General features: G+C 45.8%; 9 protein-coding genes across 10 annotated transcripts in view; 5 read left to right on the forward strand and 4 right to left on the reverse strand.

Annotated features, from left to right (window-relative positions):
- Window positions 1–235: 235 nt before the first annotated feature.
- LOC134014922 (transmembrane protein 252-like) lies at window positions 236–1,163 on the reverse strand. Its single transcript, XM_062454103.1, has 2 exons — window positions 892–1,163; window positions 236–509 (listed from the first exon to the last, which is right to left on the reverse strand). The coding sequence occupies exons 1-2, from the start codon at window positions 1,161–1,163 to the stop codon at window positions 236–238; spliced, it is 546 nt and encodes a 181-aa protein (XP_062310087.1).
- An 11,590-nt stretch (window positions 1,164–12,753) lies between these two features.
- Window positions 12,754–46,980, reverse strand: LOC134015179 (zinc finger SWIM domain-containing protein 6-like). Its single transcript, XM_062454537.1, has 14 exons — window positions 46,408–46,980; window positions 26,310–26,666; window positions 25,807–25,955; window positions 25,118–25,268; window positions 23,698–23,877; window positions 23,342–23,512; window positions 23,046–23,192; window positions 22,804–22,950; window positions 22,237–22,497; window positions 21,150–21,285; window positions 17,343–17,500; window positions 16,932–17,095; window positions 16,428–16,509; window positions 12,754–16,275 (listed from the first exon to the last, which is right to left on the reverse strand). Exons 1-14 carry the CDS (start codon window positions 46,832–46,834, stop codon window positions 15,410–15,412), a joined length of 3,396 nt encoding a protein of 1,131 aa, XP_062310521.1. The 5' UTR covers window positions 46,835–46,980; the 3' UTR covers window positions 12,754–15,409.
- Window positions 46,981–47,871: 891 nt separating this feature from the next.
- smim15 (small integral membrane protein 15) lies at window positions 47,872–49,493 on the forward strand. Its single transcript, XM_062454543.1, has 2 exons — window positions 47,872–48,028; window positions 48,695–49,493. The coding sequence occupies exon 2, from the start codon at window positions 48,722–48,724 to the stop codon at window positions 48,944–48,946; it is 225 nt and encodes a 74-aa protein (XP_062310527.1). The 5' UTR covers window positions 47,872–48,028; window positions 48,695–48,721; the 3' UTR covers window positions 48,947–49,493.
- On the reverse strand, window positions 49,343–62,469 carry ndufaf2 (NADH:ubiquinone oxidoreductase complex assembly factor 2). Its single transcript, XM_062454541.1, has 4 exons — window positions 62,249–62,469; window positions 52,359–52,448; window positions 51,304–51,344; window positions 49,343–50,305 (listed from the first exon to the last, which is right to left on the reverse strand). The coding sequence occupies exons 1-4, from the start codon at window positions 62,361–62,363 to the stop codon at window positions 50,063–50,065; spliced, it is 489 nt and encodes a 162-aa protein (XP_062310525.1). The 5' UTR covers window positions 62,364–62,469; the 3' UTR covers window positions 49,343–50,062.
- Window positions 62,456–71,199, forward strand: ercc8 (excision repair cross-complementation group 8). Of its 2 annotated transcripts, XM_062454540.1 has the most exons (13): window positions 62,456–62,692; window positions 62,879–62,932; window positions 63,095–63,190; window positions 63,292–63,393; window positions 63,607–63,730; window positions 65,430–65,511; window positions 66,899–66,967; window positions 67,074–67,140; window positions 68,176–68,279; window positions 69,008–69,132; window positions 69,239–69,436; window positions 70,097–70,192; window positions 70,492–71,199. In XM_062454540.1, the coding sequence occupies exons 4-13, from the start codon at window positions 63,293–63,295 to the stop codon at window positions 70,552–70,554; spliced, it is 1,029 nt and encodes a 342-aa protein (XP_062310524.1). In that variant the 5' UTR covers window positions 62,456–62,692; window positions 62,879–62,932; window positions 63,095–63,190; window position 63,292; the 3' UTR covers window positions 70,555–71,199. The 2 variants fall into 2 exon arrangements, with proteins under 2 accessions (XP_062310524.1, XP_062310523.1); XM_062454539.1 differs by having other exon boundaries at window positions 62,487–62,932.
- Window positions 71,200–71,691: 492 nt separating this feature from the next.
- On the forward strand, window positions 71,692–80,163 carry elovl7a (ELOVL fatty acid elongase 7a). The gene is made up of 8 exons (XM_062454316.1): window positions 71,692–71,935; window positions 75,544–75,632; window positions 75,903–76,093; window positions 77,474–77,554; window positions 77,699–77,755; window positions 77,884–77,989; window positions 78,239–78,375; window positions 78,514–80,163. The coding sequence occupies exons 2-8, from the start codon at window positions 75,569–75,571 to the stop codon at window positions 78,769–78,771; spliced, it is 894 nt and encodes a 297-aa protein (XP_062310300.1). The 5' UTR covers window positions 71,692–71,935; window positions 75,544–75,568; the 3' UTR covers window positions 78,772–80,163.
- A 2,778-nt stretch (window positions 80,164–82,941) lies between these two features.
- LOC134015034 (uncharacterized) lies at window positions 82,942–86,954 on the reverse strand. The gene is made up of 3 exons (XM_062454314.1): window positions 84,206–86,954; window positions 83,901–83,976; window positions 82,942–83,779 (listed from the first exon to the last, which is right to left on the reverse strand). Exons 1-3 carry the CDS (start codon window positions 86,930–86,932, stop codon window positions 83,631–83,633), a joined length of 2,952 nt encoding a protein of 983 aa, XP_062310298.1. The 5' UTR covers window positions 86,933–86,954; the 3' UTR covers window positions 82,942–83,630.
- Window positions 86,955–99,480: 12,526 nt separating this feature from the next.
- Window positions 99,481–130,508, forward strand: LOC134014923 (cAMP-specific 3',5'-cyclic phosphodiesterase 4D). Its single transcript, XM_062454104.1, has 3 exons — window positions 99,481–99,686; window positions 116,235–116,342; window positions 130,269–130,508. Exons 2-3 carry the CDS (start codon window positions 116,298–116,300, stop codon window positions 130,506–130,508), a joined length of 285 nt encoding a protein of 94 aa, XP_062310088.1. The 5' UTR covers window positions 99,481–99,686; window positions 116,235–116,297.
- Window positions 130,509–134,837: 4,329 nt separating this feature from the next.
- Window positions 134,838–142,250, forward strand: part of pde4d (phosphodiesterase 4D, cAMP-specific) — a 103,680-nt gene continuing 96,267 nt past the window's right edge. Inside the window, exon 1 of the mRNA XM_062454858.1 lies at window positions 134,838–135,169. Coding sequence (XP_062310842.1) covers window positions 134,853–135,169 — 317 coding nt within the window. The 5' untranslated portion in view covers window positions 134,838–134,852. The remainder of the gene's footprint in view (window positions 135,170–142,250) is intronic.

Below are 142,250 nucleotides of genomic sequence, written 5' to 3' on the forward strand. Positions count from 1 at the left end.
TCTGTGTGTGATTTACTTCTGCTAGATCCCCCAGACCCAGTCCTGTGATCCAGCCAATCAGGACCGGAGAGGTCAGAGGTCAAGCAGGAGGGGATTGATCCGGAACACACCTGCCAAGTCCTCCCCTCCTGACAGCCACAGTCTACTGGCCCCATCAGGCTGAGTGCTGGCCCATGACAGAATATAACCACTGTTTCCGGGTGAGTTTGTACTCTCCATAGTCCAGGGATGAGCATTACGTGTGAAACAGTGTCGAGTCAGAAACGCTGACGTCAGTGGGGTAAGCCAGCCCCCTGGTCCTGCTGTGTAGCATGCCCCGGGGGTCAGTCTCTGAGTAGGGAGGAGGCTGGTCGTGGTTGAAGCTGTCGTCAGGGGTGTCAGAGCTGCTCAGGGTGTAGAGAGGAGGGGCCTGGAGGGGCGAGGGGGCTTCCTCGTCAGGGGTCACCGCGGGGAGGCGGGGGGAGAAGGCGTGTTGGGACTCGGCATAGGAGGGGGGGTAGAAGCTGGGTCTGGAAGGAGCGGAAAGACACAGAATACTTACAGAATGTCGAATGTAAAAACAATTTGACAGTACCCAGTTTACATCCAAAAAGAAATGTTAACGCTGGTGACAAGCTTGCATTTGTTCATGTTTCAAATCGATCTTAGCCTCATGTTATTCGACATGGAATGTGCAAGTTCCCATTTTCTTCACCCTTCTTGCGCGGAAGGGTACCTTGTCAATGTCAAAACCAACCCCTTTTAAGACGAACAACTCACTATTCGTCCCTTTTTCACGTCGCTTCAGGCCATACTGTAAGTGGAACTGCCTTTCTAACTGACTGTTTGACCGTGTGCGGCCTGTCATCTGCAAGCCCTTCCCCAGCACAATCCAGAGAGATCTCTACGTACCTGTCTACTGTGTAGATGTGGACGTTTGTGTCGGGGTGCCTCCTGTTTGGCAGCAGCCTCTTGTTCCTCATGTTGTGGCAGATGGCCCAGAAGACACCTGTGAGGAGCATGAGGAAGCCACAGGTGATGAGGATGTAGGCCAGGATCACGTTGAGGATGTGGCTGTTCCATTTCTCGAGGGATGTCAGGTAGGCCCCCATGCAGGTGACACCAAAGCCCAGGCCAGGGAGCACCATGCGGGCCAGAGAACACAGTTGTTTCCTGGCTTCCATTCTTCTGTCGCTCCTGTCGGGGGCCTCTGGTTGTGGTCTAGGTATGGAAAGGTGAGGTGCTGATGTTGTTGTTATTATTTCTCGTCTTCTCAAGCTGTCTTATCCAATCCTCTTTTTTGTCTTGCTGTCGTCTTCTTTTTTTCCTGCTGAGGGAGTCTTTTCATCTCATTGTAGATAGGAGGACATTAGGCAGCTACTTATCCTTATCAGTTGGGTGGCAGGTGTTTGGCAGAGAGGAGCTCAGTCACTAGTAGATGTAGCATGGCATAACTGCAATAGCTATGCCTGGTGTTCACCCACAGGCGCTGGTTAGCATGGATAGCCTGAAAAGCAGGTGAGAGAGAATGCCTGTTGGGATTGTGTACTGATGCAACGAGGCTGAATGTATTTTCTTCCCCAGCTGGAGGTAACTTTATGCACTGTCACGGTCAGGGGGAGGGATGAGGCAGGAGGTGTGTTTATGTCTGTCTGTGCCAGTCAACCTTATCTGTTGTATATTAACTGGAATTTGGGTTCAGGAGAATTAGTGACTAGGCCACTGTAAGGGTGGTGGAATTTTGTGTTTGAAGATAAAGGTGTCCGAATATTTGATGATTTTAATGGAGAAAAAATTGCACTGTAAAGGGAAGTAATTGTAATTGGTCTTTTTGTGATTTTCTGTGCGTATTTGTGCTGCGATGTTTTAACACAATGTCTTGTAACACACTATTCCTTGGCATGAACAACTGTAATACCGTTACAGCTGTGTACTTCTAATCCTTGATGATTTGCTGCACTTATGTGCACTACTGTATGTTGCTTGAATGATTGAATGCTAAAATGAATACATGTTATAATTAATAAATTATTCTTACTTTAAGAAAGAGTACTTCTACATTTCTGAAAACTCAGCAATGTAAATATAGTGGCTATCTATGCTGAAACCTGGCAAAAGTTTAAAAGCTTATTATTCATTTGAAAAGAAAATATAAAGAAATGAAAGAAATGCAGCTCCGATTTTTTGTAAAACTTTGCATTGTACACATTAGTATTAAGTTTTGTGTAACTAAGACTTTCATTTACATGAGTCTACTGAGAAATCATTAACCTAGTAGTTTATGATTCCTGAGAAAATATACTGTACATGGTTACAATAATCACTCAAAGTGGTGTCATTGCCTTAAACCTTGGTTGTGCACTTTGGTCATGATGTGTTTAAGACAACAAGAACAAATACCCTATCCACACCCACACATGCACACACATTCAATGTTCTGCCAGTGCCATCAGGTTCATCAATTGTAGATGTATCAATACAGTTTATCCCTTCAACTACTTTGTGGCAACTACTCACAATTTAAATAAATAAATAAGACCTTTCATTGTTAACTTGCAAAGAAAGATTGTGAATGGTAATCCTTTCAAGGTGTGGTATTGTGAATGAGGGTTGTCATTCACACAATATACCTCACAGCAGGACTGCTGCTACTTTATGACCGTGTAGTCTGAGCTGGAGATGTGTGTTAATGCCTCTTCAGCTCCTATCAGCCACGTCTGTTAATCTTCTACCTCACAGTTCTCCATTCCTGCTGGCAACAAGCCTATACTATTTATTTGGAATTGGGAAGACAGATCTAACATAGATAAAGTAAAATATGTTTACACACAAGTGCCTACTTTAGGTACAAAGGACAAAGTTGTACTTCGTTTCCTCTTAGGTTTTGGGACTATTTTCTTACAGGCAAACCATTTGTGTTCACCTCGTCTGAAATGTGACTTTGCCTTCTGGAACTGGCTGTGGTGCTTTGCACAATAGTACTTTGAGAAGATTATGTAAACGATCAACTTGTTCTTACACTTGTACAGCATAAACTAGGGCAGCGATGTAAAAAATATTTGCGTGTTCACAAGTTCAGTAATCACACCATCAATTGAATAGATAGTTTTTTATTGAAGCAGGGCTGGTAGCAGAGCCAACCCCGATGGTGGTAGAGGCTGGTAGCAGAGCCGAGCCTGATGCAGTGTGGTAGAGGCTGGTAGCAGAGCCGAGCCTGATGCAGTGTGGTAGAGGCTGGTAGCAGAGCCAAGCATGGGTAGTGTGGTAGAGGCTGGTAGCAGAGCCAAGCATGGGGCAGTTGGTGTAGGCCGGTAGCAGAGCCAAGCATGGGGCAGTTGGTGTAGGCTGGTAGCAGAGCTGGGCCTGGGGTCCTGGGAGGAGGAGATTGTGATTAGCGGAGGCTCAGAATGGTGATGTGAACGGTGCATGTATAGTTACCGGGCATGGACTCGGAGGGTGTCGGAGAGTCCTCATGGATCACGGCCGAGCAGCAGCTTGAGCAAATCCCCCGGGTAGCCTGGATAGGTGACAGAGAGAAGCAGAGACGGGAAAGGGAGGAAGGGTGACAATACATGCTAGCACACCGACCAGAGGAACGGAAGACGCTTTATACAGACCTCTTAATTGAAGACGGGGAGTTTGGTCGCATTCCTGCGTGCTTTTGCTGGGCTGATCCGTATTTAGTTGATTGGAGTTTTGGTGCGCGTTCCTCTGTGCTTTCACTGGGCTGATGCGTGTTCGTTGATTGGATTGGAGTCTTGGTGCGCCATCTTCCTCCCGAACTTTAGTTAGTTAATCTAACTCCATGTAGTGAGAATTGCCCTTGTTATTGTCTTGCACAATATTTATCGTTACTTACCATCATATATGAAGTCTAGACAGATAACATTACTAAATCAGGACCATAAGAAATAAAATGTCTTTGAGCACACCATTTATAGCTTACTGGATTGATAGTATGTCATCATTCTCTTTGATTTTCAATACATGTAGTCCATGAGTCCATGTAGACCCATTGCACTTATTTTACTCACATAAATTTACGTCTAAGAAAACAGCTATGTAATTTAATACAAAATGTCAAACATTATACAGACAAGCACAACCTAAAGCAGTGCCAATAATAATAATAATAATTATAATAGTGATAATCTGATAACAAACATTTCACACTGTTTTAAGGATTAGCTGTTTTAGGATAGCTGTTTTAGGATTATCTGATTTAATCGATTAAGCAGCTGAAAAAACACAGCATTCACACCCTTGTGTTCCTGTCGTCTGAAACAGACTTTGAAGTACAGCTCCTCAGATCATCATTGAATGATAATTATAGATACTGAGATATATGACATGAGCCATCTATTCCTGACGAGGGCAGGGCTGAAGGACTGTTCATTAATCAGCTGGACTCTGATGAGGGTCTGCTCTCCCCTCTGTCATTAGTGCACCTCAGGCTCAGCCCGCACACTCAGCAATACCCAACCTCACTCATCTGTTACCGTGTCAAATGCGCACGCATCACGCCACATCGGAGGGAAGGAACACACACACACACACACACACACACACCCACACACACACACACACCCTCTAACACTGTAACACCTTTACAAATGATGGCAGCAGCTACCTTGACAGTTCAAAAGGGGGCGATATTACACTGTTTTTTCTCAAACGTACTCCATAAAACAATTTTGTATGGTCTCAGCCAGTTTCAAGAAGCAATATTTAGAATAAATAAATAGATCTATATTTGTACATTTCTCTCTGCCTGTCTCCTCTTAATAAACATTAAATATAGATCAGCCGGTGGTGTAATACAGTGATCCGCCCTGCTCTGCTACCCTGATTGGTTGAGTGAGTCTGTGGAACTGAGACACTGGCTAGAGTAGATGAGGATCAATGAGGAGATAGATGTTTAGGGTCCCAGAGAGCTTAGTAGGCAGGTTACCGCTTCCCAAACCCTGGCTGGCTGTCTGGCTGGCTGGCTGGCTGTCTGGCTGGATGGCTGGATGGATGATTGCTGGTTGCCTGGATGGTTTCCTGGTGGCCTATCTGACTGGTTAACGAGTCGGCCAGCCAATTGGCTGACTGGCTGTCTCATGACTGGCCGTCTCATGCACTCACAGCAAGGAAGTCACATGACCATCAAGGCCACACAATAATCCTGGTGGCTGCTTCCCAACATTGCGAACAGGTTTGACTTAAGACCAGGGAAGGATTTCAATGATTTCTTCTTAAAGACTGTCTCCTTAGGCCAAAAGGCCGCCCATGTTTTCTCCACATTTAACTCGATGAAAACCATCTCTGAGCCAAGTAGCAGATTTTTCGAAACCCGTGAGCTATCCTCAGAACCGGCCATATGTCGCAGCGCATCCAGTCCTGTGGACAAATATGTCGTTCCATATATCAAAGAACCGAATATGTATCTTATTAGATGCAGATGTGGCTCTGTACATTGTTCTTAGCTGCTCGTGTCAGATGAAGGTTGCTTCCAGTGTGAGGGTTGTGATCCTGTGAGGTAAGGCTGCTTTCTGGGTGAGGCCCAGCTGGGCAGGTACTGGAGTAGGCTTGGGAGAGGTAATAATCACAGAGTATAACTCAGAGTAATGAAGGCCCCAGCAGTGGATCCTCCATAAAGCATGATAGGGAGGCACGTGAGAGAGTCGCTCGCACGTTTGACCCCCCCATTGGCAGTCCTCCATGTGGTGTAAATCTGGGGGTTGGCTTCAGGCAACGGAGAGAGGGAGATGGAGGGAGGGATGAAGAAATTGGGGGGAGAGACAGGATTTACACCTGCCCCCAGACACGGTCGGGTCAGAATCTTTTCTCTGATCTTTCGTTTGGGGAAATATACAGCCTGGCTATTGGGCCAGATAAAGTATCTTGCATACGGCATGTGTGAGATGAGAGAAGAGAACTTGGGCTGCATAGAAAGACCAGACTGGAAAGATGTGTGTGTCTTTGGTTAGATAAGAATGGTGATGGTACACAAATGTGATATTACGAATTGGCAAAAATCCTTTTTTTTATCTGCCTTTCTCTCACTAAACTTGTACTTTTTCTCTTTCTTTCTTCATACTCTCTCTCTCTCTCTCTCTCTCTCTCTCTCTCTCTCTCTCTCTCTCTCTCTCTCTCTCTCTCTCTCTCTCTCTCTCTCTTACTTTTCTAATCTCCCTTTTGTATTTCTCTTTCTTTGCCTTGTATTTTCTTCCTACGTTTGTCTGTATGTCTGTCTCCCTCGCTCTCTCTCTCTTTGGCTCTCTGTCTCTCTCTGTCTGTCTCTCTCTCTCTCTGTTTGTCGGCATGCAGGCAGTCAACAGCAGACAGTAGCTGCAGCAACAGCAGGTCTGCAGACAGACTGGACTGAGCTCCTCTCTCTCTCTCTCTCTCTCTCTCTCTCTCTCTCTCTCTCTCTCTCTCTCTCTCTCTCTCTCTCTCTCTACCGCCATGTCTGCTAAATGACAGTAATTATTTTCCTGGGCTGCGGGCAACTCATGCATGTTTTATTTCCAACCCTCACCCACCCCACCCCATCTGCCTGTCTATGCATCGCACACCGTGCTGAGGAAATCCTCAACTGTCTGCAACTCCCTCTCCCTACATCTCCTTACAGGCCGTCCCCTCACCACCCGTACACCAGTTCTTTATTATCCACCCTGTTGGGGATGGGTACTGGAAGCCACATGTGTTAGACCTATTCTGGTCTGAAGAGACAGAGAGGGGACCTGAAACCCAATCGCTTTGCTACTGGCACTGCGGCCCAAAATGGCTGCCCTGCATCGTCCAGGTGCATCTCACCCAGGCTGGAGGGTCCAGGTAATGGCACGTGTGAGTCTATTATTTCTAAGGTAAACGTGCGCTGAGTTCCCGTGTTCATGTTCAAGTTCAATTGTTGTCCCTGTCAGCCCTTCAGAAACAATTGGAAAAACGCAACAGATTTAGTTGCTCGATCGAACAGAAATGTATACAAAATAATGACAGCTGTATCTCACTTTTCAATATATGAGCCACCTCCTGTTGTGTGTCACCCATCCGGGTTACACCTCACTCGTTTGAGGTGGCCCAGGGGATGAGTACAAACCCTGCAGCGTCCATCATGAACATGTGGCTTCTTCTCCAGGGGAACATTCTAGAGGGTTGCTAACTGGAGGAAAGTGTACCAGCCAGATGGTGTTCTGTCTTCGTCTCTGGATGTCCATTAACAACAGGATTTGGGACCTGTTCCTATGTGTAGTGCCGGCACTGCTTGTCCCTTCTCAGTATCCATAGTCTGGTGGTTCACCGGTTGAGATGATGTTACGGGTGCTTGGCAGGAAGGCTATATGTGTTACAAACCTAGAGAGAGGATATGTCTGCAGGCAAACAAAGGGTGCAACAGAAATATGGAAATATGAGACAAACCCGAAAGCAATTAATTCAGATCAAATGTTAAATCCGTGAAGACAATTGAAGAGGACATGCACACACACACACACACACGCGCGCGCGCGCACACAGATACACACTGCTCTGCAACTCAGCCTTGCGTGGCTCTCACTTCATCAGTGGAGGTGTCAGGGTCCCCATGGCAACTGTATAATGGGGCTGCCCTAATGCAATCCCAGGGGTGTGTAAGGGGTCTGATGAGAGTGAGAGGTAGAATGGGTCTGGGCCTGGGCCCTATTCAAGTCAGGTCTAATGTGTCAGAGAGCAAGTGGATGCACAGACACTGGAGACCGCCTCGGACGCCTCGTCGGATATTGAACTTTAAGCACCCGCTCTCCCTCTTCCTCCTTCACGTATTCTTCCCTCCATCCTATTGCACTTGCCCCCCCCCTCTCTATATCTGTCTCTATATTTCACTGTCCTGTTTCTATTTCCTTCTCTCTTTTTGCCTATGGTCATTCCCTCCCTTTTATTTTAATTTCTCTCTTTTCAATCCATACACCCATCCTCCAATCCAAATCTCTCTCCCAATCTCTCCCTCCCACTCTTCCATACTCTCTCTCTCTCTCTCTCTCTCTCTCTCTCTCTCTCTCTCCTCTCTCTCTCTCTCTCTCTCTTTCTCTCTCTCTCTCTCTCTCTCTCTCTCTCTCTCTCTCTCTCTCTCTCCTCTCTCTCTCTCTCTCTCTCTCTCTCTCAGTGTGACATTTAGATGGCGTGACCTGATGGGGTTTCATTAGTATCTCTGGCCCTTCTGGTGTTGTGGTTATTCCTCCCTGCAGAAGACAGGGTTATCGCATGGTCCTTAGACACCTTCGAGTAATAAAGCTAGAGCTAGCTTCACACACAGACAGACAGACATGAAGAGATAAGAAAAGGGAGGGAGAGAGAAAGACCGGCGCAACGATCACACAGGAAGCAGGTACAGTAGCCACAGTAGTTTGTTTACAGCCGTTGTTTGTCTGAGCTGGTCCAATCCCACGCCTCCGTACTGCACGGCTCCGTCGAGGGACGCATGTAGAAGAAGCTTGTTAGATGTGGCTGGTTGCAGGGGTGAGGGGCAGCCAACAGTGGGGAGCAGTGCTCCTCCTGTCATCGTGTTGTGCCTGATGAGGAGCACGGGACTGCCCTCAGGCTATCTGCACTTCCAGGTGGGGGAGGGCCACAGGAAGTACAGAGAGAGAAGAGAGAGAGAGAGAGAGAGAGAGAGAGAGAGAGAGAGAGAGAGAGAGAGAGAGAGAGAGAGAGAGAGAGAGAGAGAGAGAGAGAGAGAGAGAGAGAGAGGGAGACAGAGACAGAGACAGAGACTGATGAAACAGAAAGAGAGAGAGAGGGAGACAGAGACAGAGACTGATGAAACGGAAAGAGAGACAGGAGGGGAAAGAGGCAGGTGGGGAGAACAGAGAGATAGCAGAAAGGAGACAGGAAGAGGTGAGAGGTGGGGAGGCTCGACCAAGAGAGAAGAGAGAGGAAGCAGACAGACAAGAAGGGAGGGAGAGCGACAGGAGGAGGAAGAGAGAGGCCGGAGGAGAAATGCGTCGAAGCTAGAGAGAAGGAAGAAATAAGAGAGAAGAGAGACCAGAGGCAGAAAAGGACAGCCAATAGGCTGGGTAGCACAGGCTGAAGTGGCAGTCTAGATGAAACAAACACCATACATGAACAATGTTTTCTATCCCCGCATGAGAAAACTAAGAAAATGATACCTACAGTTTAAACATATGCCAAGGCTTGCACTAAATGAAAGTGTAGAAATATAAAGCATAGCCTTTGACTTGGGAGTCGTGAAAAGACTCCCGTAGAAAACCATACAGATTGCTGTATGAATGCACATCATGAGGCTGATATTTGAACACTTCAAAATAATTCTCTATACAATGTACAGCATGGAACATCACGATGAATGCAGCCTTGATGTACGCGCTCGTTCTTTCCTCACCCTCTTCCACCATCTCATTTTTCATTTCTCCCTTTTGTTCCTGTTTAGCGGAGATGGAATGCCCGCTGAAGTAGAGAAAGGTATGGAACCTTGTGGAAGACATCATGCTGAGTCTTCTTATGGTTCATGTTTTTGTCAGCAGTGGAAGTGAAGTGCCATTTCCTGCTAAAGTAAGCTAACCATGGCTAGTCGATTGCTCTTTCCTCATTCCCTTGCAAGCTTAGATGGGCTAAATTCAGATTTTCAGGTCAAAATCTTTTTCCTCACAAGCAGAAATCAAAACAATAATAACATTAAGGTGAAAAGATATGAATTGTATCAAATAAAGGCTCAATAGCCTACAATATAATGAAATAAAAAGAATAATATCAGAGTAACCCCATGCAATAGGACTCAATGTTACAGTTAGAAACAAATACTAATATTAATTCATAGGGAAAACTATTCTGTCCCAGAGTTTATATTTATAACAGGAAAGAAATGCAGCTGTAATGCTGTGATATATTTTGAGAGAGCAGTGAGACAGGGATAAATCACTTGGGTGTCGATGGAGTGAAGTGGATTTTCCCTCTTTGTCTCGGTTGTTCATGTGATTATTAAAACTGGGAGAAAGATGGAGAATCTTCCACCGGATTCTGGCAGGGAACTGGCAGAACGTGTGACCAAGAGCAAAATATTTCTAAGAAAGTGTCATGAGTACATAAATCTTCCAATATTTGTTAATTGCTCTTGGAAACCTTTTCAAACAACCTGGTGTTAGCAGAACCAGAACTTTTAAAGAGGAGCAAATGTGTGAACCAACTGTCTTTCTAAGGTCCGGTCAGTCAAGGTTATTAGAGTTCACATTCATACCAACTTCAGTAGAGGATAATTCATCGAACAAGTGTGTAGGGGTGGATTAATGAATACACAGGCTGCTAAACCACCTAGATTTTGTGTGAAATTAAATTCTGTTTCATCACTTGCACATTCAATGTAGTTCATATTCAGAGAGATAGGGTCCGATGATCCCACCAACAGTAGCCTATATAAACACCATGGCTGAAAGGGTGGACCTTGGACACGGGATATAGACTTCTGAGGTAAAACCTTTATGAACAAGACAATCAAAAATAAATAAAAGCAAATGTACCATGGAACAATTTTATCTCCCTTTAGATGCTTCAGTAAACGATTTGATAGTCGGAAATATAAAAAGATGGCCTACCAAATGGGTGCTCAGGGAATAAGTTATGGCTGGAACTTTCTCACTCTGTCAGGCGTTTTAACTCGCTGTCCTGGAGGACACATTAACTTAGTACCCTTAAATAAAGTCCTTTAAATAAAGCTGAGAGTTAAATAATGAGAGCCTTGCTCCCCCGTTCCCTTCTGCTTTAAATGAACCTCTCCCTTTTTATTTTATTAATGTCCCCTTATCGCTCATCGCGGCCGCTGACCCATTCAGCCGCTCTCCCCACCTGCTCAACCACACCGCCTGAGATGCTCCCGCAAGTGGTCGCTGGCCACAGACGTAATTGAGGGCAATTTTCAAATTAAAATTTAAAAAAGCTCGTCCATCTCGACGTGGCGGGAGGGAGTGGGGGACGGTGGGTGGATGTCTTGATCAGGTTCTGCGGGCAGGTACCCTGGGCTGGTGAGCTAGGATGATGAACGATGGGCATTAATCTCCATGACAGAGAGCGAGGAGTTAGCGCCGGTGATAGCGCAGCTAACGGCTTTAATTAGCATTTAATCAGACGCCCCGGGGCCGATGGAGGGGAAGAGGAGAGATCAAACTCAAACGGCCAAGCTCTCCTCCGGAATGAGAGAGGAAAAGGAGAGACAGTCCCAATGGTAAGCTGCCATAAGCACAGCTACAGAACAGGCCTGTGATCCTCCTTGTGCTCTGAAGGTTTAGCATGCATGTTGCCACCTCAAAAGGGCCCCGACTCCGGGGTAGACATGAAGGAGAGGTAGTGAAGTTACCCAGAGGAAGGGCCCTTGGTCATGAATATTCAATATTCTTGGATACCCAAACCAACCAAGTATGCAGATATCCGTTGCAGTGTAGCATTAAGACTACTGGTGTTGTACAGTGGCCCCTTCAAACCACACTGTTGAAATCACATTTCACGCAACATCCCGCACGCACATTTGTTCCGCATGCCTACACGATGTGATGATGAAATGCGTGTGTAATATTCATCATTGTGTAGGCCGACAGCAAAGATGCAGCATGGAAAACGACATCAGATGGCCAGTGAGTGAATGTGGCAGAGAGATCGAGACAGAGAGAGAAAGGTCTGATGGTCGATGGTGAGGAAAAGTCATTTAGTCTGAATGTGGATGTGCGTGTGATCATGATGTCATTAGAAGGATACACCATGACAGGCTGGTGGATTCGATGCTGCTGCAGGAGACCCATGGGATGTCATTACCACCTGGAACCTAGGCACAGGTCACACGCGCACACACACACACACACACTGCACGTGCACACACACGGTCACAAGGTGGAATCCATCACATAATATATGGACAGCTCTGACCAGCCCCTGACAGCGTCAAACAATATTGTCGGTAAATCGGTGTCTTTCCTCGCCAAATCCTGAGGTTCCATGTGTGCATGTCTGTGGACAAATAGGCCTCATTACCATCCACACACAAAACCATACATGACACACATCCACACACTAACACAGACAGCATGTGCTGCTAAGTTGCTGTGTGCACGTCTGTAGCAGGCTGTGCTTCATTACTGTTCACACAGAGACAGTTGCTGTGTTTTTGTGTCAATATTTAATGAGGGGCTGAGAGCCTAGGGACCCCACTGCTGTCAGGAGCTCCTGTAGTCTGGAGGTACCACCTGTTCAAACTCTCTCCCCAATGGCCACACACACACACACACAACAAACTGACAAACCACGTTCAAAGGTTTAGTAATTTTGTTGCAACATTGTCAACGTTATACGCGTGTAAACAACAACTTTTGCTAGCTTGACTGCCTTACATCGTTTCCAAAGAAAACCATGGGAATATCAATTGAAACATGACATATTACCCTCCTGCTGGCAAAAATGACAGGGGTAAAAAGCTGCCAACAGCTGAATGATTCCTCAGTTTGACTTCCCTGTGTCAGTGTGTCAGATGATCTCAAACTGCTTGACTGATTTCCTCTTCCTGATCTGTTTCTATGCCGACCAGCGTATCACATCCTGTCCATCACTACTCACACAGTGCACCCATAACAATAACGGATTGTTATAGAAGATGAAGAGAAGATGTCTGTGAGAGATAGCAGTCAGTCTGTGTGTCTCTCTGTGTGTGTGTGTGAGTGAGTGCCTGTAAGATGGGGAAAAAGTGTGGATTTAAAATAGTTTAACTAGAAAACATAAATTTGTTTTGCAGGACACAATTATTCAAGTAAGTGGAAGTACCTTTAAAAAAAAACTAACTTTAATTAAAACAAAAGAAAATTCAATCATCGACTCATTAACAAGATTATAAAACAGTGATTTAGTTACATAAATAAATTGATATTGGTGTATCAAATCTTAATTTCATAAGCATGTATACATGGATCGTTGTAATAAATAAAATGGGAAAACAAAACAAAAAAATAATTTTTCCTACACAAACAAATTAAACGGCTAAAGAGAAATGGAGGAAATTCTTTCAGAAGAGAACAAGAGACACAGGACAATGTAGGTCACTAAACACACGTGAGGAATTGCTGGGTAAAAGCAGGATTTACACAGCCATTCTGTTACTAATAAAGGACACTAAAGCTGGGACCAAGGTGGGTTGGCTCTCGCCTCTTGGAACGTGTTTGGTTGTTAGAACGTCTGTTTGGTTAAAGTTAAAGCGTTAGGACAAGGCAAGAGAAAAGGCTGTTTTATTCTTTAAACAACACAAGAGAAAAGCATACCAAAAAAGCATGAACAATGGAACAGAAATAAAAAGCATGTCAGAAACACACTGGTCTTTAAGACAAGCAGAGCAGGAGGAACCATCAATAGTTTCGATAGCCATGTCTTCCTAGCTAGGCTACATTATGATGAACCAGTGTTAGCTAAGCTTAGGTACCTGGCTGCCTCCTTACTGTAGGACCGACCTGCCATGATTGATACAAGAGAGACAGTTACTGTAAACCGGGTGGCCATATTAGGGTTAGGGCAGGCAAAGAGGTTAATACTGCAACACAACTGGCCCAGAGAAGACTAGCCACACCTCTGCTTCAGTCATCAGGGCATCCAACCCATAGCTAACTGCTAAGGTGATTTCAGTCCCACCGAGAACCAAACTGTACGGAACAAATCTGATTCAGTGGTATAAGCATAGACTCACCTTGTGAGCTCAACCAAACAGAGCCAGGCCAATCTCTTACTTCAGATATGTATGTTTAGTTAGAAAGAAGAAAGAAATCAAATAAAGACGAAAAGGGAGCGCAAGCTACAGCGGCTTCAAGTATTTCACATTACATAGAATACTCTGTATAAATTAGTTAACATATACTTTCAGATCCTCCATATCCAGACATTTCACTATTGTATATATACACAGTACAATAAACGCTCGCTAATGTCGCTCCCCGTTGGTTGATCCTGCGGTCGTTCCTTTGTCCTTTTCCTGTTCTAGAAATCCCTGAGAACATTCTGTTGACAGTTGCTGAAGGTTCCCCACAGAATATCAGAGCTGACCGGGTTCTCGTTCTGTGGTTTTTATGTAGGGTTGTAATATGATACTGGCCCCATTTTACACTCATCAGCACTAGGAAGTAGACGCCAGTGTTACTGCCTCGCCCCAGGTAGTAGTGACAAACACCCTGGCTTTGTCTTCTGATTTGTCTGCTCTTTCTTACCATCAAGGTTCGAAACGACCTATGATTCTAGGGAAGGGGGGGGGCTTTAAATGTCATAGTTAAACATTCTTAAGACAATTTTGCTATCTTATCTGTATATTTTCCACTTTTATCTGTATGTTTTTCACTTTTAATGTAATGAAATCTTATGTTTGAAATTAAAACAGTTTAAACAATAATATACGAATATCATACTTGACATGTCCCAGCCCTGCTCATTTCAAACCTGCCTACCATGATCAGTCAGCTGCAAAGTTGCAAAGTTGTGACTAGCACAGCTGACTGATGGGGATAAGATGCTGTCTGGGGTTGTCTTTACGTTCTAGGAACTACATAAGGAATTCAGTCATAAGCTTGGCTTGTCTCAGTGTCTGTTTTGGCTTGCATCTGGCCCTACTGCATTAGTGGCAAAGGTAATACTAGTAATACTCATGTCCTTGTCTGTTAACCGTTTGTCATTGCCGTAGGACCAGCATACTGTCCATCTTTTAAACCACTTAATACTGTATTTACAGTGGGGCCTAACTAACAGGAGGAGTGAGATACTAGCATCATTCGGGATGTAGTTAATGCCTATGACCCAGTGAGAACTGGCTGTCTGAGTGCTGCTGAGTCAACAGAAATGCTGCTGGGGGCTTCTTCCTGGTGGGCGGAGCTGAGCGCTGCAGTGCTTACCAGTGCCCCCTAGAGGGCAGGAAGGGAGGTGCTCTGTGTGGGTAAAAGCCATAGTTTCTCTCTTTGAGGGAGCCTACTGATGCAAGGTTTTTTTGTTTGTTTTTTTGTTTTACACAAGCGCTATCATACGAGGGCTTCAGCTACTGGACAACACAATCTCAGTATAAACCAACATAAAAAATTTTTTAAAAAAAAAATGATGCTGATTATAAAAAAACTTTTACTTGTCCTCGTTTTCCCCTCTTACACATGTGAAGAAGTAGGCCTACACACAACATTCACAAAATGACAAACAAATCCTCTCTTCAGAAAATAAAAGACTTCTGTACACATAGTAGTAGTAATAATAATAATAATAATAGTAATAATGTGTACAACAATAACAACAGCAAGAATACCATGTGTGGCTCTGTCAAGTTTTTTTCCCTCCTCGACTTCTTTCGTTTTCTCTCTCAAGTTAATGGTCCATTAGGAGTCCAAAAGGAGTGGAAAAAGGCAGACTAGAGTTAATAGAAAAGTTCTAGAAGGGCACAGTTCCCCTCGTCCAGCCCCAGTCAGCCAAACCTCTCCCTCACCAGCATCATCAGTTTCTTCTTGCCCTTGTAGATCTGTTTGAGGTTGTCTATGAACTGGGTGAACTGGATGTGTCCGTCGTGCGCCATTAGGAAAGTCTCCCGGGCCTTCCCCAAGAACTCGATGAACTCACTGTAGTGGCGCGGGCTGATGTGCGTGAGGCGCGAGTGCGTCGTGTTGATGTACGCCCCGATGGTGGCGTCCAGGAGCTGTCGCAGCGGCGCCTTGTCCAGCGACATCAGCTTCCCAGAGTTCCTGCGGCTGTGCAGCGCCGACACGATCCCCGGCGTGGTCAGCGTGCACCGCCGCAAAATATCCGACAGCACCGTGGCGCACTTCACGCTCTTCACCACCAGGGGGATGACGGCGGCGAGCTCGTTCTTGCCCAGCGAGTGGCTGAGGGCGCAGGCCCAGAGGACGTCGTTGATGGCCGGGTGCGTGTCCTGGTTGTAACTCAGGTTGAGGTGGGCCATGGCCAGGGTGGCCAGCTTGTACGCTCTCATGGGGTAGCCCCGGTGCTCCATGTAGCGGGCGATGGTGAACAGCTGGGTGTAGCTCATCCCCGTGGACGCCGCGTCCAGCACGATCTGGTAGGCCGTCTCGAAGGCGATGTGGTCCTTCTCGCAGAGGGTGAGGGCGGACAGGGCACAGTTCTGGGGGTCCTTCATGGCGCACTGCAGGGCCAGGGTGCGGGCAGAGGAGGCCAGGTTCTCCTGCTGGTGGCAGTCCAGATGCAGGCGGACGATGGTGCTGTTGGACATGACGGTGGTGGCCACGATGCTGGTGGCCTCGGTGGGGGTGAAGAGGGTGAACCAGCTCTGCATGATGCTGTCCAGCGCATACACACCTGGGACACACACACACACACACACAGGGTTAAGGAAGAACCGAATAACAAGCAGAAGCAAAAACAACGACAGATATTAGATTTGCAATTGCATTTTTGTTTTGTTTTTATATTTAAACGATAACCTTACCAGGATATTTGTGTGTACTTACCCACTTCTGTGGCACAGGTTACTAACCAGCGCACCATCTCTCTTCTCCTCCAGTTCAACGTGGACAGGGTTATCCTCATCACCTGGCAGACGCGAGGAAGAGGAGGAGGATGGATGTAGACAAAGATGGACAGGCGGGAAAGAAAAATAATTTGAAGAGATGAGGCAGACAGTTCACATAGGATTTGGATTTGTTTATGTTGAAATGTTCATTTAGAAACATGTAGGACTTTAGAGTACGACTTTTTTGACTACTAGGGAAGTATCAGTAGGAGCACAATGAAGAATTTCAATATACCTGTACTGTTTACAAATTACAAATAAACTTAAGAGAATAACCAGATACATCAGCATTCTTAACCATGATACTTGATTTCACAGTACCAATGATTTTGTTTGTAGTTCTTGAAATTGTGATGGCTTATTTACAGTACGCATACACATTGTGTCTAAATGCATCCCTGTGTGTGTGTTACCTGTGTTTGTGTGTGTGTGTGTGTGTTACCTGCAGACCCAGCTCCAGGGAGACTTTGAGGAGTGTGATGTCAGGCAGGCTGTCCATGAGCGTGGCGATCTTGAAGGCGTCCTGAGCCAGCTTGAAGATGTGAGATGACGAGTGGATGTTCTTCTGGATGGACTCCAGCACAGTCTCCAGCTTACGACTGTCACCTGGGCCAGACGGGGGGACAACGAGACACATGCAGAAGCTCAACACCCTATTCCCACAGAAACGTGACAACGAAAATAAAAAGGTGAAAAAAAGAATGGTTTTGTGAAAAGTGCCCCTACTGGGTGTTCAGACGTGGTTTCACATGGGTGGGTGAGTGCATATGTTTGAGAAGGTGAGGATGCCTGTGCGGGAAAACGTGTGAATTTGAGTGGCTGTGTGTGTGTGTGTATATGTGTGTGTGTGTACCTTTGGCTGCGGTGAGCATGGTAGAGGCCAGCTCACACTGTTGGGACTCAATGTGGCTGAGGGTGAACCAACGAGGGTAGCGGTTCGGTACCACGGAAACAATGTGATGCGGCCGCGACAGGTCACCCGATGATGCTGTCGACTCTAACACGGGTAACCTGGAAAGACAAACACACAAACTAGCATCATGTCACACACACGTAGATGCCCACTCAGCTAGAAACACCAAACAACAGTCACACTCAGAAAGAATGACTCTTTCTGCCTCTCTCTACATGTAAAAGCATTCTGGCCATCAGAATCTTGCGCGTGAAAGACCCAGACAAAAATACTTCATTATTTCTGCTCCGATAGCAAGCCTGGGATTCATAAGGGGACTGATGTTTGTATATTTCTACCATTTACTTTCCAAACCTAGTTCTTAATCACCATGCTGAAGTCACCCCAGCATAATTAGCAGTTCTTGCACTTTAATGGGTATTAACGAAGTCATGTTCCAGAACAGCTGCCAATGTATACAGGAGTCCTGTATATACAGTGTATACAGGAGTCCTGTATACACTCTCTCTCTCTCTCTGTCTCTCTGTCTCTCTGTCTCTCTCTCATTATAGACAACAGACTAGATCCTATCACCATGGCGGACAGCTCATCTCAGATTCCAGCCCTCTCCTCTCCTGCCCCATTTCAAAGGTCTCCAAGCCTTCTGTAGACAGGCAAACCTGGGCGCTTCTCAACCAATCACAAAGCTAATTGAGTCTACAGGGAAATTAGGAAATTCACCTTGCACTCCTCCGAGGTTGGACACACATCAAACACGTACGGTACCGTGCGCATGCGCACTTCTTATTTTTTTTCCTCGCAGATTTACACATAACATCTGACATTACATCAAAGCAAAGCTAGAGAGGTCATGCTAAATGCCTGTTTCATTTTCAGAGCAGAGCACGTAAGATACTGTTGCCACCTAAGCACCATCAACATTTCAGTCTGAAGCATGTTAGACCAAGAGAGGGAGGAACAGGTATAAACAGACTCTCGAAAATAAAGGTGACAAAATTCAAGGCGAGCGATGTGCCGAGTGTGAACACCGAGGCTTAGTGTGAAACGGAGATGTTTCAATGCCATAGCAACGAGGGGTTCATTCCAAGCACATCTAAAGAGCTGCTAAAAGCTCCGGAACACTGGGGGATTCTAGAAGATTCCTGGGGTGTAGCAAAGCAAAAAAAAATGGCCCTAGCTAAAGATGGAGGCCTCATCAACATTCCTGCCTTTGTTTGCCTTTCACAGGCTAGCTACTGGACAGGATCGTCTAGAAATGTAAGAAAACCGACAAGTAACTTATTCAGAATGTTTCATGAGGGAAAATAATACCGGGTCATTATTTTGAGCAAAAAGGTTAGCAAAAGATGCACCCCTTCCTAATAACAACCATGTAAAATCTTCAAAACGACCTCAGCTGTAAACATTATGACCCCCCCATCAAGATTACACTGTAAACCCTCACATTTATGTTACTGCCTGTGCTCAAAAAACAACAGTAAAAGTCAAGGCTCGTTTCTTCACAGCCATGAGTAGCCTGAACGTGACTCCATTAAAGGCAGAGTAAGGGAGGAGGCGAGTGGAGGGGGGGTCAACCAGCTCCCCTGGCGTCCTTGCAGAGCATCAGGACAGAGCGGGGACCCTCACACACTTCTCATGCTGGAGGCGTTAAAGGGTAACAGCGGCCGGCTAGCAACCACCGGGCGCTCAAATCCATTCATTCAAACACACGTATGCAGGAAAACACACACGCGTGCACACGGGTATTGCAAACGCACACACGATCCCACAGATATGTCGATTCTTTCAGAAGGTGTCTCTTACAAACCAAGGTCCTCCACCCTCTCCTCCAGGTTTCTGGTGAACGTCAGCCTGACTAGTGAACTCTCTACCTCCAACCTCTTCCCCTTCAGAGTGTAAACACTGCTCGCTTCCCTCCATCCATCCACACATCCGCTCGGAAAACGTCTCTCTGCCTATTGTAGCTCAAGCCCATCCATCCTGGTTCTCCACAGAGGAAGGAACTGACAGCTTGGCCTGACAGGAAGTCTAACAACCCTTCACATACATAGGGTCCAATAGTCTACAGGCTGTAGATCCAACAGTGAGTAGCCAACGCTGCTTTACCGGAAAGATCCGGCACCGTGTTTCTCTAGGGCCCTGTGTGAGAGGGACATCTGTGGGGAACACGAGCAATGTGGTGTGGGTGTGGTGCTGCTAAATGGCCTCCTTTTCAGTTCCCTCGCTCGGTAGCTAACACGGTTGTGTCCAACTCCACATGCATATACAATGGAATAGTTGACCCGCAGACGCTAGAAATACCTCCTCGTTGCCTTCACCAAGACCCAACAGCTCTGTTGGAGTCTCTCAGAGGTTACAGCTCAAATAGGCCTCAAAATATATATCAACGCTTCACGGCCGCGTTGAGCTGCGATTGTACCGTAGACATAGGCGAGGACTACATAGAAACGTACTGAGCAGCATTGCATTAGCATGCGCCACCGACCGCCACTGCACTAGTACATTACAATGCAGAAAGCAGCACTGTGTTGGGGTTAGCGTGGGATAAACAGCGCCAGGAGACAGGGTCTTCCCCTCCTTCACGTAGTAATGAACCTGCCCAGAAGAAACCCAACGCCACACTACCCAACACAACACAAAGTCCCCTCTGCACCTGCAAAACCTGCCTCTCACCCAACCTGGAGTCCCATATCCAAATGGTGTATAGTGCGTTGTTTGTGTGTTTTCCGGGTGTTTTAAGAGACTCTCCGTATCAATGATGCCGTAATGGGAGCCATTAAATGCGGGTCCTTCTCGCCTCTCTCTGTGTTTAACTGGCCAGAGTCCCCTGGGAGCAGAGAGGTATACGCTATCATATTACAGTACGCTACATTACACACATTCATTACCTGCTGAGTAGACACCCCTGCTCCCAGGAGCTGCTATAAGTGGCCACATTATTCTAAATCGCCCGTTTCACACGCCAGGGGTGATGCTGGGGCTGGGGCGTGTGTGAGACTGTGCAAGTGTGTATGTGTGTATGAGAGTGTGTGTGTGTGTGCGATTAAGAAAGATCAGGTTGGACAATGCAGAGAACAGAGGCACAGGGCTGTATACAGCTTGGGTGAACACACAAACCACTAGAACATACAAACTCATGAATCGGGCTGTACATTTTAGGGGCCTTGTCTGACATCCGTTGTACTGGGAATATGGCAAAGACCAAGATACTTCCCTTCACTGCTGAGCTAGTTGACAGGTAAACTGGTTTACACTGCATTAGGAATATACAAATGTGACTTGATTGTTAGTGTTTTCCCTGCCTTTTGCTACAACTGAACATCTCCGAGCTCAACATTTCCATGCTGAACACCCACAAGCGCTCCTTCCCTCATTCTCACCGAGCACCAGCGGTGTTCTGGGCCCGAGCCACGGAGAGCTAAATGACAGCGAAGGTGTTCCTTTGTTCTCCATCCCCATGCTGGGCTAGCTCGCGTGTCCCCATTGGCCACACACGCGCGAGGCTGCACATCATAGCCACTAATTACTGCCTAATTAATCAAATTAATATTCACTGATCCGGCTCCCTGCACACACAACATCAAAACAGAGTGGCTTCATCTGCAGAACACACACACGAGCGCAGACGCGTGCAGTACACGCTACACACAGGCGTCGACGTATACTTTGCCCACGCCACACTCGCCTGTCCACACCCACAAACACACGCACGCGCACACGTTGGGATGACGACGTAGAGGGACTCACCGCATGGCTCTCAGTGCAATCTTGTACGCCAGTTCAGCATCGTGAGGTAGGAGAGAGGTGAAAAGATAACGAGCAAAGGTGTGCATGGGAACACTCTCTCTGTGAACAATCTCCCCCAGGCCACTGTAAGGCCCACCTGCAAACCAGACGGAGAGAGAGCAGGGACACAAGGTTTATGGACACACTCACCTAGGCACACAAATGACCAAGCGAGTCCACCTGAAAACCCCTTTGTGGACAGGGAGAGGGGAATCGTTTTTTTTTTTTTTCAGGTGGATTAATACCTTTCTTTTCTTTGTTTTTGGAAGCATCTTCGGTGTGATTTTATTTCTGATTTATAATCATCTGTTTCAATCCTGCAGAGAGAGGGCAGGGCTAGACGCTACCGTCCTCGTTTTCTTTCCTGACGGGTGGGGGGGGGGGGGGAAGGCCACGAGGCAGGAGACTAACTGTGACGTTGTGAACACCATATGGCCATATGTGCAGAAGCCTTCCCTCTTATACCACCCCTCCCTCCATCCCTCCCTTCCCCTCAGAGAGGGTTATTTCAGACACAACAGGCCACAGACCACATCACACATGGGGTCCACTCAAGCCTCCAGAAGCCTCAGGCCCAGAATCCTCGGGACTCTGTTACGAGGCAGCCCCAGAAGTGGGTGGTCGTCCTGGGCAAAGGCAGGGCCTGTGACTGGGGTTAGGGTGGGACGAGAGGTTTTGAGGGCTGAGTCTACAGGATACGCCACCTCACCCATTTCCAAACCCCAGGCGTCACATTCTGTTCCAGCACAAGACCTCGATACAGGGTGTGCTTGAGAGTGTGTGTTTGTGGTTGCTTACACAATACACCCGATGGTACTCTGCAAGGCTTATTTCTGTCTGGTTTCGAGGCGGCTGTAGTTATATTTACACCACAAAATAGAAAGATAATAAATATTGAGACAGACTAAAATGTGTTTTTTCCTGTTCTTTGTTTAAGTATGTAAGCCAACTAGGGATAGGGAGACAAGAATAGAGAGTTGGGTAAAAAGCTTTGAAATCTATCCCACCGGTGTGTGTGTGTGTGCCTGATGTAGCGCGCGTTCCTCACCCTCTAACAGGAAGACAGCTTGTTTGCGGAAGATCTTGACCAGGGTGTCGTCTAGCTCCACTTCCTGCAGCTTGGCCAATAGCTGCTCTTCGTTGCGACACACCTTCTCCTGGGCGTACAACCCATCTGGCATCACCCTCTGCTGGCCTAGACCAATCAGGGCCGTTTCCACAGCCAACGCCACGTACGATTCGCCGTCGCCTAGCAACCGCTGCACTGGCAACCGCTGCAGCTCTGCCCGACTCACTACGCTAGAGCAGTCTGAGGGAACGAGAAACACACACAAACAGGAGGAGGAGAAAGAAAACAAATGAGAAGAGGAGAACACAGCAAAGAGTCGAACAATTCTACTAAACCCAACAAAGGTTCCAGCAAGGTTGATGGATCCATGTGACAAAACCGAGCTTTGAGGAAGACCCTAACATTCGATAACCTTTAAAGACCATGGAAAAGTCGAAGACAAAAAGGGACCGTGTGAGATAGTGTGCATGGAAGCGTGTGTGCGCGAGCGTGTGTGGGCTTCCAGCACGGTGACCAAGCATGGGCAGTCTCTCCCAGGCCCCGTACCTGAGAGGTCCAGACAGGTGTTCCCCCCCTCCTCCGACCCCCGGCCCGTCTCTGTCAGGGTGCTGAACAGGGTCCCGATGGGATCCAAGGGATGTCCTACCCAGCCCTCCATGTTGGTGATGGACGTGACGCCTTTATGAAGCAGCTCTGCGACAGAGATACCACATGTTAACCACACACAAACACACACGAATGGCCAGACAGATGTGTATGACCTGTGTGGGGTTGTAGCCCCTGCCCACCTTTCTTGTGCCGGCGGAAATGCTCCAACTGTCTCTGCTGCTGACGCTTTAGTGTGTTCACCACCGCAATGGCCAATCGGAGGGCTTCCCGGGGGTAACCGTGGGAACGCAGGGCATCCACCCTGGCACACGCCGTTGGGACATGCTCTGAGGGACGGAGAGAGGGGCAGAGGAGAGAGGGGCAGAGGAGAGAGGGGCAGAGGAGAGAGGGGTTCCGTTTTTGAAGAGCATACTCTGTCATTTCACGAGAACAGAACACACACCAACGTCACACACGCACGCACGCACACACTCACCGTGCCACATGGGCCAGCCGCGAGCGTCGAAGAGGGAGCCATCCTGGTTGTCATGGTAACAGTAGTTGGCGTAGAGGTCGCTGGCGATAATGTGCTGCAGGTGGCGGTCCTGCCAGTGGAGGTCGCACGCCTCGATGGCCCGCGTGAACACAGTCCTGTGAGGGCGCGACTCTGAAGGAGGAGAGAGAGGACACCGTTCACCTTTCACCTTCTCACAGGGGGAGGGAGAAAGAGAGAGGGGGGGAGTGAGAGAGAGAGAAGGAGACAGAGATAGAGGGGGGAACGAGAGAGAGACAGAGAAAGAGAGACAGAGAAAGAGAGACAGAGAAAGAGAGCAAAACCTGTCCGTCCCTCACCTTGGTTTCCATGGGCACCCTGAGGCAGGGAGTGGGTGAGGTTGGGCAGCTCATTGCCGTGGTTACCGTCCTCCCAGGGGCATACGTCCACGCTGTTCCACCTCTGGAGCTGGCGGAGCCACCAGCACTTCTGCTCCGCCTTGCAGTGGGGGTTCAGCACGATACACATCCATAGGGCCCCTGTACACACACGGTGAAGAATACACACTCTGATCTTTTTTTTATGCATACGCTGGTTGTCCCTCAAGGTACACTATTCTATCATCATGTCTGACCCACGTGACAACAATTATCTTTTTTAAATTTACAGTACAGGTAAGTGGCAGGGCTGCCGTTCAATTATTTAGAGGCAGGAAAAGGATTTCACTTTTCTTTCCAAGGTGTAGAGAACCTGTCCAGTTCCCTTTCTCTTTTGAAAGGTTGTGCTCAAATGCAGCCTTGCACTGATGCACATGCCCAAACTGACAAACTATTTAGAAACCGGAAAACTTTATTAGTCCGTTTGTGACAAGAGACACACAGCTCAAAGTGAGATGAAAAGAAAAACAAACTCAAAAGGGAGGAAGCGTCTAGGATATAAAAACAGTAGGACAGAGTAGAAGCTGAGAGATACCAGAATGGCTGTGAGACACAACAGCAACCCAGGTCACGATGTGTATGTATTCTGTATACATTCGAAAGTACTAGCTGGAATGTTTGTTTAAGCTACCCAGCTATTGAGATGGGGCTGAGGGGGAGAGAGAGAGAGGTGGCCGAGCAAGGAGACTGGAGACTTCGACATGCGCAGACAGAGAGGAAACAAAATAGAAATGAGGGCTGTGTAGATAAATAGATAGAGAAGTGAAGGAAGGATGGCTTTGAGTCTGGAGGAGAGGAGCGAAGGATCGGGACAAAGAAGAAAGGAACCGAGAGGGCTGCATTTCCCACCCATCGGGAGAAAGATAAGGAGTGAGGGAGAGGGGTTTGAAGTCCGCACTTCGAAGCAAAGTTACACTTCTAACTGTACACGCAATTAAAGCAGATTAAAACTCAAATGACTGCAACATCCCTAGAAAGCGGAGACCGAAGGCAACAGCGGAGGAAAACAACCAAACAACAACACACATCTAAACGTTAGATGACAACAAAGACTGCCGACAATTTCTGCTGTTGTCCTAGTAACAGGCCCCCAGGATTCTGGAAGTGTGACTTGGTTTTTCAAGTAAACAGGGTTTTTTTAGAGAGTGAACGGTAAACAGTTGGTGAGGACTTAAACACCACCTTGTGGACCCATAGTTTCCCCACACAAGCATACACACACGAAATGTGTAGCAAACCAGGGTGTGTGTGTGTACTAAACCTCGTAGGCAAGTGTTTGTGCATCAAAAAAAAAGAAAATGCCAGTCCTCCAGTCTCAGTGCACCAGTGAAAGTGTTCTCACCTAGCTCGTCCCAGAGCTGTCTGTACTTGTCGGTCATGGTGGTGCCCTGCTGTCTCCACAGGGCAAGCCGAGGGTCGGCCATGAACTGTTCTGTGATCAGTGTTAACATCCGCGCTCCGTTGGAATCCCTCATCTTCAGCATCTCCCTTACCTAAAGAACACACACACACACACACGTCAGTCGGTCAGTCAGACACACATAAATATATACAAAACACATACGCAGGCATTTCTAAATGGAATGTAACAGGCACATTAGGCTTTCATCCTCACTACGCTTGATCGTGAAGAGTGTAATCTGCGTGTGTGTGTGTGGTCATCAAAGAGCATAATGTAGGAGCACATTAAAGACCCTGGTTAATGGCCAGAGCAAGCAGTCTTTATGCAGCAGTGACAACACATTACAGTTATACCCCTTTTCAACAGCCAATCATAGGCTTTGAGTCTGGAATAGAAAACCAAACACAAATCTGCCAATTCATCTGTGCTCTGACACGGTTGATAGATCGAGAGTTCCTTAAAACGACCGAAAAACGACTTGTTATCATAAGGGGTTGAAGAAAGGAGGGTTGTCCAGGATTGATGTTAATGAGGTCGTGTGTGTGATTGTGTGTGTGTGTGTGGAGGTTTCCTGTACGTGAGGGTTGCGCGTGTGAGTGAGTGTGTGCGTGCGCGTGTGTGCGTGCTACCTTGCTGAACAGCAGGTTGAGCTGTTTCCCAGAGCCGTGGTATCCTCCCTGGGAGAGGAAGAGCTTCACCTGCTCCTGGACCTGCTCCTCGTCCAGGTGCCAGCAGTTCTCGTCATCCACACTGGCACCTGCCGTAGGGTCCGGGGCCCCTACACACACACACACACACACACAAACACACACACACACAGGTACACAAACACACACACTGTATTTTACTAGACAGTCAACATAACCCTTTTCCAGACAGTGTCAGTGTCTTCCCTCTCCTCTCGCTGTCCTTCACCCCCACCCCACCTTCCCAGAGGTAAATAACAGGTCCATAGTGTAGATTGGAGGACACCGTCTCTCTGTTCAAGGCAGGATCACCCTAATGAGCTGCATCGATCTGCCCAGCCCCTGCCTCAATCCCAAAATCAATGTCTCTCTCACACACACACACACACACACAGAGACACCGCATGTTCAAAAGCTGTAAGTAAAGCACACAAACACCCTCTTACCGTGAACCTGGTTGATCTCAGAGTTCTGCGACAGGATCTCGTCGGCCAGTTTCTGGGCGGTGGGCAGCACCTCCGTGTGGTGGACGGAGATGAGGTACTGGACAAACTTCTGCAGCTGGTCCCTACTCATCTGGAACAGCGTCTCCGAGATGGGCAGGTGCAGCTTGACCTGCTCGGGCTTCCGTACGCGGTACAGGGACAGCGCCACCACGTGGGCGCAGTAGAAGATGTCCTTGTTGCCGCAGGTGCAGGTCACCGCGGTGATCTTGCAGCGGTCGAAGCTCACGCTCACGCTGCACACCTGCTCGGGCTGGGCGGGCGTGGCCGGGTCGGTTACCGTGCCGCTCAGGTGGAACCCTGAGGAGGAAGGAACGACAAAAGAAAGAGAGAGAAAAGAGAAAGAGAGAGAGAGGTAGAGAGAGAGGTAGAGAGAGAGAGGTAGAGAGAGAGAGAGAAAAGAGAAAGAGAGAGAGGTAGAGAGAGAGAGAGAGAGAGAGAGAGAGAGAGAGAGAGAGAGAGAGAGAGAGAGAGAGAGAGAGAGAGAGAGAGAGAGAGAGAGAGAGAGAGAGAGGCAAAAAGAGAGGGGTTAATAGACACTGACGCACAGACTATTATGAAGACCGCATACTTTAGACACAGTTTTACTGTACAGAGATTGACTAAGCGGGAGAGAGATCGAATTGAATTAGCTAATTGACCTATATTGAGTTAAATGTTTGATCTAGCTACCTAGCGAATTACACGGCTGTAATTCCATCACAGCAAGCCTTTGAAAAGGGAATATCACAAAGACTCCACCCCGACTACGAGTTAGAATCGGTTTGATAGAGAGATAAGAGGTTAGATGAGGGTAGCAGACTCTGTGTAACATCACAGAGAAAAAGGGGAGAGAGAGAGCGAACGAGCGATAAAGAGCTCCACCATTACCCTGACGTGTCTCCGTGTGCGAGAGAAGGTGTGTGTGTGTGTATCAATAATGGAGCCTTTTCATTTGAATAGCATTTGATCTATTCCTCGCCACACCATGAGACAGAGGTCATTATGCGAGAATAAATATGCATGAGCAGGGGCGGGGCGCTGAGCGCCGGCCTAAAACACACACACGGACGGGCAAATGAAAGAGCATATGAAACGCACACACACACACACAGCATGAGATCATGCATTTATTAATAGCAGGGGAGGGGCCAGGGAGATGGAGAGCGTTATGAATTCATTTATGCGCTCAGGAGAGAGGATAAGGCACGTTGGCCCAGGGAGGACATCCATCTATAAATACGGTTATCAAAGGAGCACGTTCGCTCTGATAGCAGGTCTGTATTAACATGGATATCAAAGAGGGCCGCTTCTGCTCGACATGCGGTCCATGCGTTGGGATGTGACATGGGGGGGTGGAGGATGTGTGTGTGTGTGTGTGTGTGTGTGGTGATGGGGAGGGGGGCTGAGAGCCTTTTTACACCACACACTGTTTGAGAGTTACACCTTGATCTGGCAAAGGGTCACAGACCGAACTGTGTCCCTACACTCAGAGTGCAAACCCCAGCCTGTCATGTGTGTGTGTGTGTGTGTGTGTGTGTGAGATTGTGGCCCCAGAGGTAGTTCAGGATGCAGTCGAAAACTCCTGAATTTCCGCAGTGACACCACAACCCCAGAAAAGGGGGAGGGGAGCAACTCAGAACATCCAAAACATCCAGATGAAAACTTAAGTGGCTAGAAATGCACTTGTCACCATGTAAACACCATACACGTAGGCCTATCTGTAGGCCTAATATATCGACATGAGAATTCGTATGGCTAGATGTAAAAGTCCAAATGTTAACAGTCTGTTCTATGACTGAGAAGTCACATATACTTCCATGGTCAATTTCTCTTTCTTCTGAAAAATTACAGGTTTGCCTTGAAGTCATGTCTGATGGAAACTCCCTACATTTCCCTACCGTTTCATCCCTCTATCCCCCTCCATGCACCCCCTGTTCGGCATTCTCTCCCTCTCTGACAGATGGGTGGGTAATGAGTTTTGCCTCTCTCCTGTCCAAGAATCTGGGCACTGAAAACTCCCCCCAACGCCAAAAAATGCCCTTTTAATTTAGCCGAGCGCTGAGCAAAGGGATATTACTTTTGATGATGACACACCCAGACAAGCACGCGCGCATGCATACACAAACAAACAAACAAACAAACACACACGCCCCTCTCACTATCTCTCTCCTTGACTACTGGTGCGCCATGAAACCTTGAACTTCTCATGTGCTCTCTATTAGAGCCTTCGCACCCCCCTCACTCCTCACCCCCCCCCCCCCCCCCCCCCCCCCGGACCCCTTCCAACCCAGGGCTTAGGGGCTGCTTCTCTGACCGTCAAAGAGGCCAGGGCACGCTTTCAAAGGAAGCGTGGCGGCCATTTTTAGCAACAAGGCTTCAGTGAGGTTGCCCTAGAAACCCCTCATGACCAGCCTGGTGAAATCACACTTGGCTCGAGGCGCAACCTGCGAGCTAGTAGAATAGACGAGAAGAAGAAAAATCTTCCGCATTTTTGCAAAGGGGGGGGGGAGAAGGGAAAAAGAAAGAAAGAGAAAGTGTATGAAGTGTGCATGTGTGTGAACCCATCAAGGCCCCTGGACCACCCACACACTTAGTGCTGGGAGGAGGACACATCAAAGCACCCGACGCCTCCCAAACAGCCCGCTCCCTCTCTCCCTCCACTTTTGAGTCATATAAGTGCCGATAAGCCGGCAAGCCTTCTCTTGACCAGCTACAGTCACTTGTGTTGCCGGTACCAAAACAAGGGGGCCCCCCAAAATACCAAAATCATGCTCTTATTTCAGGAGAAGGAGGAGAGGCCACAGGCAGACCCACAGACTCAGGAATGCAGCGTTTATATAGGTCCCATAAAGTAGGGTTTAGCTGTAGTCTCTCCCTACCCACTTGAAGGGGCTATGGGTGGAGGCTGGACGTTGCTTGCCTAAGCACAAATAGCTCTCAGTGTGTGCTACCACTAGGGCAAATTAGATTGAGCATCATACATATATTTCCCCGATCAAATTAAGATTCCAAGTCAATGGAGACATTTCTGGTGGAGCAGCAGTGAGAAGGTCATTAACTTTATTTGCTGAATTGGTTCATGAGTGACTGTCCCCTAAATCTAATATGGCACCACACGGTTCAGACCAACCAGGAGAGAGAGGGGGGGAGGGGAGAGAGAGAGAGAGAAAAGGAGAGGGAGGGGGAGAGGGAAGAGCGAGAGAGAAGAGGAGGAGGGGGGGGGGGCTGGAGGAAAAGAGATATAGAGAAAGAGAGAAACAGGAAGAGAGAGGGAGATAAAGAGATAGAAGAGAAAGAGAGGGGTGGAGAAGGTGGGGCCCCATCGACTGCTGTTCTTGTTCTCCACTTTAGCTTTGAGTGCTAATCAAATGACCACACAGAGCTCCAGTTCAGAGCCGGCGTATGTGCGCCGGGGGGCCTGGGGCCCTGCTCTCACAGAACAGGATCCTATGGTAGGTGGAGGGATCCTGTGATATCTACGTAGCACGTTAATAGGATGGAATTCCATCCGGCCTAACTCAGAGGCCCCTGAAAGGAGAACTGAGTGGAATCTCAAGGGTGAGGAATGCCACTGCTGGGCAGTATAGAGCAGAGCATGGACTAGGAGAAGTTGTGTGTATCGTAACACCTTGGCTGACATTAACTGTACATGCTGTGTGTGTGTGTGTGTGTGAGAGAGAGAGAGAAAGAGAGTAAATCCGTGTGTGTGGTCCTATAGCCCCATGGAGTGACCATAAACACAGATCAATCCATCTCTGTGGGAGGTTTTGCTCCCAGCGTGCGCTCACGCCTGTTTGCATGTTGTTGCTAGTGTGTGCGTGCGTGCGTGTCTGCAAGGTGTGGGGAGACATGAACAACACAGCTGAGCGCCCAGGGCGGCCATGTTTGTTCCATGAACCTTCGAAGAGAACAAAGGCCTTGTCCACTGCAGGTGCTTTTTCATCACACACGAACACACACACACACTTGCATGTATTTACATACACATGTGCACAACATATGCACACACTAGAACACTACCACTCTTAACAGTGTCAATTAGTGTTTTTGGACATTCTATAGATATAATCTATATCAATTGTATTACGTCTACTTTAGAACTTGACAGCATATCTGCACATTAATCATAGAGAGAGAGAGAGAGTGAGAGAGAAAGAAATAGCAAGAGAGAGAGAGAGAGAGAGAGAGAGAGAGAGAGAGAGAGAGAGAGAGAGAGAGAGAGAGAGAGAGAGAGAGAGAGAGAGAGAGAGAGAGATCCTTTGCTTGCTGTGGTGACAGTTGACTGCAGGTCTGTTGGGGTGAAGCCGCCACTTAGTTTGCCACACGATATGTCAGGAAGGACTTACAATTTCAAAACTATCACTTACAAAATGGATTCTAATTTTGTTGTGGATTGGACTGTCAGGGCCCTGCTCAGCATTAGTATGCCTGTCTGGCTGGCTAGCACAGAGTAAGAGACAGAGAGAGAGACACAGAGAGACAAAGACAGAGACAGAGAGAGAGATAGACAGAGAGAGACATAGACAGAGAGAGAGACACAGAGAGACACAGAGAGACAAAGGCAGAGAGAGAGATAGACAGAGAGAGACATAGACAGAGAGAGAGATCAATAAAGATTGACGAAGACAGAAAAAGAGAGAGATAGGTAACGAAAGAGAAACTTAAAGTAGAGAGAAAGAGAGAGACAGGTGGACAGACAGAGTGAAAGAAAGAAAGAAACAGAATAAGAAATAAGAGAGAGCCAGGAGACAGCTATGTTGAATGATTTGGACTGCAGTGTCTTTCACTAGCTAGAAAGCCCTGTAGTTAGTAAGCACAGTAAGTTTCAAAACAAGATTGTCCATCCCATCTTATACTAAAGGGGAAGTCCTACATATAAACACCCTCATCTCTCCAGGGCTAGGCCAAGGCATGTATACAGAACACATCAAGCAGGGTTCGTTAGCTGAATTGAGATTGAGCATGGATGGAGATGATCGTGTGTCATTAACATCTGCTGTTCCTAGAGGCCCACAGTATCATGGAATAGGAATCATTGAAAAGCCATTGTCTGTTCCACCAGGTTGGAGATTGTATTCGACCATGTTACAATGGGGGAAGTGTGTGTGTGTGTGTGTGTGTGAGTGTGTGTGTGTGTACCAGAATGGAGGGTGAGAGAGGCTGGAGGGTAGATCATATCTGACACCTGACACTGGCCCACAAGATTAAGAAGAATCACGAGGAGGAAATATTGTAATGTCGCTTTGATAGCAAAAAACAAAATGGAAGGACATTATGTAACAAAAGAACAAAGCAAAGCATGACCGTGTGTGTTGTGCATTTGTGCTTAAAAAAGGAAGCGTTGTTGTATTTTAGCCCACTAGTCTAAAACAGGAAATAGCTAACCTTCCCTTGCCCCTCCCAACTCATTTGGAAAGCCACCAAACTCACTACATTACACACGGGTACCAACACACACACACACACATATACACACACCCCATCCGCAGACTTACACTCACGATGCAAGCATGCGCACAGACATGCTAGCTTTGCTGACTCCCTTAGTCAGCCTACCACAAACACAACCCCTCTGCTTCTCTCCCCTGCTCTCTCCAATGAATGTTACTCTCCTCCTACCCCTTCTCCTGACACACACATACACACACACACACACACACACAGCGCTGCATGGCCCTAAGCTGACCTGCTGTGTGTACTGACGTCACACACCAGACAAGGAGAGGCACCGTTCCAGACACACATACACACTCGTGCGTGTCCACACACACACACACACACACACACACACCGCCCCGACTAAAGGGGGGAAGCTGCATTCCGGGCGCCTCCGCGCACACACACACGCACACACACACGCACACACACACGCGCACGCACACACAAACACCACGCCTGGAAGCATGGGGGAAGCATGGGGAGAGCTCAGCTGTAGTGTAGGGGAGGTGGAGGGGGCGGAGAGGGGGGGGGGGGGAGAAAGAGAGGCGGGGAGGCTTGGCAGTGAGCCAGAATTCCTCTGAGCTCAGCACTTCCCCTTTCAGCCTGGGCCAGCCGCCGTTTGCGTAACGCGGCCCTCCCTCCCGAGCACCGGACTTAACCCCTCGCTTCCTGGAGTCGCCCCCGGGGGGGGCGGGGGAGGAGCTGTTTCGCCACGCCGTCGATCACCCCCCCCCCCCTCCCCGACCCATGCAGGACACTTGATGTGAGACAAAGAGAGAGAGAGAGAGATGGAGAGAAAACCAGGAAATTGGGACGGAACCTGTCCCCCATGTTCCCAACTGGTTCGTTCACAGGATGTTGCCGGTGGGGTGACCGACGTAGCTCTTTCCCTTTATCACCCTCTCCTATAATATTCACACATCTCTCACCCACGCCCTCAGGTCCAGTTCCCCTCACACCCAGGGACTCTTTAGCCTGCTTTAGAAGATCATCTCTTCCAGAGGACAAAGTAGGCTGCGCACATCAGTGCTGCAGCAGCAGAGATAACCCACCTACGGAACTCAATAGTAAATTAGCCCACAAACTAGCTTCCTCATCAACATCCCTCCTTACCAGCCACAAGGGGATCTCAGTCTCTCTGCCATTTAATTACACGTAGACCAGGGCTGGCACGCCCACTGCCTTCTCTGAGAACTGCCTGCCTTGTTGCATCTGCTGTGAGGCACGCACACTGACCTTCCAGAACAATCCCAGCGCTCGGTCTATGTAGGCCAACCTGTCCACTCTGCCCAGCACTGACCCACGGCTAACACATCCGCCACAGCGGTTTTCCCCCCCAAAACAGAGATGACAAGTGTCATTCCTCACACTAACCACAGCAGACGTTGGGCTGCGATGCGGGGTGGGGGGGAGAGAGAGGGTGGGAGGGGGGGTGTAAGAGAAGAGTAGGGTGAGCTCACGTTTAATATCACTTGACACACGTCATCCAGCATTGCCTGAACCGACGCTGAGCCCCCCGTGTCAAAGCTTCATTCACTCACTCTCACACACACACAAAGAAAAAGCTAAGACAAACATCAGCCCGGCGTATCTAATCGACAGGATACTGAAGAGGGGCAGGGATAGGGTTTAGATGGATGAGAGAGAGAGAGAGAGAGAGAGAGAGAGAGAGAGAGAGAGAGAGAGAGAGAGAGAGAGAGAGAGAGAGAGAGAGAGAGAGAGAGAGACAGACAGACAGACAGACAGACAGACAGAGAGAATGCGTGTGAGTGAGAGAGAGAGAGGCTGGAACACTTTCTGTAGTGGTTAGTCGATTCTCCTGCCTACAGGCAATTCCTGTAAATATTGACACTGATGTTAAGACCATTCTCTTAAGGCTCAGCTATACAGAGTGGTAGCTTGATGCACTCCTGGCACAGCGAAGCACCTCTAATCACATCCCATCGCAAAGACCTGCGTCAGCAAATTGAGAAGACGCCCGCTGCTTGACTTCAATGGGACATGGTTGGATAAGCCACAAGAAAAGAGAGCTTTCTGACCAGGTCCGGATGCTTCTCCAAGTCCTTTTGAGTTCCCACTGAAGAGCGACTATTTCTGACATTTTAGAAGAGGAATCCTATTTCGCAAAAAATGTCTGGTAAAAGGATGTCCTGATCCAGTGCTACCTTGAGAGAAACGTTGCTGCTACTGGCTGGAGACAGAGTAGCCACAGAGACACAGGTTAGAGGCTTGCTCCATTCTAAGGTTCGTGTCTCCAATTCGAAGAGTTTAGCCTCATTGTTGACACCCACATTACCGTGACAACACCTATCTGCATCTTGACTGACTGGCTAAACTGAGTCTCCCTTCCCAGAGTGGCTGTCACCAGCCACGACAGTGCAGACACTGACTCTATCCTGCTCCCTGTACCTGAACGAGGGCTCCATGTACAAGCTTTACCTGGTTTACTACCCACATGAACCTGGCTGGGACAACAAGTTAGCTTCATGATCCCAGATCTGTATCAATGGTTAATGTCTAGCTGGCCTGATCTATTGGTGCACTGGATGATAAAGGATCCTAGGTTATGATCGTTTATGGTTTGGACTGGAGCAAAGATTAGAAGACGTGCAGCCTCTTTCTAATCAAACAAATGCTCTGCTCCACCCAAAGCTATACATGTTTATGCAACAAGATCCTAACCATAAAGTCTCAATTTCAATAAAGTCTCATCATCTCAATTTGATTCCACAGTGAATAAGTGGTAAAGGTGTGTGTGTGTGTGTCGGTGCTGAGCTAAGGAAGAGGAGAGGGGGTAGAGGGACATAGGTACACCTAAGTGTCATGGTAACCATAATGGGGGACTGGAGGGTTGCGTAAAGACCCCCTTCTGAAGGCAAGACTACATCCATCCACAAATTAGGTCAATGAGATTTGCCCAAATTAGGTCAAAGGCAGTCAGGGGTACCATCCTGGACAGCCAGGGAGAGGAGGAGGAGGGGGGGGGGGTTGAGAGTGCAGAAAGAGCTAGGTTGTATGTGTGTGTGTGGGGGGGGGGCGGGGGTTGTAGATGAAGAGAAGTGTGTATATAGAGAAAGAACAGAGAGAAGCAAAGTAAAAAAGCTGGAGGTGTGTACATTTTAAAACTGGTAAGTAAAAGTAACAAGTAAAACTGGTAAAAATAGTATGGAAGAAATAAAGAGATGGAGTGAGAGAGAGAGAGAGAGAGAGAGAGAGAGAGAGAGAGAGAGAGAGAGAGAGAGAGAGAGAGAGAGTGGGGAGAGAGAGAGAGTGGGAGAAAGAGGGAGGGGGAAGTAGAAGGTTGAGAGAGCAGAACCAAGTAGCTTACAGCTGAGCTCCTTACATTCATTATACAGCTAATTACTGCTGTAGGCCAGTACACACACACAGACACCAACACACACAGATTTAGGTCTAAATATACAAATGACTAAGACAAGACTATGTCACATGCACACACACACACACATAAACAAACTCAAACTTAACCTGGCTCCCTCAAGCATAAAAAGTTCAAATGTTTCTGTTCGGCTTCAACATTCAGCCAGAACATCTTATTACCCCCTGAACAGATATCCGTGTGATCTATGTTTCCAGCTTTGTGTAGCTCCAAATGCCTTTGAAAAGCAGTCAAATTCAGTTACACTACTTAACAAGAGTAGAGTACCCCAGCTCCTCCTACTCATCCTATCTCAGTTTGTGCACCCTCTTTCCTCCCCCCCCCCCCCTCCCATCTTCCAGTCTGTTTGGTTGCTTTCTTATTTATCATCATCATCAACCCCTGTTTCCATTTCTTCCCTTGTCCTCCAGAAGCGTATTTTGAAGAATCCATATCGGGCACGAGGTTGTTGCTAATAAACGGAGGGGAGAAGTCTTTTGAAGTCGACGACAAGTTGGATTCCCTTTCATCATCTCTGACTGTCAGCGCTCGGTTTTGAACGACTCAAAAGACGAGCGTGACTCCAAAAAGAAACGCCATCTCTTTTTCTCGACAACCCCCCCCCCCCCCGCCAAATACAAAATACAGCGGCAAACAACAAAGGGGGTCTGGAGGCATTCAGTCGGATGGGCCCTGTGGTGTTAGCTGAGCAAATTAGCAAGGTGACAACACTGCAGCAGCAGCCCTGCCTGTGGCGGATGTCAAAAGTTCTGATCCTCATGGATGTCCAAAGGTCTGATCTGGCCCATCTTCCTGTGTGTGTGTGTGTGTGTGCGCGCGCGCGCGTCATGCTGTGCTGCGGCTCCGGAGCTCTTTCAACTCACCATTGTCAGTGGACTACAACCGTGCTGGACTCGCTACAATGGCTATCAGAGAGAAAAGGAGAGAGAGAGAGAAACAACCTCAAACTTGGCGACCAAACTCCAGCCCCATGCCTGCAGAGGGACGTGACGGTCTGTCTGCCCGCTGCCACTCGCGCCGTGTCCCCTGTCTCCCTCTCACACTGGCGCCGCATACACAGCGACAAGTGTTGAGTGTCCCCCGTATCTGCATGCAAGAATGTCGGTCTGTACTAGTTACAGCCAGGGAGTAGAGAGGGTAACCAGCTCTTTATCTACCGCCAAACCAGCCCGTTTAGGGGCTCAGCTGGCTGCAGGGAGACTGCCAAGACCTAGTTCGAGTTGTTTTAGGCCAATGGTCTGTGCAGTAACAAGCAGCCCAGACCAGTACTGGTGAGAACAACGCCAGCGGTATAGAGAGAGCCTGGGAAGGAGCCAAGGCTCTGGACCAGGGCTAGGAGCCAGACTACAGGAGACCACAGTACCAGGAGCCTGAACAGAGGCTACAGCCAGACCCCGAGAGCCAGGGCTGGGGCAACAGCAAGGCCAGAGGCGGGTTCTTTACAGGGGCTCTGGGTTGGGGGGGGGGGGAGCTGTGGTCGAGGGCCAGAGACAACCTTTCACTGGAGGGTCTGGAAAAGCAGGGTTTGTGCTGGGGATGGGACTGGGGCTTGGACGGGGAGATGTGGCAGGCAAGGAGCAAGTATTCAGAGGCTTGGGGGCCAGAAGAGGGAGGGTTAAGGAAGGGGGTGGATACTGGAAGAGGCTGTAGCAGGGCCAGGGGCCTCAACCTCCAGAGTTAGTCAGCTGTTTCCCTGGCCAACAGCTGGAGGGAGAGAGGGAAGGAGGGAGGGACTTGAATGAAAGAGAGAGTTGGACAAGTGAGAAGCTTAGAGGAGAGGGAGGGGTAAAATTGAAGGGGGGGGGTCCCAAGTGAGACAGTGGAAGAAGAGAGAAAGCGGAGAGAAAGAGGGAGGAGAGAGAAAGGGGGGGGGGGGGGAAGAGAGGACCCGGGGAGGAGACAAGGTGGTAATGGAGGTTTGGAAGCTGGACAGTGGAAAAGCCATTAGATTCCTGTGTGAGAAAAAAAGGAGCAGCGAGGAGAGCAGCCAGACAGAGGGTGGCTGAGGCTCGCCGCGTCCGCAACAGCTCCTCTCGCGGTTTCCCTCTTCATCCCTCTTTCCTGTCTCCGTCCCTCGTCCTTCTCCTCTCCTCAACTATCCATCGCGGCAGTATTATTCTTTGGCCGCCCCCCTTGACTGCGCAACAGTCATGCTATTCATTACAAACGACCTGCAGCCGTGACCCTTCAAAACACAGTGAGCTTCCAAACAGGTGTCCCTCGCACGCAAGCGCACGGGCGCACACACACACACGCGCGTGAACATTGGACACGTAGAGCAGTGCAGAACTCCAACTGAGGAAGAGGGGAAGGGGCAAGGGGGGGAGAGGAAAGAGGAGAAAGTGTCGAAAGTGCCTCATACGTGCCTTGTTTCTATAAAAGTGGCCAAATGAGATTGGGAGTGGGAGAGTGAGGGTTGGAGGCTGCCATGGGCCACAAGCATCCTCTAGTCGAGAAGCACTTTACAGGCTATTAGATTCCATTCAGATCAGCCAGTTGACTGGGATAAAAGCATCTGTCTCTGCCTCAGTGTGACTCAGCAATTCTGCCCGCCGCAGGTGGACGTCCTCGTAATGACACACTGCATATCAATGAGGGATTTAAACGGCATGCGCGCACCGCACACTTTGACACCTCTCCCTTTTCTTCTCCATCGCTCCGGTCTTGTTCTCCTCTACAAACACTTCGAATTCCTCGTGTTCTTTGGTACAATCTCTTCGTTCCTGCGCCTCCCCTAATGATTCTATTTTTGGTCCTACTCCTCCTCTTTCCCATCTCTCCTTCAACCCTCATTCTATCACTCTGTCATCCTCTACCCGTTTCTTCAATCCGTCACCAACCCTCCTCTTCCACCTCTTACTGTGTGGGTAAATGGGCAGACCAACCTCCTCTCCTCCCTCTCCAGCCCCCAGTTCCAACCCCTATGTGTGGGTTCAGTCCCTCTCCTCCTCCTCTCCTCTCCTCTCCTTCCCATCCCTCCTCCTCTCCTCCCCAGATGGGAGTCTTCTCTCTTTTTCATTCCTTCCTGTCTTAATCTCCTCGTCCCCTCCTCCCTCCTTCCATCGGCGCGAGGGCTCATCCTTTCCCTTCCTTCCTCCATCCCCCCTCTCGTCCCCTCTCGGTGGGCTGATGGTCGAGGGTAGAAGGTGTGGAATATAGATCAGGGGGAGATGGATGGAGCACCAGGAGCCATAGCCAGTCCCACAGGTCCCAGACCAGAGATTAACTAAATATTAGCTGACAGAAACAGAGCGAGACACACAGCTGCTGCCTGCCTGCCTGCAGGACAATGGAGACTGCTTTTATCCCCTACTCACTGGAGGAGACATGCACACACAGACATAGACACACATACACACTGGATATACATTTATTATGCACACGGTATCAAGTGTGAATCCTGTGTTTACTGTATATCTATTATAGAATGCTAATAAAATACTAATTATACTAATAAATATAAACATAAAGATACATGTGTAGATGCTAGTGCGCAGATACACAAGCATAGAAAGCACACAGCAGATCAGGGGCAACCTAGGAAAACCAGTCCACTGATCACATTCTCTCCTCCCCCTCCCTGCCAGCTAGGATGGAGGGAGGGAAAAAGGAATGAATCTTTATTAGAAGATGTGTCCCTGCTCTATCGATCCGTCCCCTCCCTCGCTCCGCCTCCTTCCCTCCTCTCCCTCTTTTTCTTTTGTTATTTTAGGCGTGTGTCGGCCATCCACTCCAATAGAGTCTGACTGTACATCAGAGAGAGTATGCCATTACCCATGTCTCCCTGGGCTACTGGCTGTCGCTGGGAGGATGGTGTGTGTGTGTGTGTGTGTGTGTGTGTGTGTGCGCGCACGTGTGTGTGCAAAAGTGAACCTTGCCACCTGGGGGAGGGTGGGGGGTAGAAAGGGGAGGGACATCAGAAGGGGGAGGGAACATCAGGACACTATAGAAACCCACTTTCTAGAACAGACCCAACCATTTATGTTAGCAGCCTGATATTTACGGTAGATCACTAAACGGGCCTACATTCTAGTGGTGTACATCTAACTGGAATTCCAGCAATCTCTGTGTGTGCGTCTGTGTGTATCTTGATTATCTTGAGAACTGGATATTGTTGGAAGTAGAAAATCGGCCTGTGTATCGCTTCGGACCCAAGGACGTGCAGTGTCGTGTGTGAAGTTGTTTGGATGAGCAGTTTGTAAATAAATTGAATATACAAACGTGTGTATTGAGCTGCACTAAGCAAACACAGTGGGCACTGCACTTCCCAGCACGCTGTAAAGGTACTTTTTCAAAATCACGTTTGGCTTGATGCGTGTAAATTCCAGTGGAAACTCTCAAGTTTGGGTGGGGATTCTGTGTGTGTGTGACTCCATTATCTCGCCACCCGGGCACTGTATGATGCTGAGGTGGGGCAGGTGTATGGCTGAGGCACCAAGGATGTGCAGTGTTGACTGTTTGTGACAATATAAATGTATAAATACGACAAATGAATATAAATATATAGGCTAGCGTTCGACCCACAGGCACTGCAACTAGAGTTAGTTGAAGACACAGCAACAAGACTCCGAAACTAGCTACTGCATACATGGATTTCCCATGAAAATAGCGTTAGCTACCGAGCTATTGAGTCTGTCTTTCAGCAGTTAATGTTAGCTAGCGACTGCTCTCACATGACTAACGGGTAATAGTCAGATAAATGTAATAGTTGATATCTGACTGTTATTACGCTAATTGTTACTTGAGTACAAATTGGGAAACATACTAGAGGATCACACATTCTGTCTGTTTAACTAGAATAACTGGCAACCAGCTAGACCACGAGCACCACGAGCTGGTCCCTGTAAGTTCAGTTAACTTCTGTTTGTTTTGTTCTGTTCAATCTGTTCTATTGGTCGTACATCTATCTGGAGCACACTGGGAGAGAGCGCGGTTCTAAAAGTGGAAACAGAGCAGCGGTGTGGAGCATCACGTCTGGCTCACAGGGACTTCCTGTGGGACGGCTGCAGACACAGGAAGTAGCTGGGAAACATGCTGTATCCAGATAGGCGAGAGTAAATAAGATATGGGTTTCTATTGCTCTGCTTGGGAGGGAAGTGGGAACATAGAGAAAGGACAAGAAAGGGAGTGGAGAGAGAAAGAGAGAGAGCGTGAGAGCAGAAAAAGAGAGATAGGGAGGCAGTTGGGGAGGGGGGGGGTGTGGAAGAGAAAGAGAGTGCAAAGAGGAGAGAGCGGCTAGCATAAAGAAGCTCTTCTGTGGAGAACTCTTCAGAGGGCCAAACTGAATTCCATTGCATGCTAAAAGCTCTCCTCCTCCTCTCCTTCTTGTCGTCCTCCTCCTCCCCCTCGTCTCCCCGTGTCTCTCGTGCCCGGAGAGGCATCCGAGCTCCACTCGCCTGCCTCTCCACGCAGAGGTGAGTGCATGGCTCACATGCCAGAGCACAGCCATGGCATTCTCTCTGCAGGCAGGCAGGCCCGGAGGCACCCCACACACTCAAGGACCTCGGCATACCAGCACCTCCCCCCCCCCCCCTCCCCCCCTAGCAAGAAGAGGACGGGCCACTTGTTCCAACGCAATGTTTTCTCTCAGCCGCAGGTCTGATGCTCTTCTAGACCGGATGGGATTTTAGGACTACCTGGGCGTCTGGGAAACAACGGGTATTCATCTTATCGTCGCTCATCGCTGAAACGACGGGGTTCTGACTCCAAAATGTCTCTCTGTCTTGCTCCCAGATACACACAGGTGAACCAATGGCTTGGTTGCTCATTGGACAGCCGAAGGGTGGATGTGATTCAATTGTCGGTTCATAGCAATGGCCAGGCCGAAGACAGTATTTATACTGTATGTGTATAACCTTCGGCCCATGGGAAATCCTTGGGGGCTAAATGACCAAGTTAGATTTAGACCACCTTTGAGGTAGGGGGCATCAGTAATAACATATCTAGGTGTGTTGTATTGTTATCGTTATTCTAAAGCGCCAATCCCCATGGCTATTAGCCATGGGGATTGGCTAAATATAAACTAAATATGTTCACTTCACAACACTGATTGACAGGAATGCTATCCACCCTCTTATTATTAGCATGCCTCAACTGTACACACACGCACACAGAAACAGGTGAAAGGACTGTGAACTGTGGACCAGACCGGTCGTGGATGAGTTGAGAGCAAGAGGGTGCCTCCCTGTGTCCCCTGTGTGACCCTGTTTGATGCGGGGTGATAGGGAAGTTTGCTCTCAATCAGAAGCAACCGTGAGCACTGAGCATGTACCCTTCAACAGTCCACACACACACGGCCTTTGGGCTTTTTCAAAACTCTGAAGCTTCTGTGTGTGTGTGTGAAGGAAGAGACAGCTGTTGACCATGGGACACAGTGAGGCACTGTGCTGTGGTAATAACGAAAGCATGCGTGTCACGCACGGGCACGCGCCCGCACGTCCGAGCAAACACACGCACGCACACACACGCGCACACACTTGGATCCCCTTCCTCCCACAGTCAGCAGCGGCCTGGGCTCCGTAGTGCTTATTTCAGCAGCTCATCGGCGCAAAGAGAAATTCATTAAAGAGAAAGAGGGGAGGAGGGAGACAGAGGGAGAGCTGAGAGTGGCATTCCCTGGTGTTATTATGGCCAAATCGAAGAATGAGGACGCTGCTAATAAAAGTCATGATATGAAACTGGGAGAAAAAAAAAGACGACTTTTAATGGTGCCTTGTCATGGGTGGATTTAGTGTGATGGCCTGTGCCCTACCCCACCTCCCCCCGTTCTCTGGGTAGGAGCGTGTAGAGAGGAGTGGGAAAGGAAAGAAAGAATCGAGGAGCAGAGCCACAATGAATGTGAAGCCCACACTGTGAAGCCCATTGTCTCTAAGTAAGGGACTGGGACAAACACAGAGCAAAACACTTGCGCACAACCACACACACGCGCGCACACCCACACACATACAACACACACACACGCACACACACAAAGATAATGTGTTTCCATTACAAAGCAACTGAATACCATCCTATCTTACATCCACTCAACTGTCTAAAGAGTGGATGGCATAGGCTTTGAACACACACACACACACACTCACATTATCCCTAAACACATTCTCTGTGCTTGGATAAGGTGCCCGCTCTTCTCCCTGTTGGAAAGTCAGCTGTTTACACTAGCTCGGGCTCAGCCATGTTTCCATGACGATGAGATCCCAGGGTCAGTCACGTGGCGCAGGACTCCAGCTCCTGATAGGAGAGGTCGCTCTGAGATAGCGATCCAGGATCAGCCTCCCTCCTTCTCCTCAGCTTGACCCGGTCCACCAGGGGACCATCTCAGATCTCCGCTCAGAGTCCGTGCCTGTGCTCGTCCAGCTCCAGAAGGACTTGTCTCGAGTCTCTATTCTATCAGCTAACCACTTAACCAGGTTACTGGGCCAAGGCAAAAATAACAAACGCTACTTTTCCCCTACAGCACAAGGACAGAAAGGTCTGAACTATCATCAAATGGACTGTTTTTTTTTATCAGACATTAGTACAAAGAATGTTCTCATAAAGATATCTCGAGGATTACACTTAGACGGCTGAGATCTTTTACTAGCTGGGAGAAACAGACTGAAATGTGGAATTCATTTTTGCTTTATTAAAAGACACTGGGTTCAGATATAGGAATGAAGAAGCTCGGCTAACATAAGATCTAAACTAAAACAGAGAAACAGAAAGTGGCCTACTCTAAATGTGTTCAACCCACTGAAAGCAAACTCAGTCACCAAGAGCCTCAAAGACAACATGCTCATGCAAGATTTAAGTTCCAGATCTTACATTCTGCACTTCTGTGGACAAAATGCTTGAAATGTCAAAGTAGGCCCCTGAAAGGCCCGGTGAATTCTTAAGGTGGCTTTTGTTAACGCTTGGAAGCACGGAAACACACGTGTGTGTGTGTGTGTGTGTGCATATGGTGAACATTCCCATAAAGACATGCCCCTACGTCACGTTGGCTCTAAAGTCACATAGAGACGTTCTCTCACACAAAGGCAACTTTTCTGATCTCGCTTGAGCACCTACAGACACACACCTTTACCCTGTTGGAATGAGTGGAAGAGGTCACTCAGTCGTTTTATCCCCTGCTAATGAGGCAATCCCCCCCCTCCCTCTCATTCTCTCTCTCCCTAACTCCCTCCCTCTTGGTGATTTGCCCCTTGCTGTGCTTGTGACAGAGGGCCCGACATTCAGCTCAGGGCTGCTAATATATATAACTGTGATTTATAGTAGACATAAAGAGGGAAAGTGCGATGAAATGCAAACTGGCACGGGTACTTACACACTCATCACTAGCTGGTCTTAAAGACATTGAGACTCGCACTGTGAGACTTTAGCAGACACACACACACACGTCAAAATAGGTGGACCAAATGAAAATGACATTCACACTCTAACGGGTGCAACACCCACATACATTCACTGGTATTTTGGGCAGGGCAAAATATGGGCTAGCCTATCAGCTAAGCCGATGGAAAACCCACCGGAATAGGCCTCCGGTTCTGCATTCTCCATTCTCCGTGAGACAGAGTCTCGCAGACCCATTACACTCTCCCCCTCATCTCCCACACACCCTCCACAACAATCTAAGCACAAAGCCACAACCCTTCGTTTCAAGGCTCGGCTAACATTGGTTAGCATGGATGCTAGCTATAGCCAGGGAAGGATAAAGCTAATCACGTCAGAGGGAGTGACATATGCCAGGCGTCAGTGTGACTCTCCGGGGGGATGCAGGGTTATAGTAACAGGATCAGGGAGAGGGGTAAGCCCCAGGCACTGTGTCTCATGGGCAGGTGGGGGGAGAGGTGAGGGGTCGAAGACAAAAAGAAAGAGGGGTGAGGAACCGGTATCGGAGACAGACAAGGAGAGAGGGACATATACCTGACCCAGATGAGAAGTGAGGGATGTAGCGACAGGGGAGTCATGTTCGGGATGTGTTCATCCATGTTCCGATGCCATCCCTTCCTGGTTGGTGAGATCCAGAGTTGTCATAGAAACTGCACATACTGGGTCCAGTGTTCACAACTATTTTTGCTCCATTTAATGAAGCATTCAGTGTTGATATGGCGAGGAATACAATTTGGGAAAACACAGCACTTATGGCACAAGAGCGTAGACTACTGCAAAGCCTAACGAATGGGTCAGTGTACTTGTCAAACGAATGTGTAACTGTAATGGCGTGCCTTATCAGTCACTGTTTAAAGAGCTTAGTGCTGTTCAATATCATGCTCAAGATTTTCCTCGCGTTTGAATATCTGGAGCCACAGCGTTCCAAGAGCTGAACACTTTGGAGAGCGACGGATCCATCCCTCCATCTCTTCTTCTTCCATCCCTCTCTCTTTCAATCATTGTCTGTTCCCCTCTCCTTATCTCTCTTCTCTTTTCCTACCCATCACCCCATCCCCCCCATTCTCTCACACCGTAACCCCCCCCCCCCTCCGCTCGCTCAATCCCTTAGTCCCAGCATTGATGTACGGAGGGGGGAAAAAAAGGAGTGTGATTAATGTCTTTCAGAAAAAGATAAATAATCACGGGAGACTGGGGGGCTGGTAGTTGGCCTTAGGGGAGTAAATATGGAGACTTTTATAGCTGCTTGGGGAGAGAGGGAGACAGGGAGAGAGAGGGGGGAGGAGAGGTACAGCAGCAGATCCATTCAAGTATATTAGGTTCTCCCCGTACACGATAACCTCTGGCTCAGCTATTCCTCCACTGTCTTTCATCATCGACACACAATGGCATCCCGCAGACAGCTCGCGCACATGCATCGCACGCAAGCGCACACGCTATGCACACGCACGCGTACACACAGGGGCCCACGAACACAATTTAAGGTCAGACCCTCCTGTGTTTGATGGGCCAATACATGTGGCTGGTGATGTGGTTGACAGCCCTCTCCCATGTGGCCCTGCTTTTAAGCCCTCTCCTAGAGGCTGCATGTCCCCTGGAGAAGATTGCATCTTTTATGTATCACTCTTTTCCTGAGCCGGGTTTCCCTGCAAAAATTCTGGGGCGAAAATTGCAATCAGCACAACAGGCTTTCCTCCTGCTGTGTGCTTGCCTGTCATTCTCTCCGTCTGGGAACATGTAAGGATGTGACAAACAACACACACACACACATTCTCTCTCCTTTACACACACACCCTTTCTGCGCTTCCTCTCCCCATCTCTCTCTCTCTCTCTCTCTCTCTTGCTCGCTCTCTCACACATACACACACACACACACACACACACAAGTCCCTCATTGGTACTGCCGGACAAAATCAGAGATAGCATTCATATTCGGCAGACCCTTTAAATCTTTGCCTTGCTGAAACAAATAAGCCTAATGCCGAGGAATCTGGTAAACAGGCCAGATAGGAGCTGGTCTGGGGCTCCCATTGTGCACCACAACACATTCTCCGAGCCAACAAGAGCTGAAGCTCAACACAGAGATTCTTCAGAGGCAGCGAGGGAAGGAAGGGAGGGAGGGGAAAGATCATGCATAAAATCATGTTTGCAGATTGCATTAGAATTCAGATGAACCGGAGAGGGTAATGGGATTAAAATCCTGAACCGTTTCTATGGGCGGGGAGCAGGAGTGACAGCTGAGGCTATTGCACTGACGAATGCAGTGAAATATTGTGGCTCTGGCAGAGGGAAGTAGGGGGGTTGTTTTCTACAAGCCTAGCCTCTCTCTCTACGACATATTCCCATTCGGAATGCAGCACATGATTGTGTGTTGGCAGCCCAACCTACCGCTTGGGCAATTTCATCTAGTCCCAGTTTAGAAAAATATCAGAGAACGCAGCAGAGCAAAGGAATTAAATCTCACAAAGGTGTTTGGCACACAAATAGAAGCACTGTGTCTTTAAATCGCCGTCCCTCCCACCCTTTCTAAATATCTGCTATTTAGCCAGCGGTGAAAAGATATAGGGGGCTTTTGTCTCGTTACCCGTTGGTGGGGGACAGAAAGCTGGAAAGACAAAAAAAATTGGAACAAAGTGCCAAGCTGTCAATTTGGGTGGCTAGGGGCGATTTAACCGTTCCCTGGAAATGAGATATTCCCAAAAGTGATTGAAAAGGAGGACGGCTTCACACGCACGCAAACAAAGCTGCTCTTGGTCCCTGCAGAAATGCAAAAGATGTGGACAGGATCTGCTTATTCTCAATATGACCAAAATTCCCCGTAGCATGGCTGCTGACACAAGCTAGCCTACTCACCGACTTGCAATACGTTGTCCACCCAGCCACCCTCCAGGAGAGTGACACCCCGTAGGAAAGGCAGCTGGGTCTCGTCATTGTTGTCCCCGCTAGTCCCACTCTCCTCTCCCCCCGCGTTGAAAGAGGAATACATGCAGATCTCCTTTTCGCTTCTCGGGAACGACCAGTACACGATCCTTCGCTGGACGGGTTCTGGAATCCTTTCGAATCGTTCCTCAACCCTCTGGAAGGGCCACTTCTCCGCGACTCTACGCGCCGCGATGTCTAGTAGCGATTCGGGGTTATGAGTCTTTCCCGACCCACCTGGAGCGGACCCCGGACCGCCGCACAGAACTCCTCCAGCCCTCTGCCCCTGCCTGCATGCCGGATTGTAGCCTGGCCGGCAGCAGAGCCGCTTGGCCGGGGGCTGCTGGACTCGCTCCGCCATGATCGCACCGCTTTAACTCGCAGCGCAGTTCCTCTCCGATCATATAAACGGGATAAGGAAGAGAAAAGGACACTCTCCAGCCGATTGTTTACCGTAGATGGAGAGACAAGCCTTATTTGGAATAGTGGGAGGAGCCTCCAAGTTCCGTGAAGTCCTTTGTGTTGTCAAATTAACCGAGATGGGTGGGACTTTGGACTGATGCCAGCGCACGAGTGGCACTAAAAAGGAAACTGGAGGCGGAATTCCCGAACGTCGGCAAATCCTTTGTGAAGCCATTCGGGAGCGAGAGGGCGGGCTTAAGCGAACGAAGTCTTTGAAGTTTGGTTCTGTTTGAGTTTGAGGGCGGGGTCTAATCCATGGGCGGTCTCTTAGCTTCCCACAGGGGCATAAGGGGCAAGAGAGTTGAAATGTAGACTTATTTTCAGACAGTCTTCAATAACCGCAGGCTCTCCTCCTCTCAACAACATCACGAGGGTTGTGTTTCCTGTAGTCCAAGGGGCTCCAAGCTCAACTGTCATAGAGGGAAAGGGCGTGGGAGGAAGACCGTAGGCTGTTTTTTATCCATTAACCAATAACCAGATTCTGATCTTCCTCAAACGCACAATCAAATTAATGGACAACAAATAATGACAGCAGAAAATAGATCTTAAATCTGAACTAAAATGACTTATATACCATTGGCCTCTTCTGCATGTGTTTCAGGCTGACCTCCCCTCGTATCCCCTGAGTGCATAGCGGTGGCCTTTGAACTGCTCTGAAAGTGATCCATGCCTTATGGACGGAACAGATGTGCGCTAACCTGATTTAGTTTCAATACTTCGCCACAGGAAGTTCAGAAAGTTAGCAGGTCCTTTGTTATGATCTTTTCTATTCTTTCTCGTCGACAAAATTCATAATTTGGTGCATACTATACATATTTGCATTCTTTCTTTCTCAACATAACCACACACACATTATGTATAGTGCCTGTAAACCTTGAGATATGTGATTTTATTACGTTTAATCTCCCTGATTGTTGAATGTCACGTATTATCTCAGTGATTAAACCTTACTATACGGCCAAGACTACAACTCCCATCTTCCCACGATACCACACACGTCATTAGAAGTGGCGAGTTGCGACAACATTTCCTGGTGCTCAAGTGCTGCTGGAGTACCAGATCAGCCTTTTTCAAGAATACAAGTCTCTGTTAGGTGAGTGTGTACAAGTTTATTATACTGGTCTATCATTAGACAACAAGTACTTTTGTCTATGTATTACGTTGGCTGTATCTGGTACTTAGTTCTGTAGCCGACTTTTGCCAGAAGACAGTTTACGTTAGCTAGCTAGCTGTAGCTTGCTCGTTACACAGAAGTTGGGCCAGTCCTTAAAATCATTGTTGCGTCTGACAGTGGGTCCCTAACAGTTTTATATTAGCGAACTTTACCAGAGCTTGGGAAAAATGCACCTACGACGTTACTGTGAATAACTAGCTAGCTAGGAATCTTACAGAGAAGATGAATAGCTAGCTACAGTAACTACCTATTCGATACTGGATATAAATTCGATAATAAACAAATAGCCTAGCTATGCGGACTGCCTGCCTTCCCAACGAATTGGTTGGGAATCATGGCTCGAGGATGCAGTTTCCTATAAGTTTAGAGTACTTTTTTGGTGAGGGAAGTATCACCCAAGTTAAGGTATTTCAGACCGATTCATAAAATTATTCTATTAATGAAACTTTTATTTTCTCTAAATGAATAGGGTGCTCGTATAAAGAGTAGATTTTGAACTGCAATTTCAAGATCTTTTTTTTGCATAGATTTAGAAGTAGCTTAATTTGTGCTCATAACTTCTTTCTTACAATTTTTCTCCCCCAGATCTGTTTTAAGTTGTTGGTGATCAGGATGATTGACGTGCGAGCGTGGGCAGAGTATGTGGTGGAGTGGGCGGCCAAAGACCCGTACGGCTTCCTAACCACGGTCCTTTTGGCTCTGACCCCCCTCTTCATCGCCAGTGCCCTGCTGTCCTGGAAACTGGCCAAGATGATTGAGGCGCGCGACCGCGAACAGAAGAAGAAGCAGAAACGTCAGGAAAACATCGCCAAGGCCAAGCGGGCCAAGAAAGACTGAGGCCGTCAGGGACGGATGGGAGGGAGAGAGGGATGAAGGACGAGAGATGGCACCGTCCATGCTCCGTGTTCTCCTCTCCCTCCCCCAGCCCCAGCGCAGGCCCACTGCCTCTGTCCTACCCATGGAACGGAGGCAGGATGTGGGCCCCACCTTGGAGCCTTGCAGCACTGGGAGGGCCAGCATCCAGCCTGGGCAGAGGCTAAACCTGCAGGACTCTTGCCAGCGAGAGGACAGTGAACATCTTGATCCACAATAAGGATCTGCTGTCTGGCTGTTGTGATGGTGCAGTACCTTGCATTCCATTTATATCAAATCTTCTGATTTCAATACATAAGCATACCACAGTTTGAATTATTTTGCTTTAAATTAAATTACGAATGAAAGGCTTTTTTATTAAGTTGTTTATGAAAAATGTTTTATAGATCTGGAGAAGTTTAACACACCAACCACGTAATGCCAAGGCTGGGCTATGATCCATGGGGTTTTCACCACACAGATGATTTCCAATTTATTTTCTCTCTGCTTAATAAACAGTTTTGTTTGAAAACGTGTCACCTTACAAGTGGGTCTGAGGAATATGATATGTATAGGACAATAATGACATTTTGACATGCAGAAGATATTTATTTGACATCAGCTGCCTCAGAACATAACTTACTCCAACACTGGCAGTTTCATTTGCAATCCACATTATACTGATCATTTTAGTAAGACCAGCTACAGTATCGCCTACACAAGACCTGATTTTACCATGGCTAAGAACATTCAATCTTAAATAATTCCATAACTATGACATTATCAATGGCGTTTCATTATACTTCTCAGTTTTTCATGACCCTGAGGGCCAGGTAATAGATAAGTCAAGCAAACTGCACCAATAATTGCTGTCAGCAACACAGCAGCTTGTGACAAAGGAAACTCGTACTGGTTAACAACACGAAGCCCATCTGGGTTCCCAGCAGCATTTCTCCACTCAAGTGACCAAAGCAGTGACTAAGGAGCAAATGTAGCAGTTTTACTCCGACTCCTGTCCACAACGGAGTTCGCACACATCGGAGCATAGGTGTGCATGCGTCATTCTGAACACACGGTATCCCACGGTGTGTTATGCATCGTCTACTTCTTGGCGTTGGGTGTCCAGGACCCAGGCTGAAACGTGTTGGCCGTGCTGACAGGCTCCTGACTGACCTCCTCCCGGCCGAAGCTGGTGGCTGCAGCGTGACCTCTGACCTGGGTCTGGGCGGGAGGGGCGACCAGGCCTTCCTCGTACTCCTTCGCTCTCAGGAGAAGCTCCCTCTTCTCTACCTCCCTGGCCTTGTCCTTGATATTCTCCCTGTAGCACTGGTTCTTGAACAGCTCCTGAGATAGACAAACAGACGGGATTTGATCATGATTGGTTGAATATACACAATACCATGTGCAGAGCTACAATGTACTGTTGGAGACTGAAAGAGTGAACAAACACATTGGAATGGCAGAATTTTTCGAACCTCTAGAAAGCCCCAACACTAGTGTCCAGTTCTGTCATTCTTTACTGGCACAGACGGCTAGGGAGGGAGGGAGGGCTGGACAAGTTGCTGTTATGTGCTGGCAGGACAAAAGCACTGGAAAGGAGAGAGGGGGGACCATGGCCAATAAGCCCTGCTCGGGGGGGAGGGGGGCAAACATACTGAGCTGCTTTTCCAGTCTGCTAATGACAGGATTTAATCCAATCAATTCATGTCGACTTGGACAGGGACGAGTGGAAGTGACAAGGGGGCAAGGTAATGTGCTGGGGGAGTGTCATTTGGCCGAGCCACCACAGTCCAGCTGTTGATGGTTGCGACTGGGCAGACAGACAGGAGGCATGAAAATTGGAATAGAATGTTCTGGCAACCGTAAGGTAGAGATGGCATTGGCCACTGGCCTGCAGAGCACAGAAAGCTGCCTAAGCCTGAGTATTTGCCTTCCAAGGGCTTTCCCATAGCAACATTTCACTCGAAAATAATCCCCCATTCTCCTGCTGCAAAAGCAATAAACACAGTAAGGGATGGAGGAGAACTGTACCCTGTCCATGGCTAGAGCCAAACACTAACATAGAAACCCCATTTCTCTTCTCACACAGAGAGAATAACTCCTATCCAAAGTGGAAGGCCGGTGTAAAAAAAAAAAAAAAAAACGCCCTGTTGCATGATGGCTTCTGTTCAGCATCACACTTCAGCACAGGTTTATTTTAACACCTGTCCCCCAAAGTTGCTGCCTCGGTTGGAAACTGCAAGAGACATCAAATCAAAGGGATTCTCTGAGCTTCCCTGAACTCAGTCCCCCAGAGCCCCCCCAACACTCAGCAGGGCGGGAGGAGGGGAGAGAAGGGGTACCTCGATAGATGGGGGCTGCTTCCGTCTGCCTCGGATCCAAGCTGGAAGAGAAAAAGGGATGTGTTAGAATACGCACCCACACACATGCATACAGTACATTCACTAACAAGACCATCTGTCTCATTTTATAGGAAGTGATACCGTGCAGTAACCTACATACAGTACACATAACAACCATCAACCATGGAAGCAAACAATGTCAAATTATCTGGCTTCAGAATACGTATAGTAACTAGCATAGGTGGCCTATCGATTTAAATGCGTGTCCATGTTTGGAATTGTCCTCATTAATGCATATATGGGGTCTTATCGCTGGTCATCGACTCACACACACACACACACACACACTCTGCAAACTTACAGGCAGCTTGATTCTGATCTGTTAATAAAGCAGACAGGGAATTTCACAATGTCGTCGCCCGGCTCATTCTTAGACAAGCGTACTTTCTCCCTCTCTCGCTGTCTTTCTCTCCATTTCTCTCCTTCGTTTGCTTAATCTCCTTCTCTCTTTTATTTTGGCAGAGCGGGCTGTGGAACAGGCTTGAGGAGCCAGAGAGAGGGGGAAAGAGGGAGAGGGAGAAAAGAGAAACGGAGAGAAAGAGGGAGAGATTTCCCAGCTCTCCCTCTTGCATACAGGGATTGAGGCCTCTTTTATCCCTCTCTTATTTGCATCCTGATGAAAATGCATGAGGAATGGGGAGAGGCAGGAGGCATGCTTTAAGGTGGATAAAGCCAGTCAGAGACAGAGAACAGTTTGTTTCCAAGTTGTAGGGGGGGGGGGAGAATTTTTTTGTCTTAACATTGGCAGGGGGGGTCTTTGATGAACTCATGAATAGTTTCGCGAGCTTAATCTCAGCAGAACAGGATTCCATGGCTTTGACATCACATCGTGGACTTCTACATGCTAGTCCTCTTTTGAAGGCCTTTTTTTGTATGCACCGTGGTTGATTCGTGTAAAATGTGTTGTATGGAAGCCTGGAGCATGCATTTAGTATAGTCAACGGCTTATTTTATGGAAGCCTAGCCTCGGAAATAGAGCAAAAGAGAATCCTTACCGTCCCACTCGGACGGTATGCTGCCTTCCAGATACTCAAACTCTGTTGGGTTAGACGCCACCACCATCCGCTTGGCTCGAACCATTCTTCCTAGGAACAACAATGAGAGAGAGATGCTTATAACAATGTACACACGTACACACACACACACACACAAAAGGGTGACAGTGCTCTGACAGGCCATGGGTGATTACCTCGTGGCCCTGAGGCCTTCTTTCTTAGATCTCTCTTCTAAGAGAGGGTCTAAATCTGGGCTAAGCCTTTATGTAAATCAGGCTCCGTAACCCACCAACCACAGCCCCACTCACTGGCAACCTCCACCAATGGCAGCCCTCTGCTAACAATGCCCTCCAAATCAACGTCAAACCGTGCAGGAGACAAAAGAGGTCAGATATCACAGGGAACACAGGAGGCATGAGCTGCATTGAATATTAAACACACTCTCTCGCTCGCTCTCTCACAGTCTGTGTAGAGTAACAGCGGCGCTAGCTAGCTAGCTAGCCTGGCAGCAAAGCCCCAACCAATTATTTTGGCAGAATCTGCTGATTAAACAATTTCAACTGGCACAATGACACAGACTGGGACAGAGGATGGGGGGGGGGGCAGGAGCATAAAGAAAGTGAGAGATTAAGAGATGGAAAAGGGGGACCAAAAAAAACGACTGCTCCCCTGCAAGACTCCCCAATCTGATGCCCAACCCATGCTCACACTGGATGCCTTCAAGTGTGTGGGGAGGGAGGGCGGGAGGGAGATGATGTACGGCGAGCAGAACTGAGTGTAATGGATAGGCAGTGTAAAGCACGCTCCAGAACACAGACAATCAGTCAAGATTCCATCACCATCGCCTTCCAGCTGACTGGACATAGACAAATGGACTGAGAGCTCCTCAGACTAGGGACAGACTCGCAGACCTTGATCTCAGTCCACCCTACACTAGATACATATGGCATGTGAAAGCTTGGAAGCAGTCCCACTGTACCTCATCCAAGAGATATATAAATCAGGCCAGTTAATTAGGCTACCAACCCCCCTCCACTACAGCTTTAACTAACCAATTTAACTCCATAGGCTCCTCTGTTATTCCTATAGAGGCCCCATTCTATAGTGGGAAGTTACTAATCCCACTGTACCCCCCATGTTCTGGCTGAATGTGCTCTGTAGCCTAATTGTTCCATTTGTTTACATGTGCGCCTGCCTATTCCTTGGCTTCACTGAAAACCCTCAGGACACGAAAAACTTCACAAACAAACATAACAGAGCTCTATCTAAGGCAGTAACAACAATACATAAAATCAGGTAAAGTAATTATGAAGCGGTGTGAGTTGAGGAATATTTAAAAAAAAATCTATTTAGACTAAATGTTTCACTAATAAGCAGAGAGAGAGAGAGAGACAGAAAGTGCCTGCTCTTCTCTTCCTCGTTCTCCTCCACTAGCTAGACTGCATCCCTCGCTTTCCAACACGGCTGTTCTCTTGTCTTGCCACTTTTGCATTGCAGGCATGACTAAATCCTTACTCCATGGCGTTTATCCTTGGATTTGAATAACAAATATGTACATACATTTATGAAAGGGGTGCAGTCTTCCCACTGCATAAACACAGGGGAGGAACATGTCTGTTTGTCTGGGAGGGTCAAGAACAAGTGTGGTCAAAACAATCAATAAATAAAAAGTCCTGAACCAAGTCTAAACCTAAATTTACTAACATTTAGTCTTATGACAATAAGTTTCCAGTAGTTGGGTGTGCTTGCCTTTGACAAGGCACAACCTACAGCTCTGGAAAAGAAAATTGCACTGCACCGTTTTCTCTCATTTTAAATAAAGTTGAGAAGGACAATTTTGAGTGAGGAACAGAAGGGTAAAATTTGCAGTGGCCTCTTAAATTTTAAAGATCCTGTAAAGTGGACCTGGAAACGAGTTTTAAGTTCGCCACACCACAGAAAAATGTGTTATTAACTACCCATCCAAATTCGAATGAAAAAATAACACCGACAAGTATGTTAAATTAGGCTTTGAAATCGTGAAAACATCAGCAGTCTTCTCTGCTTGAGACTGGGGGGGCGTGTCGCCTGAAGGAGCTGAAGCTCCGCCCCTCGCTGCCTACCTCCGACCCAGATAATGGACGCTATGTCAAGCCGAACAAAACCATTTAGAATTAGAATTTATTTGTTCAATGAGTGAAACATACAGATGCATATAAATGAAATGTTCCCCTGAGCTGTAACAGTAAAAATGGACACCAGAGACAGCAGACAGTGAGCTCTCCAACTAGGCTACTTCTAACACATTAGCTACCATTTCACCAAAATACCATCATTCTACACCGAGTAGCCTAATATCAATTTAGCGGTTTGCACTAACTCATAGCAGAGATACCTCTGGAAAAGTTATCTAGTATAATTATAACAAGCACACAGAACTGAGTGATGAACTGCTGGCGGCGGTGGATGGTCCAGGTGCGACCGGAGGATGAACGGCCGGAGGGGCGATGCTCGGTACGGCTCCGCGCTGCAAGAGAAGCCGTGTGTTGGTGAACCCCGTCTGTCTCTGGTCCATGTTAAAACTGTCCGCCGTGAAATGGTCAGTGCCGAGGCGGCTGTTGGAGATTATCCGAAGCTTTCCATGAGCGTGGCTCTTCACAAAATCTATCCACCTATTTTTCCTTTCATTATCAATAGGGAACTTAAATGGCGTTGCAGCGCAGCTGGATTTCTTGCATCCAGGGAAGATGCAGTTGTGGGTGGTGGGAGACATCCTGAAGCTAGCTAGCTAGCTGATGTAGGCTACAATAACAGTACAGCAGGAGGAGCCATTCAGTGATCTGGCGTAGATAGGGCGAAATGATGCAGATAGGGCATTTTTTGGCTCCGCCCATTAAAACCTGATCTGATAACGGAAGAGAAACTGTTCTTTGGTTTAACTCCACATTTCAGTGTGACAAAGTCTTAGCGCTTTGCACATGCTTTCAGGAACTCATTTCACACGTATATAATGTACTTAGAAGCAAAACATGGAATTTACTTTACAGGATCTTTAACCTTCTGTTCCTCACTCAAAATTGTCCTTCTCAACTTTAAAATATATATTTAAAAAAAGGTTTGGGGGGGCATATTTTCAGTTTAGAGATGGTACTGTTTGAATCGCGATTCCAGCTAAGATACTGCCAGTGATGACATTGTTGAAATCAGCTAGTCTCAAAAGGGGTTCTTTATTAATTAAATGCAATATGAGTAAATGCTTAAAAATATCACTAGGAGGAAAAAAACTTTAGGGGAAGTTTAAAATCATAATATAGTTTAGGACCTATTTTTACACACAATTTCCCAATTTCTTTGTTTTTATGCAACCGTTTGTGAGGCTGCCACATAGCCTTTCACCATTCCCTCTTGCACTAAGGTAAATTAGAAGACAACCCTGTTACATTCTACACTTCACTCTTAGTATTTTGAAGTGTAAATAAGCAGCTACAAATGTATGCTTTTCAATCTATGCAATCTTCATAAATACAAAGTCTGCATACTTATTTCAAATATCAGTTGTAAAATGTAAATACAAATCGACCCATCTGCAACCGACGCAAGCACACTTCACAATTTCCCCCCAAATTTACCCTCTCTACTTTCTTTTACAGAAACAATTTGAACGATCTACAAAAAATGACTAAGGTAGAACAGCCAGTTAAGCCTCGGTAAATGTTTGGCCCTGCTTTTGAGAAAAAATTGCTCAACGTAATAACGCAAATACGTTCATCTTAAAACCTAGCCTGTCAAATCAAGAATCTTAGTAAGTCAATCACAAGGGGGATTCCATCTACCTCATAGTTCAGAACTGATCCCTCTTTCTATCAGTTCCTGTTGGCCCCTTCCTCTGCTGCTTCTCTAAGACCTGGTGACCCTTGAATAGTGTGTGTGTGTGTGCGTGTGTGTGTGTGTGGGAGGAATCTCTATATCAGTGGGACCCTTATGACAGGCCAGCCTTCCCCTCACTCACCAAGACACACACACACACACGCACACACGCACACACGCGCAGCTAGTTTAACACCCAGATTAACCTGGGGGATCAGCGCGAGGACGCTGCCTCTCACCTTGAAGGACAAACGCAGCGCAGCCGAGGAGGGGGGAGGGGCCACCGTCAGGAAGATGAAATCCCACCTCATGCATATTTATGAGCCATCTCACCTGTCTGCACACGATTCATCTGTGAGCCTGCTATGAGACCGGGGGTGGGGGGTGTAGGAGGGGGAGGGATGCGGATGAGAGGTTGCCATGGCAGCCAGAGCGGGAGCCAATCAGAGGGCAGGGGGGGAAGGTGCTCCCCGCCCCTGCTCTGAAGGATGATGTGCTCTCGGAGGGTGCTCTTTGAACCCTGAACAGACCCTGTAAGAACGCCATCACCTGCCTCAACACCTTGACCCATGCCTTGAAGCACACCTCCCCTACTCACAGCCCTGGGTCCCAGGTGAGTTGGGCTGAGGTCAACCTGCTACATTTTGATCCCCCACAATGTCACTCATGGCACTTGGCCAATCCGTCTGTCTATCTGTCTCCAGACCGAAGTCTTTGATCCTGACCCGATCCATCTCCTGGCCAAGTCTATCTGAGCTATAGGGAGAAAGGTGTTGAGATGACAAGGGATGGGGTGTGGAGAAATAGCTACCAGAACGCTCAGGGGCTGATAAAAGGAAAGACTAGTGCAGGTCAGTGTAGACAGCAGTAGGACTAGGACAGTCGTAGCTCTTACGGTGTACAGTAACAGACTACAGCCAAGTCAAGATGGAGTGGTCATGTAAGCAGCAATGATACAGGCAGCGGGCACCACGGACACCGTCTCCATGACCCCCCCCCCCTCCCCAAACACACACTCACACGCCGACAAGGAATGTAAGGGAGCCGTAACCATAGAAACCAGCTAGCCCGGCAATGGGATGAGGTTTGAAGAAGAAAAAAAAAAAATGGCCAGACGTTGTTTTCGCATCAGTAGTGAGTGGAAGAATATTGGCTCGCTTTCAGAAGAGCAAGAACACCACAGTAATGCCTTTCCCTCCCTCCCTCTCTCTCTCTGCCTCACCTCACACTGTACCTTCATAGACCATGAGCAGTAGACATGGTCCAATAGAAACACAGGGAGGGTTGTATGCAAAGTAAAGGGAGTCAGGTGGCTGAGCGGTGAGGGAGTCGGGCTAGTAATCTGAAGGTTTCCAGTTCGATTCCTGGCTGTGTCAAATGACGTAGTGTCCTTGGGCAAGGCACTTCACCCTACTTGCCTCGGGGGGAATGTCCCTGTACTTACTGTAGGTCGCTCTGGATAAGAGCGTCTGCTAAACGACTAAATGTAAAGTGTGCTTGAGAATGATAAGAAAATGTGGTTTCTAAGCGGTCACAATCTTTCAGTATATTTTAAGGTTGGGCGTAACACCATACTGTACACCAACGGACCTTGTACCCTATACTAACTAACCGACTAGTGTAGGAGCAAGGTTCAAGCTCTATGTGTGTCTATGAGAGAGAGGAAAAAGTCTAGAAGGAAGCTTGGTTCTTTGTCCGGCTTCTGCACAGAGCCTTAGTGCTGGAGCTGTTTGCCCTACAGCCCCAGCCCCCCAGCCCCCCCCCCGCGACACATGTCCCTGCACTAAGCTGAGCTGTCCACCCCTTTTATTCACCTCCATCACACCTGACAACCCCTCTCTCATTCTCCCCCTCTGTGTTACCTCCCTCCACTTTTACCATCCAGCCCTCTCTCTCTCTCTCTCTCTCTCGCTCTCCCCGTCTGTCTGTCTCTGTTACTTCAGCCGCCCCCCCCCCATCTCTTCTCTCCACCTGCTCATTTCGCCCCCTTTCACTGTCAAAATCCCCCTCCGTCACTTTTCACGCTCTTCCCCCACGCTATAATTTCTCCTCTCTCTCTCTGTCAGTTCCCTCGTTTCTCTTCCCTCTTGCTCCGTCGCCCCCCCCCCTCCCCCCTCCCCCCTCCCCCCTCCCCCCCCTTCCTCTCTCATTCTCTGTGTCTTATCTCTCTTTCTCTCTGCTTCGATCACTCCCTCGGTCTCAGCACCTGAATGCTTTATGAAAATACTCTGAATTCAATCAGCGGGGCCAGATTGAGGCTCTGTCTGTCTGTCTGTCTGCCCTGACAGACTGGGTGTCAAAGCCGGCAAGCATCTAAAACAGAGAGATGAGAACACATCGTACAATGAATAACCAAGCTGGAAAAGGCTAGCTCTAAAAGAGCCTTATTTGTTTACGGCTCTTTCCCCCCCCCCCCCCCCCCCCACAAACAGACTGTCCATCTCTGCTGTCTGGGAAAATTACAGGCGAGGAGAGGAATGCCCAATCAGATTTGTTTCAGAGGAACAGACTAGGGGGAGTAAGCCTTGGTTGTGAAGAACTATTTTGTTGTCTTAAAAAAATATTTATTTTTATTTGTATTTTTCCGCATCCTGTTTTACAGCACATTGAGCATCGTCCTTCCTGACAAAGTCAAAAACAGCATCAGAATAGTGGTCGATGGGATGGATGTTGGCTTGCTTAATTCCTTTTTAATATGTTTAATGGGGAGCCAGACTACTCTGGGGTTCCTAAAGAAGTCCATTCAGCCGTTAACGTGTAGGAGGACCGGCTTAATCGCTTTGCAGAGTGGGTAAACAACCTTCATCTCGATGCCATGCATAGCAAAGCTGCTAATCAATTAAGATGATTTACAGTGAAGCGGGTCCTGGCCATAGGCCTTCATGATAAACACACTGGCTAGTACTGTGGAGAGAGAGAGAAACTGCATCTTCAGCTCACCCAGGGGACAACTTGTGGCAGAATAAACAGCCATTTGGACCCCAGACTCTCTCTCTCTCTCTCTCTCCCCCCGTCTCTGCAGTGACTCCTTCCTCGGAAACATTTGTGGCTTGAATGAACGCTCTGATGACACGCAGCCATCTGTTGTTGTGTTAGCCAAGTGTGCCGCTAAGGCATGCAGTGTGCGAAGCGTTCACAAGCGCTAGGCCATCTCTGTCGCTCCCGCGCGCACACACACATACTCCTCCCCACTTCCCTCCTACACCAGTCACCCAACCTGAAAAGGCAGAACAGAGGCCTTTTCAGTTTTCACTTCATAGAACAGAGCTCACGAATCACAAACACAAAAGGGAGGAAGGTGGTGATAGGAGGGCAAGTCAGGAGGCTCCATTCTTCCCCACAGTGCATGCAGCACCTTGGAAGAACCCCCCGGATCCCTTCAAATCCCCACACGGCGAAGGGGACCGATAGATTAAAACGGCATGGCGTTCGTACGCCGCTTAAATGAACAGCGGCTAAAAATACATCCTTTTCACGGCAACATGAAAGGGAACTGCCTTTCCCCTGTCCAGTATTGAGCCGCCATTGATTCCAAGACAAAGGCTACACCTCCTCAAAGAGGTAAGGAAAAATAGCAATCATACAGGCAATTATTTTCAAATGTGCCTGCAGCGGCCGATAATGTCAACTATCCCCTCTCCCTAAATAAAGGGAGGGAGTAATCAAAGCAGCAGTCCTGCCATTAAGACGAATGGGCCGATCCCCAGAAAGCTTTGCTTTCATGCGGGCAGCATGACAAGGCGTCTCATGGCGTCTCATGCGGTGTGATGCTAGGCCAGGAAGGGAACAGTATAGATTCTCCATTCTTCTTGTGTGGATTCAGAGCTGAGGGCTGGAAGCAATGGACCAGTAGGATAGCCTTGTTCTTCTGTTGCATATGGATGAGGAATACGTCACTTGCTACTTCAGGTCTGGCCTGTTCCAGCGGGCTAAAAACAGGTCTGAAGGAGGTATCAGTCTGGTTTATCAGGGCAGAGGAGAGAGGGGCTGTAGTCTGCTGATATACAATGCTGTAAAGGATCCTAGGGAGGTATCGTAAGCAGTACTACTGCATCCCGATTGGCCACCACTTTCTGTTTCAGTCCAGACACTGTTGGCGGGCATCAGAGGGCCATACAGAGGGAGAAGTACAGAACCACAGACATACGGATAAGCAGACATTTTCAAATCATTAGAAACTCCATAACAACTGATTTGGTTCTATTCCGACGTCAACGAGCACGCGACTTTTACTTACGCCCCAGTTCACGAGTCAGCCGCCGGTCAACGCAACAGAAAACAGGATGGACAGAACACAAGGGGACAGACAAACGATTAAGTGGAGGGGTAGTGGAAGGAAGGGGAGAAAGAGGTAAAATGGTTGAGAGAGAGTGATATATAGAGAGAGAGAGGCAGAGGGAGAGAGCATGAAGGGAGATACTCTTCACTTCTGACGCAAGATGCCCTGCAGTAGAGGCCCTAGGCCCACGCTTGGCCTATCGGTTTAAGATCAAAAAGAGCCCGCTTTAGCAAGACATATAGACTGAATAATACATCCACTTTATTTCCATCAGGATGGAGTGAGCAAAAGAAAGAGAAGAATGTAAATGTGCGAGAGAGAGCGAGAGCGAGAGATAGCGAGAGAGAGAGAGAGAGAGAGAGAGAGAGAGAGAGAGAGAGTAAAATGTACTGCAGGTGTTGTCTGTCAGGAATATAAAAGTGGACAAAATAAGAGCGATAAAAGTGAAGGGAGCCCATAGGCTGTGTAGGCGCGACACCTCTACAGGGACAGCACCGGCTGGCTAACAGAAGCCTGTGTGGTAGCCAATGCTCAGCCTAAAGCAGCGCTCTGATGTCTCGTTTGAATAGCCTGACAGCCACAGGCCAAGCAGTAGCCTTAGATGAATTATACATAAGAGGTGGGCTGATGGGTCCCTGAAAACTGCTGAGAAAAGCCAAAAGTGCAAAGTCAAGTTCAGAAAACAAAATCAGCCTTTGGTCTCACTAGATATGGGCCTACGCTGGGATGAAAACCACAGACCAAGTCTATAGTATGGGGACAGTGAGTAAGTCCTATTTTTAAAATGTTACACTGAGAGAGGAAGGGTGAAAAGTTTAGCCGGAGTAAGTAGTCTCGACCCCTGACCCCCATCCTGTATTCTGGGTCCCAGCCTCAACCCCAGACCCCCATCCTGTAGTCTGGGTCCTAGGCTGGGATGTCTAATAATGCATAATTATGAGGCATTATTAGCCATCGAACGGATACAAAGTATTCCTTTGTTGATGAGTAACACTCAATGGCCTCCATTTGTCTAATCACCTGTCAACGTAGCACAGGAGATGTGGAACGAAACTTAAGGATTTGTCCTTTGACGTGGCTAATGACAGCTAAAGCCATGTGAAGGGCACCACCTAGACGCCTGGCCTTGGATTAGCCTGCTGACACATTGCAGGCCCTAGTTTGTGAATTACATCCTGCTGATATCTCAAATATGTCAGCTAGGAGAGCTGACCTGAATATGAAACTACATACGTATCTTATTTTGACTGAAAGGAATATCAATGGAGAACATTCTGGACCCAAATTCTATTACGCATAGTTGAAATTGTGGACGTTTACATGATTTGTTTTTGTCACGAACTCCATCTAGCGGTGTACTTAACACACTACAAAATAACTATAAACACGGCAATGTTTATAATTACAAACAATTAGAGCTAATTTTCACACAAACAAACGAAAAATTCAGCAACTGCAACAACACCAGTACAATTTGTTAGCTATAATGTCAAATGATTATCCTTGAAACAGACCACGACAACAGAATGTAGTTGTGCGTTCAACGTAGCCTAGTTTACTTGACAGTAAGTAGATACACATGCTATCTAGCACTGCACATAATGATACGTATTATTTATAGTATTAAAGCCTGCAGGCTGGTTAAAAGACAAGTAGGTCAAACCAACCAGGAGATCGGATAGGTCAGGGTCGGTCCGCGTTTTTAAAACAAGCAAGGCAGCTTGCTAACGTTATCTAACTACCTGCAAGCTAACTATTTACTTACCCATCCAAGTTTTTTGTTCGGGTATCACGTAGTACTTATTCCCTAAATGGTCTGTACCGACATGTTCTTTCACCATCCCGAACGTCCGCCGTAATAAACCCGCGATCCTGCTCATACTTTGATGGGACAGATGTCAGTGTTGTTGCTTGATCGTTGTTGTGATCCTTCTCTTCCACTTCACATGAATCGCGCATGAACTTGTATGCTACTCTCTGGGTGCACAGCCGTTCCAGCAGCAAAGTACATTTTTATTGGAGAAGGGAGTTGAAGCAACCAATGAGGATCCTTGTTCTTCGTTTGCCAGACGTTTGCCAGCTACGACGTAAAAACATCATGGCCGCTGCCATTGCTACATTTAGTACTTTCTGTGCTATTTTCTCTCACGAGAAATAACACAATTCGTTTTTTATTGGATTGAAAAAACGATTAGATCACCACCAGGGAGTGAAATATTAAGCAGTTGAATGCATTTTCAAACCTGTCAAGTTCAGGGAGGAAACGTTATTTTGATGTGGTTAGATAACCAGCTAACATTAATCATAAATAACAATACAAAGCACCACTCTTCCGCTAGCTACTAGTGGTGTGGTGTTTATTGTTTAGAATTATGTTAAATTTTCTCACAGCAAGACAGACAGGACTTGACGATCCACTTCGCCTTAGACGCGCAGAGTCAACAAGGAGGTAGGGAACCGTTTTGGGATGGAATTGGCTAATGCACATGTACAATTATAGCTAAGTAACTTTGTGGCTCAATTAGCTTTCCCACAATTAATCTGCTATCCCAATTGCTCACTCTCTTTCTCTCTCTATATATGTCTCTGTCTCTCGCATTTTGCACGGAAGGGTCCTAAATTTAGAGCTCAACCATGATCGAGATGTGGACAGAATCCACGGCAACGGGATCAATACAATTGACATTGAGGTCATTGAAGGAAGATAGTAAGTGCATCTGATCTCGAGCTTGCCTCCATCTGGCCAGCTAGTTGGCGTGGTCTCCTCTGGCCAGGCTATGTAACGTTATTCTGATGTCTGTTCTCCAGCATGCTGTCTGGGGGAGCTGATGGGGTTATCGTTATCTATGACCTGGAGAATAACACGAGGAAGCCACAGTATACCTGCAAGGCAATCTGCACCATAGGCAGGTGTGTTATTCACTACTTCTCTGTCATCCCCCAATCATCCACAAGATGGCAGTGGTGCTTAATTGTCTTCCTCTTCAAATTGCTCTTAAATTGATTTGGACTGTAATGAATTTAGATGAGTTAGCTGTTCAAACGAATTTCATGATTAATAGACATACCGAAATGACTGTGTTAAAATGTATGTGATTGATCAGATGACTGTTTTTGTTGCAGGTCCAGTAGGTATGTCCACAGGTTCAGTGTAGAGACAGTCCAGTGGTATCCTCTGGACACTGGCATGTTTGTCTCCAGCTCGTTTGACAAAACAATGAAAGTGTGGGATACAGAGACTCTTAAGGTATGTGGTTTGCACGCCTGTTTCCCTCTCTTGGGAAACCAACTCCGTCTCTTTTCATTGCTCACTCGCCCACACACCAATATTATTTCCTTATCTCTTTCCCTATTCTTTTTCTCACTTTCTCTCTCGCTCCACCATGCCCATATGTCAGGCATCAGGAGCATCTAGGTGCTCTGGTGTAACGGCTACTGCAAAGGGTCATCTAGGGCAGTGGTTCTCAAAGTGGGGTCCCCGGACCCCTAGGGGTCCGCGAGCCATAGCCAGGGGGTCCGCGAAATAATTTGCCATAAATGATAAAATTGTAGAATTGTGCTGTATCATTAAAAAGTGAAAAAATATATAATAATCTACAGATGGGTGACCATTTGCACCAATAAAATAAGCATATTGTGTCCATTTAAGAGCACAAAGGCAGGGCTCTACAGTGTGCCCATTTAAATATGTGTGCATGGAAAAGTACTTGGGCGCACAGGTGCGAGCGAGTTATGTTTTTAACCTATTGCAGCTGACAGTCACGTGAAAAGAAATGATAGAACCCGAAAATGCTCAAACCATTATTTGCAACGGGAAACATTTCTTCTGAGATTTCAACACCTAATAATCGCGACTCGGATAAACCTCATAGGCTGCGTCCTGTGATAACCTACTGAATCTGTCCTGCGTTGTAACAACCTGGCTAGCGATCTACCTAGCTAACCTTCACCCTCAGTGTGAACAATCAAACTAACCAAACTGACATCCAACACTACAAATATCAAACGAGTTCAACAATAGAAACTTAAACAATGCTTCCGTCAACAAAATGAACCCCCCAACTGAGTCCCCTTCTGTCCTGCTGCAAGCCATGCTGAAAACCAAGAGCGCAGTTGCGACCCTACATGAACACCGGTGCGAATAGCTACAACATAAAAACTAAATTTCCCATAATGAGTAGTTTGAATTCATCCACCACCGAGGACCTCTTCGGATCAGTACAGTGGTGCCCTCCATTGAAATGTTTGATGCCTCTAAATGTGCTGAAAACTGAATGAATAAATACAAAAAAGTAATAAATGAATATGTAATGAATAAATAATGGGGGGGGGGGGGATCCTTGGAAAATGTTCTCCCCTGTAAGGGGTCCCTGGCCCCAAAAAGTTTGAGAACCCCTGATCTAGGGGACAGTTACATAATCTACACCAGTCAGGAATCCAGACATAGGCCTAACCTTTCATGAGCAACTAATGACATACTGCATGGCAAAGGCTGGGAAGGCTGCCATGTAACTTGTTACGCATTGGGCTAAGCAATGAGCACACAAGTGGATGTGGCAGCCTACTTTCTGTGTGTGTGTGTGTGTGTGTGTGTGTGTGTGCTCGCGAGTGCGTTTGCGTGACTGTCCACACAGAGGGGTCTCTGTGTGCGTCCATAGGCTCAGCCCTCAATGGCATCGGCACACACTGGAGGCCAGTGTGCAGAGAGCGTACTCGTGTCGGCAGAGGGATCAGCATTGTTACCACCGGCTGTACTCGGACACACAGCTCTGTTCGGCCCTCCTCCAGCCTCCCCTCCAGGCTCCACAGTGTTTCTGTTCTACGTTCCGGATCTGAGAGGATTAGCCTAGCATCTCCTCTCTTCGGGCGTGGAACAATAGTTTTTGTGGAGAGAGTTTGGAGGCTTCCTGACGTTGTTTGTTCCTGTTTACCCCCCATCCCTCCAGCCTGCCGAGGTATTCCAGTTTGAAGGGAACGTCTACTGCCACCATATGTCCCCTGTCGCCAGGAAACACAGCCTCATCGCAGGTGTGTGTTTGTGTGTGTATGTGTATGTGTGTGACAGCTTGATGTACTGTAGGGTGGTCAATCTATTTGTGTTGAATTTTATAGATGTAAGTAATAAACCACAATAACAAATCAAATGTGGACATTTAATTAAAACAAAACAATTCCTGGTTACTTCTCTAAAAGTAAAACACATTTTTCTGTGAGGCCTATTCAGTCTAGTATCTATCTCTACTCAGTCTAGAGAGCAAACAGCTGTTTCATGTAGAGATTACAAATTCATCTTAGGGTTGGAACTAGTTTTGGTTGTTGTTCTTTCACCACTACACTGTTTGCACTGCATGCTTGAATCACCATTGTTCTTTGTTATGTGATCTGTATTTACAACACATTCTGTCCGTGTTAGAAAACAGGTTTGTTCTACACTAATTCATGGCACCTGCCAGTAAGACGTCAACTCAACTTGTTTCTCTGGGACTGTCCTGTTCAAGCCGTTTTGTTTTTATGTTCTGAACTCTACCCTCGTCCCGACCCTTTTCACCGGTATCTTAGTCCTGCCTTCTCCTGATCCCCATCCTGTCCCATCGGTCCAATCTATAATCTGTAATATTCCCCAAAATCTTTGTGGTCTTGTTCTCTTTACTACTGATAGTCATATCCCCTTGTCCTGCTACCTAGTCTGGTGATACATATATATATGTGTATATATGTTCAGGAACAGCTCTACACACACACAGGTTTTTGTGAGACACCATTGGAATCTAACCACCTCCTCTATCTCCCTCACCCTCATCTTCCCTTTCCCTCGCTGAGCAGGACTGACGGGTTGCACATACCCGCCCCCCCAACACACACATACACACAACTCTCTCAATACCACTCTCCCTTTATTTACATTTACATTTAGATTTTTAGAAAAAAAATTTAGAGACATTTCGAAATTTACATTTACTTTATCTGCCTATCACTCTATCAAATGTATTTGGTTCCTAGTTATTACCTGTGAGTTGGCGAGGGCCTGCATAGGAGAAACCGAGTCAAGACCCTAACCCAACCTGGGGGAGGTCTGGGTAGAGCAGAACCTCAGGGTCGCTTATGTCCTGTTTCAGATCCATCTATGTTCACCCTATTTTTAGTCTGTTGTTCGTAAGCTCTTTCCACTGCTGGGCGGGTCTGCTCTGTCTGTGTAAGCCCATGTTGAAGATCAAGGCTATTGTCGAAACGTCCTCCTTTCTTATCTAACAAGAATGGCCTCCATGTCTTTTCCCCGTCGGTGCACTTTCACACGCTCGCACGCACGCACACACACACGCGCGCGCGCGCTCTCATCTCCCACTTGCATACATGCAGACACGTGCTCGATCGTTCTCTCACCCTCTGCCGCCCTCTTTGTTTTCCATCAGTGCAGTCGGCACCAAAGACCCCAAGATCCAACTGTGCGACCTGAAGTCTGGTTCCCGCATCCACGTTCTTCAAGGTGACTCTCTTTTTTGTTTTACACGCACACACACACACACACACACAGAAAGGACAGACGTGAGCAGAAACGCACACACATACTGACCATCCCGTGTGTGTTCCAGGTCACCGGGGAGAGATACTATCTGTGAAGTGGTCCCCCAGATATGAGCATATCTTAGCCACAGCCAGGTAGGTAGTAACCTAATCTACCAGAACCACTGACGACCTTCATCTAAAACGGCGACTGCACAGGCCAGAGTTCAGACCAGTCGACCATTCACTAGACCACCTCAAAAGAAAAGTAGGCCTAATGCTAATAGTCAAATGTAGATCGACTCTAGACAGAGCTACTTAATGCCATCTGGTGGCATTTGCAGAATGGGTCTAAGACCGTGGCATCACTAGGCCGGGCCCTGTGAGTGCCAACTCAAGCATATGGCAGGGAAGGGCACCCTACCTGCTTCATGCTAGATTAGCTCTGGCTAATGAACCCTCCGGGACCTGTGGGTCGGCCCCCGGGGCTGCAAAGTTATTGGAGCCGACTCCGTAGCAGGAGCGACCCGGCTCCGGCTAAAAATACGTCGAGCCATGGGACGGTAGGAGAGCTCGTCGTGCCCCATCTGTGTTGGTCTCCGCTCCCAACAATATTTTGTGCCTCACGTCGAGGAGGACAAAAATGTGTTTGTAGTAGAAGGAGTCACTTGTGGAGCTAGCAGGTAGCCGACTTAGAGAGGGTTTAAGGGGTCACATGGGACCGTTTGTTATTTGTTATTGCCTCTGTCTGTAAGAGATTGCTGGGAGATTGCTTATTATTTTTGGATGATTTCATTAAGGAGATAAATTATTTAGCAAGGTGTTCTATGAAAGATAATTGCAGGGCCAGGAAGGGAGACACTGATAATTATAATGATACATCAGTAGGAACCTTTACCTGCAGATCCAGAAGTCAAGGGGAGGATTATGCCAGAGGGGCAGATGTCACTTAGGGCCTGTAGGGACTGTCATTGGTACAGGAAGGGGCAGGAAGGCTTCTAGGCAACCCTCTGGGGCAGAGGTATGCATGAAACCATGCATCAGGACACCCACATGCTTTTGATTTGTTAGCTTGTTTGTTCTGTATGACCTTTTAACCGTGCTGCCTGTAAACTGTTGTCTGTTTTTGACTCTGATCTCTCTATCTCTTGATCTCACTGTCTTTCTCGCTCTCCCTCCCTCCCTCCTCAGTTCTGACAGCAGGGTGAGAGTGTGGGATGTGCGAAGGGCTTCCGGAAGTCTCTTTACTCTGGACCAACACAACGGGGACAAGGCCAAAGCCTCCTCCGAGGCAGGTACGAACGCCCCCCTCCTCCCTCCGAGGTCCTCTCTCGCTCCTCCTTCCCGCTCTCCTACGTTTCCCCGAGCCCCCTCGTCCTCCATCCCGTCATCCCCCCATCTGCTCTATCCTCCCATCACCATCTATTAACCTTCATACACCCTCTCTCCCTCCTCTAGTCCCCCGCCCCCCTATTCCTCCTTAACCACCCTTCCCCTCCCTGATGTACAGGATCGGATGCAATGTCGCAAAAGATGCAATCTATACGCCTGTCGTGTGGAACAGTTGAACTATTCAGGCTAACCAATCGAGATCAGAGAAATTGAGTTAAACAAGCTTTCCGAACAAGATAGACATTCTCCACATGTTTGTCACTCTTCGTCTCCCAGCTCCCGCGAACCAGTTTCTCTGAGGCAGCTGTGTGATAACCGAGATGAAGGGGTTACCTTCAACCTAAACCCTTGAGGGTTTAGGTTGGTTGAGGGGCAGTTTTATGGGCGTATGTGAAGCCCTCTGTGACATGCTTGTGTGTAAAAAGGGCTATACAAATAAATTTGATTTGATTTGATTTGAAGGGAAAGGAGAGACTGAGTAAAACAAAGAAATGCAGATAAAATGGCCAAAAGTAGAAAACAAAATAAAATTAGGCAAGAAGTCGCCTAAAAGAGCCTTTCTTAATCATTGTGTGTATGTTCTCACTAATGTGTGTGTGTGTGTGTGTGTGTGTCTTTTCCCATGTATTAGTAAATACAGCCCATAACGGCCGGGTAAATGGTCTCTGCTTTACGGCAGACGGCCTCTACCTCCTCACCGCCGGAACAGACGACCGCATGAGGCTCTGGAACAGTGCCACTGGAGAGAATACACTGGTGTGTGTGTGTGTGTGCATGCACACACGCCTTCTTCCTATGTCTGACAGACCCAGAGGCTTGCCCATTAGCCATATATATCTCACTCTCTCCGTTTGACGTCCAGGTGAACTACGGGAAAGTGTGTAATGAGAGCCGCAAGGGGTTAAAATTCGCCGTCTCTCAGGGCTGCAGCCCAGAGTTTGTGTTTGTGCCGTGCGGCAGCTCTCTGGCAGTGTACGGCCTCCACACGGGCCAGCATGTCACCACGCTGAGGGGACACTACAACAACGTGGACTGCTGCGAGTTTCACCCCGACTACCAGGTAGCCACATCCGCTAGCCATGCCACTTCCCCCTGATAGGTTACATATTAAAGTCAACATGCCCCAGTGAAACGGTCAGCCACACTCTGTGTTTATAGTCCCTACAACAGTTGGATCCTCAGTTGGTCCCTACAATTACTGGATGTAATTGCTAGTAAAAGTAATCAGGAGTTTACTGAGAGCAAATGGAGGTTGGTTTATAACGATCTGGCCACACCTCTCTCTGGTCTCCATACTCCCTCCTTTGTGTCGTCCAGTTTTCCTCCCGGTCATTGTCTCCCTCTTGGGAGTTTCCTCTCGCTCGTCAGCCGAACACATCTGAGCAGGCACAAGCATTTTTGTGTCAAGTTATTTGTTATGGTGTTTTAATCCGCCGCGTGGCTCGTTTATTACTAAACATTTTCCAAGAATGCAGAGGAGCTACTTGACATTCTGGGTAGCTATTGGAAAGGACACCTCGTCCTGGTATTCAGTTGCGTCTTTGTTATTCGAAGCTTCCAGGTATACGGAATGTGTCTGAAGAGGGACAGCTGTCAGCGTTTAGTTGTACATCACTCAGAAAACATGCTACCTGTCTTGCTCTCGTATTCAGTCTCAAAATTCGAAATAAAAGTCCTCCCTTCCTCCTCCCCCCCCCCCCCCCCCCCCTCTGACCCCCAGGAGTTGTACAGTGGAGGGAAAGACTGCAACATCCTGGCCTGGGTCCCTGTTCTACGGCCCCCCGATGCGGAGGACGAGGGGGCCACAGCTAAAAAGGTAGGATCTGGGATTCCGTTCGCTTCAGATACTGATTTGACTAAATGGGAGTCAGGTGGCTGAGCGGTGAGGGAATCGGGCTAGTAATCCGAAGGTTGCCAGTTCGATTCCCGGTCATGCCAACTGACGTTGTGTCCTTGGGCAAGGCACTTCACCCTACTTGTCTCGGGGGAATGTCCCTGTACTTACTGTAAGTCGCTCTGGATAAGAGCGTCTGCTAAATGACTAAATGACTAAATGAATTTGGTTACAGAGAACACAAATTAATCTGGAATATTGGACTGTTCCTCCTTTCCCAGGTTGGTGGCCTGTCTGTAGTGAACCCTGCTTTTGAAGATGCCTGGAGCAGTGATGAGGACTGATGAGGGCATCACCGCAAACCTGCCCCAACCCATCTGGAGCCAGGACCAGCCGTTAGGGAACTCCTATATCACACCGACACCTAAAGAAGATGGGGACTTTAATTTTAGAAAGACTTTTGAACACCTCTACTGGTGTTCTAGTGTAGGCCTAAGACAGGCATTGTGTGTCAGAGTTGACAATTGATTTTGCCAAGAAAAAGTGTTTATTTGTATACAAATTATGTTTTGGAGTTGTGTGATGTTTTGCAGACTTTTACATTGAGCAATCGTTTTGGTCTTAAATGCAACACACTCACACAATTTCTTGTGCCACTCCCGTTTGTTTTGTTGTCTTGGGTATGACAGAAACCAGTGCTGTATAGTTCTAGGTAGGGGTGATACTGAGGTGACCCTCCCCATCGACTGGGTATTTGTTTACAAAAGATTCTGTTAGGAATCCATGCACCCAAGTGCTTTTACCATCATGGCTTTCTCAATGATTATAATCACTTTGTATGTATTGTCAACATTTTCCCATACATATAAACATGTCCACCGTGTTCAGGGCTTTAATCAGAAGATCAGTTATTTGTATAAAATGTATATGAATAGTTGCTTCTTGTATGTTTGTATATAATGAGTAATGTGATTAAATGATTGCCTTTGCTTCTTTCTTTTGGACGATCATTTCTCCCTCTCGTGAGTGTTTATCCTTGTGTGGGAGAGATTTGTAATATTTTGAATTTAACTGCACATCAAAAAGACGTGGATACACTTTTATCTAACTCCACAATTACCTCCAAAACTTTGTGTGCAGAACTGGTATCATTGTCTCAAGGGGTTGATAAATCGTTGACTATTGCTACTTGGACGTCTGTGTGGCCTTTTTGTTCAACCTGCATTTATTCCTACTATGCTTATTATAGATTTCCATATATGCTATACCTCTCTTGTTCATTTGCATAGTTAAACCATGTTAAACATTTTCATAAAACGTTCTCATTGTTAAAGACAGCCAAAGATATCAGTTTGATGACGCGGGTGGGTGGTACACTGAGTTGAAACTAATTCAAGTCCGATGCAGTAGCATGCCAGCATGCATAAAGGATACATTTATTCCTCCTCTTTTCCTCCTCCAATCCGTTTGGGCGACGTTTTGATAGCGCGTCAAGCCGGACCCTGTTCGCTTTCCCTAGGTCTCCACCCTCTACATTTACATCAGTCACTTCTCATCAGTGCATGGCAGCAAGCATCAACACGACAGGGAGGATATTCGCAGCAAAGTTGCTCAAAACGTCGACACACCTGTTTCGATTGCTCACAGCTGCGCCACAGGCGAGGCGGGAGGTGGAGTATCTATTGACGGAGCTCAAGGACATTTTAACGTTGGAGTTCGATAGAGGTTTGTGAAGTGAATGTTATCTTGTGATTCTATGATGTTCTTATAAGTGCAAAGTGAGTATTGTAAACGATTGGAAACCGGCTCCCTGTATGGTAGCCTATTATTTATTTATTTTTATTCCCGGAAGAAGTTGATATGCTGCGTTAGAAAAGTTACCGTTTTTTGTTCTGAAAGTTCGTGTTTTTATACATGGTGGCTTTTAGGGTTTAACATCTGGTCGCTTTTCTGTACCTATTGCGATGATCAAATATGTTCTTTTGGCAATATCTCTGACTGCCACGATGCTAAAGTTCCTAATTCTAATAGATTTTCGCAGGGTTTGATTTCATATTTTAATATGGCTCCCGTGCCGCACAAATAAAACGAGTATATCGGTACGCGATTGAACGGGGGTATAAATGATTGTCGACTACACATTATATGCTTTGTGCAATCTTTTAGACTCCCTCTATACTGGTGATACGTCTGTTGTGGTCCCGAGTTTCTTTTAATTAGCCTACTGTAGCTTTTGTTCCAAAAGCAATGTTAGAATTTTTAACCTAAAACCTATTTTGGACTAGTAGCCTAATAGGTAGCCTACCGGGTGCCCTACGCACAGCGCGTGATGCGCGTGCTGGGAGCGGCGGCACTGGGTGTTGTAATGATTTTATAACCATAGACAAAGTATTGGGAAATGAGTGATGTATTCGAGTGTAAAGGCTGTGAGTCAATTGTTTTACCTCCCCATGTCACCAATATGGCGTACATTATGGGCTATTGCTGTCAGGAAATAACAATGGAGAATACCACAGGTTATATATGGTTGTAGTGAGGGCCGTTGGGTGGTGTGACACAACTAGAACATGCTTCCGAGAATCCTTGTCATATCGTCAGAACGCGTGGGATTAGACACACCTATGTTAGGCAAGGTGTGGTTATACAGTCTACTGCTGCCATTGCCTAACTGAAATGTCAGTGTTGACCATAGAATGGTCTACACCAATGGCCTCAATTACATTTTCCGTCTCATTGAGAGCATGGCACTATAAGTACACACCTTGTTGGCAGGGTTCTAAATTAACACCCGCCAACCCGCCAAATGCGGGTTAAAATTCATTTTGGCGGGTGTTAATAAAAACTCATTAGCCAGTTTGGCCGGTGATACATGAGGCATTACATGAATGATACATAAGGCTCTGTTCTCGGCATGGTTCTCGGTCATTTATCCCCCTGGCAGTACTTCCTAAGTTTCCCATGAACACTGTGCCGTAATGCTAAGTGATAACGTTTTATACGCCCATTGGCTGCGCGCAGTTGAAGTGAAACCTGCGCGAGAAACCGTGGAAACGAACGGAGCGTCCACCAGAAAACACAAGGAAGAAGTCAAACGAAGCATAGTGGATCATAGGAGGTAATAAGAGCTAGCTAGAGTAGTAAAGTAAAGTAAAAAGTACCTAACTTAATGCGGCGGTGGTTAGAACAAACTTCTGGGGTCGAGAAGAGGAACGAGGCAGGGGGTGAGGATATTGATAGCACTAGAGAAACGAAGAAAAGAAAATGTAATGCCAAATGGCTGACGGGTCGGGAATGGCTTGTGTTTGACAATGAAAATGTTGTCATGTTTTGTAAGGATTGCCGCATGTAGTCTACGCATAAGAAAAATTAGGTTGCTTACTGACACAGTCTAGTGTAATGTAAATACACTGTTCTTAATAAAGAGTATATTAGGTCAGTTTAATTAATGCCTGCTTAGGACAAAACGTTACTGTAAATGCATGGGCAGGAGTCAATCTCATCATGACGCGAATGGACGTTTTAGCCATTTACAATAAATCGTGTCCTTACTTAGTCACGTGTTGGTGATTTCACATACCCTTGCATCATACTTCTGTGCTTCATTTTACTTCATTTTATGTGTTTTTCATGCCAACAATGTTAATAAAATGATCAAATGCATTCATTGAAACTCATAATTGTTCTTATTTTCACCGGAAAGAATTTGGCTAGTGGAAATTCTGATTGGTTGGTAACTTTAGAAAGTTACCAGCCAAATTGGCTGGTGATCAAAAAAGTTAATTTAGAACCCTGCTTGTTGGTACAAGGTCAAACCTGTTAACTTAATAAGTTCCACATGTATTTTGCATTTTAATGGATCAGGTGGAGTTGCATCTAGTCAATTAGTTGCAATGCTTTGTGATGGGAGGCTGGGTATTTGAACCCCCCTGTACTCAAATAATGGGACTTTTGTATCAAGTTATTGTTTTCACAGCCGTTGGGCTTGAATGGGGACAAATATTGGTTTTCCCTGCTTGTTCAGGGTTGATTTCCGGTATGGAAATGTGTAAAAACGTGTGCCACAGGACTCCTTATGTAATACCCTTCACATCACATAAACCAGCGACATCGCAACTACTGATCACTAATTTTGTGGGGCTTTAGACACATCCATACTCTATATCTAAAGGATAGAAACCATGTTTGATAGAACATTCCAGTATGGGGTGTTCAGTTTCATTAGATATCGAGACAGTATTTCATCATTGTATCTGTGCAGCCGGTTGATCCTGCCCACAAGCAAGGACTAGGAAATCCAGTCGGTCAGCCCTTGCTGTAGCCTGTCATGCCTTTTTGTTTTGTTTTTTAAACACGATCAGATCTCACCGCAAGGATGTGATTCATTAGAAAGGCATTCATTGTCTTGACCGGAGGGGTGCCCTAATTATTTGACAATGTTACTTTGTTGCAAATGCCCTCTGTCTTCAAACTGTGGGTGTTTGTCTGTGGAGAGCAGAGTAGCCACTGTTGTCTAATTCTAGCCCCCTGAAGCAGGTTATTCACCAAATACCCTTTTATCTTTTCCCATTCATAAAGGATAGTGTTGCCAAACCCTTCTCCTAATGTCAGATCCAATGAGTCTTCTATTTTGCGTGACCTTTCTTTGTTACATACCCAAGATGTCCACCTAGCAACCGGTACAAGGCCTTGGAAACCAGACTTACAGTAGCTCAGATGGTGACATACTGCTTAGTCGTTAGTTTTTGTAGCGTTTTAATAATCTGCGCGTATACTGAACCAAGGTGAGGCCTGTGTGAGTGCGGGTCCCATTGAATGCCTGTGTTAACAGAACACATCTGGTTAATGGTGTGTGTGTGTGTGTGTGTGTGTGCGTTGACCTTACCACATCCCAGAGAAGGGAGAGGAGCCTTGACTGTTGGTCCTTGTGCTTCCAACACTCCCTCCCTTGTCCCTGCGATGCTAAAGAAAAGGGAGAGAGAGGGGAGAGCGAGAATGACAGAAATGCGGACTTGAATCATTTTACATTGTCCACAATCCAGCCTTTCAGTATGAGGGCTGGTGGTGGATTGTATCATGACATGAGCCACCCAGAATAACTTTAGATGACCGGGGTCTCTGGCTTTTTTCGAATGTTGTTCTGACGTGTGTTGTCAAATCAAATGTGTATGTGTGACTGATATGGTCAAACTCCTCACCGTCCTCAGAATGGCAAGCATCAACTCCCACAACATGCAGCGAAACGACCAAAGCTGCGATTGGGCATGTGTGTTCTCCTCTATCTTTGTGTGACACTTGCATGCTCTAGTCGTTGACCTCTGCCCTCTGTTTTCCAGGAGTGCTACTAGACCTCAAGTCAAAATGGAGTTCAGCGATTTCAAATCCAAGGCTATCCGCATGTATGATGAGTTCATCCAACACGCAGGTGAGACTGACATCTGAACGTTTGGGATCGTTCAATAATTCAGTGTCTGATCATTAGCCCATTTATTTAGTCATACTTACGCCTTGCTTAGTTCCGGTAAGGAAAATTATTTTCAAATATTCATGTCTCTGAACTTACACTATCCTATGCAATCTGGTCACTCTAGGACACTGACTATGGAAATGATGTGCATTGATGGCCTGTTCACACTCACATTAATATTAAAAACGTGGCAGTATGAATTTTCGACCCTCTCCTCTTGTTGTCTAGACTCCAGGACGGATGACTGGATGCTCATGTCATCGCCCCTCCCCCAGACCATCATCATCGCGGCGTACATCTACTTTGTCACATCGCTAGGGCCGCGGCTGATGGAGAACCGCAAAGCGTTTGACCTCAAAGGTGTGCTCGTGGTCTACAACTTCAGCGTGGTCGCCCTCTCCCTCTACATGTGCTACGAGGTGAGTGAAGGTCCCATGCGGCCTGGGGTGGCTTGGAACATTCCGCCAGATCTCCTCCTTCTGATCTGGCTGTCATTATGGGAAAGTGTTTGTCCAGGTAGGGGACAGGCCTGGGCTGTTGGCATCCGCACGCCTCCCGATCTGACGCGCTCGCATGCATCACTTTGTGCCTCTTTTCATCCCCATCGGTCTAACGACAACCAAGAATGCCCGTTTGTCTAGGTAGAGGTGCACCAGCCCTTTTTTCTAAGCTGTGTCTTTTCAGACGCGCTTAATTGCTCGTCCAAGCTATTTTGACCGAGGCCAACCGTCATGCAAATCGACAATCTGTCACTGTTAACAGTTGTGATAAAGCTGAGTCCGTTACCCTAGTTTAGTTAGAAAGATCTTTGTCGTAAAGGCCGTAAGTTCCTTCCTTGCCTCCTTCCTTATCTTGCGTTTTTCCTCCATCCTTTTCTATATTTCTTTTCTTTTTCCTTTCGAAGGAAATTATGATCTTTAAACTGAGTTTTATATCACCTAAAAGATTGCACTAAAGCATATAATGTGTAGGCTACTGTCGACAATCGTTTATACCTACCCCGTTCAATCATGTATATACTCGTTTTATTTGTGCAGCACGGGAGACATATTAAAATGTGAAATCAAACCCTGGGAAAATCTATTAGAATTAGGAACTTTAGGATAGTGGCAGAGATATTGCCAAACGAACATAATGATAACAAATATATATTTGTTATCATTATGTTCGTTTGGCAATATATTTGTTATAATTATGTTCGTTTGGCAATATCTCTGCCACTATCCTAAAGTTCCTAATTCTAATAGATTTTCCCAGGGTTTGATTTCACATTTTAATATGTCTCCCGTGCTGCACAAATAAAACGGGTGCTTCCTTTAAAAGGAACAAATCAGTCTGGTCTTTGTCTGAGGATTGGGCCAAAAAACTGGTTCGGTCACATTCCTTTTCTTTGACTAGTGCTGAAAGCCTGTTTTTCTTCTTTCTGACTGATTGACTGACTGACTAGGGGTGGGGGGGTGGAACCTGAAAGGTGTGTATGTGCTCACAGCATGGATGACTAATTCAAGCACCTTGTTTCAACTTCCTTTGCCTTCTGTTGAGCATTCGTTCCCGTCTATGTAATGAGAGAAGCATTTATCAACATTGAACCTATGACGTGTGTGTGTGTGTGTGTGTGTGTACGTTCATCGATGTTGGACTTGCCTATGTATAACTAGAGTAAAAATCGTTATTCTGCCATGTGAAGATGAGTTATACCCATAACTTCTGGGTAACACAAATGTCTAAAATGTAATGCTGCTGAATTGCTGCGATATTGGTGGGCGTCATAGCTTTTGTTGTTCTTTGTACTTTTGTAGTATGTGATTTCCGGTTGGGGGACAGGATACACCTTCCACTGTGACCCTGTGGACTACTCTGACTCACCCCAGGCCCTCAGGGTAAGAGCCCTTAAGCAACGCTGCCTTCGGTTTCTCTCCCCGACACCACCCACACTCTCTTCAATGGAGTGCTTAGTTGATTTCACAATCAAACTGTTTTTCTCCCCTCCCCTCCTCTCTTTTGGATCTTCTATCCATCTCCAGATGGCAGCGACGTGCTGGCTCTACTACTTCTCCAAGTTCATCGAGATGTTGGACACGGTGAGCTCCCTCCGGTCCCACTCTAGATCACCTCTTCGACATTTGACGTTTTTTCTTTTTTCTTCTTTTATCGACCTGTTCCATGTGTCTCATCCCTCTGTTCCTCGCCCTCCTCCTTCGCCCGTCAGGTCTTCTTTGTGCTGAGGAAGAAGAACAGCCAGGTGACCTTCCTTCATGTCTTCCATCACTCCATCATGCCCTTCAATTGGTGGTTCGGGGTGCGCTTCGCTGCAGGTAAGCCGGCTCCCGCAACCGCCCACCCCCTAAGGTTCTGAAGACTCTTATTGGGTCAATTAGTCCGAATACCATTGTGGAGAACTAGATACCGTTTTAGAGATGACACTGGTACAAATGCACCTCATATACTGCACATCGTGTTATGTTGTTTTTACGTAACCAAATCCCAAATGCACGTTTGATTTACGCATGCTTGCTGGGGCAAAACTAATAACGGGAGATGTGCTTGTTGTTGTCTGTTTTCAGGTGGTCAGGGCACGTTTCACGCCATGCTCAACTGTATCGTCCACGTCATCATGTACACCTACTACGGCCTGTCTGCCCTGGGCCCTGCCTACCAGAAGTTTCTGTGGTGGAAGAAGTACCTCACCACCATCCAGCTGGTAACGCCCTCTGCTCTGCTCCTAAACACAGCATCCTCTGGTCCAACTTATGTGTACCTTAAGATAGTTAAGTGGTGCTGGCCTTGTCTCCCACTGAACCATCCATGTTAAAAACCTTGTTGTTCCGTCTACCCTCAGATCCAGTTCGTAATCGTCACCACCCACATCTTCCAGTATTTCTTCATGAAGGACTGCCCTTACCAGTTTCCCATCTTCGTGTACATCATCGGCCTGTACGGCCTGGTCTTCCTCTTCCTCTTCCTCAACTTCTGGTACCATGCCTACACCAAGGGCAAGAGGCTGCCCAAGGTCCTGCAGAACCAGCGCTGGGCCCACCACTCCAACGGAGTCATTAACGGCAACACCAACAGCATGCAGCACGACAAAGACGACTGATGCGGTTTCTGGCCAGTCACGGGAGGGGGGGCGGGAGCGGGACGCCGGGAGGCCGCGGTCTATCCCATTTGAATCATTATGCACAGAAAGTTACTACCCCTTCCACTCTACTCGAGTGGATCTGATTATTGGACCACTACCCTCTCTCTATTGCTAAGGCAATCTGTGTGTTACGACCCAAAGCTGTATTGTTTCCATGTCTTTTTTTTTTTTTGTAGTTTGTTTTTTGTTTTTCATCGACCATGTTGTCTCTTCTCTATCAACGACACAGATTTACTGAAGAACCCCCCTAGATTAACTGAAGAACTACTTCAGTCAATCTAGGTAGCCTTCTGGACGGTCTAAAATCAACCACTTGCAGAGAGAGATGTTGCGTGTCCACTGGAGGCATCTTCCATTGTACATGGGGCGTCCTCGTTAGCCATTCAAGCCATAGTTCTGTTAGCTCTGCACTGAGAAGGATAGGAGCTACCTGGTGCTTTTGGACCTGCCCGATGATAAGTAGAGTAGATTCTTCTTTCTCTTACTGTATCTTTTTTTTTTTTTTTTTTTTTTTTAAGGAGACATTGTTTTAGCTTGTTTCATTGAATGTCATTATTTTTATACTGATCTTTTTTTTTTATATGAATATGTCTGTACATTCAATTGTAAATGTATTTCTGGAACAGTCTTTAATTAGGAGGATGCATAAGAGGGAGTCTCATTCATCTTTTTAAATAACACCCTTCCGCCGTCCCCTTTTGTTTGAAATACTCACTTCTTTTTGAATGGAGTCATGGCTACTGTCCGAAGCCTAAGTGTTTGAGATGCTATCTAGCCTTCTTCAATTTTCTAGTCTCTCTCAGTATAAGGATAGTATGACATTGAAGCATAATGAGATTTGAGACCGGTAACAGTGCTTCTTGCAGGAACCGGAGCAGAGCTCATGTTGTAGCTGTTAGCTTTAGCTCACAAGCATGGCCTTAACACAAGTCCAAAAAATACTTGACAAATCACTTTACCTGCTGTGGATTGGCTGGTTGGCCGGCAAACTGAAAGACTGAAGCGTTTGGCACTAACCCTGCATTCACTGATTCGTATGAAGTCTCCTAACTAGCATGTGAGGCTGTGCTTGTGGCAGTTTTTAAAGTAAGCTCTATTGCTCTCCTCCAGTTGTGATTGAGAACGTGGCATTGGATGGTCCAACCGTTGTGCCTTGAGCCCTGGTTGAGGTATGGTCTACCTGGGGAACCCTCCGCAGTGCCTTACACTCCGACCCATTTTCTGTCTGTAGTTATGAGTGTCCTTTTAGACATGATGCCACAAGGGCACTGATTTGAAAAATGAGTAATATGTATACCTAGTATTTTACTGTATGTATTTATGAGAATAAAAAGCTGTTTAAATACTGAACTCCTGTGGTGCTGCTTTTTCATTTGGTTTCATACCCCCTCCATATGGTGCATTTGAGTGAACACATCCAACAGAAAAGCTGTACCCAGCATTCAGTGATGGAGACCCCAAAATCGGTTAAGGTACAGTACGCACAGTTGGAACTTTTACATTAGCCATAAATTTGAATTTGAGGGAGACAAAAAGTGAGGTACCGAGGTACTTTATCACCAGCATCCCGGGGTGGAACGACCTAGAGAATTAGGGGCCAAGGTGTGTATGCCTGATTAATATTTAAAGCCCATTAGCATTTTCCCAACTTCTATCTGCACAGGAATACACTGCAGAACATTCTCAACAATCAAATTTCCCCCTATTCATTAAAAAGGAACCCTATTACAGGGAATGAAACCTACATTATTAGTACATTATGTGCTAAATGGCATTCAACTTTCACAACCATTACTTTTTACCCTAGTGGTAAGCAGTGAACACATCCAAAACATACTTGACTGTGTGATACAGGTTTGCCCGGTGTAAGATGAAATGAAGTGTCATACTGACACTAACTTGTCGAACATTGAAGCTGATATCTCATTTGTTTCTCTGAATCCAGACCTGCCTTGGGTATCCCTGATTATTCGAACCCTTTTCGCACTGCCACAAGGCCAAATGTTTCGCCCTGGGTGTCCTGACCCAGCAGCATGGTAATTCTGGCCTATCTTTGCTCCTCACTTGATACCATAGCATGTTTATCAGCAGTCTGCCGCCCCAACATGTATGGAGGCCTGAGATGACAGGAAAGCTGAAAGATGTGGAGAATCACCTGAGAGGGTATATATCTGGGAGCTGGACGATGACAAAGTTGGAACATTTGAATGGTTCTGCACAAGTTCCAATCTTGATTGTCTGATTTCAGTTGATGGCCAGTTGGACACACGTTGTGACACTGCAGCTGCACGACCACTCTGATCGTTATCCACAGTTTGGTGACGCGTTCAACGTTGTTCTAGAGAGCTATATCTGGGTGATGGAAATGGTCTAGTATGTGCAGCAATGGGAGGTTTTAAGGCAGGGTTATACAAACATCAGAGAGTAACTCGAGCAGTCACCCAATCCATCTACAGCCCTCTCAGACGTGACGCGAGTCTTTACCTCTCCCTGCCAAGGAACAGAACGAAGGAAACAGGACCTTATCGTGATCACCCTGACTTATGTCTTTGAGAAGGTGAAAGCTGATAAGACGTATCCAAAAGAGTTTGAAGGAAGTTCAAGTGAAGGAAGTTGTGTTGAAGAGAAGCCATAGAGCCAATGTGAGAAACAGGCCTATTTGTGAAGAGCAACGTGTGTTCTATGAACCATGGCCCACATACTCTCCCTCTGTCAGTGAGACTCATTGTCATACTGATATTGACAAGCAGTCAAACAATGTTTGTGTAACTAACCCTATTTAGATTCGGGTTACTTAGCATTTCACCACACTGAGTGTAACCGGACACTGAATTCCATTCACCACTGACATGTAAGTGGTCACGGTATCTCAAATCAGGTCATTTTCCCATAATGTGTGTTCTTCCAGATGACTACAAACGGTGCTGTAGCTTATCCCATCCTCATAACTTCTCCTGAACTAGACGTGTTCTCTGACCCAACAGACACCACAGGAGAGACACTTATCAACTCATCTGCTGTGCTCTCATTGGCTTTCAGTCAGGTCTCCTGCCATTTTGGTTGATTGTGGAGCACAACGAGATCAGCATCAGCAAGCAAGGGTGACAGGCCTGTGAGTGTCACCCTGGGGGACCCCAGCCTCGCTGGGAGGTTGGCAAGAGGGCTGACAACGCGCACCTCCCTGTGCTATAGCTTTGTTAGGAAAACAAACAGGACCGTTACACTCCAACTGCAATATAACTAGTTTATTGACAAGGATCAGATACAGTAGAGTGTTCCGGATGGTAGTGAGTCTCTGTGATGGTCTTCTCCTGATATCCACTCAGCCCAGCGAGTTCCAGCCAGGTGAGAAACTCAGTCCTCACCCTTACTGCTAAAAGTACATTTCTGGCTCCTTGGCAACGGTCCTTACATTGTCCGGGAGAAAGTGGGCCAGGAGACCTGCAGGGTAGAAGAACCGAGAGGCAGGAAACCAGAACAAACATCCCACTACCTATCAGCCTCCTGGAGATCCTCCAGGCCATGTGTCCAAGTGTCCTTGAGCAAGACACTGGACCCCAAGCTGCTCCCGATGAACAGGCTAGCCTTGAATGGCAGCTCCGTCCCCATGGGTGTGTATGAATGGGTGAATGAGAGGCATAATGTAAAGTGCTGTGGGTGCCGGGATGGGTGACTGTGGCTCAGAGGGTAGAGAGAGAGTTCTATCCCCAAATCCTCCAGGCAGGCACATGCACAGATAGACCCCTAGTGGTGCTCAAGCACCTGCCCTTTTGCCCTGTATGAGAAAAGTGCCCCTTCTGCTGGAGGAGGGAGGGGCGCGGACCACCAGGGGTCTATCTGTGCACGTGCCAATGGGTGCCCTTTTTTTTGGTTTGAGCACCTGCCCCCCAAAATGTCTGTGCACGTGACTGCCCACAACCAAGTCCGATGGTACAAAGTTTAGCCGGTTTGGTAGCTACACAGGCTTTCATCCACCCTGGCTAGCTATGAAGGCTCGCTACACAGGCTTTCATCAACCCAGGCTAGCTATGCAGGCTCGCTACACAGGCTTTCATCAACCCAGGCTGGCTATGCAGGCTCGCTACACAGGCTTTCATCCACCCAGGCTAGCTATGCAGGCTCGCTACACAGGCTTTCATCCACCCTGGCTAGCTATGCAGGCTCGCTACACAGGCTTTCATCAACCCAGGCTAGCTATGCAGGCTCGCTACACAGGCTTTCATCAACACAGGCTAGCTATGCAGGCTCACTACACAGGCTTTCATCAAAGGTTCAACTCTTTGTTTTCCTCTGTAGCGGCTCTGCTGATGGACCTCACCAAAACAGGTAGGCCAGAGAAAGTGGTGTGGGGGTCAGAGCTGGAGCCAGCCTCCCAGTCTCTGAGGCACAAACACACCAGACCTCCAGGTTTGTTCTGAGGGACAGACAAACCAGACCTCCAGGTTTGTACTGAGGCACAGACACACCAGACCTCCAGGTTTGTACTGAGGCACAGACACACCAGACCTCCAGGTTTGTACTGAGGCACAGACAAACCAGACCTCCAGGTTTGTACTGTGGCACAGACATACCAGACCTCCAGGTTTGTACTGTGGCACAGACACACCAGACCTCCAGGTTTGTACTGAGGCACAGACACACCAGACCTCCAGGTTTGTACTGAGGCACAGACAAACCAGACCTCCAGGTTTGTAATGAGGCACAGACACACCAGACCTCCAGGTTTAAGACTGGACTCAGTCAGTCTTGTCCCAGTAATTTGACCCCGAGGAGCACCCATTCTCACTCTCTCTACTTAAACGTATCAGTAGGCCGTCCTACTGGCTCCCAGACATCTTGAATGTCTTGGCGATGGACTTTTGAAGCGCACGGAACATTCGTACGTGTAGAGGACGTCTAGGGGGCTCCTGCTTGGTCTCGTGGTCCTTCGACAGCTCCAGATTGGCAGGCGAACCACACTTAGCCCCTGTGACAAGACAACATTTTAAATTGGTGAATTTGAAGTTAGGCTTTGTCAGAGTAATTTGCCAAATCTACAGGATCACTTTGTGATTAATTAAGGATGACAAGCAGTGGTGGTCGCTCACCAGGTGTGACGTGAGAGCTGGGGGGAAGCTCCTCCTGGGCTGAGGGCTTCTTGGGCTCCGTCTTTCTCTTCAGGAACTGCAGGGGAAAACACAGAACATGCTGGAATCTATAGAAACTATGACAACACCTCTCAGTCCACCAAAGCATCAGGATTAAGAACCACAACAGCCACTCAGTCCCAACACTGCCTCTTCATTCTATACATGCTCCATTACATGAATAACCAACCCATGGTCATTCATTCTGTACTCATACGATATACTATAAGCTCTGCTCTATAAGCTCTATTACATAAATAACCCACCTTGTTCTTGAAGAGCTTGGCTTTCTTCGGCAGGCTCCACCACTTCAAGCCCTTCTTAGCCTTTCTAGTCTCTCCTGCAGAGGTCGACGCTGTCCCAGCATCCATGATGACCGCTGCAGGGCTGAGCTCACCGAGATCTTCCCCAGGACACGGAGCTGCAGCAGCAGACTCACACAGAGTGTCCATCACTCTCTCCGTCAGGATCCTGACCGTGCGGTCCAGGGTCTCCTGGCAGGCCAGGCTGGAGGTCGAGGGAAGGTTCAGCTCAAGACTCTTCTGCAGCTGACTCTTAACCGAGCTCTTAGCATAGCTGTGGATGAGCTCCTGTCTGGAGGGCATCGGGGGGCTTTCTGGCAGCATCAGCTCTGACGTGCTTCTGGTGGAGCCCACGGGGCTCTGAAGATGCAGGCCGGTGGTGGCTGTCTGCCGGCGGAGCCGACGGACGTTGGCGAGCAGACTCTCTGAGGCGGTCTTGATCTGGAGCTCGTCCAATCCGGCGGAGTCCAGTCCTACGGCGGCGACGGAGACTGTTGGACCCTCTTCATCCTCACATAACTGGTTGAGATTCTCCAGTATGGAGTCCAAGAGGGCACAGGTCAGGAGGCCGTCCTCACTCCTCTTCAGTTCAGCAGTGGAGCACTCTGAAGCTGCTACTTCTGCTCTCATGGCACTGAGAATCACCCCAAGGGTCCTCTTGGTCCAAGAGATGGATGCCTTCGGAGGGATGATCTCAGATACACGTTCCTCACGAGCCGACAGCTTGTCTGCAGCTTTCTGCAGGGTCCTCAGCGTGCTGTCATAAAGCTGCTGGCTGGAGGAGTGGACCTGCTCCCAGAACTTCATGCCACCAGATCTCGTCTTTGCTGAGGCCCTGTGCTGCTCAACCACCTCGTGGAGATCGTCTAGGATCGCACCGAGCAGGTTCTCGCAGTTCTCAGAGGAGGCCAGCAGAGATGGACGCTCTGAGCTCTCTGGATTGGCCGCATGAGGTGAGCCACGAGGGTTCGCCGGTTGGCGAGAGAGCTTCTGTGTCGCTCTCCTCAAGGCCTGCTGGAACACATCTTTCCCTTTGGTCGCGTACTCTTTTATGATCGTTCCCACTCGCGTGTCATGAGCCAGGCTCTGCCCAGCTGCGGGTGGGCCCTCTGGACGTAAGAAAATCAAGGTCTCCAGGACCTCGGTGGTTCGGTGTCCACTCCCTGGAAGGAGGGAGTCAACAAACAAAGAGCGGTAGATGTGGGAGAAGGACATCTCCGGACGCCTTAGGATCAGCGAATGATCCAGGATGGCTGAGATGCCTTCGACGAGCTCATCGATTTCCACTTCCTCAACGCCCTTGTTTAGACAGGCCAACATCTGTTCGTTGGCCAGCTGCTGGAGTTTGGTCAAGCCTTCGTTCTTCACGCTCTCCCGATAGCAGAACTCACTACTTATGGCTCTGCAGGCTGCTGTCACCGTGTCGACAGACCGGATCAACAGAAGCCTGATGAGAGACGGGGGCAAACTTTCCAGAGACGTCTCGTTCATCAAAGAGACGCTCTCGTCCGCCGTCACATCTCCCATCCTGGAAGAGCTCACCAGGGGGGCCAGTTTGGCTGCTGCCTTGCAGACCATCTTCTTGGCTACAGAGGAAACATCCATTGCGTCCCATCCTGTGAGGGACGAGCTGTTCCCTGCACTGGATGATGAAGACTGGCTGTCCAGAAACTCAACAGCACTCTTCACGGATCCAATGATCCCATCGACCAGGTCACTGGCCAGGGAATGTCCAGAGCCACCGCTCCCCAGATAAGGGATCATGACCAAATCCTCAGTTCTTGATTGGCTGGATGGCGATGTGGACGAGCCCTCCTTCCTACACGGCCCAAACTGCTCCTCCAGCTTCTGCTCCACAGCCTGGACAACGTTGGTCCTCGGCATGGTGGTCAGGAGCTCTCCGAGGGACCCTCCAGAAGACCGGCTGCTGCTCCCTGACCTCCTCAGCAGCGGTAGAGTCTGCACGTCGGCACAGACAGCAGAGAGGAAGTAGCTCACAGAGGAAAAGGTAACAGGCCCTTGAGCTTCTTCTTGGATTGCGGCCCTGGCTGCTAAGACGTTGCCGATGACCGGCACGATCACCTCAGCTGCCACAGAGCCCAGACTGGCCTTGGCCTCCACCTGCAGATCCAGAGAGGGGGTTCCACTCTGTCTGCTGAGCGCCACCTGGCTTTCTGCGTCAGCCTGCAGCATGGCGGACACTTTGGTCAGCATCTCCTGGGATAGCAGCCCAGCAGCTGATCTGCTGCAGGTCTGGGCGCCTGGAGCATCTCGGCTGGCGTCCAAGTGAGGCAGCATGTCTGGCAGCCTGTTGTTGATCAGCTGCAACGCCGCTCTGATCACAGAGATGGGCAGCTTGGTGTGGCTCGACAGGGCTGAGGAGCAGGCTGTCTTCATCGCCCTCTGGCTGCCAGACGTGCTGCTGCTGCTGGCTGTGCTGGGGGGCATTCTCTCCACTCCACTGACGCCCTGGGAAGTGGACGCAACTTCCAGGGCTTCCAGCTGGTCTTTTGACCCAGTGTCGGGTACTGAAGGAGGGGGCAGATCCGAGGGCTCGACCGGGTCCATGTCCTCCAAACTTAGAGGCCTCACGGTCAACACCCTGATGAAGGTCCCTTTGTCTCCAGACAGACTCCCCTCTCTTCCCTCGTTCACCCCGGGCTGAGATGAGTCTTTCTTATCTTTCTCCATGTCTCTTCCTCAGAAACTGCCTCAGGTCACACTTGCTGTTGCTGTCCGATTTGAGAGAGAGGCTTTCACACCTGACACCTGAAAAGACAGACTTTTTCAAAGAACACAGAGAATATAATTACTTTTTCAAAATAATCTAATAGCTACTTTACATATCTACATGAGAACATTGTCTTGGAAATGTAAACCTTACTGAAAAAGTTGTTACAACTTGTAAGGTGTAAAACAATCAGAACATTTACTTACAAAAATATTTCTGTGTAACAATACGAATTTGTCAAGGTGAAAGCGTCGCAGAGATCCACATCCTTGTCCAAGAAAATCACGTAAAACTGAGCAGTGATCAGAACGGCCTTTTGTAGTTTATTTGATGAATTATGTCATAATACAGCAAACGTCATCAAACAGCAGACAGCACAATTTGAACACAGAGAATAGGGCTACAATAACTTATTCAGATTAATGTATAAACTACCTTCATATCTACCAGCGAACATCGTCTTTTAAATTGAAACCTTACAACTTTAAAAAGTACCCATATCTCCTAGGTGCAAAACAATATGAACATTTACTTACATTGCAATATTGCTGTATTCCAATACGAATTCGTCAAGGTAAAAGCGTCGTAGAGATCCAAATCCTTGTCCAAGAAAATGTTCAATAAGAAATGAGAGCAGTGATCAGAACGGCCTTTTATAGTTTATTTGATGAATTACGTCATAATACAGCAAACGTCATCAAACAGCAGATGGCGCTCTTTACACCCGGTCTGTTTAGAGTCCAGGCCGTGGTCTGTTATCAGTGTTAAACAGGGGCGAACATTTTATTGTAGCTGCATGAACTGTTTTAAATCACGTTTTGAAAAGTGAAAATGTGTAACCCCCATCACACATTTTGTATCAAGAAAAATATATTTCACAGCGGTATCCACTGTTATATAGATTCTAAAAAGCTGTCCCACCCACATTGGAAAATAAACCGATTACATTGGTGTTCCATGTTGCATTAATTAATTATGATTTGCCCATTTAGACGAATAAGGTTTATTTCGACTGGATATCATTCACAGACGATTCACCTTTACACATTAGGAGGTAATAGGGTGATTTCAGGTAATGTGGGACACTTTGGTAGAGGCTCCAGTAGACTTACAAAAAAGCTGTTAGCTCACCCCAGTGGTGTTTCTGTAAATGGTTTTAGGGCTTAGGAACATTTTCATGTTGGAATGAAATGGGAATACACAGTAGTTTAGGAGCTACACACTTTCAAACATAACATGATCCCCTCTCTCACTCAGGCAGCATTTTCAGGTAATGTGGGACAGCTTGCGTGGTAGGCTAGAGGGACAGTCATCGTCTGTCAGCCTATCGCTAATATTAATAATAATTAGTTTATATACAACAATGCAACCGTGCAAGGGTGTGGCAAGATTCATTTAGTTGTGGGGTTTGACTTATACAATAGGCATAAAGTGTAACTGATGTAAACCTTAGTGATCTGCAGTGCTAGCTAGTCATGAAGCGTTAGGATTTCGTGGGACTAGCGTTATTGGTCACGCCTACAAGTTTGAAAGCGCTGGGTCGATGACAATGAAAGTTGTTATTTAGTTGGGAATTTAAGTGCAGTGTGATGCATTGGTATTAAAAATGTGAGAACTGTCGAATTAAATTACTTCTATAGCATAAACAAAGTATTACTAGATGTCCCACTTTACCTGAAGAATGCCGTCACATAAAACTTTTCTTTGTTGCTAACAAAGCATTATTTTACACATTTTTGTGTGTTTCAATCAGTGGTTAAACCCCTTCATTATGCTGCAATAATTATAAACGCTGATTTGCAAGGAATGCAAGAACAGTTAGATAGCCTAGACTAACTACTGTACAGTAACCATGTAGCCTAAACTAGTTTAGGGGCACTATCGTGCAACACAAGAGAATGTTCATTAAAATGACATGCTCCTACCGTATTTTTGGTGCGGCGTTTAATCGAGGGCAGCGTCATGCTCTGGCAGCGTTTAATCGAAGAAAAACGGTACATTAAACTGTCATTTAATGTGCTCTTGGGGGCCCACTGGTGGCCACGGGGGCCCTAAGCAGCTGCTTAGTTCGCTTATGCCTTGGGCCGGTGTTGGACCGAATTCTCACTATGTTGCACACTATGTTGTGCTGCACTTGAGAGCCTGTACGATTTGTATGTCGTGCTACTCGTAAAATCCGAATGATTGTCTCAAGAAAATAGACGTACTTTGGAGCTGCACTTGAAAAACGATGTTTATGTCGATGTTGTGCTACACTGTCCTATTATCGGAATGAGGGTAATATGTGAATTATGTTGTAGTTGCGACTGCTGTTATGTCACTGCAGTGACATAACAGCGAGCATTGTATTCATTTGTACGAATCACTTTTAGTAGAACTATTCACTTCTGATTCTTGATTACGTTGTACTTGCTGTTATAGGTATACTTACTAAATGCACTATATGCCAATTAATTGGCATATAATCGTCTGGTAAATGAGTATAGCTACATTATTTTACAAATGTATGCCATATAAAAAGGCCCCTGCTCACAGGTCCCTCCTACCAGAATTCAACTTATATTTCCCTCTCAGTAAACTACTTGCCACACAACTGTTTTGTGTTTATAATCATATCCATTTTATAGATCCCGCTTCCAACAGCCTAGTTTGTGTCTTCTAACTTGCAATGTACAGTGCTTGGTGTTAGTACCTGATAAGCCAAGCCTGGACCTTCCCTTTGTGAATGGCTAGTGAAAAACATCTTGAATTCCATCTTAAATTGTTAATTTTTTTTAGATTGTTAGTTCCTAGGATTAGTTAGATTACTGCACTTTTTGATTGAAGATCCGTATATGTTTATGTGTTTATTGTTTGCACCTTCTGGCCACAGTAAATTCCGTGTTTGTGTAAACCTACATGGCGAATAAAACCTAATTCTGATTCTGATTCCGGCTATAACAATTAATGGATGAGACGCAGGCATACTGAGGGAAGATGTCTGCCGAGAGGATAGTTGTCTCGAGTTATAAAGAGTAAAATTCCAATCAGAATACCTCACCAGCACCCCAATATCTTCTCTGTGGGTGCAGTAACAGATGCTGTGAAAATGACATTTGATTAGGAGTCACTCTCTGCTTTGATGTGTGTGCCATTCCTCCAAGACTCTGTAATGTCTGTACTCACTTCCTTTTACTAAAGCATTCCTTTCATGAGTTAATTAAAATGCCTGTATTACATTAGACTTTGTTTCGATTCTCATTGAATGCTATTTTGAGAACCACATGCCATTCAGTGTTTTAGTCTCTAGATGGTGCAGTAAGTAAAGTTATGTGTTATGAGAATTACAGTAGGAACAGTTGGCAAGGTCCTGTCAAACACAGACATGTACAGTAAAATCCAGTTTTGGATATTAACCTAAGGTGTGACCTATGCTTTTTGACACATTAGACACATTGATTTATAAAATAGAGCTAGAAATCATCAATCAACTGCAGTTTCTTCAACTAGTTATTTAGTCTCCAAACTGAATGTAAAAAGATTGTCCTAAATGCATACATAATACAGAATTTCTATCTATAGTAAGTATGTACAGTTTGTGCAATCACACTTGTTGTGACATATTTCTGAAGAGGTCCAACACTTTGCAGACAACATTTTCTCAGATTTAAGTCAAAACCTTAAGTACAGTAAGGCACAGACACGAATTTGAGGTTATCCAAACATGCCCTCCCTATCCGGTCAACTGTACTCATAAGAGTTAATCAGCTGTCCCTAAGAATGTCTCATCTGTCATTTTGAATAACAGTTGTGCACTAACTGTTTGTGGCATATCACCACTTTATTGTGTTAGCGCAGTTCAGAGTGTTTTGGCCTTCGGCAGGAAATATGACCCAAATCAAGATGATAATGAATTTTTCCAGGAGATGTAGGGCTGTTGTGAAAGCTGTTGAAACGGGTTGCGTGAAACCCGTGAGGTATTATGTGTGAAAAATATTAGACTGCACTAATTCTGGAACGTGTTTACAATATACTTTCAGCAGACACACATTCACACACACCAAGACAGAGGAGAGCTGCCAGCTAGTTAGATGTTAGCTGGTTAGTTAGCCAGCTAGTTAGATACTTTCTACTGGTTTGTGACAGGGTAATAGTGAAACAGCCCATCTCAGTATAAACTCAGGGGCTTGTGGGCTCTTAATTTCCAAAACAGTAATCACACACCTGTTAGGCCAACACAGTCTGCAAGTTGTCTGGTCTCCCGTGGGACACCGCAGGACCAGGAAGATATTTTGCGGTGATCAGGCCAAATATGTAAATAATACAAAAAATATTTTTGTTGATAAGCTTATTCACTGCAAACTTCCAGAGTGACATGACAGACCTAATTTAAGTCGGGAATGCTTTGGAGCTGGCCCCAGCAGGGTGCTCATTCACTTTCACTGTCACCTATTGTAATGTACAAAAGAGAGGATCTTCAAGCTATGAGCTTCTGGGAAGTTCAGGTCATACCGACCACCTGGCTCAGTGCTATGATGGAATCAGGCATCGATGCTACCTACTATAGAGGACAAGGAGGATCCCAGTCTGAGCTGATTTGCTCTAGCACACCCACGGGGAATTGTCCTAAGTAGGTCAGCATGATGAGGCCTAACGTGTGAAGCGGATGGTCAGTATAGATTTGTGTAACTCGGTGGGGGGGGGGGGGGGGGGGGGCTGGTGGAGTTACCCAGCGTGGGTGTTCACTGTGAAAAGCCTTTTTCCTGGATCATTGATGGAAAGCAGAGCACATTCTCCTGTTCAGGCAAATTACAGTATAAACTGGCTTTTTGCCATCGAATATGTCCAGTATCAATATGTTCTTAATATGAATGATTGACTGTCTGTCTGTCTGTCTGTCTGTCTGTCTGATCTAATCTATCTGTCTGTCCATTATATTGCTTTGAGAACTAAGCAGAGAATCAGGGGAAACTGCAACACAGAGACGAACAAAGATGCCAGGCAAATAAAAATAGTAGTATAAGAATAGATTTTCATACGCTTTTTCATCAGGAAGCTGGAGAGATAGTAATTACCCCCTGATTTCACCGCAGTGACAAGGTGCAGTGACAATCAGTAATTTGGTTTTGCCATTTTGTAGGTTGGACTTGTAGGTTCACACATACCCTTTTCCCCTCACTGGTGGTTAAGTATCATTTACAGTTGTTCTCAGTCGCTTTGGTACATTTCTCAGACCTGTTCAATCTTCACATCATTGTGTCACTTGTGCACATCAAAAAAGCAGTTTCTCATTTCTTTGAACAAGTTGCAAATGCTTTGGTACATCCATGCAAATGATTATGTACAAAATCCTTAGTTCATCTCTCAAAAGTAAATATCTGTGTCAATGAACATGTCAGTGCCATCAGAATGACAAGTCCTTGTGTCATTGTGTACGGATAAGACAATCAAATTGCTTAGTCATGTTGTCAATATAACAGTGTACTCTGGAGGGATGTTCTGATGTAAACTATGGCTAAAGTTTTGATGACAATTATTGTAAATTGTAGGTTACACCTTAGTGTATGTAGGAGTTTGATTGCAAGAGACTGGACAAGATTCACGCTTTTATTTACATTTACATTTAGTCATTTAGCAGACGCTCTTATCCAGAGCGACTTACAGTAAGTACAGGGACATTCCCCCCGAGGCAATTAGGGTGAAGTGCCTTGCCCAAGGACACAACGTCATGTGGCACGGCCGGGAATCAAACTGGCAATCTTCAGATCAGAATCAGAATTGGTTTTTATTTGCCATGAAAGTTTGCACAGACAAGGAATTTACTTTGGCAGGAGAGCCTACCTAGGCAGCCATTTTCGGCGCCAGATTACTAGCCTGATTCCCTAACCGCTCAGCCACCTGACTCCCTTGTTCTTTTATTGTTTGTACTGTACTCAGTTGACAGACCATGTCATAGCGAAAGGAAAAGAAATGTAAACATAGGACAATCTCTTTAGGAAAAACTGTAGTGTCGTAGGAATTACAGAGCAGTCTTCCTACACCTTGTGACGTTCCTGTCTGTTGGACCACAAATTCTCATCCACATCACATCGTACATCTTCTCTTGCGATGCAGCATGGAAAGAATTGTTTACTGTGTCTTATCCAGCCTCTGCAGGCATCTGCTGTGATGTCATCACACGCTGCATCCATGGAAGCCCGAAGGGTCATCCGCGTATGTGGCTGCCGATCATAGACTTTCCATCTCCATGCTGAGAAATGTTCCTCAATGGGGTTAAGTAATGGGGAGTAGGGTTAGAGGAACCCCATCAGCATCCTGTTGTGGGCCGCAAACCATTGCCTGATGATGTTGGAGCGACGGAAACCGACATTGTCCCAAACGATCACGTATTTGGTTCACTTGCTTCCAGTTCCATTATACGCTATATCCAGAAGACACCAAAAATGTATGAATTCCATGCATTTTCGTTTTGGGCAAGATACAGTTACATCAAATGTATACGGCACATATTGCATCTTCTTTTCTAAAGCTCCCACTTACTGTACTGTATATCACTTTATGATGTTGTACTGTTGAGGTACAGTTGCTGCATGCTCATACACGTTTTATCTGTACATACTGGTAGCGCATTTCCTTCACTCTTTCACCATTTCTTTCGAATGGAACAGTGTACAGCTGCTTCATATTCATTTGGTGTCTTTTCAGCACCCTGTCAATGGTTGAGATGCTGACTGTTTGGATGTTTTCAAAGATGTTGTTGTCCTCTATCATGGCAATCTTTATCTCCCTTAGTCTAATCACCTGGGAGCAATTGACCAATTCAGGACAGATTTAGATAAAAGTCTAATGGAAATGTATAGAAATATGCTTGACATATATTATGACAACTTGTTCGACCATTTTGCAAGTAAAGACTTATGCTATGAAATAATGCCTAAATGTTGTGGGGGCTGAGACTATTCAACAGAGACCCATTATGCTGTAATATATTTTGATCAACATGACAAAAGCAATTGATAATGTAGGAAACAGCAGAGAATTGTACATAATCATTTGGCCCGACAGACAGGAACCTCAGGAGGTGTAGGAGGACTGCACTGTAATTCCTACAGCACTGCGTGTACAGTTTCCCCTAAGGAGATTGTCCTATGTTCACATTTATTTTCCTTTCTGTGACATGGTCTGTCAACAAATTACAGAACAAACAGTAAAAGCGTAAATGTGAATCTTGTCCAGTCTCTTACAATCAAACTCTTACATACACTAAGGTGTAACCTACAATTTACAATAATTGTCATCAAAACTTTAGCCATAGTTTACATCAGAACATCAACTCCAAAGTACACTGTTATATTCACAACATGACTAAGCAATTTGACTGTCTTATCCGTACACAATGACACAAGGACTTATATACTGATGGCACTGACATGTTCATTGACACATATATTTACTTTTGAGAGATTACAGTTTTTCTCAATTGTTTACACACAAATACTGGTACTTGAGACACAATGATCACAACATGTAACTCATGCACCAACCCCATGAACCAATTCTGCTAAACTACAAGCACAATTCCTGCTTTACACTCAAATTGCAGTTCTAAAACACTAAACACAATTCTCTGCATTTGGCACAATTTTCATGAAGAAAATCTTTTGTTTTCACAAGGAACACACTGCCATTCAAATACGCACACTGACTCATCGCATGGACAAACACCTGTCACACAGTTTTACAATTAGCAATCAGAGCTTTAGCATAAAAGGGCAACAGGTGACCTCTTCTGTTTTTGAGCAATGGATGCCAACATTGGAAACAGAGGCAGAGGAGTGAGAGTAAGAGGAGGAGGACAGGGAGGACGAGGATGAGGAAGGCCAAGGACCGTAACCTCTGATGAGATCCGAGCCGCTTTGGTTGACCATGTGGTCAACCATGGTCTAACAATGAGGGAGGCTGGGCAAAGAGTACAGCCAAATTTGAGCAGGTACACTGTAGCATCCATCATCCGGACTTTCCGAAATGAGAATAGGTAAGAAATCTACTCTCACTACAAAATTGCAGTAGGCCTACTGCATATCAATACAGTACTCAATGAGTACAGTAGTACAGTATTGCCTGTGGACTGTTCTGTAGGACTGTAAAAATAAAGTATGTTTCAAGTATTTGGAAAATGTATTCCTACTTTGTATTCCTACACAGTATTTACAGTATTTTACTATTTGTTTGGCAGAACTGAAAGATTACCAACACAAGGTGGTCGGGAACGTCCTCTGTCTCCTGAACAGGAAACTGAAATCATGAACATGGTCCTAGAAAATAACACCATAACATTACGGCAAATACAAAGAAAAAAAATAATAATGTAATTGTATACACTATACAGTAAATTATTCTGTTGTTTTGTATGTAGACCACTGTATGTGCAACTTTGTGTTGGTTGGGATGTACACTGTGTACATTGTTTTTCTGGGAAAAATACGTAAAATATATTTGTTACCGTGTATTTCTGTGTTCTGAGTATAAAAACAATATTCTCAAATATTTTACAACACACTTATGTATGTACTGTCCGTAGTAAATGTAACACTGAACAAAAAAAGGCCTAACTCACTATTATGAATGAAGAAGAAGTGTTTTCCATTCATCATAGTGTTTTACATTGAGCACATCAGTGTTCAAATGGTTCTTATAAATGTCTATTCATATGATGGTTTGTGTTTGTCATTTGAAAACGAAATACCATTTTGAGATTAAATAACATTGTTTTGAATGTTAAGTTTAATTTTGCAGGAGAAGTGAGGGGTTTTGCCCATTGTGTTTGTGTTTTTTTGATTTGTGTGTAGAGTTCTGAGAGTATGAGGTATGCATTCAGAAAATGTGTGTAACCAATCGAGAAAAACTGTAACTAAGGATTTTGAGGGTTGACAGGAGCATGACAGGAACAAACAAAGAGGTTTTATATCCAGGATAAGATCCCAAAGATGACGGATGACGAGAGGATGAGAGGAGCAAGGGAGTTCAGTATTTTGAAAGAGTTAAAAGCTAATATAAAATAATCAAGGTCATTAGAAATAAATGTCCCAAGTGTCCAGCATGCAGGCAAACGGAATAATCAATGTTGAATCAAGTGTTGTTTTTTCAATTCCCATCGATTGCTCACTTTTTAGTGAGAGTTGAAACTGTCTAACAGGATTTTGAAGTGTACTTAGGCTTTGGCTCAAACCTTTAATGAGCAAAGTTGTCCATGTGTCTTTTACGCCCTTCACTGTTTATCAAGAGCATTGACCAGCAGACTGTGTGTGTTTGCTTGTGTGTGTTTGTGTGTGTTTTTACAGTGCGTGTCTGTGTGTGTGTGCCACTGAGTGCACTATTGATTTTTGAGATCATTTGTTACCCTGATACGGTAATAAACAAGTCTGGCTCTTTCTGTTTTGCAAAATACACGAGTTTTTAACTCAGTACAGGAAGTAAGGAACCCCTGTGGTAAGACTGAGGTCCAAGATCACAACATTTGAGTGTAGAACCAGGAAAAGCCAAGATAAACCTAAAACAGAGATTAAACAAAGATACCAAAAGCTGGGGCCTCTGTCCCCAGCTTGAGTTATTAGTCACTGTACCCCCACTGAGAGCCCAGAGCAGGGAGGTTATCTGGGAGCCAGCCTGGTGCAAACAGCATGTTCATAATCAAACCTGTCATATTTACTTAGGTGCAGCCACTGACGGCTGCCTGCTTACATAACCCACAGCATCCCATTTTGCTCCGTTTAAAGAACCGTGAAGCCATTCTTAATCTTGTCGTCCATTCTTCAGTCTTTCCAGTTCATCTGCTGTTCTTTCAAATGATTTACCCTCTTGGTGGACTGTGAAAAGTGTGTGGCGGTCTGCTTCTCTAATTCGGAGTCTTTATGACGCGTCTATGAGAATGAACAGGGAGCGAGAGTGTGTTCATTTAGCTAGTTTCAGCATTTCTTCTCTGCTTCCACCTCTGTGGTTCCGATATGCCCCTGGGGCAGGCTTCTACATTGGGCATGTCTGTCTGTCTGTCTGTCTAACCATCTGCTTTCTCGTTTAACAGTTGGAATGTCTCTCTGTCTGTCTGACTGTCTGTATGAACGCCTATACGTGCTTCCTTGTTCAACAGTCAGCCTGTCTGACTGTCTGTCTGACTATCTGTATTACAGTAATGACTGTCTGCTTCTCTCTTTCATGTATTTGTCTTCCCTGTCTGTCTGCCCGTTCCCCCACACGTCTGTGTGTCTGCCTATCTGCCTGTCTGTCTGACCAGGCTAGCTCAACCCATAACACTCAGTCCTCCGCATTATCTGCAGAGGGAGAAACCATGGGTGTCGAAGTGAGAGGAAACCAGGGTAGTCCCATTTTGTTGAATAATTTGAAAAAAAAACGTACATAACCACAATGGGAGCGGAGGGGCGACCCAAATTGCAATCTCTTCATGGGGCCCAACATTTTCCCTGCGCCTGGGAGCAATGTCTAGTTTAGGCTGCAGGACCCTTGGCTACCCTTCAACATAACATCAACATTTGTCTGTGAGAAGTACTGTACAGTAGCATTTCTTTTTTGTGCATGTTTGTTCAAGAGGGTACTGTTACTTGTGTTTGTGTTTTGTGAAAGCCTTGGGGATAGCATGTATAAAAGAGTGTGATACCTTATCATCTAATGACGTGTGTATGTGTGTATGTAGGTGTGTGTGTGTGTGTGCGTGCGTGCATGTGTTAGTTTGTGAGTGTGAGGTGCCCACTTTCCCTGCTCTACTAGTACTTCTCTTGTTCTTGTTTTTGTGTTTTATTTTGTGCTGCCCCTAACACAGAGAGGATGGGTTGCAGCCATGAGGACTGGTAATACAACAACACGTTTTTTCATGAGCCATTTCTCTGATCTCTAACAGTAGACCTTAGACATGACCAGAGGGGAATAGCAGGAAATGGCAAAATTGGCAGCACATTATCCAGCAGGGCTTTCACGAAAACACGCTTTGATCTGATGTGATTTTACTGCTGACATTTACCCACCACCTTCCTTACTGACACATTTTCTCACTGGGGAGATTGCAACATCCTCTATATCGTATCTCCCACCCCACTGATATAGGCTACCTATGGTTTTTGTAGTGTCATTGGCAGTGTTCTGTAGGTGATCGAAAACAGAACAGCTATGATCTTTAACTCTCGAGTAGACATTTGATGTCACAGTGCTGTTTTGAATACAACACTCAATCCCAATCAGTCTGAATTTGAGACGGCCTGTCTCATCGGTCTGTCGGCCTGTCTGTTTCCCCGCAAGTCTCTCGCACTCATTTACAACACAAGCACATTTTATGTTGTCACTTTTTTTTGCAACATGTCCAATTGTTTTCAATAGCTTCGCTGTTTGTACCCTACGTGCCTGTCTGTGTGTGTGTGACGTGCCCATGTTGTGCATGCGACCTTGCATGCGTGCGTTTGTACGCGCGTGTGTGTGTGGTTGTGTATCAGTCAGTCTAAGTTGATTTGACAGTAGGTTTGACAGAGTATGCGCCAGCATTAGGGAAATGAAGCAGATCTGTTTGCAGAGCAGGCTGGAGATGTCCTGACATCCTCGTTGCGATTGGACGATAACGATGCAACTGGGGGGGGGGGGGGGGGGAGTGTCTGGAGCTCCATAGACGTCCAGCCACTGTGTCTGCACAACATATGCCTGTGTGCTATGATGATTTGCGATGATGATGAAGACTAGTTCACATGCGGAAAGTCCTCCCAGGCAAATTGACTCGGCTCAGAGCAAGTCTGCATGTGACTAGAGTTTGGCATGTCTTGTTGATTTACAAGAGAATTGTATGACAATAGGCCACATGATTTAATAAAAGGCTCCCTGGATTCTTTCTCAGTTTTCGTGATTGATCATTTGTAATCATGGACGATTTGTCCCCGGTTCCTTGTGTGTGCAATGTGATACAGCAGTGTCCATCGTAGCCCAGCCAGCAGCAGTGAGTGAATGGATGTCTGGCAATGCCGCGCATATTACACAATAGAGGAGGAGACGAGGGAGGGAGGGAGTGGTGTTGACCCCTGTCCCCTTCTCTTCTCTCAGTCTCAGAAGCCTTCATGTAAGACTTCCCTTTTTTTGATATTCTTTCCTTTTTTTGGGGCTCGTCCTGTCCTTCCTCCACACACGTTTGTTGTGTGCTACCGTTGTGCTTAATGCGTTTCTTTTTTCTCTCCTCTCCCCTCCCCTCCCCTTCTCTCCTCTAATCCTGTCCTCCCCTCTCCTCTCTTCCTCTCCTCTCTTCGCTTCTCGTCTCTTCTCCTTCCTCTCCTATTCTCTCTCACGCTTTCTTCCATAGGAACTTCCAGAGGGATACGGAGGAGGGGGGGGAGTGTGGGAGGGAGGTGTGGTGTCGGCTGGAGTATGTGAGGCGTGTCATAGGCTGAGAGGCGGGGAGTTCTTGACGACAATTGGCCAGCTGGCTGGGAACTGCGAGTTGAGTTCCTCCCTGCTCTAGAGAACATCAGCAGTGTGGGACTGCTAGGGAGAGAGACTGACTCACGCTGCCTGTACTTTTCTGTTTGTTTTGGTTTCTTTGATTGGGAATTTCGGAGGACAAACCACAGGGCTGCAGTCCAGCTGCAGAGAGACTGCCGACCGCTCTCTCTTGCCCTCTCTCTCTCCCTCTATTTCTCTATCTCTTTCCCTCCCTCCCTCTCTCTCTCTCGTCCTCATCAAAGGGGAAAAGTAAGTTACTGCTTTGCCTATTGTCCTTCCCTATCATGTCTTTGTTTTACATAGCAAGAGGATGTCTGTGTACAGTTGTACATTGCCCACGAAGTGAGAGTTGAAGAGACACGTGCACTTTGTACAAGTATTAATGCAGCATCTATGAAATTGTCTGTGTGCAGTCAGAGATGGAAGTACACATACAGATCCAAGGTGAAGGTGCGTGTGCTCGTGAATAGTCTAGAATGAGGGGGACATGCAGCCAGTTTATGTGGGCATCTTTGCAATATGTTTCAAAGATTGTCTAGGCCTTGACGTTCACATAATAAGTATGTATGTCTCTGAGTGTATACCTTCATGCTCATCCACAAGTGTGTTTGTGCGTAAATGCATGGACATACATGTTTTTTTTTACATGTTTTGTCCCATTGCGCACGCCTGTATTCATGTATGCTCGAGTGTGTGTGTGAAGAGGAGTGTGTGGGATCGGGAAGCGGTGCAGTGCCACTTCACAGTGACCAACCTCATCAGCAAACTTGTCACTGCATTGACAGAGCAGCTCAAGGTCTGCCTCCCCAAAACCTCCATCGGTGTGACTTTCAAGCTGGAGGGTGGAGGGCTATAAATAGGCCTGCTCCAAATTGTGCTGCAGTCACACTTTCATCCAGGGGAACGACAATTGACAAGACACTGTTTTGACAGTATGGAACAAGGAGATGAATGGATTTGCTTTTTTGGCAAGCTTGGATTCATTAAAACACAGAACAGGTGTTTGGAATAAATCCTCATGGAATTGCGAGGATGAGATCAGAGAAGTCGACCAGGATTTGGGGCTGTTGATTTGTTGGGATGTGTTCCCTTTTTTACGTAAGGGTCAGAGACTTTTGGGGGAAGGTGGGTGTGTGTGTGACAGCTAGAGAGAGTGTGTCAGAGTTTCCCTTGTTAAACTAAGCCATATGTAGCAAAGTCATGTCCAGGACCTCTCCCTTTCGAAGCCCTGCTCCTCTTTCATGGCATCATTCCATCCCTCCATCCCTCTATCACCCATCTCCTCCTCTCTGAATCTCCATAGTCATGCTGATTGAATAATTAGGCTTATGTAATCAATTACTGCCAGGATTGGCTGCCCTCATTGTTGGTCAGAGTAGCTTGTAAATATGGAAAACTGTGTCTGATAAACATCCCATAATGAACCAGGAAGCGATAACCATTTCAACAGGAAAACCTACTTTACTGTAAACATCCATTGTATGGCTGTTACTGTAATGGCACGTGTACATCCACTGGCCGGTTTATCCAGCAGGGCAGTCCTGCAGGACTGTGCATAACATTGTTATGATTGCAGATAAACGAAGCGCCACTGTATTATCATACTTAATATCCACCTGTAACTCAGGAGGTAGCTGCTGTCTCAAAGCTGCATTGTTGTGGAGAACACTGGCAGTCTTGTGGGAGGCTGACCTCTGCCATGCAAATGGCCGCCAGCAATCCTGTATTCCGAGCCCGGCATGATGTCACAGGCAGGTGAACGATCACAGGGCTCATTGTTTGACCTGAGCAGCGGAGAAGAGAGGAGATGATAGAAGAGAAGAGGAGAAGGGAGAGGAAAGAAGCTCTCAGGTTCGATAGACGATCGGATCTACCAGATTCTCAAGTTTTCTCTGGTTCTCTGCTGTTCTAGTGGAGAAAAAGGCTCTCTCTCTCTCTCTGTACCTCTTGCTCCTTTCTTCACACACTCACCGACGCTCTTCATCAACCACCTCTCGCTGCTCCATCTCACTCTATTTCTCTCCACTCCGCTGCGTTACTTATCACGTCATGTGATGCACACATCCATAATACATAAAAGATAAAAGACAACCTTCTTGCATCAGCGAGTACTTATGAATACACGATGAATGTGTATGTGTGTCAGATGGCGGGAGTCAGATGGCTGAGTGGTGAGGGAGTCGGGCTAGTAATCAGAAGGTTGCCAGTTCGATTCAACGTCAATTGGCCGTGCCAATTGACGTTGTGTCCTTGGGCAAGGCACTTCACCCTACTTGCCTCGGGGGAATGTCCCTGTACTTACTGTAAGTCGCTCTGGATAAGAGCGTCTGCTAAATGACTAAATGTAAATGTGTGTGTTGACTTAGCGGACACTTTAGAACCAGCCCCTTCATGCATGGCAATGGCTCATGTGTCACAGTGAACGGTGACGCCGGTGTGAAAAAAACTCTCATGGTGAGGTTTTTGAGTGAGCTTGTGAGAGGAAGTACAGTATGTACAGTATGCATGTGTGTGTGTGTGTGTGTGTGTACTGTACCTGCAGGGGTTGAAGCATCTGCAATGCTGCTGTTTACCATTAGTCCTCTACAGAGGTGCTGGTGTGCTGCAGACACCTGGTGCATGTATGTAATTCTTTGGGTTTGTGTGTGTGTCTGTGTGTGTGTGTCTGTGTGTGTGTGTGCTTTGTCACATGCACGCGTGGCTGCACTTGTTAGTCAAGGACCTTTCATTAATGACTCAGCAAGTGTGTTCAGAGGTCTGTGAAGGATCGGGTTATCATGTCAGTTTCACAGCAGGGTTGTGAGGTCTACGACCAGTCACGGACAGGTCAAGGACTAGTCAGAGAACTGTGGATACAGGCAGCTCCGGATGACCTCAAAAGCTAACCTCAGATGGTCGTTTCAGTATACCGCACAGTAATGGAAAACAAAACAGTAGTGTGGGAGGATACACGTTTCATATCTTGCTACTCAAAGTTTACTTATGGGACTGATGAAGATAAGGATGTGTTTTTTATTCTGTGGTCAGCCAGACTGAGAGAAAGCCCTCTCGGCAAGCGGACACACGAAACACACTCACGCGTGCACACACACACACACACACTCACACACATGCACACACACACCTACACACGATCATAGCCCACATAAGCACCCACAGACAGAATTGAATACTTTTATGATTTCTTTTGATTGCGGTTCCTATTCCCGTAACATTTGGAAGAAAACGCTTGTGTTCTCAGAGTGTGGAAACTTCTTGTAGAGGTCACTTTATGACTCTCCTAATCCAGCTTGATCCAGTACAGTTTATGAGGCTATACAAACCACTATGAAAACAGACAAACCTATGCTGCTGGTCTTTTGCTCCACAGAGGTTACACATACAGTATCTAGACGACGTACTTATTACGTATTCATGCACGTCAATATTGCTGTATTTTGCTCCCCAGGGGTTACACATACAGCATCTAGACTACGTAGTTATTACATGTCCATGCATTTTCAATATTGCTGTCATTTTATGTCCTCAAGGCACTGTAATCAGTGTGATGGCGTTATTTTCGTAGGTGCTGGTTGACGTTTACTTTGTACTTTTGTGAGGTTGAAGGAGCTTTCTCAGGCCGTCCAGGGAGAAGCAGACAGCTGTTTCTTCTGCCCCTCGGATGTGGACCTTTAACTTCCCTTTGTCCTTAAAAGGATGTGGAAGACCCTTTCCTCTGCTTATGTGACTCATAATGAAATCTACAGATGCCGTTCAGACCAGCCTATTACAGTACAGCACAGTCTAGCACAGCAGAGCCTAGTCCAGCACAGCCCAGCATAGCACAGGCTAGCCCAGCCAAGCACGCCCCAGCATAGCACAGGATAGCCCAGGACAGCCTAACACAGCACAACATAGCATGGCACAGGCTAGCACAGCACAGCCTAGCACAGCACAGCATGGCAATGGCTAGCCCAGCACAGTCCATTAGAATAAAGCACTGCACAGCACAGCACAACATTTCATGGCATAGCATAGCACAACATAGCAAGGCATAGCATAGCATAGCAAACCAGAGCCAAGCAAAGCAAAAATAGCGCAGCAGAGCAAAGCACAGCCCAGCATATCACAGAAAAGCACAGCATAGCCCATCATTGAACAGCCCAGCCCAGCACAGCAAAGCATAGCACAGCACCGTGGGGTATGAAGTCCAGGACACAATGAACATCCTTTCTCTCTTTGTATCTCTGTGTACTGGAGAGAAACAATTTAATCCCACTTGAACTTTCATACAGCTGGGCAGAATCAAGGACAACTGCTTACAAACATCGCTAGATTAAATACTGTCAAGGACTGCAGTGCATTAAGAGTTGTAAACGAACACACGTGTTAAGCCGAGGTAAACAGAAGACGATGTTCTTCCCGGTCAGCATCTGCGACGATGACGGCCGAAGAGGGACGCTGTGATGTCAAGCGGAGAGAACGACCTCCGAGGGGACAGCCGTGACAGGAAGCCACCGCAGCTTCCTGTCACAGTGAACGTCCTGTCTTTGTGTCCGAGGCCGAACAGGCCTCTCAGTCGACGACCCTGCTTCCGTACAGGGACCGAAGACTGGGAACAAGCTTCGGTTTGACCTTTCATTTCAGGGTGTTCTGCTTCTGTTTTGATCCTCTTCAACACTGGGCAGATGATGGGGAGGGTGGTGGAGAGGGGGGCAGGGAAGACGGGAATGAAACTAAATCGGGAAGAGATGGGATGAGAGTTTGACAAACGCACAAGACACTTGTGTTTTTGTTTCACGACGGACACAACTTTCCATAAACAATTGCTGGCATGTTCTGTGTTTACCCTGGGTTTCAGCATATTCCATTCAGCTATCTGAGCTGTGGAAAAGCGCTAAGGGCTTTGTAAAGTCTGTGAAGTATTTCTTTTTTTTCTACTTTTTTTTCTTGTGAGAATGAAGATTGGCTGAGTTGACTTATATACTGATTTCCAAGTCTCTTTTCACATTTGTTGTTGTTGTAAAGTTGTAGCACGCCCTAGCAAATTACCTTTAAAGGGATGTTGAGAGAGATACCACTGACAGAGCAGACTGGAGGCACAAGCGTTATAATAATGAGTCTTACTAGAAAAATGACCAATTTGTTACTTCTCTTACAGCGATGTGAAGCTGTGACCCAAAGCCCTGGCCATACTGGAGCTGGAACAGAGGTTTTGGTTTCTGGACTCTCTCTCTAGAGTTTATTCCCTCACTTTAACCCTGATTCCTTTTCTGCCTTTGTCTCTCAACCTCTTTTTTTTATTGTTATCTTTATCTCGCTTACCTCTCTCTCTTTATTTGTCTAACCATCTCTCTTTTAAACTCCATCTTGTCTCTACCTCTCAACCTCCCACACTCTCTATCTCTGTCCAGTGGTGTGTTTGTAGGGAAATACACTGAAGTCTCCAACTGTAGCCTAATTCCACATGACCATATAGGGCAGTGCACTGAGCAGCCTGCGGCTGAAGTAAATTTATTTAATATATCATAACGTTTTGATGGCAATCACAGAGATGGGTCTGAAGAGCTGGACAACATTGTCATCTAAGCAGATGCTGTAGATACGGCCAATGTGGAGAGTTCATCGATGGATGATGAACTTGATAGAGATTAGTGTGTTTGTGTGTACGCCTGTGTGTGTGCGCCAGAGTGTGTAGGCCGTGGGCCAGTGTGTGTGTGTGTGTGTGGCTGTGTGTGTAAATTTGTGCCTGTGCGTATGTATGTGCACACAAGCGTGTGTGTAATACACAGTAATGTGATCAGAAACGTCCCTACAATCTGGTCACTCCCCAACTAATGATGATGGGTTATATAAGGTACACTGTTCTTATTGGGGGCTATTTCTGTATGATGTGGAACCCTCAGAGCATGACGAATAACACAATTGCAACCCATACTTGCGCAACCTCACTCATTGAATTGCAAATCTAGAATGTCTAGATGACTCATGTCTAATATGGAAGGGCTTTCTTCTTGTGTCTCTCCTCAGTCCTCACAAGCTCAACTTGATGTTCTGATTAGACATCCTGTTCGGGAACATTCACATACTGCATATAATGCATGTATGAAAGCCCTCCTTCTCCACAGTCGCTTCCCTATCCCACTCAGGCAGACTGATAGATGCTAAGGAACTGGACCATCACTGATCAACCAGAGAATCACTTGATAAACTGAAAATAACAAATCAGCCTGGAGTGCATTGTGTATTCAGGAATGTATATAGTATTAGTATGGGCTGTCTCACACTTTGAAGACCATGGGGTCTTCTACGGGAAAGAAGGTATTCTTTGGGATTTGCTTGGTTAAGCTGAGGTCAAGACGAACTTTGGCAGAGCCCTGTTACGCAACCTGAGAGAAAGTGGGAGATCACCTCAGAGCAGGGTTAGTGTTTGGGCTCCCAGGGTTCTTCACTCGCTTGATTGCTTTGTCACGGTCTTTGGTTTGTGGCTTGTTACTCCAATAGCACACCCGGCGTGTGTGTGCGCTTGTGTGTTTGTGTGTTTTGCAAGGCATACATGTGTGTTTGCTTTCATTCCCTCACGCTTACCCTTATTGGAAAAAGGACTTGTTGTCGGTCGATTAATGTCGGCTGTCATTTCAAAATCTGTCACTCTACCAGAGGAATGCCTGTAGGTGACATGGGACTGTTCAAAGCAATCGTCCTACTTTGATGCCAGCAGAACAACAATCCATGAGGTCGATCAGACACACATTTACTGCCTTATGAGCTAAATCAATGCCATAATTTCAGCAGGCTGAATGATTATGCTTGTATACTAGCAGTGCCATTTCTGGATATGCTAGCACCCTAGGCAAGATACCCCCCCCCCCACACACACACACTCCCCTCTTAAAAAGTGTTAGTAATGGTCAAATCAAATTAACACACAAATTGGACTTTCAGAAACACAAAATAATATGTAAAAGTGCAGAAGCTATTTATTTTTACAATCTTCAAAAACACATATCGATTGATATGCCCCAAAATATTTGAGGGCGAGTGGAATATTTGGGGGGTGCCTGGGTTGCCTGTGCCCAGAAATGGCTGTGTATATTGGTATTTATGCCAGTAGAAATTAGATACTGGTACAATATATTGTGTTCTTGCACCTTTGTGGTCAGAATTCAGCAGGAGTATTAGCTGTAGCATAGTGTTGATTTGCTGCCAGGAGAGCTGCCAAAGTAGAGACACTGATAGGAGAGGAAGCTATTCACGTCGAGGAAAACACTGTCATCACCTATCCTGTATGAAATCACCCTAATGCCCCAGGGCGGGCTGTCTGGAGGTTTGCTTGTGTGTGTCTGTGTGTGTTTGTGTGTTTGTTTTAGTGTGTGTATAGGTGTGTGTGTGTCTGTGTGTGCGTGTGTTTATGTATCTGTGTGTGTTTTAGTGTGTGTGCATAGGTGTGTGTGTGTGTGAAGATGGGTTGAGGAGGTGGTCCTAGTATGATTTCTGGAAGCATAAAAGCATTTAGAAATCATACAATGTCTGTTGTTATGATTCGTCATACACTATAACCCTAATCAACAGTTGATTCTATTAAATCACGTGTCCTTGTTTGTCGGACTCATAACAATGCATAACAATGTTTTTAATGGCCCTGTCTCTTGTGCAAAAAATGCTCAAACGATCATAAGAAGGAATATAATGACCACCAAACTGTCCAAAACTGACATCCAGCCAAGGCCCTTATGAAGATGTCAGTGTAGTTCCCTGCAACAAGTGTGTGTGTGTGTGTGTGTGTGTGTGTGTGTGTGTGTGTGTGTGCATGCAGATGTGTGTGGCCCTGCTCCCCCAGCACTGAACCAGGAAGGCTCACACTAAAACCATGTCATCGTTCTGCCTTCAGCTCTGTCTGTTGGTGGGTCTCAAGGACATCCAAAGTTGGTTGCCTGCTAACTCTCTCCAACTTAATGAGCCTCAGTTTCGAAATCTTCGTTTTTGGTTCCCACTTACCACTACCAGTATAACCAAGCACCTGGCATCAATCTCCCATAACTTGCACACACAGTCAAGACATTTTGGTGCCATCTTGAACTCAGTCTTTAAATTTGATGAACATAGTCATTGTGTCAAAGGTAGCTGTTTCCAAACCTGGGCCGCAGGATAACTTAAATCAATCGTGTCATTAAAGAATCTGGAGACTGCATGCCTTTGCTTCATGAAGGCTAGACTACGTTAAATCATGGGACTTTCAGTCTTCCCTTTGACAGAGCAAAAATGCTGCTGCTTGGCTTGACTGTGAAGCCAGAAGAGAGACAGGATTTTGTCCTGCAATGTCCCATGTACTTCAGTTCAATACAATGATTGTGTTTGTTTGTTTACAAGGGATTGCATGGCTTGTCGCCCAACCTTGTTTTTTGGTAGAAGACCTTTAGGCCTTTTGGGTCTTCAAATAGTCTGCTTGTTTCTGTTCCCTAATCCCGTTTGAAATCTATGGGTGATCTCGCCTTCTCAGTTGCAGCCTGAAGGCTCTGGAATAGTCTTCCGCTCCATGTTAGATCCTCTACTACCACTGATGTTTTTACGTAAATCGTATGTAAAGACTTATTCTACCTAGCCTATGACACAGTGTAAGTGCAGCACTGTTGTCCTCTATGTGTCTCTGTGTGTACCTTTGTGATAATTGTTGGTTATTTTGGTTCCTTGTGCTGCCAAGGATAATTTTACAGAGCTTTGGCTAACACTTTCAATGTGCTAATGAAATTGACTTGTCCAAACCCTTTAACTGAAGTGGCTCTTTTACCTCATCTACTGGTTATGTATGGTAGTACATCTTAATTTTGCTTTAGTCAAATACACCTGGAATGCTGCAGTTTATACTGTATATTGGTCCAGGCTATTTACATATTTACACACCATAGGGATTATGACATGTCTTTGGCCATTTTGTCATGTCTGCTGATAGTGTATTTTAATTCCCCAGGACATTTTGTTGTCTTCACCGTGTTGCATGTAGTCTATTGGCATCTTTTTTCAGTATGAGCAAATCTTGCTCAGTCTTTTTAACTACAGCCTTCCAGCTTGATTTAAACTGGATTCAGAGATGAAATGGAGGTCACTTGACTGAAACAGTGTGCATCTCAGGTCAGTTCTCCTCACTCTGGTGTCAATGCTCCCCTACTGGCAGTGGGCTGACACTCCTCTTCAAAGGTAACCTGATGTACCTGATTTATTATTGTATTTACTGCAGTCTGAGAAAATAATAGCCTGAGTGAAATACGTTGTGTTTCCCTGGCTGCAGACATCAGTCTTTGTCCAATAGTACGGCACTCAAAATCCCTCGCTGCGCAGATTGATTCATTCTTCTAGTTTGATGGAGATGGATGCCTAGGTGTGTCACATTATTCAGGCTGAGCCTAAAGGGCTGACAGGAGCTAAATTAAAAAGCATAAATAGATTAGCCTCTTCTGTGGTTTGATGTATGTATGTTTGTGTCTGTATGAATCTGCCTGCCTGCCTTATTCGAAGGAGTGTAAATAGAAGGTTTGTGATTAAGGCTGTATAGATTTAGTATTTTTATGAAAGAATTTCAGTATTGGGAGTTTGTGAGACAGTTTAATGTAATGTGCTTTTAGGAGCGTAGAGCTGGGCAAAATCCAATTAAAGCTGCTCTCAGATTTGATGTCTTTAATTTCCCTGCATGAAAAGCAAAAATAAAACCAAGTTAGTTGGTAAATACCTGCTGAGAAAAAAATCTGTCGGGCAAATAAAATGATAATATCCATTGCAGCAATCAAATGAATATATTTTGTATATTGTTTTGCTTATCATTATTTGCTGTGAAATTGGTTCAAGATGATTTAAAGAGCATATCATGTGTATCATCATGAGTATAAGTCATGGCAGAAGTCATATGCACTGAAATACCCAAAGTATTTGAGAATGTTCAAAGGTATGAGAAAAGCTAGGAGAACAGTTGTAAAGTCAAAGTTACTGTAATAGCTAGCCATCAGCCCTACTCAGAACCTGGTCCGTCTGGACAATCATTTGGTGTGCATGGGTTTGTTTGTGTTCATGTGAATGTACTGTATTTATGTGTGTGTGGATGTGTGTGGGTGTACATGCGTGTTTGTGTTTACACGCCTGTGAGTGTGCATGTTGTCTTAGAGCAGGGTCGCAAGAGCGGGGGGGGGGGGGGGGGCGAAACATTTTAAGGCTAAAAGTTTCTCCTAACTCCGATTTAGGAGAAACTCTCAAAACAATAGGCGTGTCAGCCCATATTTTAGGACTCCAATCTCCAAATCTTTTACTCTATTTCACTATTTCACTGGTTTTAGCGTTTTAGCGCTAAAACCAGCTCCTAAATCTGTGAAAAGTTAGGGGTAGTCAAGAGGAATCCTAAGCCACTAAAACCAAATAACAATCAATTCTAAAATATCTGTTGCTGGCAATCTGCCTCGGAACGTAAACATTTTAGAAAAAAGTTGTGATATTGAGCTATTGAAAAGGTATCGTAAGGTATTATGATTGTTATCAGAGATGCAGTCACTTGTAGAAACAACCCAGTAACAACGGAGATCAAGGTTGCAAACTCTACTCTACTTGGTCACAGGGGAAATACAGCTATGCAGCGCAGACGAACTAGGTATATCTCAGCCATCCGTCAGTCAGTAGAACATAACATTGCATAAAACAATATGCTATCCTGCAGTGCAGACCCCACATCGATAATTCATACGGCTGCCTTTATTCATAATATTAACTATTTTTTACGAGATGCACATGTAAGAGGCTGACAATTAACAAAACATACACTTGTTTAATTAGTGACACTAAACCTACAATTGAATAAGGCAATAAAGACATTTAAAAACTTCGCAACATAATACCTCGTTCTATGATGAAATCATTGACAGAGATCCATCCCCTATTAGCCACAGTGGGCATAATTAGTAAGCTTGTTGACATCATCCATAGCAAAAAGGTTAACCCCACCCTTTGTCTTAGCTTAAGATTTCTCCCTATTCCTTCGTAAAAGTTGGTCTCAGCAGCATTGTGAATATGTTTTAGGAGGAAACTCCTAGAGAAGAACTTTTACTGCTATTTAGCAGAACTCGTAGTAAGATAAAAGGTTTTGTGAATACGGCCCCTGATTTACCGTAAGTGATGTTTGGGTGGTAGGAAAGGACTTTTACAGTCCAGAGTCTGCCAGAGAGAAAAGAACAGTACCAGCCTGATGTAAACCAACACAAACCATTACCTTTGTCTCAAGAAGAGACACTTTCGCGTCAAGAAGGGCCAGTTGAGGTGGCTCGGGCATCTGATAAGGATGCCTCCTGGACGCCTCCCTGGTGAGGTGTTCTGGGCACATCCCACTGGGAAGAGGCCCCGGGGAAGACCCAGGACACGCTGGAGGGACTATGTCTCTCGGCTGGCCTGGGAACGCCTCGGGGTCCCCCAGGAAGAGCTGGTGGAAGTGGCCGGGGAGAGGGAAGTCTGGGCCTCCCTGCTTAGGTTGCTGCCCCCGCGACCCGACCCCCGGAAAAGCGGAAGATGATGGATGGATGGATGGATGGAGAGACACTTTCACTTTAGATACATATATACAAATGTTTCTGTGTTAAATTACCGCGACCCGACCCCCGGAAAAGCGGAAGATGATGGATGGATGGATGGATGGAGAGACACTTTCACTTTAGATACATATATACAAATGTTTCTGTGTTAAATTAAGTATTTGGGGAAACAATGTCTGTTTTCTGTGATGAGCATTTACTACACTGTAAACCCTCAACTTGTGAGCAGGTTTGTATTACACAGTAAACCATTGGTAATATCGGGGATCAGATGTGTCCTTGGGCAAGGCACTTCACCCTACTTGCCTCGAGGGGAATGTCCCTGTACTTACTAAGTACAGGGACATTCCCCTGATGCTACCACCAGGAGGCACTGTAGGGATGTGGCAGCCAGCCGTAGTATGAGAGTAAAAGAGTGAGTGAGTGGGGGAGCTGGAAAAAGATGGAGTCAGCTCATTTCTTTCCTTTTATTTATTCATCCTTTGTCTTTGAAATTCTTGACAATATTGATGGTCAGAATACCAGGGGTCTTGGCAGTGTAATCAATGATCAAACTGGCTGAATGACCTAATCAATGCTTTAAAGATTTTAACGTTCAGAGGGAAACAGTATTCTCTGAGAGGGTAGCAATTCATCTCAGGCCTACCCATTCTAACAACACCAGTTAGCTTGGGGCCTGTCATTAATACTTCCACTGAATCACTGTCACATAACTCTGTCTTACTTGAGATTACATCAATTGATCAAATGTCACCTTTCTTTCAGAATCCTTCATTTCCCCCAAAAAAGTAGGCTACAGGATGGGTCAGCACAAGTATTTAGCATTTTTGCTGGTTTGTTTCTATAGCATAGCGGCGAGAAGAAAGCTGTCTTATCGGGGACAATTCTGTGACTGTGATGTTGAGCCGTGATTCAATAAAGCAAGAGCAGAAGATTGAGTTTATCAAAAGGGGAATGAAATGTGCGAGTTATCATCCTTCGGTTCTTCTGGCATGAGGCGTATTACACCCTGACATTTCTCTTGCTAAGGAACACACATCTCCGCACATTTATGTCCACACGGCTAATATGATTGCGGCGTGCTCCCATTCCTCTCCGAAAGATGACAGGAAGTTAATGGAAAAGGTAACGGAGGATGTATCAAAGAACAGCCGGAGCAACGGGAGAAGTAAGATAAGATATCCTGCTCTGTCTATCCTCCAGAAGAGGGCCTAAACCATATGTGCCCCCCTCTCTCTCCCTCTCGCTCTGTTTCAGACACAGTAGGAAAAAACTGATGAGTCACTCAAAACAGCTAACACTAGACCTGACGAATCAACCCCCTGTTGACGAGACTGCTTATTCTCATCCCCAAAACACATGCACACACAAAGACACACACAAGTGTACACGTACTCACGCTCATGCACACAGGCACAAACACACACATGCACACGCGCATGCACACACACACAGACCACCTGGGTTTCTGTTCCATTGTTAATGTTCTTCCACCCCGGTAGAGACAGTCTCTGCCTGACAGAGTGGCAACTTAGAGTTGATGGCAGGTTGTCATAATAAGTTATTGAATTCACAAAGGTGATCCAGTCATATGGCAGGTCTACAGGACATGATAGGACTCTATATGTGTATTGCAGTGCTATCGGCTGGTTTACACAACAGCCTACCTGTTAAAGCACTTACTGGTGCCATGAGCTTTGTTTGCCTGTCAAGCCATGCATGAAGTGCATGAAACATTTATGTGTGTGTGCACATGTATGTGTGTTGCCGGATAAAACATGCATACATTTTACAGTAACATAATTGTCACCCATTCTACACCTCATTTTAATCTGCAGGCTTCCAGTACTGTGGCACTGCTTAAAATCTGCAGCAGAACACCTGATCAGTCACTTGAGATTTTAATTGATAATTTGCATGTGTAAAATGCTTTTATCCTCGTTGCCTTCCGTAACAATTAAGAGAGAGAGGGTGAGAGAGGGATAGAGAGAGAAAAGGAGTGAGAAAGAGACTGACAGTGAAACAAATCATTTTCATTCTCTTTCTTTTCAAGGAATTACCATTTTAAAGGTGCCATGTCACACAGCTGTTTGTGTTGAAGCATTCCTCATGCTTAATTCATCCGAGTCTGGTCCTCTAGACGACTGAGAAGTCTCCAGCACTACTTTCAAGGTCAATGAAGAGTGAAAAAGGTTGAATTGCAAAAATGCTGCATCCTTGATTACGCTGCCGAGCTATTGAAAAAGGCTGTCAAAAATACAACAAATCAATGTGTAATCACTCCGGTGGGATAAACAAACACTTGGTAACTCTCTGTGTCTTCTACGGTAGCTTAGTCTGTCATACTCAGGTTACAGTACTAGACGTCTATGCATCGGAGATGTACAAAATAAATCAATACCTGTGTGTGTGTGTGTGTGTGTGTGTGCAACGACGCCCAGAGTTTAGAATGCCACAAACAAAGGAAATAACAGGCAACAACATTTACTCATCGACCCACAATCAAATCAACCACTGTCACATCGTCTCATTTCCTCCTCTGCTGTTCCTGCTCTGAGCCTGCAGGCCCTGGGGGAGGTGAACCCCCGACTCATCCAGACTCATCCACCTCCCTCGTGAGCCAGGCCAGACGAGGAAGGGCTAGCTGCGTGCGGGAGAGCAGACAATGGAGGGAGGCATGAAACGCCTGCGTGCGTGTGTGTGTGTCTGTGGTGTGTGTTTGTAAGTATGATGATTGCTTGTGTGCAGGTGAGAGCTGAATCACATGCAGTGTGTATAGGTGAGAATGAGACAACCATGGATGAGGGTTGTGTTTATGGACCCACACAGTTCCCCAGGAGCTGGAATTGCGTGGCGACTCTCTCTCTCTCTCTCTCTCTCTCTCTCTGTCTCTCTCTCTCCTCGCCTCTGGTTCTAATCGATGAGCGGCGTCCAGAGGGTTCAGTGGTAATTACCTGGCTGTGCTGTTGCTCCAGATGTATTTAGTGTAGGTGGTGGACACCAGAGGACTGCAGAGGTGGCTAATGCCTGTCGGGTGTGGTGGGTCAGGTCTCTTCAAAGAAGAACCTCCACAGTTAATAAGGGCTAGTGGACCAGGGGCAGAGATAGGGAGATGGAATGGGGAAAAGGGAGGGAGTGAGGGAGAGACAGGGGTGTTCTGGATAGAGGGAAGAAGGGGAAGGGGAGGGGTTGACAGGAAAAGAGAAAGAAGAGGGAGAGAAAAGGACAGGAGCTGTGTTGTTGTTGTGTTTCACGTAGGGTGTGTGCAGAGATATCGTGTGAGGCGTCAAGGGACCTGGTGAGATTCTAAAAGTCTGGATGGACGGGGCTTACACGGATTCTATGGATCAAAATACATGTCTGGCCCAGCAGAACATATTTTCATGTGGTCCAAAAATTCCTTTGGATGATGCTAGTAGAAATATGTTGTATTTCTATACCTGGCATTCTTTGAAAACTATACAATCTTCTTTAGCATACCTGTAAATACAATACTTGCCAAAATACATTTTCACCTTGGCCATCTTCAAACAGAAGCGTCTGCATTGGTTATTCAGTGCCACAGTACTAAAGGAAGCAGAAATGATTGTCTGAAAACAATCAAGCGGAGCTGGTTCATGCAGAGGGACGCGAGACATAGCGCCTCACAAGCAGAGCCTCACTAGCAGCGCGTCGTTTCACGCATTAGGGGCACACCCTCTTAGCAGGGCGGGCTATTTAATCAGGATATCGCTGCCCTCTGCATCGCTTAGTGCGACACAGGTTGCTTCTGTTTAATCTGCTGCCTCCGCCTCCCCGGCCTCCACCCTTGGTTATGTTTCCTGTCGTAGGGGTAATGCGTCGATGCTCTCTGCTCGGAGGTCGAGACGGTGTCTCCGTTGGGTGCGGCAGGGAGCCGATGCAAGCAGAACCATAATGCCAAATCAGTGTTACAATCATGTGTTGTACCGTGTGAAATAAAGTATCAAGTACATACTATACTGACTCCTCCTGCCTGAACCATCAATGTTTTGAGAAATTACCCCTTGTGTGGTGATCGTGTTTGTGGTACTCATTTTCAAGGTTTACTACAAGAAGAAAGATGAAATTAATTGTTTATTAATAGGCTTTGCTCGTTTTTCTGTGAAGAACTTGAAAAGAATGAATACATTGTTGCCCCATACATTTATTTTATGTGAGAGCTGTTTCTGGGGTAATGAAAGTGTGTGTGTTGGTGAAAACTGGTAAAAATGAAAGAAAAGGTTTTCTGTGTGCCTTCATTCTCTTCTTCTCCCTGTTTGTCTCTCTGCCTGCCTGCACGTCTCCTGTTTTTGTCACACTCTTTACTCTTTGCCGCTTGTGAAACACAATGGCTAGCAGGAACCTTGGAAATTTTATTATGATACATTATTTTGAGAAATGTTTTGGTTCTATTGTGAAAATTCTGTATTTTTCCACACTCTACCCCTTCCAAGTGCAAAGTGGGAATTGATTTGCAAAACGTTTTACGACTATATTGTAAAAAAAAAATGGGCATTTTTGAGGCCAGAGCAACTGCCCTTCGAAATTCCTGTGCACGTCCCTGCTGTAGCACATCCCAAACATACTAATAGACAACTATGTGCCTCCATCAAACTATTTGTCTTCAGAAAACAATGTCAACTTCTAGGTTACTGTTCACTTAGAGGGATGGTACACAATCATAAAAGTTTCATCTTTAGGCAGTGGAGCAAATCTCTGAACACAGAGTTCAGAGTATGTGTCTTCCGTGAATCTATTTGCAAACCCGATTTCTCTAGTTTACAAACTTTTAGAGAAAAAAGCCTTTGAGGCTAGAGAATATAATTACAAACATAGAGATTCAAATTTGCATGTTTGGTTTGGTTACATTTTTACTTCAGTTTAGACTTTACCTAACAATAAGTTCAGAAAAATTTGTCAAAATAATTTCAGATCTGCTCTTGATAATGCTGGTAATCAGAACATTTAAACCTGAAAAACAGACACTATTCAAACATAACAAACACAGTTATAAACACAGTTATAAGCAGGTAGTGGGGGTCAGATGGCTGAGCGGTTAGGGAATCGGGCTATTAATCAGAAGGTTGCCGGTTCGATTCCAGGCCGTGAAAAATGACATTGTGTCCTTGGGCAAGGCACTTCACCCTACTTGCCTCGGGAGGAATGTCCCTGTACTTACTGTAAGTCTGCTAAATGACTACATGTAAATGTAGGTAGTCAGGTGTGTTTCCTGATGTGTCCTGTTTCTCCCTCACAGGCCGCTGTGGCCTGCTGACGTCCGGCCTAGTCCGGCCTCGGTTCTGCTCTGGCCACACCCACCATGCAAAAGAATGCCCTGGCCGAGGACGACAGCCAAAAGGACAGCGTGAGTAGCATCACACACGCAAACACACACACACAAATACACCACACATGCAAACACACACACACACGCGCAAATGCACACACTCACACACACACTCACGCATCTGTTTTAGTTTCCGCAACGGTAGTGGATGTCATCTTCACCTGAAACCTGAAAGAGAACACTTCTCTGAGCACATGGTAGTGACAGGCCATTAGGCTGCTTGGCTTGACAACTAATTACTTTCTTTATTTCGCCTCCTTCTTGCTTCCCATATCACAAGAAAGAATGAGAGAATCAGTTGATGGAGAGCAAAAGAATCATGAATCATGAATCTAGTAGAACACAACATGAGAAATGTTCTGAACTCCCGTTATAATGATGGATGTTTATAATAAATCACTCTCTTAGTTGACTGGAATGTGTATAACATGACAGAATGTAAAGTTCTTAAACACCAAAATGCCTTTTACTATTTCTGGCAAGACAAAAAAAGAAAAGTAGAGACAGAGGGGAAGGTTATTAACAATATAAACAAATAAATAAACCATCACATCTTGCTATTTCACTGACGTTATAGATGCAGTCCATCATTTGAATTGCTGGGACTGTTTGTCATGTAGGGGAGAGTTCAAGGGCTCGACCATCCTCCTGCTCTTTTCTAACGCAGCTGCCACCTCAGGTACGTTTGTGTAGATTCTGCGAAGTCTGCCATGGAGTAGGTGTCTCTTCATAGGGCCCAAAAATCTCAGCGGCACCCATGTCTGGAGGTGTGGGGAGGACAGATGCCGGGGAGGAAGATGGGCCCATTACAGTAGTGCTGCTCCACCCAAATAGCCCCTTATGTAGTTCAATGAACCTGGCTTTGCATTGCTCAAGTGTTGAGACCCCGGACTGAAATGCACTGACAGCCACTGTTACTGTTAAGATCCTTGGACGTGGTTCTCGATGCATCAATCCGTGAGAGACGTTGAGTGTCTCTGAAAACCACGTCCTTTTTGAAACTCAACATTGGGGAACTTCAATCTCAACCTTGGGATTATAGGTTGTCTAAATCTTTGCATAGTTCCTCACTTATTTTCACACAACTTCCGTTTGCACCTCTGCGGACATGATTAGTTCTAGGCACCAGCCACTTACTCAATTATGTAATTATTCCACCTTGCATGGTTGGGTCTGTCTCACCGACTTCACCGACACAATTATTGTGTGAGCAAAATTCCAACTTCTTTAGCGTTAGACTCAGGAGAGTTATCAGGTACACCTGAGCCTTTGCGGTTCCTTGTTCATGGTTTCCAAACCCATACCCTGCCATGGTAAATAAAAGAGCACAAAATGGACTTTACATGCACTGGAAAGGAAATGTAGCTGGAAGCTTTTTCAATTTTCAATTTCTTCTGAGCTAACAGAACAACACTAAACACACAGACACGCACACACACACACACACACACACACACACTGATTTGTTTGGCTGTCATGTGTTGCTCAAGTTGTCCATCATCTGCCTGCCTGCATGCCTTTGATTTACTCTACTGACGTGTGCAAATCCAACAAGCGAAACCGACACAGACACAAGGGGCTCGGAGAGGGTTAGAGCAGAAGCTATCTCATTAGAACTAGACAATGCGGGAAATCTGGAGAAAGATGCAATGCGTACATGGGAAGGGATGGATAATGCGGTGCTGTTGTGACCTTGGGTTCAATTGCCAGAGGGGAGGTTACAGAAAGGGGGAGAGGAGAGCAGTGAGGGGAGGAGTTAATTCAGGTCAGTGGCCTAGAAACAGGCTACTCAGTGCACACTGATGGTGGAGTGGATCGATTTAAATTCAAGGAAGCTATATTTGATCTTAGGTATACCTGATTATCAGGTAAGCTGCACGGAAGAGTGGGGGATTGACAGAACCTCACACATGTGAACACACACAGTACAAACACAAGCACATACATAAGCACAATGAAGCACAGACAGAAGCACACATATCAGCACATGCACACACACAGATGAGCATGCTTAGCATGGCACACTTGCTGTTACCTCCCAGCTATGAAGCTAAACACAACAATGATCTGTTTTCTCAGTAAAATCATGACAGACTTTTTCTTAATTTCTTCATTCGTATAAGGGCCACTAGGCTAATCCTGTCTGAATGCACTCTAGCCCAACATACATGATAAATCCTGTCAGTTAGAATGTTGCACCTTAAGTTGTGATATGACTCCTCGGGGTGCTTTGCACACAACTGTAAAGTGGTAGAGAAATGTAAATGTGTTTCTATTTTAGTCTGAGGCACCAGTCACAGCAATTTCCACCTCTGGAAAAGTCATGATTTTCTTTGTAAGAATACCATTAGTCATCAGTTCAAGCTGCTGTCTAAGTAAGAGTTTGCCATACCTAATGGGACTGGGGCTCTATGTTTAGTGACGCTGATCACCTCATGAATAGTAAATGAATCACCTTTAAATAATGGATCGAAACGGAGTTAGCTGCGTGGAATTGGCTTTAAGAATAAACATGACAATTTGTCACCTCAAGCAAAATGTGCAAAAGATTCTTGTTTTATTAGGTTCAGAAAGGGGTGAGAGCGGAAGGGGCATCGGAGGGAGGGAGGCAGGGAGGGAGAGGTGTTGGAGGAATAAGATGGCGAGACGACACAAAGTTAAGATGAATCAAGAGGAAGAGAAGGGAGAAAGATATTGGAAAAAAGAGAGGGATTATGCTTGGGAACAAACAATGAGAGACGAGAGGCGAAGTACAGAAATGAGCAAAAGAGGAAAAAAAGAGAAAACCCAACAGAATCTAAGAAGGGACACCCCAGGGGTCTGAAGGAAAGTGTGGGTACAGGCCAATGAAAACTGAACACACTCAGATTATCTGACCAATCAAGCCATCCGCCGATGAATAGTCATTAGTCAGGTAAGGAGCATCACCATGGTTACGGAGATGCGCCGAGGGCCTGGGGAGAGTAATGTGAGAAAGGAGATGGGCCAGACGCCGCTGTGACTCCGCCTCCCTCTGGGTGCATCCTGATCTCCAATTAGACCCTCAGCAGGAGGGAGACGCAAAGCTGACTTTTGGGAGTCGAGAGAGGAGAGAAGGGGAGAGGAGAGGAGAGAAGGGGAGAGGAGAGAAGGGGAGAGGAGAGGAGAGAAGGGGAGAGGAGAGGAGGGGAGAGGAGAGAAGGGGAGAGGAGAGAAGGGGAGAGGAGAGGAGGGGAGAGGAGAGAAGGGGAGAGGAGAGGAGAGAAGGGGAGAGGAGAGGAGGGGAGAGGAGAGAAGGGGAGAGGAGAGGAGGGGAGAGGAGAGAAGGGGAGAGGAGAGGAGGGGAGAGGAGAGGAGGGGAGAGGAGAAAAGGGGAGAGGAGAGGAGGTGAGATGAGAGGAAAGGAAAGGAGAGGAGGAGAGGGGAAAGGAGAGGAGGGGAGAGGAAGATAGCAGTGGAGAGAAAAGGAGGAGAGGAGACGAAAAGAGGAGAGGAGTAGAAGAGGAGAGAGTAGTAGAAAGGAGAACAGAGTAGAGAATAGAAGAGAGAAGATAGGAAGAGAGGAAAGGAGGATAGCAGAGGCGAGGAGGATCGAAGAGAGGACAAGAGGAGGATGATGGGCTTATTCAAAGGTTCAGATATTGGGCCTAGCTACACATCTCCTTTATCCTCCTTTCCATCACTTTGCTTCTCAATCTCAATCCAATGTGGTGCAGAGCCTCTGGAGGTTAAGAGGGATAATTGTCATGTTTGTATCACTCACAAGGCTGTAGAGCATAACCAGTGTTTATAGTTTATTTGGGGGGAACAGCTTATCTAGCTAGGTATTTATTTATGAGTGAGGGGGGAGGCATCTCTTGCATATTTCACTGAGGTAATTAGATTAACGACGAGCTCCATAAAAGCCCTGCTGCACAGTGGAACTGCAGTGTCCCCACCTCCTGGCTTGATGCAGCGTGACCGGGGTACAAGGTTGTTGTTTTTCTGTCTGCCTGTACATACGCACAGTTTGTATGTTCTGTGCAGCTAAATGTGCATGCTTGTCTGTTTGTCTGTCTGTGTGTCTGCCTGCCTGTCTCTCTTTCTATCTGTCTAAACATGCAGATAGACAGGCGGGTAGACAAACAAAGTGAGACTGGCAGGCAGACAGGAATGCAGGCTAACACAAACAGACATTCTAGAAACATTTCCCGTTCAAGGCTGTCATTTCACAGGCTGTTGACCATGATTAGACCGTGGTTAATCTTGCATAAGGTGTTAGGCGGTGAGGTACAACTCAGTGGTAGAGGGGCTGCATGCAGAGCAGGTGAAGGTATTCAGCGAAAGGCTCTGAGTGCTTTCCAAACATGAAGACATCATCAAGATTCAAAGGGGGAGAGCTCATTATCTTAGCTCTTCATTCAAATGTGGTAACATTTCGAGATTCCCAACATTTCCTAGCCTAGGCTTGTCATACATATCCATCAAAGTTGTGTCCCTTATATTCTATTTTTATATTACCCTGCAGGTTAGTTACGAACATTATCATTTGCAATAAAGACCCAGCAAGAGGCCTTATGTATCTTCTTCTATTCCTACTATCAAAATGTAACCTGTGAAATATTGATATATTATAATAATCAATGATCTGGAGTAGGAGTACCTTTTAATTATTTGCAATGCTTACATATTTGAGAGTCTTGTGAAAATGAATTATTTTGACCAATGTATCTTCTGTGAGGTACTGTGATATGGGCATATTGAAATAGAATGAAACCACAGAGACAAGCTCATTCACACTTCTTAAAATTGAGTTTTAGCAAATGTGACGCGCTATATATGATTGTCTTTATTCCCAATGCTACTACTGTGGGGAGAATATCTATGAATATAGAGTGGACATTAGCATACAACCATTAACCAACTGCCTCCTGCTTCTGGCCATGGGTTGTAAAACCAGACTTAAACTGGTTAATTTTAAGCTAATCACAGTGCACCAACGATGCAATAGTGATGACTGCACACCCAGGACTGGAAAACTAAAGTAAGCATTTCCTGTGGTATTAAATCATATTGGAGACATTAGTTTTTATGAACAGCAGGCAGGTTTTTGTTGCTGTAAATGTAGCTACCTTCCACACTGAACTATGTTGGTAGTCAGTCACTGCGATGATCATTGATCAGTCAGCCTCTACGCATAAAGCCAGCAACCCGCCAGTGTTTACTACAGTATAAAATCATTACAGGTTCCGTAAATGAGCCTACTTTCATGTTCGAACTCCCATCTAATAAACTGATGCAAGTCTGGAAGAAGATCAATATACCCCCAATCAATGCCTGAATTCATGGGACCCAATCCCTTGTATTGATGGATGATTGTTGATTAAGGGGCCAAACCAACTCAAAAAGGTCAGTTCCACGACGATGTTTCATTTGTCCATGCAGCACAAGACATCTGTAGGTCAAACATACCATGAAGTATCATGTAACAGGATGCACATTTACTAATGCTGAATATGTGTAAGGACTCCTAGGGATGGAGATTGATCAGTCTCTTAAATTAGTCCTACCCTTTGTCAATGCGACATAGCTTACAGAAGGCACGATATTGATCTTTGCTGCTCTTAGTGGCTAAGTGGAGTTCTGAACTCCACGTAGGTTTGAAGGAGGTCATTCTTTTTGGCATCTGAAATCCAACACGAGTGCTACATTGCGATGGTGGGCAGGAAGGGTCTAAAAGGAAGACAAAAGGGCGAAAAGGAGGACACGCAACAGCAGTCCGGACAAAGGGCTGGAAAACCGTTCTGGGATGGACTGAATAAGTAGATAACAGACATTCCTAGACTCTTTATGAGGGATGTTCATTGATTTAAGTGTTGAGCCAGGTTTTTTAATACCTACAAAGTTTGCTTATAATGAACTTGTATTGTACGTTTAAGATGAATAACTCTGAAGCTTAAATTAAACGTTAACCCATTAAAGAGTAGCGTAACGTAGCGTAGCGTAAGTAGCATGTGATCGTTCGAATGCGAAGACAGCGTAACGTATATTCCGATCTCCAAAAACAAACGCTATAGTATGGCTTCAAAATGTACAATGAGGAAACAAGTAACACTAGCATGTAGTACGAGTATTGTGCTAGGTTGCTAGGTAACGGAAGCTAACTAAAGCTGGCTAGCTTCCGTTTTGGGAAAAAAAACTCAGTCTGTTCAAAGAACTTAGCCTGTATAGACTTTTTTATTAATATTATTATTGGTGCTTCTATACTCTTTGCTCTGGTGGGAGCGTCGGAAATATTTAGAACTCACGCATCTAAGGGTTTTAAAAAGCCAATGCAAACGTGAGAAACAGAGCCCCCAAATTTGTGTCTGTACCCCCAGTGCTTTCTTCCAACTTGAGTTTGATTGACTGGTTTCAGAAAATAAACCAAAGAGCAAGGCACGCCTTGATGAAGGTGATTGGTTGGATCAGGATTGGTTGAACAGAAATTGCTGGAAAGTAGCGACATGCTCCAAAAACTTGACGTTCCACCGACACTGAGGTGTTTGTGTTACTAAACAACTCTCACATAACCTCCATAGCTTGCACAACATGTTTACAGGGGCAACAGTTTGCTTTTGTTTACTGAAAAAAATCCTACCTATTTTACCTTTAGATTACACTGTAGCTAAGGTAGCCACCTCCAGGCCCATAAAGATTACCCCCGCAGCCCCCGCACCGCGGGGGGGCCTCGCAGGGATGGGGGGCCCCGCGTGGCAGGCCCCCCGTTTAAAAAAAATGTTTTATCCAATTTGAATTACATGAGATGTCTTATTTTCTTGTCTGTGTTTCCAGAGTTGATATAAAAATAAAGGAAAGTATATTTAATTGTGCTTTCTTTGTTAGCTAGGTAAGTGACATGACGAAGTAGGTCAGATGGTCACACAGACCGGCGAGCCCGCTGCAAATAGGTAGCTAACTGTAGCGTAGCGTAGGAAAAATGAAACGCACATTTAAAAGCGGTGCCCAAAAGCGGCATTCAAAACAGAAAATTTCTGAATTAAATGCCAAACTTCCCAAAATTACAAATGTCTTTTTCAACCAGCCGGTGAAGGATGCACTCATCTGCCAGAAGAGACAGGTATTGTACTGTTTGCTATAGCTAACATTACTGTACCACGTAGCTAACGTTAGCCTATACTTTGACAGCTGTACTGCTCTGTCTGTGTTGTGCTTCCTAGCGCTAACAGAGACTCCTTTCCAAGAGCCAGGAAAATTAGCCTTGCTCCTTTATTGACTTCCTATCAAGCTGACAACATTGAAATGGAGTGAAACTACAAAAAAAGAGAAAGTAGAAAAAGTGCTTAATTATAAAATATATTAGCCTACATAGCTGACATTATTAGCAAACATGATAACGTATGCGACAGTAGTATCGTGCAGTTGCAGCGATTGCGTTTGACTATTTAAACATACAAAAAACATAATCAAAGTTACAATAAGTCATTGTATTTCAGTTATATACATATTATGATCGTGTAAAACGTACAGTCATTGCTTTCTACAAGATTCACACGACAAAAAGGCTCTCAGGCTTATTCTGCGGGGGGCCTCATGTGTTTCCGTTACGGGCCTGGCCACCTCTCACCAAGACCAAGTGTTGAATTCCCTCAAAGGTTGTAAAACCATCAGAGATCACAATGCCATAAATGAAGTCACATGACCCCTTGAGCTTGCATCTCTGGTGTCCTCCACTCCACTGTGAATCACCGGCTGCAGCCTCAGGTTGACCTACCCTGACTGCTAACTCTCCACCTACTCTTCCTGCACCCGGGCTGTTTATCTACGGGTACTCAAACATGAAACCTAGGCCACGTGAATTTTAGAGGCACATTAAAACTCTAAGCTTGGTGAATTATTCATAGAATTTGAGAGCCGTCCCGAGTGTCGCAGAACAGCAGCAAATGGGAAAGATCAACATCCCTCCCTTCCTCTCTCCCCTCCCTCCCTCTATATATCTGCCTTCCCTCTGGTTATCGGCAGCATTCTGTTGGCGCTTAGTTTTATAGACCTTGGGGATCCGGTTTTAGGGTTGCAGGAGAACGGCGTCTGAAATAATAAAATTTTAACCGAGCAGTAAAAAAAAAAGCTCAAATATATGTACCAATATCATTCACCAGATACGATAATATAAACCTGTTTTATGACAAAGAGGTCCAACGCAGCCCAGTCAGGCTCAGACAGGCACTTCACAGCCAGGAGAAAGAACCAAGGATAACGGTGTTTACTGCAGATATCGGCCTTGCCAGCACATTGCAAGTTAGTCTTCGAACTTGTAATGTGATGTCTATTCCTATCAGCAGTTGGTCATTTTGCTGGAGCAAAGCAGGCAAATGGGGACCACATCAATAAAAAGAGGATGTAGATGCTCTCTGTCCCTCTGGTTTAGTGAGTTGCATAATTCTCTATTCCCCCCATCGCCAACTCTCTGTTTCTCTTTCTTTGTCTTCATCCCCTGCCATGACCTGAAATCCATTTAAGATTCCTTTTCTGATTAAAAGCACAAGGTTGAGAAACGTTCATTCCGATCTTACACAGTCACGGTATGATGGGCGGTTAAGACTAACAAGTGTTAAGGCATAGGGCTAGCTGTCTGAGAGGGTGCTCTGCAGGTATTCACCTCACTACTCACTCTGGGGTCAGATATGCTTTCTCCATCTCATGGCTAAGGTGTGGGCTGGTGAAAGGGGTATCTGATATGAGATCTGTGCTTTGGCCTCAACAAGCAGCTTGGGGCAATGCTGATGTGTTTAGGACAGGATCCTACGATTGAGGTTAGACTCTCCTTTTGGGTCTCTAAAGCTTCTTCTTGAGGATTCTGTGCTCTATATATGCCTCCTGGGAGAAAGTGGGGATCTATTGCTACTGTACCACTGATAAACACAGGACTGTAGCCTTGAGTACAATCAACACTGTCCTCATTACCAGTAGCCGTGGTTCTTACATGGAGCACGTTGGAGCACATTTAACTGAAACTGAGCTAATGGACACAGCTTTTTTGCGAGGACTGAAAGGGTTGAACAGTGTTGCCGTGAGAACTTCTTTGACCGCTCGCTGTGGCATTTCCTGAAAGACAAGATATGGCAGATGCGGTCACGACAAACAAATGTTTGGTGTCATGGAAGAGAAGAATGAGATCCAGCAAAAGGTCAGTAGGGAAAAAAATGAAAAGCATTAATGAAATATTCTGTTTGTTAGAAGAGCACAGAAGAGAGGTCTATGAACATCCGGTTTCATAGATATACGTAATTGTCGAACTAATTAAAATGAGTTAAGGCATCAATAATTCATGAGACGGTGACATCTGAACCCTGAATGAGTTTTTCCTTTGTGGAGAAGAAGCCCAAATGTCTAAATGGAGAAAATGTCAACGTTTTGACAGACAGGGCAGGGAGAGAAAGCATTGTAGCAAGGTCTGAAAGAGCATCTCTAGTTATTGCAAATGTCGAAGAAAGGCGAAGGTTCAGTTCCTTTAGGTCCCATGCAGAAGAATGATCTTGTGAGGGGTCAGGGAAGAAAGCACAGAAGAAAAGAACGAACTAGAATAACGAGTTCAAGGAACCCAGTTAACTTTGGGTCAATTAACAAAAGAAAGCATTTACAAGGTAAAATAATACGATTGTTATCTTATATTCTGACCCAGAAACACTGAAGAATACATTGAGGCTTCAGCTAATGCTACCTAAGCAAGTTCACATCCTTTTGTTTGTAACCCATACAAATAAATCGTGGATCAGACCTTTATAATGTGTATAACCTTGTGAGAATCTAGTGTGCTTATGGGAGTTCCTTCATCCTATGAGCTGGTGAACCCTCTCTACAAGGAATACTGAGAGCATTCTATGTGTAGCTGAAAGGCTGGCAATATTTGCCAATTGTCACTAGGCTCTTTAAAGAGAAACTTTGAAAACCAAGAAAAGAATGATCTGTCTTTCTCCCTCTCTCCCTTCCCATGTCTCCCTCTTTCCAACAGTAGCTTTCTTTTTCCCTCTCACAGATCAATATCTCAGTGTGTCACAGAGGAAGACTGACTGCCTCAAGGGCTGAGACCTGAGCGAGAGAGAGAGAGAGAAAAGGAATTCTTGAGAAAAATAAAGGATCTTTCCACCACAATTCTGTCTTCAAAAAGACAGCATTGTGGTGTCAGGCCTGGATTTATGAGGTTCCTTTAAATGGAGACGAGTGAAAAGATATTGCATATTGCCTGCCTTAGAAAATGGGATCTTGTGTTAGTAAGAAGCCACAGTGTTAGATCTTTTACATTTCACACATCATTCGTGCTAATGGTTACCGGCTAACTTGACTGTCTGACTGGACATAGATTTGACATACCATCACATTGAAAAGCCTGGTCTACAAGTACCTGATTGGGTTTGAACAAAAACTACAAAGTCATGCAACCAGAGGAGTTATGGAAGGAGCAATTAACCTTTCACTGATGCTGCTCATCACAAGTACCTACTTAGGACGATAAGAGTGTGTGTGAGAAAGAAGGACAGTTAATGACTGTCTGTAGAGAGAGGGAAGGACTGTCTGTAGAGAGAGGGAAGGACTGTCTGTAGAGAGAGAGGGAGAGAGGGAGAGATACTGAAGGAGGAAGGGTTGAGCACCTTGTGTGTGACCTTTGCAGAAAGAGGGAGCAAGAGCTCTACACTCCAACTGCCTGGGGACAGTTGGCCAATATCACCAGCCCTTGAATTACACATAGAAGTATCTCTGTGTAGTCCACAGCTCTACTGTGTCTCACCATGCTATTAAACGTTGCTCTCCTGTTAAAGATGCTGAGAGCTTTTAAACAGGAATACGCTCATGTCTGTAGCCTACATAAAGTTAGCTTGATCTTTAGTGAAAATAATATGTTCCTCAAAATAAAAAATATATACAGCTTGGTATTTACTGTAACCAAACCACATTGTACCAGATTGTATTCATTATTATACAGGATTAGGTATCTACAGTGCATAAGAGAGACCACAAAAAAGGATAGAATTAGTACAGGTGCCCTATTGGGATCTTTGAATGATCATATCCAATAATGTTTAATGGTTTAATAAAGGGAGCGCACTTACCGCTGACTTGAATTGAAGAGAGGTTGTAGTTTAATTATTTTCCCCCTACCTTCTATTTCTCTCTGTTCTACTGGTATCAGTATTGCTGGCTTTAAAACTGGATATTACTGAGATTACGTTAAAAAAAATCTGCATGGTGATGAGGCAATAACAATTTGTGCTGACAGTTTATGCTGGTGTGGAGTTTGGGGGCTTGATGTCCATGTTTGTGTAGAATAAGGGACGAGTGGGTGTGTGTGTATAAAGTGACAAATGAGAAAGGAAATGACAATAGATTCTCACCCCTGACAGACAGAGATGTGTCACTTAACTCTTGATTTAAATGCAATCTTTCACATGGCAGAACTCCAAACGAAAACCTGTGATATCTACACACTCAATGCTCAAATACGTCACCCACCCAGTAATGAAATCCCCCCCACCCAAGCATTGTTATTGTTGTTTGAGCTATGGTAAACACACAAGAGACTGATTTACTTCCGGCATGTGTCCAATGGGAAACCAGTGAGTCGTTGGAATGTGATTCCTTTTAATAGCAGAGAGCCCATCAGTGAGACCCATTAGTTTCATTCCCCCCTGTCTCTGTTTATATTCCTGTCATTGTCACATCCGTATAACGTCTTACATTTTCCCCTCAAGTCCCTACAAACAAATAAGCTGACATGCATGTCTCTCATCACCGTACATGTTTTCTGCTTTCAGCCCTGCTCAGACACAGTCCATTTGGAGTCTGTGATTTGGGAGCACCTTTATATAGAGAGTTCAACGCTGATTTGGCGGGCCGAGGCAACACACATAGCTAACGGACTGCATAATTCATGGGTCTGGGCAGGCCTGGTGAATAGATCTTTGATACCATCTGCACCCTGCCTGCGGCATACATACACCATTAGCTTCCTCACCCTCACACGGCAAATCAAAGGAAACTTCCAGCACTAAGGGAGGGAGGGAGAACATATGTGGGTGAGGAAAACTCTTGCACTCTACAACACAAACCGAACAGAGAATACGGTACTGTACATGCTGATGTCGTTTACTTAATTCTTTAATTGCACCTCAAAGTCAGCAGAGAAAATTTCCTTTTTTTCCTTAAATTGAGTAGTTACATTTACTTTATTTTATTTACATTTAGTCATTTAGCAGACGCTCTTATCCAGAGCGACTTTCAGTAAGTACAGGGACATTCTCCCCGAGGCAAGTAGGGTGAAGTGCCTTGCCCAAGGACACAACGTCATTTTGCACAGCCGGGAATCGAACTGGCAACCTTCAGATTACTAGCCCGCTTCCCTAACCGCTCAGCCACCTGACTCCCTGACTCCCTGACTATTTCATTGCAGAAACACATCTAGGCTGAGACCCTTAATTTGTGTACATAATCGATGTAATCCAAAGCTCCAACTGGCCCAAATTCTCTGATAAGAGACAATAAGTGAATATTTCATAAGTGAAACTTTCACATGAGAAACTATAGCCTAAATACCTCATAATCCAAAACAAAATCATTTGTATCAAATGTTTTAAAAGCTCTTTTAAATGAAAATAATCACAATTATTGCCTCAGGAAACAGCTGAAATCCTGTTGAAGCTGAACGAATATGTCATAGTTGGTTACTGATTTAGTAAACAAGTTGGTCAGTGGGGAACCAGCTGTTTTAAAGGCTTAGCTGCATTTGATGTGCAGGAATTACCTGTAAACTAACTTTATAGGCGGTGTCGATGTAAAAGGTTGCCCCGTTCTAAATAGGAAAGGCTTGTTGATCATGCAAATTGAATGAGAACTCCCCAGTGGTTGGTCAAAAGATTAATGGCACAGAGCTTGCCTTCATTTATCATGTTGTCTCACCAATATCTAGAGGAAGTGTGTGTTGCATTCACACCTGGTACCACTTAATACGCTTCAGTAACACTTTCTTTTGAAGGGGTGTGCATGAAACTGACATGATGCTGACATAATACTCTCATAACCATGTCATCGTTATGACAAGTTGAAGTGTAGTTTGTGTAGTTCGGTTTGGAAGTTGGAAGTTGTCATAACAAAGACATTGACAGGTTATGTTGTCTTGGTTAATGCTAAGTTGTTATAACAAAGACATCCCAAACAGTGTCAACGTTGCGTTAAAAATGAGATGATTGACCGAATGATACTTACTGACAACAGTCATTAACATTCATAAATATTCTTACACGTGCCATGTCATGGTTATGATAGTGCCATCACAGTGTCATGTCAGTCTCATGAACACCCCTTGAAAGAAAGAGTTAACCCTATAACTTATGATCTGTAATGTTGATATATTTGTTAAAAAATGTTGTTAAATAATTGAGAATGGCCAATGGGTTATAAGTAAGCCATTACTGTACTTCAGTTGGCTTTGATTTAAATTAAATAGATAAAAGATCCTGGTGAGTTATGGTATACAGGGAGGACTCATTTCTAGTCTTAACAAGAATGTTCCAGTGACTTGTGGTCACATAGCTGGATGTGAAATAGCTTGTCTGTTCTCTTCTATAACCTCTTACAGAAATGCACAGACATGTCTCAGAACATTCTGTTTATACTTATCCTTTCTCTGATTTTGCTCATCAGACAGGAGCTGTTTTTCTTCCACTCTTGTTTGTTCATCTCTCCTTCTCCCTCTCAGGCATCTAGGCATTTCTCACATGTCTTCTTCTCTGTCTCTCAACTCTCCAGCTCTCCTCCCTTCTGAAGCGTCTGAGTGTCCTACCTCCTCTCTAACTCCACATGCTCCTCTTTCAAACGTATGACGGCCTCTCTCGGAAATTCCTTCCCTCTCATTGATTTTGTCTCTGTCTCTCTGCCTGTCCTCCTCCTTCTCCATCCCTCTCCTCTCTCATTCTGTCTCTTCTCCTCCCCCAGGTGTCTGGTGACTCAGACTCTCCAGAGCCGGGCCCTGTGTCCTGCATGGAGCCCTTCCTGGTGCGAAGGCTATCCTGCAGGACAGTCCAGCTGCCTCCGCTGGCCTTCAGACAGGCTGAGCAGTACTACTGTGACCGCAAACCTGAACCGGACACGGTTACGGTCCCACCGCGGCCCACCACTCTGCAGCTCCGCACCCCCCCGCTCATCGCCATCACCTCCGCTGACACCACCAGGTGAGGCCGTAGGTGTGTGTGTGTGACCATGTCTGTTCATGCGTTTAAAGAGTGTGTGGTATAGTTGGTTTGTTTGTTCATGTTCTATGGTAATTGTGGCTGTGATTGCTTTGCCAAGATCAATATAGCTAGCTATCACTAACCAGCTGAGAGAATCATCTAACTTCCTGTATTTGAGAATAGCCTGTTGTGGTAATCATTGTTGAAAATGGAAAGAATTCTAGCATGGCAAGTTTGATTTTGTTTTTTGATTAGTTTTTCAGCCACAGCACAACATTAGCCACTGGTTTCTTCCAACTATGTTCTCTTGAGAGTTATTCAAATGATCCCTGACTCAGTCATGGTTGAAAAGGGGTCTGACTCATGAATGTATTTCTAATAGATCTATCTTTGCCATTGTCACTTACTGATTGCAGTATCAAAATGACAGAGAACAGAAATTCACATCCCAGAAGATGATAAACAAAGCAATCATTTTAAGCATTGAACAAAACACTGTCTGTTTTGGACTTATTTGAAATAACAAACTGTATTTATGTCCTTTATGAAAAGACTGTGAGAATTATTTTGAAAAGTAGAGCAAGTGAAATATTATAATGATCTAATCTTTTGTTATATGGATGTTCTACATGCACATTCAATGTACTTTAAATTTGCTTGACAAGGCTGATATCAATAACACAATGTTAGCCAAAGCCACATTAGTGCAGTGTTATCAGCAAAGGCAAGACAGAGCTTAGCTGTCTGTACACCTCTCAGCATCTGGTACGAGGTCAAGAGAGCTACCGGAGTTGCCTGGTGTAACGAGTGTGTATTCACAATCTGTTCATGGCAGACAAGCAACCCAGATAACGAGTGAGGGAAAAATCAAACAAAGTCATAACACTAGCATACCCTGAACAAACAACTACAACAAAATACCCACCTGGCAAGTTATTCCCAATATCATGTTTGATCAGAATATCAGAGATAAATCAAGACAGGCAGAGACAGATGCTCTGTAGTGTTTATATACATATATAAAGGGGAGTCAGGTGGCTGAGCGGTTAGGGAATCGGGCTAGTAATCTGAAGGTTGCCAGTTCGATTCCTGGCCATGTCAAATGACGTTGTGTCCTCGGGCAAGGCACTTCACCCTACTTGCCTCAGGGGGAATGTCCCTGTACTTACTGTAAGTCGCTCTGGATAAGAGCGTCTGCTAAATGACTAAATGTAAATGTAATGTAAATATATAAAAACAACAACTTGGAAGCATGAAATCCACAGGAGAAGTTCAAAACATTTCAGAGGGGCTAAACTTATACGCTATTCAAATTGTTTCTGAGGGAACTGACTGGAATTGACTAGAACAGAGTAAAACAGAATAGAACGTCCTAGAACGGCATAGAAAAAAATAAAGAACACCTGCGTTTGAAAGTCAAAGGAATTACACCGGGAAAGGTAAATCCCTACTATTACATCAGTGATATCTTTTTCCGAAGATGGCTTTATAATGCCTCACCGTGTTGAGGATTGCAACCAGCATCAGAGAGCTTAATGGCTGTGTGATTCTGTCATCCACACCACACCAGATCAAGAGAGAAAATGCCTCCTTCTTCTCTCCTTCTTTGGCAGGGAGAATGGTATTTGGTTGTATGTTCTGTCTTTGTCATTTACAGTGATACAGTGTAGTCTCCTGGACATGGTGGTGTGATAGACAATGGTGGAGTGATGCAGGCACATGTTTCTGAAGTGGCGTTGACTAAATTACCATCTTTAATTAACACTTGTCAAAATGAAGTCATGCTTGTCAAAATGTTGTCTAAACAACACATGTTTTGGAGAGGGGGCAAAGACTGGTCATGCAAGAATGTGTGGGAATGTTTGTGTAGCTGATGTTGTCATTACATACCGGAATTACAGTAATGATGTGTTGTAAAGCCAAGTTGTATTTGGACAAGAATATGCAATGGCACCTTCATGTGATTGCCAGCTAGGTTTTGACCACGTCAAGCCCAAAAACTGAGACCCACGGCATGTCTCCTCCGAGTGGCCTGGCTGTCAAACCATCCCTCTGTGACTTCACAGAAGACTGGGCTATTTCACAGCAGCTGCTTTTTAAGTTTTGAATGCTAAGTCAAACTTAGCATTAGTTGGTTTCTGCATTGGAGAATGTGACTTGAATCCGAGAATGGCGTCACCTGGTCCTAGACAAAGACAGGAGAGAAGTGTTATCCTGCACTCTATTTCAGGCTACGCGGTTGACTGTTCACAACGATGATGTCATCACTGTTTCCTGCCTGGCTAATAAATCCAACAAAGTCTATGGGAGAGTCATTTGAAACCCGCACATGTAACAGGTCACAACCTAAGTTCTCTTGAATCAGTGTCCAGAGATCTTAGGACAGCAGTGAGTATGTAAGGAGAACAGTGTAATTCATAACTGAAATTCTCCAAAGTATGATCACTGCTATTTGAGGCAGGACCGACCATAGTTCGGCAGGATATCATCAACTACCTGAATGAAACCTAAAATAAAAATACAGTACTACAAGTTGTCATGAATTATCAGTCATGACTTATAGAAATGTATTTAGGCTGTTAATGGTTGGAAATGTCTAAATTGTAGCAACTGTAATATATAATTGGGACAATTGTAATATAATGACTGGGACATTTTGGAGCTGGTGAGAATTCAGATCTTAGAGTAGCTTTGCTTCCAGCTCAATACATTAATTATTCAACAATCTAGCAGGACATGAACACAGCTAATATGAAGCAAGGCCTACACATGAAGAACATGAGTCACCATGCTGTAAACTAGAAGTTTGATTGCTTCTCTGTCTGTACGAAGTGTAAGTAAATGTATGCATAGTTTATTACTAACAAGCCCCAGAGAAACAAAATACTGGTTCAGGGCACAACAATGACTCAAATGATAACGTAATACTGTACATTTACACATTCACATTCAAATAATAAGTCTCCTACAATGACAGTGCACTGGCAGAGCGGGTAAACACCTCAGTAGGCATGAAGAAACAGAACCCAAAAGAAAGGCAAGGCAGATCAATCATTTGAGAGGAGCATCTGTCTGCGTGGCTGCTGTTTTCCTTGCCCTCCATATCACCCCTTGTTCTGTTCAGCGGCTCAAGTGAAGCGACCACTGTTCTGGTACAGAATGCCTGTTCCACAGGAGATTGCATCCTCGCTACTGTGGTTGGAGAAATTGGACTCTACATCCAGCTCATTTCCAGATTAATGGGTTTGAACAGAGGGATGAAAGGATGGAGGGAATTAAGGAAAGAAAACAGTTCCTTGGAAATTCCATTTTGGGGTTAAAAGAAACAACAACAAAAAACATGGAAAATATGCCAGAAGCAATTTTAAGGTGGAGATGAAGGCTGGTTGTTTGCACTCCTCTCAAAGTCTTGTGGGGCCACCCCCACAGTCATGGCCCTATCCTGTCACACTCTCAAGGGACAGAAACAGAACACTTGATTAGATTCACTTTTCCTATCACCCATCCCCCTATTCTGACACACTCACGTGAAGGGCAAGAGGCGGGGGCTTGCTGCTCATGTTTAATGTATTTGGACTCTCCAGCTTTATCTTTGCGGTAGGAAAAGGTAGAAATCCACTATATATGTAATAATTTTACGCATGAGGTACGTAAATTAGCGACCGCGAGCGTTTGAACCATTTTCTAATTGCATAGGCTATTCAATTATGTGGATTAGCTTTTGGACCTCGGGCATTCTGCAAGCAATTTGAAAAAGTACGGCAGGAACTGGGGGGGAAAGCGTCGTCACAGGAGTACCTTTCTGAAGTGGGCGGGCACGGAGAGATATAGGACAGGACTTGGAATTGTATTTCAGCCAGGTTGTCGATGCGACGGGGAGGGATGCCCATACGAGTACGGGACATTTGTGATCTTGACATTTCAATAGTGCAACTGTTTGGTTTTTGCTCGTGTAAAAGGCGCATATTGTAAATATTATATTTTGTCATTAATCTTTTTTTTTTCTTTTTTTTTACTTTGTTCGAGAAAATATAAAATTTAGTCTATTATGGTCCAAATGAGCTGATGGATTTATCATTTCAATATGCGTAGGCCTACGGATTAATATTTTCATGAATAGTTTTTTACTTTTAAGTATTTACTGGTCTGTATTGTCCTGTAAAGTACATATATGCGAATTTGAGTGTCTGAATGTGTAGTTTAACAAACCTAACTTTCAAATAAACTTCAGGGAATTTAGGTTTCTTCAGAAATAGGCTAATTCAACATTTCCCAGACGCGGGGCGCAGAAAAGCCCTGAAGCTCTTTAGCTTTCATCCTGACTGCTATTTTAAAACCTTGGAAAGCTATGGATACCGCCGGTGGAAAAGTGGCGACAACATCCCTTGTCGCTGGCAGCGGCAGCTTCAGCAGCGGAGGCACCGGTGGAAGCGCGAAAGCGCCCAAACATTTGTGGAGGCAGCAAAACCAGGCAGTGCTCTCTCCACTTCACCACGCGCTCGGGGTACGAAAGAATAACCGGGTCAGACAAAGAGGATTTTCGGACACAGAAAAATACCTCAGCCCCAGGACCATGGACCGGACTTATGCAGTTGACACTGGACACCGACCCGGCTTGAAGAAATCGCGAATGTCATGGCCATCCTCTTTCCAAGGACTTCGACGGTAAGGACATCATCATTTTGCATTCATGAGGACGGAAAGGGCGTACAACAAAGACTCAAAAGTGAAGTACACAGTAGAAGATGGTATGGTGGTGCTAATTTATGTAAGGCTAGATTTCTTCTACTTTTCGATACGTGTTGCTTTTTATCGATCAGTAAAGACATTTACATTTAGTCATTTAGCAGACGCTCTTATCCAGAGCGACACACGAAAGACACACTTTGTGAAAAAAATGTTGACCGTTGATATATATAAACAGGTACATTTTTTAAATAAAAAAATAAATAATATTATGTCATACGTTATTAGTTATGCCCTTAGATGAGGCATTTATGAGTATCTTGTATATTTTAAGGTAAGACCAAAAAAGAGGCGTTGACTGAATGTACAGAGGACTCATAAGCCAGCATGTACACAGCAGGAAAACGATTGAAAAAATATAATTAGATTATGAGTTTGATAATAATGTAGACAGCGTTTCTGTGCTTTATGGAAGTATTTGAAAGTGTATGGACTATGTGGTTTTCTATGTAGAAAATCACATCATATTCTTGCTGGTGTTCTGGACAGTCCAGTCACACACGCACATGCATGGGCGCACACACGCGCACGCGTTTTTTATTGGAGAAACTCACTCAGTAGCTAAATACCTCCCGCCAGCACCATGGGAGAGAAACCTTTTCGGTGGTGTATCTGGTTAAAGCAGTGTTTATGTAAGCTGGTCATTACAATCGTAGGTCAGAGGGCACAACATTGATCCCCAGTGTGGGCAAGATTTGGAGGAACCAGTACCGACGGACAACGTATTACCCCTGTGACACATACACTATTGACTAAAAAGCGTATATTTAAGTACTTAAATATAGCCTACATGTACATTTGGAGCACAGGGTGTTGCATTTAAACCATTTGAAAGCACAATGATCATGCCCTAATAGGTTACAACCCTATGTCACGATTGCACTGTGTGTTCCATATAATATTCAGACAAGGTACTGTACAGTCAGTCACAGGAAAGTTACCTTGGATAAAAATATATGCTGACATGTATGATTATTATCCTCATTATATACCCACACTGCTCCACATTCAGACCCACAGTCTGGGGTATTTTCTGCTCTAATTACTTGCTTGTGCAGCAAAGTAAGAAAGTAATGTAATATATGAGAAGGTCACCTCAGTTTCCTGTCTGAAGTGCTAGAGCCTGGAGCTAGCAGCAGTTGCAGCATTGGGTTATTATTTCTCCGGCCTGGTGTTTGGTCTAGGTATGACTGACACTTACCTTCGGGACAAGTTGTGCCTCTCAGCTCGGCTGGACCCGAAAATGAACTACAGATTGTGCCTGTGTCTGCAGGGAAGAGAGACAGTGCTATATAGAGACAAGAGTGTGTGAGAGAGAGCGCAAAAAAGAAAAGCTTTTTCTTAGTTTTGCTCAAAACTGCCTTGTTGACATCACACAGAGCCAGGATAAACAGTTCAGTGCTGAAACAGTTTTGAACTTGTTTTCGTACTCTATGAATCTCTATGAAGCTCTATGAATGAGTCTTTGTTTAGATGCAAGCCACAGAGACTCACAACAAAGACCATACCCTCAATAAAAAGCCAGCTAAAGCCTGTTCGGAGAGACACACCTCCATTCTCTGACCTGGGTGTCCTGCCTGTGTCAGGATTTAAGCTACTGGATGGCTAACAGGCTGGTGGAGCTTGATGCCTAATGTGCCACATTTTGAACACACCCAGCCTGAACACGAATCAAGGAGACACCATCCCAGACTCTCCTTTGGCCTTCAAACTGATTCTTCTCAATGAGTAAAATGGCTGCAATTATGATTTTGGTTTATGAGACTTCCACACCATCCACAAAAAGCAAGGGGCATAGTCGGAGTACATTGTTTTTCTGACAATGGCCAATTTTAAGTAATGATTCAATGTAATTCATGCTTTAAGGGCATGAAAGAACACAGGCTCACATGCTCTCATATTTGTCTCGTTCCTAAACTCTGTTTGTATCAGCCTCCTGTGTCGCCGCGTAGCAGGATGTGATATTAGGTTTGAGATGCTACCCTTTGGCGATATCATTAGATCCCAGGTGTGTTGGTGTGTGAGCGGGCATTGCCACTGAACATAAGGCTATGTCTGCACACAGTCTTAGTCACACAATCAGAGCTGTACTTGCTACAGCCTGTCCATCCAGACTGGAGATTTACAGATGCACAGAAGGACTAAGATGTGAGACTGACCATCAACAGATAAAATCAATCGAACATGACAGGGATGTTAAATTGCATAGGATATCATTTGTACCATTAATTCAGGTGTTCAGGCAACCATGGCAAACACTGAGCCTGTCACCATTTGTTGGTTGGTTGTTGTTTTTTGGTTTGATAAATTCACCTGCTTGAACCCTGTCTTCGAGTATGGGGCAAACCTAATCACAAAGCAATAAAAATATGAAGCTTGAGGAACAGATGGTCATGGTCCTAATTGTAAAATAATGCCTGTATGGTAAAACAGGCTGTTTATAGCAATTTGTACTCTCGCTGTCTTCACCTGCATTGAAGATGCCAAAGGAAATCTAATCAGCAGCGGTCCTTGACATATCTTCTTGTGTGGAGAGCTGCCTGTTCTAGTGTCTTGAGAACAGATGGCCATCAACTTAAATCAGGCCTGGTACTATAAAGTATTAATGGCTGCTTTGATGCACAATATTCGATAGGCTTGTGTTGTATTTTCATCTTGCAAATGAGTATGTGGCAAGTTGGACAGCACACATGGTATATGACTCGTTCATTTTTTGCTCTATCTCTGAATCACAACAGATTACTCTGCTTTCCAGAGAGGTTTTCATCCATGCCTATTTCTTTGACACTTACTTTTCTTTGACGGGATAATGATTAAGTTTCTTCGCCTCACAACGGGGTAATTATTCTATTGTATGTCTAAATATTAAGCATTTTGTCAGTTAATACAAACAACTGATTTCAATGAATCATACAGAGTAGCAGAACCCTGCTCAAAGGCTTATCTTTTCTTTTTTCTAAGATATTATTTGTAATATTATGTGTATGGTTGTGTTTGTTGGTGTCTGTGTACGTTTATCAGGAATAGTGGAGAGCATTTGGATTTAATACAGGAAGCAGAGGCACGTTTATGAGCAATAGTATTTCACTTGATACTCCTTTCACAGCTGCATATGGCTAAAACACAGACAAGCTGTTGGTCCACCATGCTTTTAGTGCTACCTGAACTCAACAGTGGGCAACATGGGTCTAGCTTTACTGGAAGTGTAGTATGCATCTTGCTAGGGTTCAACCTGAATGGTTCTTGGTGTGAAAGCTGATGATGTGAAATTTGATGTGAACCCTTTATAGGTTGATGATGACAGGATGGAAGTGCTAAATGGTTTTTAAGTAATTCTAGTTCATATGTTTCTAGATGGAAGCAGAAATACACAGACAGAAAGCAACAACAGAAAAGGTTTTTGACTCCCAGAATGACCGTACTGAGGATGTGTTGTTGTAATGCTCAGTGTTTTTCATCCTTGGTCTATCAAAGTGGTTGAAATATGACCACAAGCCATGAAGAGAGGAGCAGAAATCCATATCCACTTGACATCCAGTCACAATCCATTTGTAGGTTCGATACCAGGTTACAAGTACAACTTTTGATTGGACACATGTCCGCAGAATGTTGGCTGACTTGATCTACTCCGAATCCTCTAATGGTCTGGTCGCTTCCTCTGTGATCTTTTTCACAGTTAAGGCTCTCAGGTTGCAGCGCTGTATGGACTTACTATACACATACAAATCTGACTGAAAGTGCAATGTGAATGTATACTTGAAGTTAGGCACTTCTGAAAGTCTGGAGATCGTTTTTCATAGACTCGGTATAAAAGCCTCTTTTCTTGGATAATTCTCATTCCAAGGACCATTCTATCAATGACTTGCTACATCTGTGGCAAGCAAAAAGTCTTCTGGATACTGTAGACAGGCCAACACACCATCAAAAAGTGAACTCAAATTTAGGATGTGCACTGGCTAACTGGTTGACCTGAGTACAATTTTTGGATGTTATTCACCCTGGTTGAGAGAATGTTCTCCATGTTTGTCAGGCTGCTACAATTAACAGAGCTAATCTGTGCCGAACAGCTGCTGTTCATCCTCTGGTGCTATGGAATTTAAGTGATCATGTACCGTTATCTCCGTCCTCATTCTCAAGTGGCTACTAGCTAGAAATGAATAGTGTCTTGTTTACTCTTTGCAAATTGTATGTGGGCTAATGAAGGCAATGGTAGCAAGTGTTTGTGCTGGTTCTGGTGTGGAGCTGTAGATAGTGAATTACAAGGACTGGACTGGAAGGAACAAGTTGAGGCAATCAATCTTCAACAAAAACGAACAACAATGTACCATTTATCCTGGACCGGTCTAAAAGTGTCCATGGCTAGAAAAGCAAAAAGTCTTCCAGTGGGCATTTCTCCTCAACAGGATTCTCAATCCAGCGCCTTGTGTCAAGACTTGAGTTCTGATTAGCCCAGACATAGGAAATTAATGAGTCACTGTGTATGAAACTCTCAGAGTACCTCACTGGGGCTGTACTAGGAATTCCTTGTTCTACTCAAAACCCTAGAGAACCTGCGTTTCCACCAGGACACAATCTGTTCTTTTGCAGATCGAAAGTTGCAAATGTGCTATTGGCACCAATGGAAATGGCAGAACAGCCAGGATGACGGAGATATAAAACATCAAAAATGAGGTCACTCCACATGGCTGGCTGTCGGTCATTGGCTCCAGCCCAGAGTGGGAACCAGTGAGGGTCTTCTCATCCAGGCCCTCACTACCAGCATGCGATGGTCTTTCATATATCTCCCTGCAGCACCCCACGCCGCTCTGCGCCTGGCTAATGAGACGCTTGAAGGCTGTTGTGAAGGACAGTCGCTGTGTGAGGAGCTGACAGCCAATGCCCTGGTGGCTGCTGGGACAGATACTAGGGAGGGCCAGCTGATGGTTGGACACGCTCTGCTGAACCCAGTTCAGCCTATGGGGGGTGGGGTGGGGGTGGGGGGGTAGGGGGTAGGGGACATGGGCTCTCAAGCTGGGCCAACTGCCGGTCCTGGGTCTGTTGTTAACTCAGCTGTTACCTTAGAGGCAGACCCTCCATGAATAATGCATCCGTCCTGGCTGTTAAATACACATCTGGATGAAGGCATCAGATGAAAGCTATTAGACGGAAGCTTGAACCGCTCCTGAGTCCCATCTCTTTCTGTTCGTTAGTGGAGTGAGAGCTGGAAAGCAGCTATTAGCTGCAACCTTCTGGAAGCATAAACAACCTGACAGCATGCTGCAGTAAAGCCCCTGGGATACACTCAGAACTGAGGAACAGGGAGTTCACATTGGAATGTGGCTTTAGGGTGATCTGTCTATCACCACAGTGTAGGTTTTGACATGTTGTGGACGACTCTTTTAAGGTCGTTGTTTTTCTTTCTGTCTTCCCGCCAGATCATTTTCTGTTTTTTTGTGTCTTGTTTCCGTATTCTGTCAGCTAGTTGTGCACTACCTTTTCTGTTTGGCAAAACACACACACACACACACAAACATCCCCCTCTCCTCACACAAACATCCCCCTCTCCTCGCACACAAATACACCCTCCAATCACACATATGTGCATGTATGTGCCTATGGATTCCTATATTCCTTGACACATATCTCTTGGCTGATATGCCTCCTAGACCCACATGTACTCTGCCAACCCTTTCAGCTTATATTTTTAGACCTGCCACACACACATACTCTCACGCACATTTTACGCACACTTTGCACACACACATTATCCCACACCTATCAGCAAACATAAAAGAAATCATGCAAGGTGAGCTACATTATTCCAACCACCTCACCTGCAACCCAGATCTCCAGCTACTTTTTTTCTACTGCAGTAGGCGGTACCTTTACACATGCATAAAAACATTCTACATGGATTTGCTTTATTATTTTTCTGTCATTTATATATCCTTATATATTGAATTATAGTCAAATCTATTCTCACTGAGTTTATGTACATTTGATTACACAGACTTGCCCAGTTAAGATTAAAGGGATTTCCATTAAAAAATTACCTAGGTTTGGAATGAAAGAACGTATGTATGATACATCAAATGGTTTTGGGGGTTTGTATTGCTGGTAATCAAAGCAACATTGTGCTTATGGAAGTCCAAGGTCATATACAGTATTATGCTGTGCTTGTGGCTAACATGAAGGTATGTTTCTGTGTGCAGGTCTCTCCAGGGACAGATGACAAGAGATCTGGGGTATAGACATGAATGCATAATTGATATGGAGGTTGACTTTATTGTAGTGGAGCATACCTAGACTGCACTAAAGGCAGACTTAACCAAAAGCTGCCTATTTAGTTTTCCTCCCAGCTAGGCCTCTAGGAATTTTTCTTAAAACATACAATGGGTTATTAGCATATAAAGTTGTATCTTAAGTACTATCTATACTGTGCAACAGATTCAGAATGCGTCATTTTGCATCTTGTAACACATACAGACTTGGGGAGGTTGATGAATCATAAGTTATTTCATGTCATCAGGACTGCGACGGCCTAATAAATCCACTAAAGTCCATTTTCCAATTAGTGGGAGATAGATTTCATTGGAGAGACAGCGTCTTGATGGCTGCCATCTCGGCCTCATTAAGAGAGCACTCTGGCTAGGGTGGCACTCATCAGGTTTACGTCAACATCAGAGTTCTGGCTGGGAAGCGTGTAGAAGTACGTTGGCACATTGGGTATTACCTTTTGTAAAACTCTCTTGGAAGTCGCTTTGGATAAAAAATGCATACATGTACCTCAACAATGTTGTGGGACTCCAAGATGGATATCCTAGAAGACTCATAGGTCTTTCTCCATAAGTTCATGGGGGCCTCCCCCTTTTGCTGGGATTTGGAACGGTGCTAATAGCATGTGTGTGAGTGGTGTTAGGCAGGTTTTGAGCTTGGGGCACTGGGCTGCTTACATGTTTACAGTCGGCGGGGGTGGATGGTGTGTCGGTATCAGCAGGAATCTGATACAGTATGTGTCAGG

This window comes from Osmerus eperlanus, chromosome 28, assembly GCF_963692335.1.
Source record: "Osmerus eperlanus chromosome 28, fOsmEpe2.1, whole genome shotgun sequence".
In the NCBI taxonomy this organism is placed as follows: Eukaryota; Metazoa; Chordata; class Actinopteri; order Osmeriformes; family Osmeridae; genus Osmerus; species Osmerus eperlanus.

What these genes read in the sequence shown, in the direction of transcription:
- LOC134014923 (XM_062454104.1), top strand. Translation starts at nt 116,298, where the DNA reads ATGCAAAAGAATGCCCTGGCCGAGGACGACAGCCAAAAGGACAGC. An exon ending in ACGACAGCCAAAAGGACAGC is followed by an intron (nt 116,343 to 130,268) that starts GTGAGTAGCATC and finishes CTCCTCCCCCAG; the next exon opens with GTGTCTGGTGACTCAGACTC.
- smim15 (XM_062454543.1), top strand. Translation starts at nt 48,722, where the DNA reads ATGATTGACGTGCGAGCGTGGGCAGAGTATGTGGTGGAGTGGGCGGCC.
- LOC134015034 (XM_062454314.1), bottom strand. Translation starts at nt 86,932, where the DNA reads ATGGAGAAAGATAAGAAAGACTCATCTCAGCCCGGGGTGAACGAGGGA. An exon ending in CCAAGCTCTTCAAGAACAAG is followed by an intron (nt 83,977 to 84,205) that starts GTGGGTTATTTA and finishes TTTCCCCTGCAG; the next exon opens with TTCCTGAAGAGAAAGACGGA. An exon ending in CAGCTCTCACGTCACACCTG is followed by an intron (nt 83,780 to 83,900) that starts GTGAGCGACCAC and finishes GTCTTGTCACAG; the next exon opens with GGGCTAAGTGTGGTTCGCCT.
- ercc8 (XM_062454539.1), top strand. Translation starts at nt 62,856, where the DNA reads ATGTTAAATTTTCTCACAGCAAGACAGACAGGACTTGACGATCCACTT. An exon ending in CATATCTTAGCCACAGCCAG is followed by an intron (nt 67,141 to 68,175) that starts GTAGGTAGTAAC and finishes CTCCCTCCTCAG; the next exon opens with TTCTGACAGCAGGGTGAGAG. An exon ending in CAAAGCCTCCTCCGAGGCAG is followed by an intron (nt 68,280 to 69,007) that starts GTACGAACGCCC and finishes CCCATGTATTAG; the next exon opens with TAAATACAGCCCATAACGGC.
- ndufaf2 (XM_062454541.1), bottom strand. Translation starts at nt 62,363, where the DNA reads ATGAGCAGGATCGCGGGTTTATTACGGCGGACGTTCGGGATGGTGAAA. An exon ending in CATACCGTCCGAGTGGGACG is followed by an intron (nt 51,345 to 52,358) that starts GTAAGGATTCTC and finishes TTTCTCTTCCAG; the next exon opens with CTTGGATCCGAGGCAGACGG. An exon ending in AGCAGCCCCCATCTATCGAG is followed by an intron (nt 50,306 to 51,303) that starts GTACCCCTTCTC and finishes TGTCTATCTCAG; the next exon opens with GAGCTGTTCAAGAACCAGTG.
- elovl7a (XM_062454316.1), top strand. Translation starts at nt 75,569, where the DNA reads ATGGAGTTCAGCGATTTCAAATCCAAGGCTATCCGCATGTATGATGAG. An exon ending in ACTCACCCCAGGCCCTCAGG is followed by an intron (nt 77,555 to 77,698) that starts GTAAGAGCCCTT and finishes ATCCATCTCCAG; the next exon opens with ATGGCAGCGACGTGCTGGCT. An exon ending in TCATCGAGATGTTGGACACG is followed by an intron (nt 77,756 to 77,883) that starts GTGAGCTCCCTC and finishes TTCGCCCGTCAG; the next exon opens with GTCTTCTTTGTGCTGAGGAA.
- LOC134014922 (XM_062454103.1), bottom strand. Translation starts at nt 1,163, where the DNA reads ATGGAAGCCAGGAAACAACTGTGTTCTCTGGCCCGCATGGTGCTCCCT. An exon ending in CACATCTACACAGTAGACAG is followed by an intron (nt 510 to 891) that starts GTACGTAGAGAT and finishes CGCTCCTTCCAG; the next exon opens with ACCCAGCTTCTACCCCCCCT.
- LOC134015179 (XM_062454537.1), bottom strand. Translation starts at nt 46,834, where the DNA reads ATGGCGGAGCGAGTCCAGCAGCCCCCGGCCAAGCGGCTCTGCTGCCGG. An exon ending in CACCTGTCTGGACCTCTCAG is followed by an intron (nt 22,498 to 22,803) that starts GTACGGGGCCTG and finishes TCGTTCCCTCAG; the next exon opens with ACTGCTCTAGCGTAGTGAGT. An exon ending in CATGCTCACCGCAGCCAAAG is followed by an intron (nt 17,096 to 17,342) that starts GTACACACACAC and finishes CGTCTGGCCCAG; the next exon opens with GTGACAGTCGTAAGCTGGAG.